This window comes from Mobula hypostoma, chromosome 10, assembly GCF_963921235.1.
Source record: "Mobula hypostoma chromosome 10, sMobHyp1.1, whole genome shotgun sequence".
NCBI classification, from domain to species: domain Eukaryota; kingdom Metazoa; phylum Chordata; class Chondrichthyes; order Myliobatiformes; family Myliobatidae; genus Mobula; species Mobula hypostoma.
The window spans coordinates 37,220,517-37,364,695 of record NC_086106.1 but is presented as its reverse complement, the minus strand read 5'-3'; the positions used below and the strand labels follow the sequence as shown (position 1 = coordinate 37,364,695).

Below are 144,179 nucleotides of genomic sequence, written 5' to 3'. Positions count from 1 at the left end.
CCAGCACGTGCAGAGACAGTCGAGTTTACAAAAAGCAGCCCAGCACGTGCAGAGACAGTCGAGTTTACAAAAAGCAGCCCAGCACGTGCAGAGACAGTCGAGTTTTACAAAAAGTTTACAGCCCAGCACGTGCAGAGACAGTCGAGTTTACAAAAAGCACAGCCCAGCACGTGCAGAGACAGTGCAGAGACAGTCGAGTTTACAAAAAGCAGCCCAACGTGCACAGTTTGCAGAGACAGTCGAGTTTACAAAAAGCACAGCCCAGCACGTGCAGAGACAGTCGAGTTTACAAAAAGCACAGCCCAGCACGTGCAGAGACAGTCGAGTTTACAAAAAGCAGCCCAGCACATGCAGAGACAGTCGAGTTTACAAAAAGTTTACAAAAACAGCCCAGCACATGCAGAGACAGTCGAGTTTACAAAAAGCAGCCCAGCACGTGCAGAGACCGAGTTTACAGCACGTGCAGAGACAGTCGAGTTTACAAAAAGCACAGCCCAGCACGTGCAGAGACAGTCGAGTTTACAAAAAGCAGCCCAGCACGTGCAGAGACAGTCGAGTTTACAAAAAGCAGCCCAGCACGTGCAGAGACAGTCGAGTTTACAAAAAGCAGCCCAGCACGTGCAGAGACAGTCGAGTTTACAAAAAGCAGCCCAGCACGTGCAGAGACAGTCGAGTTTACAAAAAGCAGCCCAGCACGTGCAGAGACAGTCGAGTTTACAAAAAGCACAGCCCAGCACGTGCAGAGACAGTCGAGTTTACAAAAAGCACAGCCCAGCACGTGCAGAGACAGTCGAGTTTACAAAAAGCACAGCCCAGCACGTGCAGAGACAGTCGAGTTTACAAAAAAAGCAGCCCAGCACAGTCGAGTTTACAAAAAGCACGCCAGCATGCAGAGACAGTCGAGTTTACAAAAAGCACAGCCCAGCACGTGCAGAGACAGTCGAGTTTACAAAAAGTCAGCCCAGCCGTGCAGAGACAGTCGAGTTTACAAAAAGCACAGCCCAGTGCAGAGACAGTCGAGTTTACAAAAAGCAGCCCAGCACGTGCAGAGACAGTCGAGTTTACAAAAAGCAAAAGCACAGCCCAGCACATGCAGAGACAGTCGAGTTTACAAAAAGCAGCCCAGCACGTGCAGAGACAGTCGAGTTTACAAAAAGCAGCAGTTTACAAAAAGCAGAGCAGACAGTCGAGTTTACAAAAAGCAACCCAGCACGTGCAGAGACAGTCGAGTTTAAAAAGCACAGCCCAGCACGTGCAGAGACAGTCGAGTTTACAAAAAGCAGCCAAGCACGTGCAGAGACAGTCGAGTTTACAAAAAGCACAGCCCAGCACGTGCAGAGACAGTCGAGTTTACAAAAAGCACAGCCCAGCACGTGCAGAGACAGTCGAGTTTACAAAAAGCAGCCCAGCACGTGCAGAGACAGTCGAGTTTACAAAAAGCAGCCCAGCACAGTGGTTTACAAAAAGCAGCCCAGCACATGCAAGACAGTTTACAAAAAGCACAGCCCAGCACGTGCAGAGACAGTCGAGTTTACAAAAAGCAGCCCAGCACATGCAGAGACAGTCGAGTTTACAAAAAGCACAGCCCAGCACGTGCAGAGACAGTCGAGTTTACAAAAAGCAAGCCCAGCACGTGCAGAGACAGTCGAGTTTACAAAGCAAGCACTGCAGAGACAGTCAGCAGCCCAGTGCAGAGACAGTCGAGTTTACAAAAAGCAGCCCAGCACGTGCAGAGACAGTCGAGTTTACAAAAAGCACAGCCCAGCACGTGCAGAGACAGTCGAGTTTACAAAAAGCAGCCCAGCACGTGCAGAGACAGTCGAGTTTACAAAAAGCAGCCCAGCACGTGCAGAGACAGTCGAGTTTACAAAAAGCACAGCCCAGCACGTGCAGAGACAGTCGAGTTTACAAAAAGCAGCCCAGCACGTGCAGAGACAGTCGAGTTTACAAAAAGCAGCCCAGCACGTGCAGAGACAGTCGAGTTTACAAAAAGCAGCCCAGCACGTGCAGAGACAGTCGAGTTTACAAAAAGCAGCAGCCCAGCACGTGCAGAGACAGTCGAGTTTACAAAAAGCAGCCCAGACATGCAGAGACAGTCGAGTTTACAAAAAGCACAGCCCAGACAGTCAGTTTACAAAAAGCAGCCCAGCACGTGCAGAGACAGTCGAGTTTACAAAAAGCAGCCCAGCACATGCAGAGACAGTCGAGTTTACAAAAAGCACAGCCCAGCACGTGCAGAGACAGTCGAGTTTACAAAAAGCACAGCCCAGCACGTGCAGAGACAGTCGAGTTTACAAAAAGCACAGCCCAGCACGTGCAGAGACAGTCGAGTTTACAAAAAGCACAGCCCAGCACGTGCAGAGACAGTCGAGTTTACAAAAAGCACAGCCCAGCACGTGCAGAGACAGTCGAGTTTACAAAAAGCAGCCCAGCACGTGCAGAGACAGTCGAGTTTACAAAAAGCAGCCCAGCACGTGCAGAGACAGTCGAGTTTACAAAAAGCAGCCCAGCACGTGCAGAGACAGTCGAGTTTACAAAAAGCAAGCCCAGCACGTGCAGAGACAGTCGAGTTTACAAAAAGCACAGCCCAGCACGTGCAGAGACAGTCGAGTTTACAAAAAGCAGCCAAGCACGTGCAGAGACAGTCGAGTTTACAAAAAGCACAGCCCAGCACGTGCAGAGACAGTCGAGTTTACAAAAAGCACAGCCCAGCACGTGCAGAGGCAGTCGAGTTTACAAAAAGCAGCCCAGCACATGCAGAGACAGTCGAGTTTACAAAAAGCAGCCCAGCACGTGCAGAGACAGTCGAGTTTACAAAAAGCACAGCCCAGCACGTGCAGAGACAGTCGAGTTTACAAAAAGCAGCCCAGCACGTACAGAGACAGTCGAGTTTCAAAAGCAGCCCAGCACGTGCAGAGACAGTCGAGTTTACAAAAAGACAGTCGAGTTTACAAAAAGCAGCCCAGCACGTGCAGAGACAGTCGAGTTTACAAAAAGCACAGCCCAGCACGTGCAGAGACAGTCGAGTTTACAAAAAGCAGCCCAGCACGTGCAGAGACAGTCGAGTTTACAAAAAGCACAGCCCAGCACGTGCAGAGGCAGTCGAGTTTACAAAAAGCACAGCCCAGCACGTGCAGAGACAGTCCAGTTTACAAAAAGCAGCCCAGCACATCCAGAGACAGTCGAGTTTACAAAAAGCAGCCCAGCACATGCAGAGACAGTCGACTTTACAAAAAGCACAGCCCAGCACGTGCAGAGACAGTCGAGTTTACAAAAAGCAGCCCAACACATGCAGAGACAGTCGAGTTTACAAAAAGCAGCCCAGCAGTGCAGAGACAGTCGAGTTTACAAAAAGCGAGTTTACAAAAAGCACAGCCCAGCACGTGCAGAGACAGTCGAGTATTACAAAAAGCACAGCCCAGCACGTGCAGAGACAGTCGAGTTTACAAAAAGCAGCCCAGCACGTGCAGAGACAGTCGAGTTTACAAAAAGCAGCCCAGCACAAGCAGAGACAGTCGAGTTTGCAAAAAGCACAGCCCAGCACATGCAGAGACAGTCGAGTTTACAAAAAGCAGCCCAGCACATGCAGAGACAGTCGAGTTTACAAAAAGCAGCCCAGCACATGCAGAGACAGTCGAGTTTACAAAAAGCACAGCCCAGCACGTGCAGAGACAGTCGAGTTTACAAAAAGCACAGCCCAGCACGTGCAGAGACAGTCGAGTTTACAAAAAGCACAGCCCAGCACGTGCAGAGACAGTCGAGTTTACAAAAAGCAGCCCAGCACGTGCAGAGACAGTCGAGTTTACAAAAAGCAGCCCAGCACGTGCAGAGACAGTCGAGTTTACAAAAAGCAGCCCAGCACGTGCAGAGACAGTCGAGTTTACAAAAAGCAACCCAGCACGTGCAGAGACAGTCGAGTTTACAAAAAGCACAGCCCAGCACGTGCAGAGACAGTCGAGTTTACAAAAAGCAGCCAAGCACGTGCAGAGACAGTCGAGTTTACAAAAAGCACAGCCCAGCACGTGCAGAGACAGTCGAGTTTACAAAAAGCACAGCCCAGCACGTGCAGAGACAGTCCAGTTTACAAAAAGCAGCCCAGCACATCCAGAGACAGTCGAGTTTACAAAAAGCAGCCCAGCACATGCAGAGACAGTCGACTTTACAAAAAGCACAGCCCAGCACGTGCAGAGACAGTCGAGTTTACAAAAAGCAGCCCAACACATGCAGAGACAGTCGAGTTTACAAAAAGCACAGCCCAGCACGTGCAGAGACAGTCGAGTTTACAAAAAGCACAGCCCAGCACGTGCAGAGACAGTCCAGTTTACAAAAAGCAGCCCAGCACATCCAGAGACAGTCGAGTTTACAAAAAGCAGCCCAGCACATGCAGAGACAGTCGAGTTTGCAAAAAGCACAGCCCAGCACATGCAGAGACAGTCGAGTTTACAAAAAGCCCAGCCCAGCACGTGCAGAGACAGTCGAGTTTACAAAAAGCAGCCCAGCACGTGCAGAGACAGTCGAGTTTACAAAAAGCACAGCCCAGCACATGCAGAGACAGTCGAGTTTACAAAAAGCAGCCCAGCACGTGCAGAGACAGTCGAGTTTACAAAAAGCAGCCCAGCACGTGCAGAGACAGTCGAGTTTACAAAAAGCAGCCCAGCACGTGCAGAGACAGTCGAGTTTACAAAAAGCAACCCAGCACGTGCAGAGACAGTCGAGTTTACAAAAAGCACAGCCCAGCACGTGCAGAGACAGTCGAGTTTACAAAAAGCAGCCAAGCACGTGCAGAGACAGTCGAGTTTACAAAAAGCACAGCCCAGCACGTGCAGAGACAGTCGAGTTTACAAAAAGCACAGCCCAGCACGTGCAGAGACAGTCCAGTTTACAAAAAGCAGCCCAGCACATCCAGAGACAGTCGAGTTTACAAAAAGCAGCCCAGCACATGCAGAGACAGTCGACTTTACAAAAAGCACAGCCCAGCACGTGCAGAGACAGTCGAGTTTACAAAAAGCAGCCCAACACATGCAGAGACAGTCGAGTTTACAAAAAGCACAGCCCAGCACGTGCAGAGACAGTCGAGTTTACAAAAAGCACAGCCCAGCACGTGCAGAGACAGTCGAGTTTACAAAAAGCAGCCCAGCACGTGCAGAGACAGTCGAGTTTACAAAAAGCAGCCCAGCACATGCAGAGACAGTCGAGTTTGCAAAAAGCACAGCCCAGCACATGCAGAGACAGTCGAGTTTACAAAAAGCAGCCCAGCACGTGCAGAGACAGTCGAGTTTACAAAAAGCAGCCCAGCACATGCAGAGACAGTCGAGTTTACAAAAAGCACAGCCCAGCACGTGCAGAGACAGTCGAGTTTACAAAAAGCAGCCCAGCACATGCAGAGACAGTCGAGTTTACAAAAAGCACAGCCCAGCACGTGCAGAGACAGTCGAGTTTACAAAAAGCACAGCCCAGCACGTGCAGAGACAGTCGAGTTTACAAAAAGCAGCCCAGCACGTGCAGAGACAGTCGAGTTTACAAAAAGCAGCCCAGCACATGCAGAGACAGTCGAGTTTACAAAAAGCACAGCCCAGCACGTGCAGAGACAGTCGAGTTTACAAAAAGCAGCCCAGCACGTGCAGAGACAGTCGAGTTTACAAAAAGCACAGCCCAGCACATGCAGAGACAGTCGAGTTTACAAAAAGCACAGCCCAGCACGTGCAGAGACAGTCGAGTTTACAAAAAGCACAGCCCAGCACGTGCAGAGACAGTCGAGTTTACAAAAAGCAGCCCAGCACGTGCAGAGACAGTCGAGTTTACAAAAAGCACAGCCCAGCACATGCAGAGACAGTCGAGTTTACAAAAAGCACAGCCCAGCACATGCAGAGACAGTCGAGTTTACAAAAAGCAGCCCAGCACGTGCAGAGACAGTCGAGTTTACAAAAAGCACAGCCCAGCACATGCAGAGACAGTCGAGTTTACAAAAAGCACAGCCCAGCATGTGCAGAGACAGTCGAGTTTACAAAAAGCACAGCCCAGCACGTGCAGAGACAGTCGAGTTTACAAAAAGCACAGCCCAGCACGTGCAGAGACAGTCGAGTTTACAAAAAGCAGCCCAGCACGTGCAGAGACAGTCGAGTTTACAAAAAGCAGCCCAGCACGTGCAGAGACAGTCGAGTTTACAAAAAGCAGCCCAGCACGTGCGAGACAGTCGAGTTTACAAAAAGCAACCCAGCACGTGCAGAGACAGTCGAGTTTACAAAAAGCACAGCCCAGCACGTGCAGAGACAGTCGAGTTTACAAAAAGCAGCCAAGCACGTGCAGAGACAGTCGAGTTTACAAAAAGCACAGCCCAGCACGTGCAGAGACAGTCGAGTTTACAAAAAGCACAGCCCAGCACGTGCAGAGACAGTCCAGTTTACAAAAAGCAGCCCAGCACATCCAGAGACAGTCGAGTTTACAAAAAGCAGCCCAGCACATGCAGAGACAGTCGACTTTACAAAAAGCACAGCCCAGCACGTGCAGAGACAGTCGAGTTTACAAAAAGCAGCCCAACACATGCAAAGACAGTCGAGTTTACAAAAAGCACAGCCCAGCACGTGCAGAGACAGTCGAGTATTACAAAAAGCACAGCCCAGCACGTGCAGAGACAGTCGAGTTTACAAAAAGCAGCCCAGCACGTGCAGAGACAGTCGAGTTTACAAAAAGCAGCCCAGCACATGCAGAGACAGTCGAGTTTGCAAAAAGCACAGCCCAGCACATGCAGAGACAGTCGAGTTTACAAAAAGCAGCCCAGCACATGCAGAGACAGTCGAGTTTACAAAAAGCAGCCCAGCACATGCAGAGACAGTCGAGTTTACAAAAAGCACAGCCCAGCACGTGCAGAGACAGTCGAGTTTACAAAAAGCAGCCCAGCACGTGCAGAGACAGTCGAGTTTACAAAAAGCACAGCCCAGCACAGTGCAGAGACAGTCGAGTTTACAAAAAGCAGCCCAGCACGTGCAGAGACAGTCGAGTTTACAAAAAGCAGCCCAGCACGTGCAGAGACAGTCGAGTTTACAAAAAGCACAGCCCAGCACGTGCAGAGACAGTCGAGTTTACAAAAAGCAGCCCAGCACGTGCAGAGACAGTCGAGTTTACAAAAAGCAGCCAAGCACGTGCAGAGACAGTCGAGTTTACAAAAAGCAACCCAGCACGTGCAGAGACAGTCGAGTTTACAAAAAGCACAGCCCAGCACGTGCAGAGACAGTCGAGTTTACAAAAAGCAGCCAAGCACGTGCAGAGACAGTCGAGTTTACAAAAAGCACAGCCCAGCACGTGCAGAGACAGTCGAGTTTACAAAAAGCACAGCCCAGCACGTGCAGAGACAGTCCAGTTTACAAAAAGCAGCCCAGCACATCCAGAGACAGTCGAGTTTACAAAAAGCAGCCCAGCACATGCAGAGACAGTCGACTTTACAAAAAGCACAGCCCAGCACGTGCAGAGACAGTCGAGTTTACAAAAAGCAGCCCAACACATGCAGAGACAGTCGAGTTTACAAAAAGCACAGCCCAGCACGTGCAGAGACAGTCGAGTTTACAAAAAGCACAGCCCAGCACGTGCAGAGACAGTCGAGTTTACAAAAAGCAGCCCAGCACGTGCAGAGACAGTCGAGTTTACAAAAAGCAGCCCAGCACATGCAGAGACAGTCGAGTTTACAAAAAGCACAGCCCAGCACATGCAGAGACAGTCGAGTTTACAAAAAGCAGCCCAGCACGTGCAGAGACAGTCGAGTTTACAAAAAGCACAGCCCAGCACATGCAGAGACAGTCGAGTTTACAAAAAGCAGCCCAGCACGTGCAGAGACAGTCGAGTTTACAAAAAGCAGCCCATCACGTGCAGAGACAGTCGAGTTTACAAAAAGCAGCCCAGCACGTGCAGAGACAGTCGAGTTTACAAAAAGCACAGCCCAGCACGTGCAGAGACAGTCGAGTTTACAAAAAGCACAGCCCAGCACGTGCAGAGACAGTCGAGTTTACAAAAAGCAGCCAAGCACGTGCAGAGACAGTCGAGTTTACAAAAAACAGCCCAGCACATGCAGAGACAGTCGAGTTTACAAAAAGCACAGCCCAGCACGTGCAGAGACAGTCGAGTTTACAAAAAGCACAGCCCAGCACATGCAGAGACAGTCGAGTTTACAAAAAGCAGCCCAGCACGTGCAGAGACAGTCGAGTTTACAAAAAGCAGCCCAGCACATGCAGAGACAGTCGAGTTTACAAAAAGCACAGCCCAGCACGTGCAGAGACAGTCGAGTTTACAAAAAGCAGCCCAGCACATGCAGAGACAGTCGAGTTTACAAAAAGCACAGCCCAGCACGTGCAGAGACAGTCGAGTTTACAAAAAGCACAGCCCAGCACATGCAGAGACAGTCGAGTTTACAAAAAGCAGCCCAGCACATGCAGAGACAGTCGAGTTTACAAAAAGCAGCCCAGCACATGCAGAGACAGTCGAGTTTACAAAAAGCAGCCCAGCACGTGCAGAGACAGTCGAGTTTACAAAAAGCAGCCCAGCACGTGCAGAGACAGTCGAGTTTACAAAAAGCAGCCCAGCACGTGCAGAGACAGTCGAGTTTACAAAAAGCACAGCCCAGCACATGCAGAGACAGTCGAGTTTACAAAAAGCACAGCCCAGCATGTGCAGAGACAGTCGAGTTTACAAAAAGCAGCCCAGCACGTGCAGAGACAGTCGAGTTTACAAAAAGCAGCCCAGCACGTGCAGAGACAGTCGAGTTTACAAAAAGCAGCCCAGCACGTGCAGAGACAGTCGAGTTTACAAAAAGCAGCCCAACACATGCAGAGACAGTCGAGTTTACAAAAAGCACAGCCCAGCACGTGCAGAGACAGTCCAGTTTACAAAAAGCAGCCCAGCACATCCAGAGACAGTCGAGTTTACAAAAAGCAGCCCAGCACATGCAGAGACAGTCGACTTTACAAAAAGCACAGCCCAGCACGTGCAGAGACAGTCGAGTTTACAAAAAGCACAGCCCAGCACGTGCAGAGACAGTCGAGTTTACAAAAAGCAGCCCAGCACGTGCAGAGACAGTCGAGTTTACAAAAAGCAGCCCAGCACGTGCAGAGACAGTCGAGTTTACAAAAAGCAGCCCAGCACGTGCAGAGACAGTGGAGTTTACAAAAAGCAGCCCAGCACGTGCAGAGACAGTCGAGTTTACAAAAAGCAGCCCAGCACGTGCAGAGACAGTCGAGTTTACAAAAAGCACAGCCCAGCACATGCAGAGACAGTCGAGTTTACAAAAAGCAGCCCAGCACGTGCAGAGACAGTCGAGTTTACAAAAAGCACAGCCCAGCACGTGCAGAGACAGTCGAGTTTACAAAAAGCAGCCCAGCACGTGCAGAGACAGTCGAGTTTACAAAAAGCACAGCCCAGCACATGCAGAGACAGTCGAGTTTACAAAAAGCACAGCCCAGCACATGCAGAGACAGTCGAGTTTACAAAAAGCAGCCCAGCACGTGCAGAGACAGTCGAGTTTACAAAAAGCAGCCCAGCACATGCAGAGACAGTCGAGTTTACAAAAAGCACAGCCCAGCACGTGCAGAGACAGTCGAGTTTACAAAAAGCACAGCCCAGCACGTGCAGAGACAGTCGAGTTTACAAAAAGCAGCCCAGCACGTGCAGAGACAGTCGAGTTTACAAAAAGCACAGCCCAGCACATGCAGAGACAGTCGAGTTTACAAAAAGCACAGCCCAGCACATGCAGAGACAGTCGAGTTTACAAAAAGCAGCCCAGCACGTGCAGAGACAGTCGAGTTTACAAAAAGCAGCCCAGCACATGCAGAGACAGTCGAGTTTACAAAAAGCACAGCCCAGCACGTGCAGAGACAGTCGAGTTTACAAAAAGCACAGCCCAGCACGAGCAGAGACAGTCGAGTTTACAAAAAGCACAGCCCCGCACGTGCAGAGACAGTCGAGTTTACAAAAAGCAGCCCAGCACGTGCAGAGACAGTCGAGTTTACAAAAAGCAGCCCAGCACGTGCAGAGACAGTCGAGTTTACAAAAAGCAGCCCAGCACGTGCGAGACAGTCGAGTTTACAAAAAGCAACCCAGCACGTGCAGAGACAGTCGAGTTTACAAAAAGCACAGCCCAGCACGTGCAGAGACAGTCGAGTTTACAAAAAGCAGCCAAGCACGTGCAGAGACAGTCGAGTTTACAAAAAGCACAGCCCAGCACGTGCAGAGACAGTCGAGTTTACAAAAAGCACAGCCCAGCACGTGCAGAGACAGTCCAGTTTACAAAAAGCAGCCCAGCACATCCAGAGACAGTCGAGTTTACAAAAAGCAGCCCAGCACATGCAGAGACAGTCGAGTTTACAAAAAGCACAGCCCAGCACGTGCAGAGACAGTCGAGTTTACAAAAAGCAGCCCAACACATGCAAAGACAGTCGAGTTTACAAAAAGCACAGCCCAGCACGTGCAGAGACAGTCGAGTATTACAAAAAGCACAGCCCAGCACGTGCAGAGACAGTCGAGTTTACAAAAAGCAGCCCAGCACGTGCAGACACAGTCGAGTTTACAAAAAGCAGCCCAGCACATGCAGAGACAGTCGAGTTTGCAAAAAGCACAGCCCAGCACATGCAGAGACAGTCGAGTTTACAAAAAGCAGCCCAGCACATGCAGAGACAGTCGAGTTTACAAAAAGCAGCCCAGCACGTGCAGAGACAGTCGAGTTTACAAAAAGCACAGCCCAGCACATGCAGAGACAGTCGAGTTTACAAAAAGCACAGCCCAGCACGTGCAGAGACAGTCGAGTTTACAAAAAGCACAGCCCAGCACGTGCAGAGACAGTCGAGTTTACAAAAAGCAGCCCAGCACGTGCAGAGACAGTCGAGTTTACAAAAAGCAGCCCAGCACGTGCAGAGACAGTCGAGTTTACAAAAAGCAGCCCAGCACGTGCGAGACAGTCGAGTTTACAAAAAGCAACCCAGCACGTGCAGAGACAGTCGAGTTTACAAAAAGCACAGCCCAGCACGTGCAGAGACAGTCGAGTTTACAAAAAGCAGCCAAGCACGTGCAGAGACAGTCGAGTTTACAAAAAGCACAGCCCAGCACGTGCAGAGACAGTCCAGTTTACAAAAAGCAGCCCAGCACATCCAGAGACAGTCGAGTTTACAAAAAGCAGCCCAGCACATGCAGAGACAGTCGACTTTACAAAAAGCACAGCCCAGCACGTGCAGAGACAGTCGAGTTTACAAAAAGCAGCCCAACACATGCAGAGACAGTCGAGTTTACAAAAAGCACAGCCCAGCACGTGCAGAGACAGTCGAGTTTACAAAAAGCACAGCCCAGCACGTGCACAGACAGTCGAGTTTACAAAAAGCAGCCCAGCACGTGCAGAGACAGTCGAGTTTACAAAAAGCAGCCCAGCACATGCAGAGACAGTCGAGTTTGCAAAAAGCACAGCCCAGCACATGCAGAGACAGTCGAGTTTACAAAAAGCAGCCCAGCACGTGCAGAGACAGTCGAGTTTACAAAAAGCACAGCCCAGCACATGCAGAGACAGTCGAGTTTACAAAAAGCAGCCCAGCACGTGCAGAGACAGTCGAGTTTACAAAAAGCAGCCCAGCACGTGCAGAGACAGTCGAGTTTACAAAAAGCACAGCCCAGCACATGCAGAGACAGTCGAGTTTACAAAAAGCACAGCCCAGCACATGCAGAGACAGTCGAGTTTACAAAAAGCAGCCCAGCACGTGCAGAGACAGTCGAGTTTACAAAAAGCAGCCCAGCACATGCAGAGACAGTCGAGTTTACAAAAAGCACAGCCCAGCACGTGCAGAGACAGTCGAGTTTACAAAAAGCACAGCCCAGCACGTGCAGAGACAGTCGAGTTTACAAAAAGCAGCCCAGCACGTGCAGACACAGTCGAGTTTACAAAAAACAGCCCAGCACATGCAGAGACAGTCGAGTTTACAAAAAGCACAGCCCAGCACGTGCAGAGACAGTCGAGTTTACAAAAAGCAACCCAGCACATGCAGAGACAGTCGAGTTTACAAAAAGCAGCCCAGCACGTGCAGAGACAGTCGAGTTTACAAAAAGCACAGCCCAGCACATGCAGAGACAGTCGAGTTTACAAAAAGCAGCCCAGCACATGCAGAGACAGTCGAGTTTACAAAAAGCAGCCCAGCACATGCAGAGACAGTCGAGTTTACAAAAAGCACAGCCCAGCACGTGCAGAGACAGTCGAGTTTACAAAAAGCAGCCCAGCACGTGCAGAGACAGTCGAGTTTACAAAAAGCAGCCCAGCACGTGCAGAGACAGTCGAGTTTACAAAAAGCACAGCCCAGCACATGCAGAGACAGTCGAGTTTACAAAAAGCACAGCCCAGCACATGCAGAGACAGTCGAGTTTACAAAAAGCAGCCCAGCACATGCAGAGACAGTCGAGTTTACAAAAAGCAGCCCAGCACGTGCAGAGACAGTCGAGTTTACAAAAAACAGCCCAGCACATGCAGAGACAGTCGAGTTTACAAAAAGCACAGCCCAGCACGTGCAGAGACAGTCGAGTTTACAAAAAGCACAGCCCAGCACGTGCAGAGACAGTCCAGTTTACAAAAAGCAGCCCAGCACATCCAGAGACAGTCGAGTTTACAAAAAGCAGCCCAGCACATGCAGAGACAGTCGACTTTACAAAAAGCACAGCCCAGCACGTGCAGAGACAGTCGAGTTTACAAAAAGCACAGCCCAGCACGTGCAGAGACAGTCGAGTTTACAAAAAGCAGCCCAGCACGTGCAGAGACAGTCGAGTTTACAAAAAGCAGCCCAGCACGTGCAGAGACAGTCGAGTTTACAAAAAGCAGCCCAGCACGTGCAGAGACAGTCGAGTTTACAAAAAGCAGCCCAGCACGTGCAGAGACAGTCGAGTTTACAAAAAGCACAGCCCAGCACATGCAGAGACAGTCGAGTTTACAAAAAGCACAGCCCAGCACATGCAGAGACAGTCGAGTTTACAAAAAGCAGCCAAGCACGTGCAGAGACAGTCGAGTTTACAAAAAGCAGCCCAGCACATGCAGAGACAGTCGAGTTTACAAAAAGCACAGCCCAGCACGTGCAGAGACAGTCGAGTTTACAAAAAGCACAGCCCAGCACGTGCAGAGACAGTCGAGTTTACAAAAAGCAGCCCAGCACGTGCAGAGACAGTCGAGTTTACAAAAAGCAGCCCAGCACATGCAGAGACAGTCGAGTTTACAAAAAGCACAGCCCAGCACATGCAGAGACAGTCGAGTTTACAAAAAGCAGCCCATCACATGCAGAGACAGTCGAGTTTACAAAAAGCACAGCCCAGCACGTGCAGAGACAGTCGAGTTTACAAAAAGCACAGCCCAGCACATGCAGAGACAGTCGAGTTTACAAAAAGCAGCCCAGCACATGCAGAGACAGTCGAGTTTACAAAAAGCACAGCCCAGCACATGCAGAGACAGTCGAGTTTACAAAAAGCACAGCCCAGCACGTGCAGAGACAGTCGAGTTTACAAAAAGCAGCCCAGCACGTGCAGAGACAGTGGAGTTTACAAAAAGCAGCCCATCACGTACAGAGACAGTCGAGTTTACCAAAAGCAGCCCAGCACGTGCAGAGACAGTCGAGTTTACAAAAAGCACAGCCCAGCACATGCAGAGACAGTCGAGTTTACAAAAAGCAGCCCAGCACGTGCAGAGACAGTCGAGTTTACAAAAAGCAGCCCAGCACGTGCAGAGACAGTCGAGTTTACAAAAAGCAGCCCAGCACGTGCAGAGACAGTCGAGTTTACAAAAAGCACAGCCCAGCACATGCAGAGACAGTCGAGTTTACAAAAAGCACAGCCCAGCACATGCAGAGACAGTCAAGTTTACAAAAAGCAGCCAAGCACGTGCAGAGACAGTCGAGTTTACAAAAAACAGCCCAGCACATGCAGAGACAGTCGAGTTTACAAAAAGCACAGCCCAGCACGTGCAGAGACAGTCGAGTTTACAAAAAGCACAGCCCAGCACGTGCAGAGACAGTCGAGTTTACAAAAAGCAGCCCAGCACGTGCAGAGACAGTCGAGTTTACAAAAAGCAGCCCAGCACATGCAGAGACAGTCGAGTTTACAAAAAGCACAGCCCAGCACATGCAGAGACAGTCGAGTTTACAAAAAGCAACCCATCACATGCAGAGACAGTCGAGTTTACAAAAAGCAGCCCAGCACGTGCAGAGACAGTCGAGTTTACAAAAAGCACAGCCCAGCACATGCAGAGACAGTCGAGTTTACAAAAAGCAGCCCAGCACATGCAGAGACAGTCGAGTTTACAAAAAGCAGCCCAGCACATGCAGAGACAGTCGAGTTTACAAAAAGCAGCCCAGCACGTGCAGAGACAGTCGAGTTTACAAAAAGCAGCCCAGCACGTGCAGAGACAGTCGAGTTTACAAAAAGCAGCCCAGCACGTGCAGAGACAGTCGAGTTTACAAAAAGCACAGCCCAGCACATGCAGAGACAGTCGAGTTTACAAAAAGCACAGCCCAGCACATGCAGAGACAGTCGAGTTTACAAAAAGCAGCCCAGCACATGCAGAGACAGTCGAGTTTACAAAAAGCAGCCCAGCACGTGCAGAGACAGTCGAGTTTACAAAAAGCAGCCCAGCACATGCAGAGACAGTCGAGTTTACAAAAAGCACAGCCCAGCACGTGCAGAGACAGTCGAGTTTACAAAAAGCACAGCCCAGCACGTGCAGAGACAGTCCAGTTTACAAAAAGCAGCCCAGCACATCCAGAGACAGTCGAGTTTACAAAAAGCAGCCCAGCACATGCAGAGACAGTCGACTTTACAAAAAGCACAGCCCAGCACGTGCAGAGACAGTCGAGTTTACAAAAAGCACAGCCCAGCACGTGCAGAGACAGTCGAGTTTACAAAAAGCAGCCCAGCACGTGCAGAGACAGTCGAGTTTACAAAAAGCAGCCCAGCACGTGCAGAGACAGTCGAGTTTACAAAAAGCAGCCCAGCACGTACAGAGACAGTCGAGTTTCCAAAAAGCAGCCCAGCACGTGCAGAGACAGTGGAGTTTACAAAAAGCAGCCCATCACGTACAGAGACAGTCGAGTTTACAAAAAGCAGCCCAGCACGTGCAGAGACAGTCGAGTTTACAAAAAGCACAGCCCAGCACGTGCAGAGACAGTCGAGTTTACAAAAAGCAGCCCAGCACATGCAGAGACAGTCGAGTTTACAAAAAGCACAGCCCAGCACGTGCAGAGACAGTCGAGTTTACAAAAAGCACAGCCCAGCACGTGCAGAGACAGTCCAGTTTACAAAAAGCAGCCCAGCACATCCAGAGACAGTCGAGTTTACAAAAAGCAGCCCAGCACATGCAGAGACAGTCGACTTTACAAAAAGCACAGCCCAGCACGTGCAGAGACAGTCGAGTTTACAAAAAGCACAGCCTAGCACGTGCAGAGACAGTCGAGTTTACAAAAAGCAGCCCAGCACGTGCAGAGACAGTCGAGTTTACAAAAAGCAGCCCAGCACGTGCAGAGACAGTCGAGTTTACAAAAAGCAGCCCAGCACGTGCAGAGACAGTCGAGTTTCCAAAAAGCAGCCCAGCACGTGCAGAGACAGTGGAGTTTACAAAAAGCAGCCCATCACGTACAGAGACAGTCGAGTTTACAAAAAGCAGCCCAGCACGTGCAGAGACAGTCGAGTTTACAAAAAGCACAGCCCAGCACGTGCAGAGACAGTCGAGTTTACAAAAAGCAGCCCAGCACATGCAGAGACAGTCGAGTTTACAAAAAGCACAGCCCAGCACGTGCAGAGACAGTCGAGTTTACAAAAAGCACAGCCCAGCACGTGCAGAGACAGTCGAGTTTACAAAAAGCACAGCCCAGCACGTGCAGAGACAGTCGAGTTTACAAAAAGCAGCCCAGCACGTGCAGAGACAGTCGAGTTTACAAAAAGCAGCCCAGCACGTGCAGAGACAGTCGAGTTTACAAAAAGCAGCCCAACACGTGCGAGACAGTCGAGTTTACAAAAAGCAACCCAGCACGTGCAGAGACAGTCGAGTTTACAAAAAGCACAGCCCAGCACGTGCAGAGACAGTCGAGTTTACAAAAAGCAGCCAAGCACGTGCAGAGACAGTCGAGTTTACAAAAAGCACAGCCCAGCACGTGCAGAGACAGTCGAGTTTACAAAAAGCACAGCCCAGCACGTGCAGAGACAGTCCAGTTTACAAAAAGCAGCCCAGCACATCCAGAGACAGTCGAGTTTACAAAAAGCAGCCCAGCACATGCAGAGACAGTCGACTTTACAAAAAGCACAGCCCAGCACGTGCAGAGACAGTCGAGTTTACAAAAAGCAGCCCAACACATGCAAAGACAGTCGAGTTTACAAAAAGCACAGCCCAGCACGTGCAGAGACAGTCGAGTATTACAAAAAGCACAGCCCAGCACGTGCAGAGACAGTCGAGTTTACAAAAAGCAGCCCAGCACGTGCAGACACAGTCGAGTTTACAAAAAGCAGCCCAGCACATGCAGAGACAGTCGAGTTTGCAAAAAGCACAGCCCAGCACATGCAGAGACAGTCGAGTTTACAAAAAGCAGCCCAGCACATGCAGAGACAGTCGAGTTTACAAAAAGCAGCCCAGCACATGCAGAGACAGTCGAGTTTACAAAAAGCACAGCCCAGCACGTGCAGAGACAGTCGAGTTTACAAAAAGCACAGCCCAGCACGTGCAGAGACAGTCGAGTTTACAAAAAGCACAGCCCAGCACGTGCAGAGACAGTCGAGTTTACAAAAAGCAGCCCAGCACGTGCAGAGACAGTCGAGTTTACAAAAAGCAGCCCAGCACGTGCAGAGACAGTCGAGTTTACAAAAAGCAGCCCAGCACGTGCGAGACAGTCGAGTTTACAAAAAGCAACCCAGCACGTGCAGAGACAGTCGAGTTTACAAAAAGCACAGCCCAGCACGTGCAGAGACAGTCGAGTTTACAAAAAGCAGCCAAGCACGTGCAGAGACAGTCGAGTTTACAAAAAGCACAGCCCAGCACGTGCAGAGACAGTCGAGTTTACAAAAAGCACAGCCCAGCACGTGCAGAGACAGTCCAGTTTACAAAAAGCAGCCCAGCACATCCAGAGACAGTCGAGTTTACAAAAAGCAGCCCAGCACATGCAGAGACAGTCGACTTTACAAAAAGCACAGCCCAGCACGTGCAGAGACAGTCGAGTTTACAAAAAGCAGCCCAACACATGCAGAGACAGTCGAGTTTACAAAAAGCACAGCCCAGCCCGTGCAGAGACAGTCGAGTTTACAAAAAGCACAGCCCAGCACGTGCAGAGACAGTCCAGTTTACAAAAAGCAGCCCAGCACATCCAGAGACAGTCGAGTTTACAAAAAGCAGCCCAGCACATGCAGAGACAGTGGAGTTTGCAAAAAGCACAGCCCAGCACATGCAGAGACAGTCGAGTTTACAAAAAGCTGCCCAGCACATGCAGGGACAGTCGAGTTTACAAAAAGCACAGCCCAGCACATGCAGAGACAGTCGAGTTTACAAAAAGCAGCCCAGCACGTGCAGAGACAGTCGAGTTTACAAAAAGCAGCCCAGCACGTGCAGAGACAGTCGAGTTTACAAAAAGCAGCCCAGCACGTGCGAGACAGTCGAGTTTACAAAAAGCAACCCAGCACGTGCAGAGACAGTCGAGTTTAGAAATAGCACAGCCCAGCACGTGCAGAGACAGTCGAGTTTACAAAAAGCAGCCAAGCACGTGCAGAGACAGTCGAGTTTACAAAAAGCACAGCCCAGCACGTGCAGAGACAGTCGAGTTTACAAAAAGCACAGCCCAGCACGTGCAGAGACAGTCCAGTTTACAAAAAGCAGCCCAGCACATCCAGAGACAGTCGAGTTTACAAAAAGCAGCCCAGCACATGCAGAGACAGTCGACTTTACAAAAAGCACAGCCCAGCACGTGCAGAGACAGTCGAGTTTACAAAAAGCAGCCCAACACATGCAGAGACAGTCGAGTTTACAAAAAGCACAGCCCAGCACGTGCAGAGACAGTCGAGTTTACAAAAAGCACAGCCCAGCACGTGCAGAGACAGTCGAGTTTACAAAAAGCAGCCGAGCACGTGCAGAGACAGTCGAGTTTACAAAAAGCAGCCCAGCACATGCAGAGACAGTCGAGTTTGCAAAAAGCACAGCCCAGCACATGCAGAGACAGTCGAGTTTACAAAAAGCAGCCCAGCACATGCAGAGACAGTCGACTTTACAAAAAGCACAGCCCAGCACGTGCAGAGACAGTCGAGTTTACAAAAAGCAGCCCAACACATGCAGAGACAGTCGAGTTTACAAAAAGCACAGCCCAGCACGTGCAGAGACAGTCGAGTTTACAAAAAGCACAGCCCAGCACGTGCAGAGACAGTCGAGTTTACAAAAAGCAGCCCAGCACGTGCAGAGACAGTCGAGTTTACAAAAAGCAGCCCAGCACATGCAGAGACAGTCGAGTTTGCAAAAAGCACAGCCCAGCACATGCAGAGACAGTCGAGTTTACAAAAAGCAGCCCAGCACATGCAGAGACAGTCGAGTTTACAAAAAGCAGCCCAGCACGTGCAGAGACAGTCGAGTTTACAAAAAGCACAGCCCAGCACATGCAGAGACAGTCGAGTTTACAAAAAGCAGCCCAGCACGTGCAGAGACAGTCGAGTTTACAAAAAGCAGCCCAGCACGTGCAGAGACAGTCGAGTTTACAAAAAGCAGCCCAGCACGTGCAGAGACAGTCGAGTTTACAAAAAGCACAGCCCAGCACATGCAGAGACAGTCGAGTTTACAAAAAGCACAGCCCAGCACATGCAGAGACAGTCGAGTTTACAAAAAGCAGCCAAGCACGTGCAGAGACAGTCGAGTTTACAACAAACAGCCCAGCACATGCAGAGACAGTCGAGTTTACAAAAAGCACAGCCCAGCACGTGCAGAGACAGTCGAGTTTACAAAAAGCACAGCCCAGCACGTGCAGAGACAGTCGAGTTTACAAAAAGCAGCCCAGCACGTGCAGAGACAGTCGAGTTTACAAAAAGCAGCCCAGCACATGCAGAGACAGTCGAGTTTACAAAAAGCACAGCCCAGCACATGCAGAGACAGTCGAGTTTACAAAAAGCAGCCCATCACATGCAGAGACAGTCGAGTTTACAAAAAGCAGCCCAGCACGTGCAGAGACAGTCGAGTTTACAAAAAGCACAGCCCAGCACATGCAGAGACAGTCGAGTTTACAAAAAGCAGCCCAGCACATGCAGAGACAGTCGAGTTTACAAAAAGCAGCCCAGCACATGCAGAGACAGTCGAGTTTACAAAAAGCAGCCCAGCACGTGCAGAGACAGTCGAGTTTACAAAAAGCAGCCCAGCACGTTCAGAGACAGTCGAGTTTACAAAAAGCAGCCCAGCACGTGCAGAGACAGTCGAGTTTACAAAAAGCACAGCCCAGCACATGCAGAGACAGTCGAGTTTACAAAAAGCACAGCCCAGCACATGCAGAGACAGTCGAGTTTACAAAAAGCAGCCCAGCACATGCAGAGACAGTCGAGTTTACAAAAAGCAGCCCAGCACGTGCAGAGACAGTCGAGTTTACAAAAAACAGCCCAGCACATGCAGAGACAGTCGAGTTTACAAAAAGCACAGCCCAGCACGTGCAGAGACAGTCGAGTTTACAAAAAGCACAGCCCAGCACGTGCAGAGACAGTCGAGTTTACAAAAAGCAGCCCAGCACATGTTCTTTGGAAGGGAAGACAGGATTGAATTTTTTTTGAGTCAGAAAATGGAAGGATGCATAGGTTCATAAAGAGTGTGAGTACCAGGTGATAATAATCATTAACAATAAAGCAGAGATGGCTGGCTAATCAGAAAAATTGACACACAAGATAACTGGAGTATGTATACTGAGCTAATTCAACACTGTTTTGAAGCAAATGAAGTAGCCAATGAAAAATGAATACCAATTTTGCTGAGTTCATTGGGTTTAAAGGCATACAGTTTGCTTCAAAGTTTGACTGCTCCAACCAAACCAGCAGAAATAAGCTTTCCTGATATTGTCAAAGTAATGCAGGCTCATTCCACCGAGATGCAGCACTGAGCGTCATAGGAAGTCATTCCTGTCTGTGGCCATCAAACTTTACAACTCCTCCCTTGGAGGGTCAGACACCCTGAGCCAATAGGCTGGTCCTGGACTTATTTCATAATTTACTGGCATAATTTACATATTACTATTTAACTATGTATGGTTCTATTACTATTTATTATTTATGGAGCAACTGTAACGAAAACCAATTTCCCCCGGGATTAATAAAGTATGACTATGACTATGACTATGACTTTAGAACTAAAGCCAGTGTTGATTCCAGAATTCTTTAGGTTTCATTAGTAGAATCAAAAGGAAGAGAAGTGCATTTCTACATACGTGGCTGACTTGAAGAGATTGTCTGAGCATTATCAGTTTAGTAATGGGCTTAATGATGCACTGAGTTTTGTTTGTGGAATCTTATAAGAAAGCATTCGAAAATGGCTCCTACCAAAAGAACAACTCACATTTGAAAGAGCAGTTGAAATGGCTGTTTCAATGGAAACCACAGACAAAGACGCAATTGAATTGCAGTCAGGAATGAAAGTGAGTGTGAACAAAATGGCAGCATCTAAACAGAAACCAGCCAGTCTGAACAAATTGTGTTACTGGTGTGGCAGGGGCTCACATACAATACACCAAACAAATGCAGATCTAAAGGTGAAACTTACAGAAAATGCCACAAAGTAGGACACATAAAAGAGCATGGTGGACAGATTAAAATAAATGGACTGCTCAGGGAAGAGAAAAAGCTAAAATGTCAAGTTGCAGCTTTAAAAAGGGCACTAATCTGCATGCTGTTGAAAAGAAATCTGATAATGATGAGGATGGCACTGGGTTGTGTAGCCTTGAGATTCATATTGTGAAAACTAACAATAGACAAGCAATATGGCTTACACCAGAAATGGATGGGAAGTTATTTAAAATGGAACTGGATACTGGTTCAGCCGTTTCAGTCATTCCACAAAATGAGTTTAAGTGGCATTTCAAAGATACTTAAACCAAAGCCTGCAGATTTCCAGCTAAGAACGTATACTGGAGAAAAGATAACTCGTGGGAATGACATTTGTAACAGTGAAATATAGCAACCAACAAGTCACATTGAGCTAGAATGTGGTAAAATGAGAGGACCAGCGTTGTAGGATCATGATTGGCTGAGACAACTACAATCTGATTGGAGATCCATCCACCTGCTGAAGGGCCTCGGTCCGAAACATTGACTGTACTCTTTTCCATAGATGCTGCCTGGCCCCCTGAGTTCCTCCAGCAATTTGTGTGTGTTGCTTGAGAAACGTGTCTTGTTTGAGAAACGAGTCTTGTTCCAAGCTGGGGGAGAGCTCAAGGAGCTTTAGGAAAGTGGCAAGTCTTTGACTTTTGTGAGTACAAAGAACCAGAATCTACTCTGTGTGCATTAAAGTTATTGCACGAACTTCAAATGGGAGACAAAAATCTGCTTGTAAAAGTAGATGCAAAGACCAAAGCCCAGCTGGAAGAATGGAAGGCCAAAAAGAAAGGAGTCAATGGAGATATAAAAACAGAGGATTCATCAGATAATGTGGAATTCAAGGAGGAGAGATTAGATTGTGAAGGGAGCAATAGAGGGATTAATAAGAGAATACTCCAGTGAATTAAATGCACCTTCACACGTTCAAGATGCACAAAGCAGAAGAAGAAAAACGAAGGAGAAACAAGGTATCCAGAGCTGTGAGAACCACTTTCAGAATCACCACCATGGCAGGCCCAGCCCTGTTACTGAGATTGTCGCACAGCCTTGTTTCACCTGCCAAGCAGAGTGATCCCCCTTGTCAGGAAAGATGCTATCCCACGAGAGCAGGAAATCCTCCACACCAATTAAATCTTTAGGCCTGAATGGGACAATTTAAAATCTACTGGGCTGTGGATGTCTGTATATAATAGTTGTATTATATAATATACTGTGTATAGAATTGAGATGTGTTCTGTATTGAATTGGTTTAAGCAGGACGTATTTAATATGTAAGTGATGTTTGAGTAATCTTGCATATACAGTATATTGATTGATTGAGTGTCCTTGTTCATTTAAATAATTCATTAAGATTTGTTTGTAAAATAAGTGAATCCCATAAGTCACCACAAATGATATATATGTGCCTCGCTTAAAGTTAACCCAAAGTTAGACTAACATCTCAGACTCCTGAGCCTTCCTTTGAACTAGTTTAATGATTTGAAGGGACAAAGCACAGCATTAATCTTATTCAGTGCTTCAGTTGACACAGAGGAATGGAGCCGACCATGGGTTTGTCATGGCTATCAGCCCTCGATGTAGCATCCACCCCTAGCGATGGCCACTCCAGCCATACCTGCACTCTTGTGAGTCTAGTTTGCTGAATTCCCCAGCAAACTGCAAAAGCACCAAATCATTTAGTCGGTTCAAAAGTACCACCCTTAAAAGAGGAATGACAGGCTGCAGACTACGGCAATCACAGTTCAGAAGAAGTAAATCTGCTGGAGTATCTAGTAGTTTTGGGAGCTATCTGCAACACATCATCATTGGTCACCGGCAAAATCTTGCCACCCGACCATATTAAAAATGTTAAAGTTAAGTTGGTGATTATAGCGATTGAACCTTCAGGAATCATTTATGGTTATCTTTGTGTTGAAGAAGTTTCAAACATTGTGTCAGGAGAGTGAGATTCTCTAAGACTCTCTCTCTCTTTTGGATTTTTGCTGTGTGAGTAAAGACTTTTTTATTTCCCAGATACAGCTTCCATGTTGCTCAGTTTTAGCCAGTTACAATGGGGACCCAAGCACAAATCCCAGCAGAACCCCACTACTCAAATCCCACCAACAAAACCCATTTATTCCTTCTCTTTGTTTTCTGTTAACAGCTCCCAATCCATGCCTGATATTATTCCCAATTCAAAGTTCAAAGTACATTCAGTATCCGAGTATGGATACAGTATACAACTCTGGAATTCGTCTTTCCCACAGACAGTCACAAAACAAAGACAAACGGGGAAACCAACCCATCCAAAGCAAAACATCAAACCCAACCCCACAATGTGCCCCCCGTGCCAAAAAAATCTGCGCAAACAGCAGCAAAAACACAGATTATAAAAGACAAAATCAAAAGACTTTCGTGCAGCACAGTTCAGCTCAGCAGTCCCCGATTCAAAAATCTCCCAGAATTAGTAACAAAAAAGTGCAACCAGAAGTGGAACATGTCATGAACCTCAGTTAGAGTCCAAATCTGCAATCCACGTCGAACGAACCTCTCTCCAGCACCAACCACCGACAGCATCGAGGGAGAAAGAGCTCACTCGAAAGCGAGGACCTTCCCTTGGGGTCGGCAAGCGAAAGCATCTCCCGCGGGCACCCTCCTCTGGAGCAACGAGCAAGAGGCTAGTAGACGGTGCTGAACACTCACTCACCCTCCGCACCCACCACGATGATTTCGATCTTCCTCGGCACTTCAGTGGGCGAGAGATGGAGTCGATCATGGTCTCAGAGACTGCAAAGCTCCAGATACCCCAGTCAGCCTGAAATCACACCGGCAGAATGTAGATCACAGGCTCTAGCAGTAGGAGAACCAGATCTGAAATAAAAAGAAGATGAACAAGAGGTGGTCAGCTGCCTATGGGAAAGATGTAAATAAAGCAGGAGAAGGGCCAAAAGGCCTGTTTCTGTGCTGTAGTTTCTGTGGCTGAAAGGGTACAGAGAAAATTTACAAGGATGTTGCCAGATCTGGAGGACCTGAGTTATATGGAAAGTTTGAATAGGTCAGGACTTCATTCCGTGGAATCTATGAAGACTGAAGGGGTATTTGCAAGAGTGTTCAGAATTATGAGGGGTAGAGATAGGGTAAATGCAAGCAGGCTCTTTTCCACTGAGGTTGGGAGGTCATGGGTTAAGTCGAAAAGTGAAAAGTTCAATGGGAACATGAAGGGAAATGTCTTCATTCAGAGGGTGGTGAGAGTGTGGAACCAGCTGCCAGCACAAGTGATCCATGCCAGCTCGATTTCAACGTTTAAGAGAAGTTTGGATAGGTACATAGGTGGTAGGGGAATAGAGGGCTACGGTCCCAGTGCAGGTCAATGGGAGTAGGTGGTTTAAATGGCTCAGCACAGAGTAGATGGGCTGAAGGGCCTGACTATGACTCTATCAAAGGAATTGCTTCGTGACCCGTCTTGAGGACATCGCCTTCTGTAGTGTTGTTTGCTGGTGCCATCTTCTTCAAAGCGTTGGACCTTGTTTGCCCGTCTCTTGCCTGGGACTTTACAAGAATTCAAATACAGCACACCCTCAGGTCATGTTAACCAGGTTTAATATCACTGGCATATGTCATGAGATTTGTTATTTTGCAACAGCATTACATTGCAATACACAATAAAAATATAAATTACAATAATAAATAAATACTTAGATTTTTTTTCGCTCCTTAAGGTTGTTATAACCGGGGGTGGTAATGGGGACAGGCTCCCACTATCTATTCCAATGGCATGCGCCTCAGATAGCCTCTGACAACCGAGTCCGGCTCCCAGCCTTCACGTGTGGCTTAGTTACTAAGCCTGACAGAACCGTTTCTACTGACAGCAGAAAGGGAAAGCGTCTTAAAACCGGTCGCTTCAGGCAGATGGGGCTTGTCAGCTCATCTAGGAGAAGGAAAACTCTGAAGTCAAATCTCCCCTACCTTGGGGAATGCTTCGGAAGTAAACCTTTGAGGGAAAATCTGGAGCTGAAACCCTTAAGGCCGTCCTACATTGATTTCAACACTGACTGGCAACTCATGCGACACTGCTGGTGCCAAACTGTATTGGTCTCTGCTGCTCTTTTGGGTTCATCAGCTGTGTGGAGAGGGGGAGCCTGTTGCATCGGCAATAACGTGCTCTCCATGTCATACTGGCCCGGCTAGTGTATCATGTAGACAGCTAGGGTGCAACCTCCACAGTCGACACTGACCTACAGAGGGTCTAACGACATACACACTCATACTCACACTCACAGACAGACACACACACTCACACTCACACTCACATAGACAGACACTCACACTCACATAGACAGACACACACACTCACACTCACACAGACACACACAGACACTCACACACTCACACACGCAGACACAGACACTCACACAGACACACTCACACACACACTTACACTCACACTCACACAGACACACTCACACACACACTTACACTCACACTCACACAGACACAGACACTCACACAGACACATGCACACACACAGTCACAGGCACTCACACACACACAGACACACACACTCACACACAGACACAGACACTCACACAGATACACACTCACACACACACTCACACAGACACACATATACTCACACACAGGCACAGACACACAAAGACACACACAGACACACACACTCACACACACACACACAGACACAGACACTCACACACACACACACAAAGACACACACACACAGACACTCACACAGACAGACACACACACAAAGACACACTCAGACAGACACATACTCACACTTACAAAGACATACACACACACACTCACACACACGCACATACACACAGACACAGACACACACACAGAAACACACACACACACTCACACACCCACACACACACACAATCGGGGCAGATGCTCATTTGCGACAACTCTTAATGATCAAAAACAAATTGAGAAAAGTAACCGGGTTTCTCTTCATTTATATGGGAGACTATGCTTCTCAACTGGGGCAGGAAGCTGTTGCCAGTTTCTAACTAGTGTCAATCACATGTACATCGTGTGGCTGTTAAAAATGACACTGTGGTTAGAGCAAATGGTGTTTAAATGGTGTCAATGGCATGTGTTTATGTTCAAAAAGCAGGAATTTTTGTCACTGATAACTGGTAAGAAATAAGCAGCTGGACAATTCAGAACTATTTTGCTCACTGCAGTTGCAAACATTCAGGCTTGGAGATGCCAGAAACAGCTGACTGAAAACGAAACAACTTGACACCTTCAACAAGTCAGGAACTATGAAGAATTTGAGGGCATCGACTAACATGCTGAATGTCACCTTGGGTCTCCACTGGACCTGTGACTCCACCTGCAGTCCTGACCAAGGGTCTCGGCCCGAAATGTCGACTGTTGACTCCTTTCCACAGATGCTGCCTGGCCTGCTGTGTTCCTCCAGCATCTTGTGTGTGTTGTTTGTGGCTCCAAGCAGTTGTTTTGCATGCGATAGCCTCGACAGGCAGGCTAAGCGAGGTGAGAGTAGCTGGCGGGTCTCGTGCCCCGGTGGGATAGGGACATGCCTGCCCTAGCCTGTGAAGTAAGCTCCAGCACACTGGGGGGGATGAGATCTACAGTAGGACTCAGTGGCCAGGGAGGCGGTTCCACAACACTTCGTGGAGAGTGAAGGGCATGACAAGGCATGGAAGACGTCATGGTATTTCACTGCGGCATTGGAAGACCCATTCCCACTAGACCCAGGCGTCCAAGGTCCAGGGAGTGGAACTGCCCCAAGGCAACAGCTTTTCCACTTTAAAAACTCTCCCACACAGGCTTCCTGTCAAATTATATATATATACTTTAAATTAAATAAGTCATGCAAAAAGAGAACAAAAAAGTAAAAGAGAACAAAAAAGTGCGGTAGACTGTTCAGGAATCTGATGGTGGAGGGGAAGAAGCTACTGAGTGTGGGTCCCCAAGCTCCTGTACCTTCTTCTTAATGGTAGCAATGAGAAGAGGGCACGTCCTGGGTGGTGGGGGTCCGTAATGACGGAGCTGCCTCTCGAAGTTGCCCTGGGCGCTGAGGAGACCAGTGCCAGTGACGGAGCTGACTGAGTTCACGACGTTCTGCAGCATTTTCCCAATCCTGTGTAGTGCCCTCCCCACATACCAGATGGTGATACAGCCCATTGCAATGCTCTCCATGGTACCTGCCTCTGTGGAAATGTACCCCACTTCATCTGCTCATGCATCTAGCAGCAGATGGAATAGTGTAGGATGTACAGGACAGCCAGGCTGTATTTGGCACAGCTCTGCTGGTGGGTGCATACCTCCTCTTACATTGAGCAATGGGAATATAGCCTTGCACTGCATGGCGGGGAGGTGGTGGGGGGGGGAGGGCAGAGGATTTTACACTAGATGAGGGACGAAGGTATAACCCACACTCTTTTGGAATTTGTAATCTATTTTGAAAAGCATTTCACTGCTTTGGATGGCAGAGATATATTCTGCATTGGATTTGACATTGGGGTATATCTGCAAGATCAAAAGTTGGATTTATTGTCATATCCACAGCAGACATCGCACCTGCAAAAACTCATTTCAGGGAGGTAGCACCCCCACCCCGCCCCCCCCCGCAACCCCATATCACCCCTCTCCCAATGGTCAACCTCCAAGGGTGTATGTAATACTTTGTTTAGTGATTTTGTCTAATCTGTAAACCAAGTTGGGTATATGCAGAAAATGTGACATTAAAATATGTACTTATATTATATTATCGTGTTTATTCTATTACAACTTTAAGCAAGTCTACAGGGAGTTTGGCCTCATCACGTAGGACATCAATAGAGTAGCTCCTTAGCAGCTAGCCGGCTAGTTTAAATAACGTTACCTATGCTAATGAACGAATGACACCTGTTAAACTCACCTCAACATGTCTTTTACATTTTAACCCACCATGGGCAATAGAAAAGTCACTGTTGCAAACAGTGCAGCGAGCAACCCTGTCATTATTTTTGAGGTCGATTGTAAAGCCCACCCACAGAGAGAACTGATAGGTCTACTTAGCAGGGGTCCAAGATCATTTTTGCATCGCAGACTGGTTTAATATTGACAATATTCTTGCAGACCGGCTGACTGGGGCCGGGGGTGTTAATCACAACCGGAATATAGGTGATAAGTCAATCGCGTCATAACATTTTAAGTAATGTTTGGATATTAAACACACAGCACATATTTTCCCCGTGTGAACATTGCAACACACCAATATCGCTGAATCAGTGGGAGCCCTGGGCTTGTTTTCCTGCAACAACACGGTCCTATCGAGGGGTGATGGGAGACAGTGATACTCGAATGGGGTTCCTTATGTCCAGTCTATTCTGCAATTTAGTTTTCATTGCATTCATTGCAGAAAACTCCGCTTCACAGGGATATGTTGGAAATGGAAGCAACGTTTTCAGTGCTTCCGTAGCTACCTCAGGATATTCAGCCTTGTCTTTGATCCAGAATGCCGGCAGAGAAGTTATGTCAAACATACTTTTCAGCCCACCGTCATTTGCAAGCTCGAGGAGTTGATCTCCTTCCCGTGCTGACATGGATGATTCACTGGGAACATTCACAAATGGGTCACGGACCCATTCCTTTGCACGACTTGGGTCATTGATGACCTCGCGTGCGTTAAAATTCAACAGTGTGTGACAGGGAATGAGGAAAGGTGCAGCTGACTCATATTGTTTCATATTGCCAAATCATATTGTTTCCTCGTGGCCCGGTGGTTGGGGACCACTCTCAACACGAAGAGAGACCAATCAGAATGCTGGCTCTCCCTCTCAAAAAAATCTATTTCCGGGATATTGTATATAATTTCCAGGTGTCAGGGAGCTGCCATCAATATGTGGGAGACTCCCGGAACTTCCGGGAGAGGTGGGATGTCTGCCACAGGTGCAACGGAGACAGCATTCAAAAAGAAAAAAATACACGAATCAAATCTTTGTAGTGCATTGTAGTTCATTATTGTGCAAAGGGGTCATAATGCCGGGATAGAGATTAGGGTTCAAGAACTCAATGGTTGAAGCTGTTCTTGAACCTGGTGGTGTGGGGTTTCAGCCTTCTGCAGCTCCTGATATTTGAATCTTGTATATCCAGGCACGATTGGGAAGATCATGTGTAGGAACATAAGAAACAGGAGCAGGAGTTGGCCATCTGGCCCATGGAGCCTACTCCTCCATTCAATAAGATCATGGCTGATCTGGCCATGGACTCATCTCCACCCACCCGCCTTCTCCCCATAACCCTTAATCCCCTACTATGCAAAAACCTTGCCTTAAATATATTTACTAAGGTAGCCTTCTCCATTTTTCTGAGGTAGTTTCTGTAAATAGTATATCTTGCATTCCATGGTGCTATGTGCAGATATCTCGCATTGAAATGGACTGTGAGGGTGCATTTTGCATTGCACGGGGCTGTGATCATATATTTTATATTGCGTGGTGCAGTGATGATATATTTTATAATGCACGGGGCTGTGATCATATATTTTATATTGCACGGTGCAGTGAAGATATATTTCATACTGCGTGGTGCAGTGATGATATATTTTATAATGCACGGTGCAGTGATGATATATTTTATATTGAACGGTGCAGTGATGATATATTTTATATTGCATGGTGCAGTGATGATAATATTATATATTGAACGGTGCAGTGATGATATATTTTATATTCCGTGGTGCAGTGAAGATATATTTTATACTGCGTGGTGCAGTGATGATATATTTCATAATGCACGGTGCAGTGATGATATATTTTATATTGCACGGTGCAGTGAAGATATATTTTATACTGCGTGGTGCAGTGATGATATATTTTATATTGAACGGTGCAGTGATGATATATTTTATAATGCACGGTGCAGTGATGATATATTTTATATTGAACGGTGCAGTGAAGATATATTTTATACTGCGTGGTGCAGTGATGATATATCTTATATTGCACGGTGCAGTGATGATATATTTTATATTGAACGGTGCAGTGATGATATATTTTATATTGCATGGTGCAGTGATGATATATTATATATTGAACGGTGCAGTGATGATATATTTTATATTCCGTGGTGCAGTGAAGATATATTTTATACTGCGTGGTGCAGTGATGATATATTTTATAATGCACGGTGCAGTGATGATATATTTTATATTGCACGGTGCAGTGAAGATATATTTTATACTGCGTGGTGCAGTGATGATATATTTTATAATGCACGGTGCAGTGATGATATATTTTATATTGCACGGTGCAGTGAAGATATATTTTATATTCCGTGGTGCAGTGATGATATATTTTATACTGCGTGGTGCAGTGATGATATATTTTATAATGCACGGTGCAGTGATGATATATTTTATATTGCACGGTGCAGTGAAGATATATTTTATATTGCACGGTGCAGTGATGATATATTTTATATTGAACGGTGCAGTGATGATATATTTTATAATGCACGGTGCAGTGATGATATATTTTATATTGAACAGTGCAGTGATGATATATTTTATATTGAACGGTGCAGTGATGATATATTTTATATTGAACAGTGCAGTGATGATATATTTTATATTGAACAGTGCAGTGATGATATATTTTATATTGAACGGTGCAGTGATGATATATTTTATACTGCGTGGTGCAGTGATGATATATTTTATAATGCACGGTGCAGTGATGATATATTTTATATTGAACGGTGCAGTGAAGATATATTTTATACTGCGTGGTGCAGTGATGATATATTTTATAATGCACGGTGCAGTGATGATATATTTTATATTGAACGGTGCAGTGAAGATATATTTTATACTGCGTGGTGCAGTGATGATATATTTTATAATGCACGGTGCAGTGATGATATATTTTATATTGAACGGTGCAGTGATGATATGTTTTATAATGCACGGTGCAGTGATGATATATTTTATATTGCACGGTGCAGTGATGATATATTTTATATTGAACGGTGCAGTGATGATATATTTTATATTGCAGTGATGATATATTATATATTGAACGGTGCAGTGATGATATATTTTATATTCCGTGGTGCAGTGAAGATATATTTTATACTGCGTGGTGCAGTGATGATATATTTTATATTGCACGGTGCAGTGAAGATATATTTTATACTGCGTGGTGCAGTGATGATATATTTTATACTGCGTGGTGCAGTGAAGATATATTTCATATTGCGTGGTGCAGTGATGATATATCTGGCATTGCATGGGGCCATGGCCACATCTCGCAGACCCGGACACAGAGTGATTCGCATGGGGCACCCCACCGAGATGCTCCCAGTGACGTCACGACAGGGACTCCGCTGACTGAAATAGCCTCGCGACGGCCGGCTGGGGGCGCGAGGGGCGCTTTTTGCGACCGGTTGCCAGGGGCAGCGGACAGAGCGCGGTTTACGGCAGCGTGCAGAAAATGGCGGAAGGCGCGGACGGGGCGAGGGGGGAGGCGCAGGAACACGCTGAGGAGGTGAAGGCCAGGGCCAACCAGTATTTCAAAGGTAGGGGATTTGGCTGGAGCCCGCGGTTTGCCTGCGCTGGGCTCGGCGTACCGCCTCTGGATGAGACGGAGCCGGCGGACGGGCCCTTCGGCCCAGCCGTGGGCCCTCGTGCGGCTTCAAGGGGAGCCGGGGAGACCGGGTGTGCTAAATAGTCAGCCTGCAGTAGTAGTGAAGGAGCGTGGCTGCAAGATACTGAGCCGCTTCTAACAGCGATGGAGACTGTCTGACAGATAGCGGGGTGTTAGATACGGTGATTGTGGGGTATTAGTAACGGTCTGCCCGATAGCGGGGTATTGATAACGGTGATTGTGATTGTCTGACAGATAGAGGGGGGTAGTAACGGTGAGTCAGACTCTGCCCGATAGTGGGGTATTAGCAATGGTGAGTGACGGTATCTGCCGACTGTGGGGTATTAGTAACGGAATGAGACTGTCTGCCTGACAGTGGGGTATTAGTAACAGTAAATGAGGCTGTCTGCCCGGTAATGGGGTATTAGTAACTGTGAGTTACGCTCTCTGCCTGATACTGGGGTATTTGTACTGGTCATTCAAACTGTCTGCCTGACTGGGGTATTAGTGACAGAGAGTGACGGTATCTGCCCAGTTGTGGGGTATTGGGAATAGTGAGTGAGACTGTCTGCCAGATAGTGAGGTATTAGTAAAGGTGAGTGATGATATCAGCCCGGTAGTGGGGTATTCGTGATGGTGATTGTGACTGCCTGCTCAATTGTGGGGTATTAGTAATGGTGGGTGAGACTGTCTGCCCAGTAGTGGGATATTAGTAACGGTGTGAGGGTGTCTGCCCAGTAGTGGGATATTAGTAACAGTGTGAGGGTGTCAGCCCAGTAGTGGGATATTAGTAACGGTGTGAGGGTGTCTGCCCAGTAGTGGGATATTAGTAACGGTGTGAGGGTGTCTGCCCAGTAGTGGGATATTAGTAATAGTGTGAGAGTGTTTGCCTAGTAGTGTGATATTAGTAACGGTGAGTGAGAGTGTCTGCCCAGTAGTGGGATATTAGTAATGGTGTGAGGGTGTCTGCCCCGTAGTGTGATATTAGTAACGATCTGAGGGTGTCTGCCCAGTAGTGGGATATTAGTAACGGTGAGTGAGGGTGTCTGCCCAGTAGTGGGATATTAGTAACGGTGTGAGGGTGTCCGCCCAGTAGTGGGATATTAGTAACAGTTTGAGTGTGTCTGCCCAGTAGTGAGATATTAGTAACGGTGAATGAGGGTGTCTGCCCAGTAGTGGGATATTAGTAACAGTTTGAGTGTGTCTGCCCAGTAGTGGGATATTAGTAACGGTGAGTGAGGGTGTCTGCCCAGTAGTGGGATATTCGTAACGGTGTGAGGGTGTCCGCCCAGTAGTGGGATATTAGTAACAGTGTGAGGGTGTCTGCCCAGTAGTGGGATATTAGTAACGGTGAGTGAGAGTGTCTGCCCAGTAGTGGGATATTAGTAACGGTGAGTGAGAGTGTCTGCCCAGTAGTGGGATATTAGTAACAGTGTGAGGGTGTCTGCCCAGTAGTGGGATATTAGTAACGGTGAGTGAGAGTGTCTGCCCAGTAGTGGGATATTAGTAACGGTGTGAGAGTGTCTGCCCAGTAATGGGATATTAGTAACAGTGAGTGAGGGTGTCTGCCCCGTAGTGGGATATTAGTAACAGTGTGAGAGTGTCTGCCTGGTAGTGGGATATTAGTAACGGTGTGAGGGTGTTTGCCCGGTAGTGGGATATTAGTAACGATGAGTGAGAGTGTCTGCCCAGTAGTGAGATATTAGTAATGGTGTGAGAGTGTCTGCCCAGTAGTGGGATATGAGTAACGGTGAGTGAGGGTATCTGCCCAGTAGTGGGATATTAGTAATGCTGAGTGAGGGTGTCTGCCCAGTAATGGGATATTAGTAACAGTGTGAGGGTGTTTGCCCAGTAGTGGAATATTAGTAATGGTGAGTGAGGGTGTCTGCCCAGTAGTGGAATATTAGTAACAGTGTGAAGGTGTCTGCCCAGTAGTGGGATATCAGTAATGGTGAGTGAGAGTGTTTCCCCATTAGTGAGATATTAGTAACAGTGTGAGAGTGTCTGCCCAGTAGTGGGATTTTAGTAACGGTGCGAGGGTGTCTGCCCAGTACTGGGATATTAGTAACGGTGAGTGAGGGTATCTGCCCAGTCGTGGGATATTAGTAACAGTGAGTGAGGTTATCTGCCCAGTAGTGGGATATTAGTAACAGTGAGTGAGGGTGTCTGCCCAGTAATGGGATATTAGTAACGGTGAGTGAGGGTGTCTGCCCAGTAGTGGGATATCAGTAATGGTGAGTGAGGGTGTTTCCCCATTAGTGAGATATTAGTAACAGTGTGAGAGTGTCTGCCCAGTCGTGTGATATTAGTAACAGTGTGAGGGTGTTTGCCCAGTAGTGGGTTATTAGTAATGGTGAGTGAGGGTATCTGCCCAGTAGTGGGATATTAGTAACAGTGTGAGGGTGTTTGCCTAGTAGTGTGATATTAGTAACAGTGAGTGAGAGTGTGTGCCCAGTAGTGGGATATTAGTAACAGTGTGAGGGTGTCTGCCCAGTAGTAGGATATTAGTAACGGTGTGAGGGTGTCAGCCCATTAGTGGGATATTAGTAACGGTGTGAGGGTGTCTGCCCAGTAGTGGGATATTAGTAACAGTGTGAGGGTGTTTGCCTAGTAGTGTGATATTAGTAACGGTGAGTGAGAGTGTCTGCCCAGTAGTGGGATATTAGTAATGGTGTGAGGGTGTCTGCCCCGTAGTGTGATATTAGTAACGATCTGAGGGTGTCTGCCCAGTAGTGGGATATTAGTAATGGTGAGTGAGAGTGTCTGCCCAGTAGTGGAATATTAGTAACAGTTTGAGTGTGTCTGCCCAGTAGTGGGATATTAGTAACGGTGAGTGAGGGTGTCTGCCCAGTAGTGGGATATTAGTAACGGTGAGTGAGGGTATCTGCCCAGTAGTGGGATATTAGTAACAGTGAGTGAGGTTATCTGCCCAGTAGTGGGATATTAGTAACAGTGAGTGAGGGTGTCTGCCCAGTAGTGTGATATTAGTAACGATGTGAGAGTGTCTGCCCTGTAGTGGGATATTAGTAACGGTGTTAGTGTCTGCCCAGTAGTGGGATATGAGTAACGGTGAGTGAGGGTATCTGCCCAGTAGTGGGATATGAGTAACGGTGAGTGAGGGTGTCTGCCCAGTAGTGGGATATTAGTAACAGTGTGAGAGTTTCTGCCCAGTAGTGGGATATTAGTAACAGTGTGAGAGTGACTGCCCAGTAGTGGGATATTAGTAACAGTGTAAGCGTGTCTGCCCAGTAGTGGGATATTAGTAACAGTGTGAAGGTGTCTGCCCAGTAGTGGGATATCAGTAATGGTGAGTGAGAGTGTTTCCCCATTAGTGAGATATTAGTAACAGTGTGAGAGTGTCTGCCCAGTAGTGGGATTTTAGTAACGGTGCGAGGGTGTCGGCCCAGTACTGGGATATTAGTAACGGTGAGTGAGGGTATCTGCCCAGTAGTGGGATATTAGTAACGGTGAGTGAGGGTATCTGCCCAGTAGTGGGATATTAGTAACGGTGTGAGGGTGTCTGCCCAGTAGTGGGATATTAGTAGCGGTGAGTGAGGGTGTCTGCCCAGTAGTGGAATATTAGTAACAGTGTGAAGGTGTCTGCCCAGTAGTGGGATATCAGTAATGGTGAGTGAGAGTGTTTCCCCATTAGTGAGATATTAGTAACAGTGTGAGAGTGTCTGCCCAGTAGTGGGATTTTAGTAACGGTGCGAGGGTGTCTGCCCAGTACTGGGATATTAGTAACGGTGAGTGAGGGTGTCTGCCCAGTAATGGGATATTAGTAACGGTGAGTGAGGGTGTCTGCCCAGTAGTGGGATATCAGTAATGGTGAGTGAGGGTGTTTCCCCATTAGTGAGATATTAGTAACAGTGTGAGAGTGTCTGCCCAGTCGTGTGATATTAGTAATGGTGTGAGGGTGTTTGCCCAGTAGTGGGTTATTAGTAATGGTGAGTGAGGGTATCTGCCCAGTAGTGGGATATTAGTAACAGTGTGAGGGTGTTTGCCTAGTAGTGTGATATTAGTAACGGTGAGTGAGAGTGTGTGCCCAGTAGTGGGATATTAGTAACAGTGTGAGGGTGTCTGCCCAGTAGTTGGATATTAGTAACGGTGTGAGGGTGTCAGCCCATTAGTGGGATATTAGTAACGGTGTGAGGGTGTCTGCCCAGTAGTGTGATATTAGTAACGATGTGAGAGTGTCTGCCCTGTAGTGGGATATTAGTAACGGTGTTAGTGTCTGCCCAGTAGTGGGATATGAGTAACGGTGAGTGAGGGTATCTGCCCAGTAGTGGGATATGAGTAACGGTGAGTGAGGGTGTCTGCCCAGTAGTGGGATATTAGTAACAGTGTGAGAGTGACTGCCCAGTAGTGGGATATTAGTAACAGTGTAAGCGTGTCTGCCCAGTAGTGGGATATTAGTAACGCTGAGTGAGGGTGTCTGCCCAGTAATGGGATATTAGTAACAGTGTGAGGGTGTTTGCCCAGTAGTGGAATATTAGTAACGGTGAGTGAGGGTGTCTGCCCAGTAGTGGAATATTAGTAACAGTGTGAAGGTGTCTGCCCAGTAGTGGGATATCAGTAATGGTGAGTGAGAGTGTTTCCCCATTAGTGAGATATTAGTAACAGTGTGAGAGTGTCTGCCCAGTAGTGGGATTTTAGTAGCGGTGCGAGGGTGTCTGCCCAGTAGTGGGATATTAGTAACGGTGAGTGAGGGTATCTGCCCAGTAGTGGGATATTAGTAACAGTGAGTGAGGTTATCTGCCCAGTAGTGGGATATTAGTAACAGTGAGTGAGGGTGTCTGCCCAGTAATGGGATATTAGTAACAGTGAGTGAGGGTGTCTGCCCAGTAGTGGGATATCAGTAATGGTGAGTGAGGGTGTTTCCCCATTAGTGAGATATTAGTAACAGTGTGAGAGTGTCTGCCCAGTCGTGTGATATTAGTAACGGTGTGAGTGTGTCTGCCCAGTAGTGGGATATTAGTAGCGGTGAGTGAGTGTGTCTGCCCAGTAGTGGGATATTAGTAACAGTGAGTGAGGGTGTTTGCCCGGTAGTGGGATATTAGTAACAGTCAGTGAGGGTGTCTGCCTAGTAGTGGGATATTAGTAACGGTGTGAGGGTGTCTGCCCAGTAGTGGGATATTAGTAACAGTGTGAGTGTATCTGCCCAGTAGTGGGATATTAGTAACGGTGAGTGAGGGTGTCTGCCCAGTAGTGGGATATTAGTAACAGTGTGAGGGTGTTTGCCTAGTAGTGTGATATTAGTAACGGTGAGTGAGAGTGTCTGCCCAGTCGTGGGATATTAGTAATGGTGCGAGGGTGTCTGCCCCGTAGTGTGATATTAGTAACGATCTGAGGGTGTTTGCCCAGTAGTGAGATATTAGTAACAGTGAGTGAGGGTGTCTGCCCAGTAGTGGGATATTAGTAACAGTGTGAGGGTGTCTGCCCAGTAGTGGGATATTAGTAATGGTGTGAGGGTGTCTGCCCAGTAGTGGGATATTAGTAATGGTGTGAGGGTGTTTGCCCAGTAGTGTGATATTACTAACAATGTGAGGGTGTCTGCCCAGTAGTGGGTTATTAGTAACGGTGTGAGGGTGTTTGCCCAGTAGTGGGATATTAGTAATGGTGTGAGGGTGTCTGCCCAGTAGTGGGATATTAGTAATGGTGTGAGGGTGTTTGCCCAGTAGTGGGTTATTAGTAACGGTGAGTGAGGGTATCTGCCCAGTAGTGGGATATTAGTAATGGTGTGAGGGTGTCTGCCCAGTAGTGGGATATTAGTAATGGTGTGAGAGTTTCTGCCCAGTAGTGGGATATTAGTAACAGTGTGAGAGTGACTGCCCAGTAGTGGGATATTAGTAACAGTGTAAGCGTGTCTGCCCAGTAGTGGGATATTAGTAACGCTGAGTGAGGGTGTCTGCCCAGTAATGGGATATTAGTAACAGTGTGAGGGTGTTTGCCCAGTAGTGGAATATTAGTAACGGTGAGTGAGGGTGTCTGCCCAGTAGTGGAATATTAGTAACAGTGTGAAGGTGTCTGCCCAGTAGTGGGATATCAGTAATGGTGAGTGAGAGTGTTTCCCCATTAGTGAGATATTAGTAACAGTGTGAGAGTGTCTGCCCAGTAGTGGGATTTTAGTAACGGTGCGAGGGTGTCTGCCCAGTAGTGGGATATTAGTAACGGTGAGTGAGGGTATCTGCCCAGTAGTGGGATATTAGTAACAGTGAGTGAGGTTATCTGCCCAGTAGTGGGATATTAGTAACAGTGAGTGAGGGTGTCTGCCCAGTAGTGGGATATCAGTAATGGTGAGTGAGGGTGTTTCCCCATTAGTGAGATATTAGTAACAGTGTGAGAGTGTCTGCCCAGTCCTGTGATATTAGTAACGGTGTGAGGGTGTCTGCCCAGTAGTGGGATATTAGTAGCGGTGAGTGAGTGTGTCTGCCCAGTAGTGGGATATTAGTAACAGTGAGTGAGGGTGTTTGCCCGGTAGTGGGATATTAGTAACAGTGAGTGAGGGTGTCTGCCTAGTAGTGGGATATTAGTAACGGTGTGAGGGTGTCTGCCCAGTAGTGGGATATTAGTAACAGTGTGAGTGTATCTGCCCAGTAGTGGGATATTAGTAACGGTGAGTGAAGGTGTCTGCCCAGTAGTGGGATATTAGTAACAGTGTGAGGGTGTTTGCCTAGTAGTGTGATATTAGTAACGGTGAGTGAGAGTGTCTGCCCAGTCGTGGGATATTAGTAATGGTGTGAGGGTGTCTGCCCCGTAGTGTGATATTAGTAACGATCTGAGGGTGTTTGCCCAGTAGTGGGATATTAGTAACAGTGAGTGAGGGTGTCTGCCCAGTAGTGGGATATTAGTAACAGTGTGAGGGTGTCTGCCCAGTAGTGGGATATTAGTAATGGTGTGAGGGTGTCTGCCCAGTAGTGGGATATTAGTAATGGTGTGAGGGTGTCTGCCCAGTAGTGTGATATTACTAACAATGTGAGGGTGTCTGCCCAGTAGTGGGATATTAGTAACGGTGTGAGGGTGTCTGCCTAGTAGAGGGATATTAGTAACGGTGTGAAGGTGTTTGCCCAGTAGTGGGATATTAGTAACAGTGTGAGTGTGTCTGCCCAGTAGTGGGTTATTAGTAACGGTGTGAGGGTGTTTGCCCAGTAGTGGGATATTAGTAACGGTGTGAGTGTGTCTGCCCAGTAGTGGAATATTAGTAACAGTGTGAGGGTGTCTGCCCAGTAGTGGGATATTAGTAATGGTGTGAGGGTGTTTGCCCAGTAGTGTGATATTACTAACAATGTGAGGGTGTCTGCCCAGTAGTGGGATATTAGTAACGGTGTGAGGGTGTCTGCCTAGTAGTGGGATATTAGTAACGGTGTGAAGGTGTTTGCCCAGTAGTGGGATATTAGTAACAGTGTGAGTATGTCTGCCCAGTAGTGGGTTATTAGTAACGGTGTGAGGGTGTTTGCCCAGTAGTGGGATATTAGTAACGGTATGAGGGTGTTTGCCCAGTAGTGGAATATTAGTAACAGTGTGAGGGTGTCTGCCCTGTAGTAGGATATTAGTAACAGTGTGAGGGTGTCTGCCCAGTAGTGGGATATTAGTAACGGTGTGAGGGTGTTTGCCCGGTAGTGGGATATTAGTAACAGTGTGAGAGTGTCTGCCCAGTTGTGGGATATTAGTAACGGTGAGTGAGGATGTCTGCCTACTAGTGGGATATTAGTAACAGTGTGAGGGTGTCTGCCCAGTTGTGGGATATTAGTAACAGTGTGAGGTTGTTTGCCCGATAGTGGGATGTTAGTAACAGTGAGTGAGGGTGTTTGACCCATAGTGGGCATCTGGCCACCCTGAGCTTTCAAATAATGGGAATAGGCTGAATGGAGTATTTCTGTTTCTTCATCGTGAGGGAGTTAGATTTTGTTCGTAATGTTTGAGATTGCGACTTGTGGCTCCATTGCCATGTTTGCTTTTGATGTCAGTGACGCTCGGCCTGTCGATTGTATGCTAGTTTACACTTGCTTCCCACAAATTTTCTTCATCTTTCTCACATACCCACCAACCACTCTACCACACACCAGGTCTAATGTAAAGGGGTGTATAAATCTAGCTGTGTGGATGTCTTTGGAGTGTTTGAGGAAACCAGAGCAGCTGATGGAAATCCTCACGGCCAGGGAGTGCCTGCAGACTCCATGCATACAGCACTGCAGATGGCGATTGTATCCAACTCTCTGCTCCACCAGTCGCGTACTTGCGCTGCCTGAGATGACTCTTCAGCAGATGTTGACTTGTCAGATCGTTAAAGGTTTCAGAGAGAAGGCATCATCATCAGGTGCCCTGCCCAGTCTGAGCTTTCACTGCCATGGCCCACCCACTCCTGTTTCGGGTCAAGTGGATCAATTCATTGGTATTCATTTCCAGTTCTCTGGCTGCTGTCTCCATAATTTGTCTTTGCCTTGCTTTTGCTTTCTTCCCTTCAATCTTTCCCATAAATACTGTGCATTCTGACTCTTTTCTAATCACATGTCCAATGAAGTTACGTTGCCTTTTCACGATCTCATACATTATTTCTCTTTTTGTGCTTGCTCTGTTCATGACATCCTCATTAGAGGCACTCAGGCTCGGGTTGAATACATGGCGAAGTACTCCACATAGCTGGAGCTTTGCTTGCATTGAGACGTTTCAGCCGTCTTCTCACCTGTTCAGCTGTGAAGCCCACCGTGGTGGTTTCGTAGAGAGGCTATTGATGGGCTCATAGAGTGCATCACTGATTACATCAACTTCTGTGTGGACTGCAATGTTCCGACAAGAACTGTCCTTTGTTATTCAAATAACAAGCCATGGACGTTAAGAACATCCTGAACGCTAAAAAGAGGGCGTTCAGAGACAGAAATAGGGAGGAACTGAGGGCAATACAGAGGGACCTGAAAGCCAGGATCAGGGAGGCTAAAGACAGGTATAGGAGGAAGCTAGAGTGGAAACTCCAGCAGAACAACATGAGAGAGGTCTGGAGGGGGATGAGGACCATCACTGGGTTCTGGCAAATTAGCAGCAGAGTAGCTGAAGGCAGTGCGGACAGGGCCAACGAGCTTAACCTTTTCTTTAACAGATTTGACACTGCGGCCCTGCCCATCCCCCACATGAGCCATCTGTTGTTGGCCCCCAACCAACACATATTTCACTCTCCCCTCCTACCCCTCCTCACAGTCCCCCACCCTGCTCTCATGACTATACCCCTTCCCCACTCGAAACCACCACGGTAGGCTTCACAGCTGAACAGGTGAGAAGACAGCTGAAACGTCTCAACCCAAGCAAGGCTGCAGGACCGGATGGTGTCAGTAACAGGGTGCTCAAAGCCTGTGCCCCTCAGCTATGTGGAGTACTCTGCCATGTCTCCAACCTGAGCCTGAGGCTCCGGAGGGTTCCTGTGCTGTGGAAGACATCCTGCCTCGTCCCTGTGCTGAAGACGCCGCGCCCCAGCAGCCTCAATGACTACAGACCGGTGGCATTGACGTCCCACATCATGAAGACCCTGGAGAGACTTGTTCTGGAGCTGCTCCAGCCTATGGTCAGGCCACACTTCCAGTTTCCCCTCCAGTTCGCCTACCAGCCCTGACTAAGAGTTGAGGATGCCATCGTCTACCTGCTGAACCGTGTCTACGCCCACCTGGACAAGCCAGCGAGAACTGTGAGGGTCATGTTTTTTGACTTCTGTGCGTTCAACACCATCCGCCCTGCTCTGCTGGGGGAGAAGCTGACAGCGATGCAGGTGGATGCTTCCCTGGTGTCATGGATTCTTGATTACCTGACTGGCAGACCACAGTACGTGTGCTTGCAACACTGTGTGTCCGACAGAGTGATCAGCAGCACTGGGGCTTCTCAGGGGACTGTCTTGTCTCCCTTTCTCTTCACCATTTACACCTCGGACTTCAACTACTGCACAGAGTCTTGTCATCTTCAGAAGTTTTCTGATGACTCTGCCATAGTTGGATGCATCAGCAAGGGAGATGAGGCTGAGTACAGGGCTACGGTAGGAAACTTTGTCACATAGTGTGAGCAGAATTATCTGCAGCTTAATGTGAAAAAGACTAAGGAGCTGGTGGTAGACCTGAGGAGAGCTGAGGTACCGGTGACCCCTGTTTCCATCCAGGGGGTCAATGTGGACATGGTGGGGGATTACAAATACCTGAGGATACGAATTGACAATAAACTGGACTGGTCTCAGAACACTGAGGCTGTCTGCAAGAAGGGTCAGAGCCATCTCTATTTCCTGAGGAGACTAAGTCCTTTAACATCTGCCGGACAATGCTGAGGATGTTCTACGAGTCTGTGGTGGCCAGTGCTATCATGTTTGCTGTTGTGTGCTGGGACAGCAGGCTGAGGGTAGCAGACACCAACAGAATCAACAAACTCATTCGTAAGGCCAGTGATGTTGTGGGAATGGAACTGGACTCTCTGACGGTGGTGTCTGAAAAGAGGATGCTGTCTAAGTTGCATGCCATCTTGGTCAATGTCTCCCATCCACTACATAATGTACTGGGTGGGCACAGGAGTACATTCAGCCAGAGACTCATTCCACTGAGATGCAACACAGAGCGTCATAGGAAGTCATTCCTGCCTGTGGCCATCAAACTTTACAACTCCTCCCTTGGAGGGTCAGACACCCTGAGCCAATAGGCTGGCCCTGGACTTATTTCCTGGCATAATTTACATATTACTATTTAACTATGTATGGTTTTATTACTATTTATTATTTATGTTGCAGCTGTAATGAAAACCAATTTCCCCCGGGATCAGTAATGACTATGAGATATCCGTCTTGTCCATGATATTCTTTGCATCCTCCTCAAAAACCACATCTCTGCTACTTCAATTCGTTTCCTCGTGTTGCTAGATATTGTCCAACATTCTAATCCATGTAACATAACTGGATAAACGTAACATTTCAGTACTCTGAGGCGGGTTGTCATGCCTAGTTTAGTGTTGGTCAATATACTCTTCATTCTCACAAAGGTGTCTTTTGCCATCCCTATTCTTCTTTTGATGTCCATGTCACACCTACCATCTGATGTGACCCAACTTCCTAAGCAGCAAAAGTTCTGTACTTGTTTTATGTCTTCCCCATTTATTCTCAGCCTGCAGATAGGATTCTCCTTCTTTTTGGATATCACCATACATTGTCTTTTTGCAATTGATTGATAGACCCATTTTTGCACTTTCTTCAACAATTATATCAATTAAGTTTTGTAGTTCTTCCTCCGTACTTGCAATTAACACAGTGTTATCTACATATTTGAAATTATTGATGTTTTCACTGCCAACTTTGATTCCCGAGATGTCTCTTATTTTTTGTAATATTGTTTCACTGTACACATTAAATAAATCAGGGGAGAAAACACACCCTTGTCTAACGCCTCTCTTAATTTTCATAAACTGACTCACTTCTCCATCTATTCTTACAGTGGCAGTTTGTTCCCAGTACAGACTTCTGATTAGGCGGAGGTCTTTCGAATCTAGATCTAGAGTTTCCTGTAATATTTCGAATAACTTATTGTCCTTCACTTTATCAAAAAAATCAGTATTTATCACTCTTCCTAAGACACCTGGAGCAATAGAATGTGAATTACATCAGACCATGAGTTAGTGAATTGACTCATTAAAGATACTTCTAGCTCTTTTCATCAAAATTCTTAAAAGTAAGATACAAGCTGAAATAGGTAAAGAACAGTGTGGTTTTGTGAAAGACAAAGATACAAGAAATGCGATATTGATGTTAAGGATACTATCAGAACGAGCTATTCAAGTGCAAAGAGAGAGAAAGCAGGAGAATGATTTTCCCTCAACCCCAATCACCCATGAAGGAATGGCTGAGATGACTTATGGGCCAAATTCTGCTGCTATGTCTTACAGTCTAAGTAGTTTTTATGAAGAGCGATTTGAATCTGGGATTTGCCATGGCAAGATGGTAGTGAGTCACCTTTTTGAGCTGCTGCACTCCCACAGTACTTTGGAGAAGGCTGCAGAAATACAGTACTTTGGAAAAGTCTTGGGCACATGTTTTTAGCTTGGGCACCTCAGACGTTTTCAAAGTAGTGTATGTGTCAACGTAGAGCAGAGTGAGTTTGTAAATCTGGTGGGAGCAAAGGATGTTGGAAATGGTGAGGGTGGAGCACCAAGGGAGGGGTGTGGGATAGGCAACAGAGAAAGAGTGCCAAGGGTGGTGGGGGGAGGGTGTTGGCACAGGTGTAGACACACCCAACCCTGAGACACCAGACAAGGTCACTTGATTCCAAACAATTGGTTTATTGATCTTTACAGAATGTCTCTGGTGGTTCCTGCTTCCTCCCTGCGCCCGTCCCCTTTTATCAACCAAGATTTCCTTCCCATTCTCTGCCCACAATGGACACCCACATCAGAATCAGGTTTATCATCATTCATGTGTCACAAAGTTTGTATTTTTTTGTGGTAGCAGTATGGTGCAAAAGTCAGAGGGCATCCTCGCTATGTTCCTGTTTCTGAGACTTTTGCACAGAACTGTAGATTTGGCAGGTTTCCATTTTTTCCCAAGTCAGGATGGTTTGTTATTTGGAGAGGAACCTGCAGGTGGTGATGTTCCTCCACTCTTCCTGCCCTTGTCTATTTTGGTGATAGAAATCAGCGGTTTGGGAAGTGTAGATTGTACCTTCACTACAGGATATACTGTGGTGGTGGAGTGAAGGCATGTTTAGAGTGGAGAATGGGTTGTTTGTAGCGAGCTGCTTTCTCCTGACTTGTAGAGTTTATTCTTCGTTGCAACTGCAGCCTCTGTCTGCTCATAAAACCTAGCTCTATTTGTTACATGTACTTTGAAACGTGTCATTGGCGTCACATCAGTGAGTGTTGTGCTAGGGGCTACCAGAGCTAGTGAAGCATCCCCACAACTCACTAACCCGAACTGTATGTCTTTGGAATGTGGGAAGAAACCAGAGCACCCTGAGGAAACCCACCTGGTCATGGGAAGAATGAACAAACTCCTTACAGGCAGTGGTGGGAATTGAACCCCAATCGGTGATCACTGGCGCCAAATTGAGATGTGCTGACTGTTACTTTACTGTGCTGCCCATACAGTGGAGAGTTTGGCAATGTTACTGTCCAGTGACCATCCTCACTAAGAGACTTTACCTGGCATTTATCTGAAGTGAATCAGCTCAATACTTGCTGGACTGTACTTCCTGAGAAGTTGTGAACGGGCAGTCATCAGTGAGCATTCATTGTGGATGGCAACAAGGAATGAATAAAAAGACTGTGAACCATAAAAGCAGAATTTGACCCATCAAACCAGCTCCGCATTACATCATGCCTGATTTATTATCCCTCTCAACCCCATTCTCCTGCCTTCTCCCCATAACCTTTGGCACCTTTACTAATCAAGAACCCAATAACTAAAATGAAATAGTTGCTGATGGTTGGGTGTAGACCATCCCCAGGAACTCTTCCCTTCAGTCCTTGCCCACGAACAGCCACGACTGCTTCCCGTTGACTGCAGTGTTGTTCCATAATCTCACTGAATGCCACCTGGGTGCTGGGTGCTGGGTGCAGGGTGCAGATCTCCCCTAAAGTGAAATGGTGAATCTAGTGGCTTTTCATGGCTGTCATAATAGCTTTGTTGCCACCATTATTGCAATCAGATCTTATAGCCACTGTGGTAATCGTGGCAATGGTGACAGAGTGATAATGGTCTCACAGCACCAGAGAACTCAGTTCAGTCTTGAATTCGAGTGCTTTCGGTGTGGAGTTTGCATGTTCTCCCTGTGACTGTGTCGGATTTCCCCTGGTGTTCCAGTTTCCTCCCATGACCCAAACAGGAGTCGGTGTGCAGTTGAATGGTAAAGTCTGTGGGTAATTGATGAGAATGGACCTGTAGGTTAATCCAGGACAGAAACAGGAGTCGGTGTGCGTGGAATGGTAAAATCTGTGGGTAATTGGTGAGAATGGACTCGCTGGTTAATCCAGCACCAAAGCAGGAGTTAGTGTGCAGTTGTATGATAAAGTCTGTGGGTAATTGGTGAGAATGGACCCGTAGGTTAATCCAGGACAGAAACAGGCCTTATGGCCCATCTCATCCATTCCAACCAATGCACACTAAACTAGTTCCATCACTGAGTGTACTTACCCAAATGCGTTAGTAGTTGTGAGATTTTTAAAACATTTGTATGGTTGAATGTCAGCTCGGTAACAATGGGACATACAGCTTTTTTTGTGTGCTAAGTGACTGTCATAAACAGAGACACACCTTTAAACTACTAATGTGGCAATTTAAAATGGGTCATTTCTGAAACCTGATAACTTTCATGTTCTTGCCACTCCCTCAGCAATAGAATTCTCTCCTGATGAGTGTGATGGGGAATTTGGAAATCCATTTTTCTGAGAGATCTAGGATTGGGACCTCTGCTTCTGTTATCAAAGAAGCCCTGTTACATCAGAGCCAAGAAACAGCCTCTTCACCCTTCTCTCTGATTGATTCTAATTCCAGTTTTACTATTATCCCTACAATTCTCTTCATTTGATAAAGTCAACCATTTAGCAGGAAAGGAAAAACTGGCATAACAAGATTACTCAGTGGTTCTTAATGACAGAGTTATTTTATTGAAGATTGAGCCACAGGCTTTAATCTTCCATCTGTGATTGCTGGGCTGTAGGGAAGTGAGGGAATGGCCTTTATTGCTGGGCTGTTGGGGGGGTGGGGCGTCAGTAACAAATGGCCTTCCATCAGTGATTGCTGGGCTGTAGGTGAGTGAGGGAATGGCCTTCCATCAGTCACTGCTGGGTTGTAGGGAGGTTAATAACAAGGTAAAAGTGACAAAGTTTTTGACAAGAGGGATCCCAAAATAAGGTTATTTTGAGTGCAGCCATTACAAAGAATTGACAACACTGACACAGGCTATTAAAGGTGCCATTGTAGAAGTTAGTGCAATGCTATTGCAGCTCAGGGGTCAGAGTTTAGAGTTTGATTTCGATGCCACGTGTAAGGAGTTCGTACATTCTTCCTTTAAGAGTGTGGGTTTCCTCTGGGTGCCCTGGTTTCCTTCCACATTCCAAAGGCGTATAGATTCGTATGTTAATTGATCATTGTAAATTGTCATGTAATTAAGACTTGGATTAAACGGGTGGGTTGCAGCATTGAACAGTACAAGTGCATTGAGGCATGCTGTGAAATTATGTTACTGTGGATTTCCAGTATCCACAGAGATCCTTCTGTTTGTGGCCAACAAATTGAGCACACAGACACCACTTGGGAGTGGGTTTGAGTTTGGGTACTTGTGGCAGAGGAGACCGAGCTCGAGCGGGTGTATGGACAACTGGGAATGTTCGAAGTGTAAGTTAAGAGTAAGAGCCTTCATGAAAAGATGAGAAGTAATTGAATACTGGGCACAGGATATCACACTGAAGATTGGGATTACACCATTCACTATTTTGTTGAACCTTTCAAGTTGTGTAAGATGTGTTGACTGTGAAATGGAGAAAAAATATATGGCAAAAAGAGAAAAAAGTAATGAGCTAGTGTTCCTGGGTTCAATATCCACTGAGAAATCTGATGGCAGAGGGGAAGATGCTGTTCCTAAAACGTTTAGTGTGGGCCTTCAAGGCTCCTGTGCCACCTCCTTAATGATGGCAGTCAGTTCCTTTACAGTTGCAGTAAATGTATCAGAAACATATTGTATATTTTAAAAAGTAGTACAAAAAGAGCACTAAGTAGTAAGGTGGTGTTAATGGACAATTCATAAATCTAATGGCGGAGGAGAAGAGGCTGTTCCTAAAATGTGGAGTATGTGTCTTCAGGAAGCTCTCCAAGTACGCAGGACTGGTCAGCAACTGTCAGCAGGCTGGATGGAGAGCGAGGTGTCTCCCAGTGGAGGTTGGTTGTAGGGGATTCGTAGCCTGTTCTTTAGTTAGAGCCTTCAGCATTTTGGGCATTGAGGGAGAGGAAGAGGAGAGCCATCCGCAGTACCACCGATGCGGCAGAGAGGGCCTCAAGATGGCTGTGGCTCAAAAGAGGGGAGCCATGGAGTCATAAGTAGCTGGCCATCTGGACACAAGCTGGGGTCTGATCAGCCCCGGCTGGGTCACCTGGAGGAGGTTGTATGATGTTGAAAGACCCGAAACACCCGATGATTCCAGGAACATCACTGAAGATGTGTCCAGAAGCATCAATAGATGTATGGACACAGCAGACTCCCTTATCACCTCCCTGCTGGCAGTAATGAGAAGATGGCATGACTTGGGTGGCGAGGTAGTTAACGATGGATGCTGTCTTCTTGTGACATCTCTTTTTGAAGACATCTTCTCTGGTGGGGAGGCTGGTCCCATGATGGAGCTGGCTGAGTGTACAATCCTCTGCAGATTTTTCCAGTCCCATGTATTAGATCATCACCATGTCATGGTGGAGAGGCTTGTGAGTTGCTGAGACCCCATGAGTGGTGCTGTCAGGAGTTTAGCCATCTGGCACTTGGCTAGTAGGGTCACCCATGGCAGAGGTCAAAGGGGAGGTTCCAGACAGACTTCAACAGTGGAGCTGGTAGACACATCACAGTGGCAGTGAAGGTGAAGGAAGACTGTGGCAGTGAAGAGTCCCCAGTCATCATGCACTCCATGCCACTGGTCCCTGGCACTGATCTGTCAAGAGCAATGAGAGGGCTGCCTGTGCATCAGCTTCCCCACGTTAAGCAAAGCCACACCCAGGTGATCTCCATCTCTGTGTGTCCTGTCACCACCTGAAGACCCACCAATAGGAGACATACTTGACTTGTGTGATCATACTACCGCCAGATGGTGATGCAACCAGTCAGAATGCTGTCACAGTTCATCTGTAGAAATTTAATTAAAGTACCATGTTATGCACTTACTAAAACATATTGTTCACAAATTTGGAAGAAGTGTCAGCTTGAATTGAGAAGTGTTACCAATTGAAAACCAGAAGCCTTAAATTGGAATAAATGGTCTTCTCCAGGCTGGAAGGATTGAAGTCATGGAGTATCCCAGGGATCAGATCAGTTCTGTTCTTGTGACCTTGAGAGGTGACGAAATGCAAGGTGTTCAAGTTGATGACACAAAACTGGCTTAAAGGGCAAATTATAGTGAGCATAGAGTGACTTTATAGCAGATCTAGATGAAATGGGTGAAAGTGGAGTTTGATGTGGGATGTGTCATGCAGTTTGGTAAGAGGAATCAAAAGGCAGATTGCTATCTATATGGAAAAGAATTACAAGTGATTAAAGTGTAAAGGAATCTTGTATGAATCATAAAATAATGGCAGTTGCAGATGACACGAAGCTGGGCGGCAGTGTTAGCTGTGAGGAGGATACTAAGAGGATGCAGGGTGACTTGGATAGGTTGGGTGAGTGGGCAAATTCATGGCAGATGCAATTTAATGTAGATAAATGTGAAGTTATCCACTTTGGTGGCAAAAATAGGAAAACAGATTATTATCTGAATGGTGGCCAATTAGGAAAAGGGGAGGTGCAACGAGACCTGGGTGTCATTATACACCAGTCATTGAAAGTGGGCATGCAGGTACAGCAGGCGGTGAAAATGGCGAATGGTATGCTGGCATTTATAGCAAGAGGATTCGAGTACAGGAGCAGGGAGGTACTACTGCAGTTGTACAAGGCCTTTGTGAGACCACAGCTGGAGTATTGTGTGCAGTTTTGGTCCCCTAATCTGAGGAAAGACATCCTTGCCATAGAGGGAGTACAAAGAAGGTTCACCAGATTGATTCCTGGGATGGCAGGACTTTCATATGAAGAAAGACTAGATGAACTAGGCTTGTACTCGTTGGAATTTGGAAGATTGAGGGGGGATCTGATTGAAACGTATAAAATCCTAAAGGGATTGGACAGGCTAGATGCAGGAAGATTGTTCCCGAAGTTGGGGAAGTCCAGAATGAGGGGTCACAGTTTGAGGATAGAGGGGAAGCCTTTTAGGACCGAGATTAGGAAAAACTTCTTCACACAGAGAGTGGTGAATCTGTGGAATTCTCTGCCACAGGAAACAGTTGAGGCCAGTTCATTGGCTATATTTAAGAGGGAGTTGGGTATGGCCCTTGTGGCTAGGGGGATCAGAGGGTATGGAGGGAAGGCTGGTGCAGGGTTCTGAGTTGGATGATCAGCCATGATCATAATAAACGGCGGTGCAGGCTCGAAGGGCCGAATGGCCTACTCCTGCACCTATTTTCTATGTTTTTTATGTTTTCTATGCAACAATGAGTTAGAAGTGAAGATGATATATTCGCCTTTGTTGAAAAGAAGCTGGAGATTAGAAGTGGGTTTATACAGGTGACGCCACACCTGGAGTATTGTGCACAGTTTCGGTGCCCTTTCTTAAAGGATAGAGTTGCATTGGAGGTAATCCAAAAGAGATTCACTTGGCTAATTTCTAAAATGTGCAGATTTGCGTGTCTAGAGTGGCTAAACAAGTTGGATCATGTTTTTGGAGTTTGGAAGAATGAGGAGTAATCATACAAAACCCTAAGAGTACATGACTGGATACATGCCAGTCTCTTCATGATACTTCTAGTGGGGAGAATATCAAATGAGGGGAGATGATTACATGATAAGGGATCAATTATTTAAAATCGAGGGATAAGGAAATTTCTTCTTGGATAGTGATGAATCTCTGGAATTCTCTACCCCAATGAGTTTGCAGGCAGAATTATTTAGAGTGGAGGAAAATAAATATTTGGAAGTTTTTATATAGTCATGAACTTTGGTAGAAGGTATAAAAGCATAGATTATTTTCTAAACAGGTAGAAACTTCAGAAAACAGAGATCTAAATGGACTTGGAAAACCTTGTGCAGAGTTCCCTAAAATTTGAATTATTTGGAGGCTGAATCAGTGGTAAAGAAGGCAAATGCAAAGTTAACCTTTATCTTAAGAGGATTAGAATACAAAGCAAGTATGTAATGATAAGGCTTTCAGGCTTTGGTCAGACTGCCCTTTTTCTAAGAAAGGATGTGCTGGAATTGGAGGGGGCCAGAAGATTGATCCTGGGATCTGTAAAGAGTATGAATTTCAGTTTGTATACTATATACATCCTCTGACATTAAACGGCACCATTGACGTATGGGGAGTGTTTGGCTTTGGAGTTTAGAAGAATCGGGGATCGCATTGAAACATATCAGATATTGAAAGGCCTAGTAGTGGATGTGGAGAAAGTGTTTCCTATAGTGGGGGAGTCTAGTACCAGGGGCACAGTCTCAGAATATAAAAATGTCCCTTTAGAACAGAGATGAGGAGGAATTTATTGCCAGAGGTGATTGTGGAGCTTAAGTCATTGGTATTTAAAGCTGAGGTTGATAGAATCTTGATTAGTAAGGGTGGTGAGAAGGTAGGGAGAATGGAGTTGAGAGGGGACAGTAAATCAGCCATGACGGAATGGTGGAGTGGATTCAATGGACCGAATAGCCTAATTGCACTCCTGTTTCTTGTGGAAAGATCCAGGCATTGAGGGCTATGGGGTCTGGTGTAGACAAATAGTTGAGGTTATATATAATCATTCTGAGGGCCAGGCAGTCACCTCCTGCTATTTTCTTGTATTCGTATGTATTGTGTGTTGTAGCTGAGTATTCCAGTTATTGTTTATTGCCAGTTTCTAATGATCTATCTTTCTTTTTTTCTCTAGATAAAGATTACGACAATGCCATTAAGTATTACACCCAGGCCATCGAGTTGAACTCTGAGAATGCCATTTATTATGGGAATCGTAGTTTGGCATACTTACGGACTGAATGTTATGGCTATGCCTTGTCAGATGCCACCAAAGCGGTGGAGCTGGATAAGAAATACATTAAAGGGTATTATAGGCGAGCAACAGCCAACATGGCACTGGGCAAATTTAAGGCTGCACTGAAAGATTATGAAACGGTGAGTGGAAGTTTATTTAGTTATGTCTGTCTGCTTAGCGATACAATACAGAACAGGTCCTTCCAACCCAGGAAACCGTGTTACCTAGCAACCCACCTATTTAACCCTAGCCTAATCACAGGAAAATTTTAAATGGCAAATTAACTACTAATCAGCACGTCTTTGGTCTGTGAGAGGGAACCAAAGTGCACTGAAGAAACCCACGCTGTCCCGGGGGAACACACAAACTCCTTCAACCCAGATAAGTGTGAGGTGGTTCATTTTGGTAGGTCAAATACGGCAGAATATAGTATTAATGGTAAGACTCTTGGCAGTGTGGAGGATCAAAGGGATCTAGGGGTCAGAGTCCATAGGACACGCAAAGCTGCTGCGCAGGTTGACTTTGTGGTTAAGAAGGCATATGGTGCATTGGCCTTCATCAATCATGGGATTGAGTTTAAGAGCCGAGAGGTGATGTTGCTGCTATATAGGACCCTGGTCAGACCCCACTTGGAGTGCCATGCTCAATTCTGGTCACCTCACTACAGGAAGGATGTGGAAACCATGGAAAGGGTGCAGAGGAGATTAACAAGGATGTTGCCAGGATTGGGGAGCATACTTTATGAGAATAGGTTGAATGAGCTCGGCCTTTTCTCCTTGGAGTGGCGGAGTATGAGAGGTGACCTGATAGAGGTGTACAAAATGATGAGAGGCATTGATTGTGAGGATAGACAGGCTTTTTCCCAGGGCTGAAATGGCTACCACGAGAGGGCAGTTTAGGTGCTTGGAAGTAGGTACAGAGGAGATGTGAGGGGTAAGTTTTTTTTTACAGAGTAGTGAGTGCGTGGTGGTGGAGAAGGATATGATAGGGGCTTTTAAGAGACTCCTGGATAGGTACAAGGAGCTTAAAAAAAAAAAAAAAAAAAAGAAGGGCTCTGGGTAACCCTAGGTAATTTCTAAAGTAAGTACTTGTTCGGCACAGCATTGTGGGCCGAAGGGCCTGTATTGCGCTGTAGGTTTTCTGTGTTTCCTTGCGTGCAGTGCCGGAATTGAACTCCAAACTTCCAACACCCTGAGCTGTAATTGTATCACCCTAACTGCTATGCTACCATGGTGCCCTGCAATGCCCTGAAAATTATCTTTTGAAACATAGGGATCATTTGCATGCAGATTCCTGCATTTTATTGAACACAACAAAACAACCAGACAGACAAAACAACAGCAAACTGCATTTGTGCAGTATGCTTAACATAGGAAAAATATCCCAAGTTTCTTCAGAGCTAGGCAAGAAGAGTAGGGCAGATGATCAAAGCTTAGCCCACAGGATTGGGCTTCAGTAATCAAATTAAATCAAGTTTCCGTATCATTCAACCATACTTGGATACGGCTGAACGAGACAGCATTCCTCTGGGGCCAAAGGTGTAAAGCATACACAGCAAATTCAAAATATTGAGGGGGAGAATTTATGGTGCAGTTCCCATCAATCCAGCCTGTTATTCCACTGATCAGACTCTGGAGGCCAGCACCAGTGAGAGAGGCCAGCTGCTAGCCGAGCATGGATGCCATGTGACACTGCCTCCGGCATCTCCTTATCTGGACTGCAGCAGCAGGCAAGCCTGCGGCTTGAGACCTAGTCCTGATACATCTTACATTATCAGTGTCCAACAGGGTCTTGCGATCGCAAGAGAAACATCCAAGACGGTCACGGTTACACTCTACACTGCTTTTATGCACCAACTCCGATGTTGTCGAGTAGCAGGCAACAACGTGTTCTGCACCCAGGTCAGCTTCTCCGATCCCAGTCCAGTCTGCCAGCCAGCTGCAAAGAACAACAAGCAGTTCACTGATGCGATAGATCTGTTTTACCCGAAGTTCGTGGAGTCCAGTATGGTCTTGCAATCATTTTAAACAAAAAACATTTAACAAAGAAAGGAACACTTTTGGTTGGCCCCCCAAGAGGCCGCTGCGTCCAAAATGCGCTGCCATCTTACTGGAAGTAGTGCTGTAAAGGTTGGAGACAATTTGCAAAGGGGAAGGGAATTCCAGAGCTGAAGGCATGCCATTAGTTGTGAAACACACAAGGTGGTGAGGAATTCAGTGGGGCAGGCTGCATCTATGGAGTGAGGTGGAACAGTCAACATGTGGGCCCAGCCTTTCATCAGGGATGGGAATAAAGAGGGCAGAAACCAGAATGAAAGGTTTCTTTTATTTAGAGATACAGAGTGGAACAGAGGAACAGGCCCTCCTGGGGCAACAATTTGCAAACCCACCTATTTAACACTAGCCTAATCACAGGACAATTTGCCATCTCTACTCTGCAGTGTATGTTTTTGGACTGTGGAAAGGAACTCGTGTTCATGGGGAGAATGTACCAACTCTTTACTGTGCCAGAATTGAACACAAACTGTGGATCTCCTCATGCTGTAATAGCGTTGTGTTAACTGCTATGCTACCACGTTGTGGAGGGAAATAGCATGGGCCATGAGTGATTGGTGAAGTGGAGGGAAGCTGGGAGGTGATGGTGGAAAAGACAAAGGGCTGGAAAAGAAGGAATTTGATGGGAGACAACAGCACATCACTGAATTAAGGGAAGGAGGTTGGGAACAGAGGGAGAAAGGTGTAGGTGATGGGCAGGTTGCGAAGGTGAGGGAGAGGAATGAGAGGGTGAAGGGATGACAGGAATAAAGGAGGAGGAAGAAAGGGGTAGTTACTGGAAGTTAGAGAAATCAATGTTCATACTGTCAGGCAGACTTCCAAATGGGGTGAGGTGTTCCTTTGCCCTGCACCTGGCCTCAGTCTGGCAGTGGAGGAGCCCATGGGCAGAAGTGTCAGTGTGGGAATGGGAAGATCCTGCTCTTACAGCAGACGAGCACAAGTGATTTCTAGCAGTCAGTGTCAGGTCTCTCTGATGTAGGCCAGGCTGCACCAGGAGCACCAGATGCAATAAATGACGCTGATGGATGGACATCTAAAGTGCTCCATCACCCAGAAGGACTGAAAAGGGTACTGAAGGGTGGTGAGTGAGAAGGGGTAGGGCCAGCTACAACACTGCTCTTTTACAGGGGAATCGGTGGAGAGGTTGAGCGGACAAGGGAGTTGTGAAGAGAGCAATGACTGTGGAAAGGGGAAGGGGGAGGAAGACATTGAGTAATTGAGAGCGTAGAGCAGTACATGTCCCTTGACCCACTGTTGTGCCGATCTTTTAACCACCTCCATGATCAATCTATCCTACATAACTCTCCATCTTACTGTTATCCATATGCCTTTTTTGCTCAGCATAACAAAACTTTCAATTTCCAGGTACATTTACATTTCTTCCCCTCACAGATATCAGCTATCAGAACACTTCCATTAAAGTGTAGACATCACCACCACATCCTATACAAAAGCCCTTATTAGTATAGCAGACAGGTTTACATCTACATATTGTATACAGAGATAGAGGAGGTTATATGGAATGAGGCTTTGGAGTATGTTAACTCCTGTTCCATCAATGCCAGGCATTGTTTAATGCAATTTAAAATCCTACATAGACTACATTACTCAAAGGTAAGGGTTCATAAACTATTCCCAGAGGTGTCCCCAATGTGTGAGAAATGCAAGTCCTCGGAGGCAAATTTGTTATCAAGGACAGACTCAAGGAATTTGAAAAAATCTGGCAACCCATTACCGTTGTATTTAGAAGAGACCGACAGCTGAACTTGGGGGGCAGGGGGCGGGCGGTAGGACCTAAACAGCACATATGGGAGAGGTGAGGGGAGGGTAGGGCTGGAAGGGGAAAGGAGACGGGGAGGTAGGGTTTCCTTTGCTTTTTGCTTGTTTACTATACATACATTCATTTGATTTTCATTATGTTGTAAGAAAGAAAAAAAAGCATTGTACTTTAGGACATTGTCGGTTGTGGTTATGCTGATGTTGCTTCACAATAAAAATATTTGAAACAACTACATCTACATATTGTAGAAAAGGTTGCCATGTTTTATGAAAACTATTTGTTTTTGAGTGTACCATACATGTTTAAAAAGTCCAAAGGAATGTATTCCATGATTAATTTATGCCAGCCGGAAAGTCCAGGGGCCTTATCACATATCCAACAAAGTAAAATATTCTTCCTTGCACACAAAGTCAGGATATTGAAAAGTTTCTTCTGATGTGCATTAATAATACGAGTGCTGGGTAAGCCTAAGAGAAAAGACACTGGGTCCAGTTCAAGCTCCATCTTCAGAATCTTTTCCATTTCACCCAAAATACCACTCCAGTATGCCTGAAGTTTGGAACAAGTCCAAAAACAATGGGTGAGAGTTCCGGTATTTCCTTTATATTTAGAGCACATTGGAGAAACCCCTGTCTTAAATTTCGAGAGATGATCTGGAGTCAGATGAGCTCTATGCAGAATTTTGAGTTGCAATGCTTTAGTTCTATTACAAACTGAAATTTTCTTTGCATTATCACAGATGTCTTCCCATGTTTCAGCTGTAATTTCTACTCCCAGCTCTCCCTCCCAATTGCTCAGCCTCTCCACAAGAACATTCCCTCAGGATGCTGTAAAAAGTACTGATGGAGACTTCATCTTTAGAACAGGACCCTCTTTTCTATGTCAGAACTATAGAAATCAGTTAATGATGCAAACATGAGGAAATCTGCAGATGCTGGAAGTTCAAGCAACACATAAAAAATGCTGGTGAACGCAGCAGGCCAGGCAGCATGTATAGGTAGAGGTACAGTTGATGTTTCGGGCCGAGACCCTTTGTCAGGATGTTTGTTTTTTTCTATATATAATCTCTTATCTGAAAGAAACGAAAAAGGTCCTTGCTGGGTATGTTGAATTTCTGTACTATTTGACTAAAAGACATCATCGTTCCTTCATCAAACAAGTCTCCTAGATGGAAAATACCCTTAGAAACCCAAAGTTTAAATCCAGGATCCAGTATGCCAGGCTAAAAATCTGGACTGTTGGTTATTGGAGTGAAGGGTAATATTTTTGGTAGCGCAGCAAAAATATCACCCATACGTCTGTCTAATGTATCAGCCTCTACCACCATCTGTGGAACGGCCTTCCTTGTATCCACCACCTCCCAGTACTTTCGACTAATCACCTTAAAACTATGCTCTTTTAATAGCCATTTTCACTGGGAAAAGTCTCTTGTACATCTCTTTCAAGTCACCTCTCGTCCTCCTTTGCTTCAAAGAGAAAAGCCCTAGCTCGCTTATCCTCTCTTCATAGGACATGCTCGCTAATCCAGGTAACATCCTGGTAAATCTCCTCACTTTTGATTTGGATTATTGCGTAGGCTGAACTGACGATGCACACCTTTGGGTGTTGTGAGACCACATCTGGAATATTGTGTACAGTTTTGGTCTCCAAATTTGAGTAAGGACATTCTAGCTATTGAGGGAGTGCAGCGTAGGTTCACGAGGTTAATTCCTAGAATGGCGGGACTGTCATATGTTGAAAGATTGGAGCGACTGGGTTGTATACTCTGGAATTTAGAAGGATGAGAGGGGATCTGATTAAAACATATAAGATTATTAGGGGATTGGACAAGCTAGAGGCAGGAAACATGAGGCCACAGTTTAAGAATAAGGGGTAGACAATTTAGAACAGAGTTAAAGAAGAGCTTTTTCACATGCTCTCATGAAGAAGATCTCCCTCATGTTCCCCTTAAGCATTTTACCTTTCACCTTTAATCTATAACTTCTAGTTTTAGTCCCACCCAACCTCACTGGAAAAATGCAGTCACCATCTCTATGACCCTCATAATTTTGTACACCTCTATCAAATATCACTCAGTCTCCTATGCTCCAAGGTATATAGCCCTAACCTATTCTTTCTTTCCCTACAACTTGTGTCCTTGAGTCTTGGCTACAGCCTTGTAAATTCTCTCTATCTTTCTTGTAGGTAAGTGCAGGAACTGTACACAATACTCTACATTTGGTATAGAACAGTTTTTTGCCCGGTTAACTTTACTATGTTTCTTTACCAGAAATCAACCAATCTTATATTTAAGATTATGTGTACGTAATCTCAGAAACAGCTTCATCCAGATGTGTTGTGACGCTCATCTTCGCAGTGTTGGCTGCTGTGGGATGGGGAAACCAGTCATTTTAGAGTCTAGTAGAGTTGCTATGTAAGCTCATTTTCACTGCAAATTGCTTGTTTCAATAACACTATCAGTGATGTGCAAAAGTATTTTATACTGTTCCTAAAAACGGACATTATTCATGGTATGGAAATTTTGTAGAGTGTGATCTCTCAAAATTGGTGACAATGCAGCAACAATAATCTCCAGCTAAGAATCTTCACCAAGCAACACAAGGATCTGTTAGAACAGCTTTGGTTGTTGGTTCTGCAGAGTAATTACATAATGTGCAGTTACTCTGCAAAATAATTGAGTTTCCACCACTCTCTGTAAAAAGTAGGAATCTGGATTCTGTCATTTTAAAGATTAGCAACACCCATCATAGTTGCTGGTGAGCGCAGCAGGCCAGGCAGCATCTCTAGGAAGAGGTACAGTCGACGTTTCGGGCCGAGACCCTTTGTCAGGACTAACTGAAGGAAGAGCTAGTAAGAGATTTGAAAGTGGTAGGGGGAGATCCAAAATGATAGGAGAAGACAGGAGGGGGAGGGATGGAGCCAAGATCTGGACAGGTGATTGGCAAAAGGGATATGAGAGGATCACGGGACAGGAGGCCCAGGGAGAAGGAAAAGGGGGAAGGGGGGAAAACCCAGAGGATGGGCAAGGGGTATAGTCAGAGGGAGAAAAAGGAGAGAGAGAGAAAGAATGTGTGTATATAAATAAATAACAGATGGGGTACAAGTGGGAGGTGGGGCATTAGCAGAAGTTAGAGAAGTCAGTGTTCATGCCATCAGGTTGGAGGCTACCCAGACGGAATATAAGGTGTTGTTCCTCCAACCTGAGTGTGGCTTCATCTTTACAGTAGAGGAGGCGGTGGATAGACATGTCAGAATGAGAATGGGAATGGGATGTGGAATTAAAATGTGTGGCCACTGGGAGATCCTGCTTTCTCTGGCGGACAGAGCGTAGGTGTTCAGCAAAGCGATCACCCAGTCTGTGTCGGGTCGCGCCAATATATAGAAGGCCACATCGGGAGCACCGGACGCAGTATGTCACCCCAGCCGACTCACAGGTGAAGTGTCGCCTCATCTGGAAGGACTGTCTGGGGCCCTGAATGGTGGTAAGGGAGGAAGTGTAAGGGCATGTGTAGCACTTGTTCCGCTTACAAGGATAAGTGCCAGGAGGGAGATCAGTGGGGAGGGATGGGGGGGGACAAATGGACAAGGGAGTTGCGTAGGGAGCGATCCCTGCGGAAAGCGGGGAGGGGGAGTTACGGAGAATAATATGTTGGACATATTATTGGACCCCCCCCCCCCACCACTTTCAAATCTCTTGCTAGCTCTTCAGTTAGTCCTGATGAAGAGTCTCGGCCGGAAACGTCAACTGTACCTCTTCCTAGAGATGCTGCCTGGCCTGCTGCGCTCACCAGCAACTTTGATGTATGTTGCTTGAATTTCCAGCATCTGCAGAATTCCTCGTGTTTACAATTTTAAAAATTAGCTTTATTTGTCAAACACACATTGAAACATGCAGTGAAGGACGTAATTTTCATCAGCGACTAACACAGTCTGAGGAAGTGCTGGAGTAGCATGCAAGTGTCGCCATGCTGTTAATGCCAACACAGCGTGCCCACAACTTACTGATCCTAACCCAGACATCTTTGGAATGTGGGAGGAAACTGCAGCACCCGGGGGAATTCCACGCAGTCATGGGAAAAACATACGAACTCCTAACAGATGACGGGAATTGAATTCTGTTCACTGTGAAGTATTGCACTAACCTCTAGGCTATCATGGTATTCTAAATTCTACTGTTTCCTTAAAATCATTTTACTTTCTGCAATCAATTGTGTGTTTTCAGAGGTTTGTTTCAGCTTCAAAACTTTTTTTTTCCAAGATGAGTTTTTTTTTTCCTCTTGTGTATGCAATTAGCCATAAACACTCCCTACCAGGAGTTCTGCCATTAATATTTAAACATGGCTGCTTGTGAGGTCAGATTATAAATTTGTGAAATTCAGAGAGAGGGAGTTAATAATTTGACAAAGACTTGCTTTGATGGGGAGGGGTGATTGTTCATCAGAACAGAGCAAAACATTTAAAAATATATATTAAAAATTACTATTAAAATGTATGTATAAAAAATTAAATGAATAAGTAGTGCAGAAAGAAAGTTGGTTTGCTTCAGTCAAAGATAATTGGCGGGTCGGCTTTTTTGAACTACGCTCCTAAACTGGAATTTAATACCTAAAGCAATAAGAAATGCAGACTCTGACACTTTTAAACACCAGCTCAAAACCTTGATTTAGCTTGCTTTTAAGTAACACTTTAGTTTTTTGTTTTTAATTATAGTTTATTTTATTTTCATGTTTGCATGTTATCCCATTGTAAATCACTTTGAACTACATTGTATGAAGAATGCTCTATAAATAAGTTATTTTTGTTTCTCAGCTCAGGCTGGTAAAACCTGAGGTACAGGCATAGCTAAGTGCACTTATTTTTCAATTGCTAGGAACTTTCAGACTATTCTTGTGGCCTTCTGGAGATTTGGATAAATATTGCTGTTGGTGTAATTGGTTTAATACTATTGTATAGTGACTTTGGGATGATACTAGTTGTAGATTTTACCATTGGGACAATGTATACCCTGTTCATGTTCCATAGTCTCAATTTCCTCTCTTAATTCAACATATTTCTGGTGTTTTTCACAGTTTGATTTCAGTATGTGCTATATCTATTAAATAAGTTGTTCTTGTTTGTTTATCCTGTAATATTATATCCAGATGGTTATTATGGATTATCCTATCTGTAATAATGGATTGGTTGTAATATAATTTGCAGGACTATGACTCTAAAACTGGATCAGGCTTATATTTATTGTAAGGTATGGTTTATTTTGTGAGTTTGTATTTTAAAGCAAGGTTTTGGTGAAAGATGTTTGCTACTTGATTGTGCCTGTGTTAGTAATCAGATTGAGTTAAACTGCTGTAGGACCCTGAAATGTGCTGTATTTTTTTCTGGTTTCTCTTGGTATTTTCTGCATTTACTATCCTGAATTTCTTGGTCTTTGAATGTAATTTTGTTTTTTTTAACCTCTTGGTCCTGTATTGCTGCAAGGAGCCCCTCTGTTTCTGGGAAGAGGTATCCAGCTCTGAGCCAGGCATTCGATGCTTCCTTGTCCACATCTACTCTGCTCAGACCATGGGGATATCTCCCATGGAGGGTCATGCTCTTTCATTGGTTAACTTTTTCTTCTTCTTTTCTCTATGTTCTATCATTTAGGTTTTGTGGTGTGTACTTATCAGAATTGCATATAGTTACGTCCCATGCTGATTCCTGTTTTTGTTGATGAAAGTATATCCTCCCTTAAGTTTTATCTGATTTGTGTAAATTATTTTTTTTCTCTGTTATTCCTTTTCCTTCTGTCCTAGGTAATGTAAATCTAAGTGAGTTTGAGTGTACCTAGTGTTTTCTAAAATTTGTCATTTCAGTTCTTGTTTTTCTTTGCAAATTTTCCAGATTGGTTTTGGACCAAGATATTATTCCTAAGGAGTACATTAATATGGGTACATCAGAAGTGTTTATTGCCTTTGTTATATTTTTACTATTGTGCTCTGTTGGATATTCTTAAGCCTTGAAGTAAATTCTGTCAAAAGTTTTCCCTTTATCGCAGTATGATCTATTTTCTTTGCTTGTTGATATCCCAGATATTTAAATATTTCATATGTATCCATCAGTTATATTGTGTTCTGCCAAACTCACTTATATTCTACTAGCTCTGTTGTACCTTTCCTTGTGTTTAATGTTCTGGACTTATCTAGTCCAAAGTTCATGTTTGTTTTTTAGAAAATAGTTCTACTATTTGAATTAATTGCTTTAGCTTTACCGATGGAGTGTACAATATCAAATCATCCATACTTAGGTGTGCCAAAGTATAATTTGTTTATCTCTGATTTGATACCCTATTTTCATCTTGCACAGTAAATCAGAGCGGGTTTAAAGCTAGACAAAACCATAATGGGTTCAGAGTCACCCTGGGAAATGCTTTGTTTTATTTTGATAACAATGATTCTTTTTTGGTTGGTGTGTACCTAATTTGATTAGGGAGCTTAAGGTAAAGGAATCCTTACGAGGCAGTTATCATATGATGGAATTCACCCTGCACTTTGAAAGGGAGAAGATGAAGTCTGATGTATCCATATTACAGTGAAGTAAAAGGAATTACTGAGCCATGAAAGAGGAGCTGGCCGAAGCTGACTGGAAGGGGTCACTATCAGGGACGATGACAGAACAGCAGCGGCTGGTGTTTCTGGGAGCAACTTGGAAGGCACAGAATAGATATATACCAAATATGAAGACTTATTTTAAAGGGAAGATGAAGCAACCGTGACTGGGAAGGGAAGCCAGAAAAGCATTAAAGCAAAAGAGGGGGCATATAATGTAGCAAAAATTAGTGGGAAGTTAGAATAGTTGGGTAGCTTTTAAAAAGCAGCAGAAGGCAGCTAAAAAGTATAAAGTATAAAAAGCCATAAGGAGCGAAAAGATGAAATATGAAGGAAAGTAAGCCAAATAAATAAAATGATAGTAAAAGTTTTTTTAAAGATATTTAAAGAATAAAAGATGCAAGAATGGATATTGGTCTACTGGAAAATGATGCTGGAAGTTTAGTACTGGGGGACAAAAATTGCGGATGAACTTGAGTATTTTAGTATTTTGTGTCAGTCTTCACTATGGAAGACACTAACAGAAACTTGAGAGTGTGAAATGGCAAATGTGACTGTAGTTGCTATTACCAATGAGAAGCTAAAATTTCTGAAGGTAGATAAGTCACCTGGATGAGATTGCCTACACACGAAGGTTCTGAAGAAGGTAGCTGAAGAGATTGTGGAGGCATTAGTAATGATCATTAAAGAATTGCTGGATTATGGAATGGTTCTGGAGGACTGAAAAATTGCAAATATCACTCCACTCTTCAAGAAGGGAGAGAGGCAGAAGAGAGGAAATTATAAGCCAGTTAGTCTGACTTCAGTGATTGGGAAAAGATGTTGGAGTTCATTATTAAGGATGAGGTTTCAGAGTAGTTGGAGGCATATGATAAAATAAGCCAAAGTCAGAATGGTTTCCTTAAGGGAAAAGCTTGCCTGACAAATCTGTTTGTTGGAATTCTTTGTGGAAATAACAGGCAGGATAGACAAAGGAGTCAGTGGATATTGTTTATTTGTTTTTTTTTCAGAAGACCTTTGACAAGGTGCTGCATATAAGGCTGCTTAAGATAAGAACCCATGGTATAACAGGAAAGATACTCCACGGATAGAGCGTTGGCTGATTGGCAGGAGGCAGAGTGGGAATAAAGGGAGTCTTATTGTGTGCCGGTAACTAGTGGTGTTCCACAGTCAAGTCAAGTCAAATTTATTTGTATAGCACATTTTAAAAACAACCCACATTGACCAAAGTGCTGTACAGATCAGAGTAGATAGCTAAAATCACAAATACAAGAAACACGGGCATAACCAACAAGGCAAACAGCTTACAGGCACAGAAGAAACAACACAAGGGTCTGGGCACAAGCCAAAAATCAGCCACATCAGGAGGATTCAACCGCTAGTGAATAAAGGTAAGTTTTGAGCCTGGATTTAAAAGAGTCGATGGAGGGGGCAGATCTGATAGGGAGGGGAATGCTGTTCCACAGTCTAAGGGCTACAATAGCAAAGGCGCGGTCACCCCTGAGCTTAAATTTAGATCGCGGGACAGCCAGGAGCCCCAAGTCAGCTGACCTGAGGGACTTGGAAGTAGAATAAGGGGTTAGAAGGTCTGTGATATGGGGCGGGGGGGCAGCCCATTTAGGGCTTTATAAACAAACAGCAGAATCTTAAAATCAATTCTGAACCGTACTGGCAGCCAGCGGAGGGAGGCCAGGATAGGAGTATATGATCCCTCTTCTGGGCACCTGTCAGGAGCCTGGTTGTGGCGTTCTGGACCAGTTGCAGGTGGGACAGGGATGACTGACTAATCCCAGTATACAGGGAGTTGCAATCGTCCAAGCGGAAGGATATAAGGGCGTGGATGACTTTCTCAAGATCTTTGAAAGAGAGAAATGGCTTGATTTGGGCAATAGTACAAAGCTGGAAAAACTGGCTTTTACTACTGCATTAACTTGCTTGTCAAACTTAAAGGTGGAATCAAATATCACAACAAGGATTTAACATGGGGTTTGACAAGGGTGGACAAGTTACCAAAACTGTTGATAATCACCTTGATGGAGTCAGGGGGGCCAAATAGGACAACTTCAGACTTGCCTTCATTCAGCTGCAGGAAGTTTTGTGCCATCCAACACTTTATGTCCTCAGGGCAGTTCATGAGGCTGGTTAGTTTTGACTGGTCATTTGGTTTCAATGGGGATGAAGATGTGTCTCGTGAGCATAACAGTGGAAAGAAATGTTGTATTTTTGAATGATTGGGGTTGATGTTGGGACCTTTTTACATTGTATGTCAATGATTTGGGTAACAGAATTGATGGCTGTGGCAATGGCCAAGTTTGTGGACGATATTAAAATAAGTGGAAGGGCAGGTAGTAGTGAGGAAGCAGAGGAGCTTCAAAAGGACTTTGATTAGGAGAAGTGGCAGATGGAATACAGTATTGGGAAGTGTATTGTCATACACTTTGGTAGAAGGAGTAAAAGCATAGACAATTTTCTAACTGAAGAAAAATTCAAGTATCTAAGGTGCAAAGGACTTGGAGTGCTTGTACAGGATCCCTGAAAGGTTAACTTGCAGGTTGAGTTGATTATAAGGAAGGCAAATGCAATGTTAGCATTCATTTTGAGAGGACTAGAATATTAAGAGCAAGGATTTAATGCTGAAGCTTTATAAGGCATTGGCCAGAGCACACTTGGAGTATTGTGAACAATTTTAAGCCCATTATCTTTGAACAAATGTGCTGACATTGCTGAGAGTCCAAAGGAGGTGCACGAGAATGATTCCGGGAATAAGAGTTAACATATGTAGAACATTTGATGGTTCGAGGCCTTGTTACGTACCCCGTAACTGGGTTGCCAACCCAGCTGAAATAGACCACGTGTTGGAGTCTGGATTACTGGAAGCTAATCAAGTTTTATTAAAGAAATAAGTAACACAGTACTCTAATCGTAAGGATATAAATGCAACAGGTTAGCAATGATAAAAGACACATGTACACAGAACTAGGGCAATAGGAATCAACCAAGCTCTATCGCAGCCTAGGGGTAAAATGATCAGTCTCAAGTGACGCAGAGTTCAGTTCAGTTTAGTACAGTTCGCAGTAATCGCTGTTGTGCCGTTGGGGAGAGAGAGAGAATGCTAATTTGATTCAGCGGACCTTTGATGTTCACAGCTGGTTTCGGGCGGACCCTTTTATGTCTTCTGTGGTCACCGACTGTGATCCCTCCGTTCTGGATACGACCGTTCTTCCGCAGAGAACCCGGCACACAGGCAAGGGCGGACACACACACCAGGTTCCCACCGATCGTACCCTTTTCACCCTGTGCGTCTATGGTCGGTTCCCGTGACCAGACCTCCAAACACCTACCAACTTGTGGGGGCACACCGCTCTTCCAGGATCTTGTTATCTCGTGGTGTGTGTCGTGCCTTAGCGAACCTGTTCTATTTATCCCCCTGCTGGGGTATCGCCTTTTGAATGTTTCTCCATTGTCTCACTTATCTCTCTCTCTCATTAGCATGAATCTTCTGATAACCTGGTTTTTCGTCACAGCCTGTACTCGCAGGGATTTAAAAGAGTGAGTGGGATCTCATTGAAACCTACTGAATATGAAAGGCTGAGATGGAGTGGTTGTGGATACGATGTTTCCTATAGTGAGCGAGTCTAGGACTGGAGGGCACAGCCTCAGAATAGAAGGGCATCCATTTAGAACAGAGATGAGGAATTTCTGTAGCCAGCGGCTGGTGAGTCTAAGGAATTGATTGTCACAGACAGCCGTGGAAGTCATCATTGAGTATATCAAAGTATAGGTTGATAGGTTCCTGAGTAGTCAGGTCGTCCCAAGGTTACAGAGCTAATGGAATTGAGAAGGATAATACATTAGCCATGATGGAATTACGAAGCAGGCTGAATGGACCAAATGGCCCAGTTCTGCTGCTGTGTCTGATGGGATCCTGTTAGTTTAGTGTAGGAATGCTATTCAACTGGGGGCACTATCACAGCCAAGCTCACCCCCTCACCCTTACACCCTTTTTCAGAGTTCCAGCAGCCCAGGGTAATTATTTCCAGGCTAGTTGTGCACCATGACGGACAACTGAATCATTGCAGGGACCTGATTAGTTAACAAGAAAAATGCTTGGCACTTGAATTACTGAACACAAACATAGGGTAGAGGGAGGGAGAGAAGTGATTTGTAGGATAGGCTGTGGTTGGTATTTAAAAGTGCTGTGACATAAAGTCACAGTGTCCAAAGAAGATGTCTTCTCATCTGTACACACAGACCTCTCTGCTTCGAAGCACAGGAGGCCTAGCAGTAAGACAGTCCTGTTATCGCACTGTGAGTCAATTGAATGAGAAAAGGAATATGCAAGTACAGACAATTTAATTTTGACTGATGGTTGTCTGAGGTTCTTGTAGCTTGTTTTGTGTTTGGTGTGATGCCTTTCAACAACAAATTCTACAAACGCTGGCTGAAGTTTTAACATTTTTCGCCGCTTATTGTCAGGTGCTTAGACAGAAATGTCAGGGTATTTATAGCAGGCTTGCAATAGTGATGAGGTTCCCGTGGAAGCTTAATAGAATCATTTCCACACACAGTCAGTTGTTAAAAATACAATTTGGGTTTACGTATGTTTTATTTTGGTGGCTGTTGTCGACTCAGTCGGCTCCATCACGGACTCTAGCCTCCTCACCATGGAGGACGTCTTCAAAAGGTAGCGTCCATCACGAAGAGCCCCCACCATCCCTCATTACTACCATCAGAGAGGAGGTGCAGGAGCCTGAAGAGACATTCAGCATTTTTTGTCAGCTCCACCAACGGATTTCTGAACAATCAACCCATTAATTTGTGCTGTTTTTTTCCCCCACTACTTTATATTTCTATATATTTCTTATTGCAATTTATATTGTATGTTTTGCACTGTGTTGCTACCACAAAACACGCAAATTTCACAGCATGTGTCAATGATGTTCAATCTGATAGTGTTCAGCCTGGTACTTTCCCTAACCACTTCAACTTTATAGGGTCATAGAGAGACACAGTGGAGCAATAGGCCCTTTGTCACACCAAATCTGTGCCAACCATCAAACCTACTTTAATTCCATGTTGTTATTGATGGGTCTTGAGGGTCCTTAATGATGGATGCTTTTTGAAGATCCAGAGGAGGTTTAGGAGAATGATTTTGGGGATGAAAGGTCAATGTATGAGGAGCATTAGATGTCTTTGGGCCTGAACTCACTGGAGTTTAGAAGCATGGGGGGGCGATCTTGTTGAAACCATCATATATTGAAAGGCTTCGTTCAAGTGGTTGTGGAGAGTATATTTCCTATAGTGTCCGGGACCAGGGGGTACAGCCTCAGAAAAGAACATAGTATACCCACAACTCATTAACCCTTATCTCTACATCTGGAATGTGTGAGGAAAGCAAGCACTAAGAGAAAATCCTTGTGGTCACATTAAGAACATACCAACTTCTTGCAGGTGGGGGGGAGGGGAGTGAACGTCGACTCAAACCTTGAGAGGCCCGCGTCGGGCATTTTCATGCCTTACAAGGTGCAGATTGGAAGTCTGTGTGGGGCGCCACTCCTCACACAGACACTAGAGCAATGTGTGGTTAAGTGCCTTGCTGAAGGACACAAACACGCTGCCACAACTGAGGTTTGAACTAGTGATCTTCAGGTCACTAGACGAACGCCTTAACCACTTGGCCACGTGCCCAACACAAATGTCAGGTAGAAGCAGAATAATATAATTGTTATAGGGGATAATTGAGGGAACAGACTCTCTTCTCTGCAGCAGAGATGGTCTCAAGGCCTATATGGTGTCAGTGTTGAAGACTTTTCTGGGTTGGAAAGGAGCTTTGAGTGGGAGGGGGTGGGGTCCTGTTATCATGGTCCATGTTGACACTAACACAAAAGACTTTGTCGAGTGATTATGGGCAGGATTGAAAAGCAGAGCCACAAAAGTGATAATCTCCAAAGTAGTACTCGAACCATGATTTACAACTGTTAAATAAGATTAGATAAAGTGAGGTTTAAAGTTTGCTATGGGAGGAAGGAGTTTCAGTTCATGGGGCTCTGATACCAGCACTGGGGGAAAGAGAGAGCTGTTCTCTTCAGGTGGACTTCATCATGTTGAGGCTTGTGTCCTGGCCAATTGCACACGTTTGGGTATAGGTGGTGCTTTATTTTTATTGAGATACAGCCCAGAATTAGCCCTTCGGCCTTCAACTTGCACTGCCCAGCAATCCCCCGATTCAACCCTAGCTAAATGACATGACAATTTACAATGACCAATTAACCTACCAACCGGTACGTCTTTGGACTGGGAGGAAGGAGCACCTCGAGGAAACCCGCACGGTCACATGGAGTGATGGGAATCGAACCCGGGTCGCCTGTATTGTAAAGTTTTGTGCTAACTACTACGCTACCATACTGCTCTTTAGACAAATTAGAGGTGTGGCTCAAATGATGGGAAATGAGACTGGTGTCACAAATGGGGTACAGGTGAATGGGCAAAGGTAGTGTAATGTTATTACAGCATCAGGGTTTAATTCTACCACTGTCTGTAGGGAGTTTATGCATTCTCCCAGTGACTGTATGGGTTTCCTTTAGGTATTCTGGTTTTCTTCAACATTACGAAGATGTACAGTTAGCAGGTTAATTGGTCACGGTGGGGGTTATTGGGCTGTTTGGGCCAGAAGGGCTTGGTGCTGTGCTGTATCTCTAAATAAAAAAGAGAACATGGGACCTTGAAGTCCAGTGCAGGGACTGCCTGTGACACTGCGGCTGAGTTTCTGATCTTGTTTCAGTCAGTATGAATCTCCAAATTAATTCAATTTCAATCAAATTAAATTCCATTGTGACAGGATGGAGTAGGATGCACAGGAAAAGGAATCTCAGGGTGTGTGGTAACATGCATGTACTTTGATAATTTTATTTTGAACTTTGGAGAAGAAAATATAAGCAAAATTATACAAGTTAACATTGTAAAAGTTAAAGCTCCTTGCCTCAATATTTGAAGCTAGATATTTTGGCATAAATAGAAATAAATGTGTTTGATTTAATAGGTATTGTACATCTGTAATGCAGAATTATCTAGCACTTGAAACTCAATATTCCAGGTTAGACCATAAGACAGGGACAGGCCATTCAGCCCATCAAGCATGCTCTGCCATTCTATCTTGGCTGACTTATTTTTCCTCTCACCCCCATTCTCCTGCCTTCACCCTGTAACCTTTGACGTCCTGAGCTTCAAATTCAACCTTAGCTTCAAATTCCACAGATTCCCATCCTCTGGCTAAAGAAATTGCTCCTCATCTCTGTTCTAAATGGACATCCCTCTATTCTGAGGCTGTGCACTCTGGTTCTAGACTTTCCCACCACTGGAAACATCTTCTCTGCATCCACAATATCTAGACCTTTCAATATTCAAGCAACACACACAAAGCTGGAGGAACTCAGCAGGCTAGGCAGCATCTATGGAATTGAGTACAGTCTGATGAGGGTCTCAGCCTGAAACCTCACCTGTACTCTTTTCCATAGGTGCTGCTTGACCTGCTGAGTTTCTCCAGTATTTTGTGTGGTTGCTCGGATTTCCAGCATCTGCAGATTTTCTCTTGTTTGTGATTGATGTCCAAACTCTCTGCTGCCCTATTCCTACCATCCTGGTAGTACGTACTTCCTCAACAGCTGCTCGCACCTCTTCCTGGACCAGTTTGCTTCTGTCCCTGCCCTGAGCCCTGTCGAAGCAGGTTGAAGGGAAGCTGCCCAGTCCTCCTGACCAGGTCCCTATGCCTCAGGCGTGACTCAGCCATCTCCACTGCACCCTTGACCTTCCATTTCGTGCTTGTCTGCACCTCAGTGCCTTCTGACAGGACTTTGGGGTCACAGGAGTCTCTGTACAGCAGCAACTCTCTTGTATGGGAAACAAGGAACTCCTCGTTCAGAGTGCTGCAGGAAAACTGTAATTTATTTCTCTTCCCCTATAGGGCAGTGCTGCTCAGGCTATGTGGGAGACGCAGCCATCTTTGAAGGTAGCCATTGGTCTTTCTTTTAATAGCCTCAACTGTTGACACGGCTACCCATATACCAGCATGGGCCAGAGGATTCTGGAGAGGATACCATGCTGATAGATCCAGGCCTTAAACTTGCCAGGTAGGCTTGACTTGTCCACATTGGTCAACCAGGCTTCTTACTCCTTGGTGGTCTTCAGGATGGCAGCCGCATCTCGGCTGCAGTCAAAGACCTTCCCCAGGGTCTTGACTGGTTTCTCAGAAATGGATGGGATAGCAATACCGTCCAAGAAGTGGAATTTGTCTATGAGTCTGCCTTTTTTTTAAACACCAGAGACCTGGATTTCTCTGGCTTAAAGCTTATCCTTGCCCATGTGATGAGCCTCTCTAGCCCCTGGCAGATCCATCCGGGGACTGATGTAGTTGTCACTGTGAGGTCATCCATGAATGCACGCTAATCTTAGAGGCCTCTGCTGTCCACTTTGGCTGCCTTAATGGCATGTTCGTGGTCAGAGAGAAGAGGATCACTGAGATTGTAGCTCTGGATGTAATATCCTCCTTCAGCCAGTGCCAGATGTTGTGGTCGTTCCTGAGGAGAATCTCAAACTGAAGTTCCCATAGTAGTCCAGGATGGGATCTTTTATCAGAACATGATGTCAGTTCAGCATGATCTGCCCCAACCTATGTGGTAAGCAGTTTCGGACCCCTTGTTTAAAAAAGGAAATGCTGACATTGGAGAAGGTTCAGAGGAGATTCATGAGGATGATTGCAGGAATGAAATGGTTATCGTATGAGGAGCAATGGATGGCTCTGGGTCTTTGCTTGCTGGAATTTAGAAGAATGAGTGGCTATCTCAATGAAACCCATCGAATGATGAATAGAGTAGATGTCAAGAGGATGTTCCTCAAAATAGAGGGATGTTCATTTAGGATGGAGATGAGGAAGAATTTCTTTAGATGGGGGTGGTGAATCTGTGGAATTTATTGCCACAGGTGGTTATGGAGGCCAGGTTATTGAGTGTATTTAAGGTGGAGGTTGATAGGTTCCTGATAGTCAAGTTGTGCAAGGTTATGAGGAGATGGCAGGAGAATGGGGTTGAGAGGGAAATGGATCAGCCATGATGGAATGGTGGAGCAGACTCAATGGGCCAAATGGCTTAATTCTGTTCCAATGTCTTATGGATGGTGTGGGCTTGTGGGCTGTCAGGACCTGTTACCCTGCTGTATCTTTAAGTAAAATGAATTTTAAAAATGTGTGATGGTGTGGGATTGATAAGGATTTGGTATATTTGAATCTAGGGAGTAATCATCACAGCCTGGTACAATTCCAAAACCGGTGTCCTGAACTTAAATGAGGGCAATTGCCAAAGTACAAAGGAAGCATTATTTAGGTTGGATTGGAAAAATAGACCAATGGAAATGTAACTAAGCATAGATTGTCACCAAGGCTTGATGGCCTGCATCCAAGAGTCTGAGGAAGTAGCTGCAGAAATAAGAAATAAGCTGAAGTTTTTCAGAATGTCGTTCTTGGGTTGGAAACACAAGAATGTGGTGCTCTCTCCTCACAAAGGGAAGCATACAAAAATCAAGAAACTATTGGCCAGTTAGCTTAACCTCCATTGTTGAAGTCCATAATAGCACTATATTCTGCACCATATTACTGATTTTCCTTTGTACTATATCAATGTATGGTACTGTGCAAAAGTCTTAGGCACACGTACAGCTAGGGAGTCTAAGTCTTCCGCACAGTACTGTATTTGTGTTTTTAAAATGGCATGCTAAACAATTTTTTTCTGTACCTTGATACACATGACAATAATTAACCAAACATGTAGTATTTATTACATATGAACAAGTTGAGTCAGCTCCTGGCCTTCACGTGTGGCTTAGCTAATAAGCCCAGTGGAACTGTTTCTACTGACAGGAAAAGGGGCGAAGGCGGGCTACTGGCACCGAAAGACCAGTCGCTTTGGGCAGATGGGGTTCATCAGCTGTGGTTGGCATTTCATGTAGGAGAAGGAAAACTCTGATCTCAAACCTCCTGCCTTGCAGCTATACGCACTCATTGAGGGTAAACTCCGAGGGAAAAATCCAGAGCTGCAGTCTCTCTGGCAGCCCTACATTGTGTTCAACACTGACAGGCAACTCTTGTGATGCTCCTGTGTCAGTCTCTATCATTCCATTGGGTTCATCAGATACGTGGAGAGTGGGATTTTGGTATGTGGACAACAGCTTGCTCTCCATATTGTACTGCCCTGGCCTGTGTATCTAGACAGCTAGGACGCAACCCTGACTGACAGAGGCCTCCAGATCAATAATTTGAGGTGGGGGGGTCAGAGTGTAAGGTGTTCCAAGGTTCCTCATTGATGTGAGAATTGTTGAAAGGGCATGCAACATTGAAGATATTTGAATTTGCAAGAGGATTGCGTAAACCTGACATTTAATGTAGAAATGTCTGATGTCCTGCAGTTTGGTAAGAGAAACTAAAAAGCAGGCAGTTGTTTAAATGAAGAGAAACTGCAAAATAGTGGATTACAAAGAGATCTAAGTGTTACACAAAAATATGAAGTAGTAATTGTGGCTGCAGCAAGTAATGTAGAAGGCAGTTGGCATATTGGTCTTCATAGTTAGGAGGTTGGAGCTTACATATAGAGCTATGTTGGTGAAGCTGTAATTTGGAGTACTGTGTATGGTTTTGGTCGTCCTATTTAAGAAAGGATATACTAGCATTGGCAACATCCCAGGAATTGGTCCTGAAAAGATTCACTAGTCATTCTGTAAATTAGATATGCAAGAAGATGTATATCAACTTAATCTTGTATATCTATAAGAAGATGTGTGTATGTATATATATATATATATATATATATATGAATGATTGAAGGGAAGGAGCTGTTTTTGAAACTCGTGGGGCTTCAGGCTTTGGTACCTCCTACTTCCTACCTCCTAACCTCCCAACAGGAGCCATGAGAAGGTGTATATATGAATGATTGAAGGGAAGGAGCTGTTTCTGAAACTTGTGGGGCTTCAGGCTTTGGTACCTCCTATCTCCTAACCAATAGGAGCCGTGAGAAGATGCATTGCTCAGTGAATGCAGCAAAGGAGTCTGACTTAATGTAAGTGAGAATCAGGCTGTCTACCAGAGGTTCAGAGGGGAAATTTAAAAGAAATGAATAGAGAGAATCAGGCTGTCTACCAGAGGTTCAGAGGGGAAATTTATAAGAAATGAAGAGAGAGAATCAGGCTGTCTACCAGATGTTCAGAGGGGAAGTTAAAAATAAATGAATAGAGAGAATCAGGCTGTCTACCAGAGGTTCAGAGGGGAAGTTTAAAAGAAATGAATAGAGAGAGAGCAAGGTTGGTAGGAAAAAGAAATCTAGAAATTCTCCAAGAGCAGAAGTGTAGTTGGAAAAGTCTAAAAAGGAAGTTACCTAATTACTAAGTACTTTACATGGGTAGAATTCTGGTGGGGTCTCAGTGAAAGATGTACGGGCCATCCCCGGGTAATGAGTTGGTTCCATTTTTACTGACAACTAGATGTCAATTTTGTCCATAAGTTGGAAAATATATAACAATATAAGTTCAAAACAAGTTCAAAAGTAATTTATTGTGACAGTGCATATACTACTGAGATTCATTTTCTCGCAGACATTCACAGTGCCTACAAACACAATAGAATCAATGGCAACTACACAGATGGACAAACAACCAATGTGCATATGAGAGGCATTGGAGTTGATGCACTCCACTAGAGCACTGGGGGTGGTGTGGTGTCCATACTAAAGTCAGGTTTGCTCCCTGCCACCTTCCCCCATGTCTGCTTGGCAGAAGACAAGCCATATTGTGTTTTGACTGCAGACTCCTGCAACATTTATGGACTCAGGATCTTGGACAATATATTTTTTGTGTTACTATTTTATTGTTGCCTTGTATGTGCTTGTTATCTTGTATGTACCTTGTGCTAGGTGTGTCTGTTGGTACGGTGTTTTGTACCTTGGCCTCAGTAATGCTGGATGATTGACAAGCTTCTTGGGAAAGAAAGAAAAAAAACAAATTGTGCATTTACAAAAAAAAGTCATAAGTAATATTGAGAATCACTGAAAATGGAGATAGAATTGTCATTTTTAGGAGGTATGTGGCTCTATTGAATTTAATATCATTCTGGAAGCTCTTTAGTGTGTTGTGCTGTTGTAGGTCAGATGTTCTTCATCTAGGATGATCTGTAATTGAATTCATGGATGGACTATTAATAGATTAGGAGCAGTGCTTGAAAGGTGACCTGTAATTTGTGGACAAATCACCTAGTCCACATGGGATAGACTCTGCGGGAAGTAAGGAAGGGAACTGCAGAATCTTCAGTGATGAACTTCCAAATATTCAGGTGGTGTTGCCAGAAGACTAGAAAGTTGTATAGATTACACCATGGCATTCCTTGTATGATCTGTATGTGTGGCACATGGAGCAAATATTTCACTGTACCTCAATGAATGTGGCAATGATAAACAACCTTATTGAAGGGTCTGAGCTTGAAACTTCGACTCGTTATTCCTTAAATGCTGCCTGACCTGCTAAGTTCCTCTAGCATTTTGTGTGTTTAAGGTTTCCAGCAAATCCAGGATCATGTGTCCAGTCTTAGAAGGTGTATCCTTGCTTGTCAATTCTGCATCGCTACCTCTACCAGAATTAGTTTCTTTCTGACTATCCAACCAGTTCCCCCCTACTATTTTTAAAGCATCAGTCAAATAGATACACACTTTAACCGCGCATTTGTTAGTGAACTCTGGTTACTATACTCCGGTGTATGCAAGGTAAGCAGACTTCAGCCTCTAGATGGCAGCCGTGTGCTACTTTTGATTCTGGGCAATTGTGGACTAAAACCATAAGCACCACTGACCCAAGTAAAACAATAGATACAACTTTGCAAAGTAAACCTCCAGTCTGTAAAGGCTCATTTTCTGCGTCTCTCTTCATAATGTGTCTTTGTGCTGTTGCAGGTGGTCAAAGTAAAACCAAATGACAAGGATGCAAAAATGAAATACCAAGAATGTAATAAAATAGTTAAACAGAAAGCGTTTGAACGTGCAATAGCAAACGATGAGCTGAAGAGATCAGTGGTGGACTCTCTGGATATAGAGAGCATGAGTAAGTATCCAAAATGGTTGACCTCAAATATCAAGACTTCCATGTTTAGGACTCTTTTACACTCAGTTCTCGGAACCAGTTATTGCAACATTTGGTCCTTTTCCCTGTCCTCCCCGTGACAGTATTTATGAGTGTTTATAACTCCTTCTAAACATTGCAGTCATATCAACTGCAGGGCTGCTTCTGGAAAAACAAGTTACAAACTGTTTCACTATTTTTAATCCTGCTGTCTCTTGCTTTATTTGTTTCCTGAAGGTGTTGATTCTTGCTAGGTTAGGGTGTGTATATACAAGGGAGGTGTCTCAGCCCAGAACTTCGACTGTTAGCTTCCCTCCACAGATACTGCCTGACCTGCTGAGTTCTCCGGCATTTTGTGTTGCCCCAGCATACAGTCAGCTTTTGTGGCTACAGGAGATGAGAAGGGTGGGAAACATTGAGAGACCATTCCCATTGTCTCACATAACCCAAGTTACTTCCTACACCAGATCCAGGTAAAAGAAGTGACACGGGGCAAGAATTAAACCCGAGAACTCCTGATTAAAATCGGGAATGAACAGAGATTTCTTTCCTATTGCAGACACTAGCATACTCTGAATAGAAACCTTTCCTTGATGTGTACTTTCGTTTTCTAATAGTTATACAGTTCAAATGAATATTTATTTTAGGGGGAACTGGTACAAGGGACAGATGGTGAAGTGGAATTATTGCTCGGTACTCAGTGGCCAGTGTATTAGCTAAACCCGTACGCTTGGCCTTTAATGTAAATGTCAGTCAATTTCTGGTGACCAAACATCTGAGGAAAGCTGCAGTGACCAAGTCTCTGGCATTGAGTCTGGCTCTGTGGCTTAGAAGACAAGTGGGGAGAAGAAGAGTGCAGTAGTGATAGGGTATTCCATAATTAGAGGAGCAGAAAGCAGATTCCGTGAATGTGAAAGAGGCCCCTGGATTGCAAGTTGCCTCCCAGGTGCCAGGGTAAGATGTCTGGGATCATGTCCACAGCATTCTGAAGGGAGAGGGTGGACAGCTGGAAGTCATGATGTGTATTGGTACCAACAACAGGTAGGAAAAGGGAGCAGGTCCCAAAGAGAGAATATAGGAATATAGGCAGAAAGCTAAGAAGCAGGACTACCAGGGTGATGATCTTAGGATTGTTGCCTGTGATACATTGCAATGAGGGGAAGGATGATTTGGCAGGTGAATGTGTGGCTAATGCAAGGGACAGGGTTTCAGATTTCTGGATCTTTAGGATCTCTTCTAGGGAAGGTATGACCTGTACAAAAAGGACATGTCACACCTGTCAGCACCTCAGCGCCAGGTGCTCCGCTTTCCTCCCAGATTCCAAAGATGTATGCGTTTATAGTTTAATTGTTAAAAAGTTAAAGTCTGTTCCGAGCCTTGTAGGCTCATCAGGCCGGTACTTTTGCTGGTTTCCGTGGCGTGAAGCGACTAAGAGTACGAGACTCCCCCCTCCCCCCCCCCAGCGCCAGATGGGACACCAGTCTATCGTGAGGTTAACCCCCAGCATTTTGGCAGTACCCATTTTCAGCTGGGTGGACTGGAGCATTGTGTGGTTAAGTGCCTTGTTCAAGGACACAGCACGCTGCCTCGGCTGGGGCTGGGACTCACAACCTTCAGCACTTGGCCACGTGCCACACGTAGCAAATCAGGCAGCATTTGTGGAGGAATGTCCAATCCAGTTTAAAAGGCTCCCTGAAACGTCGACTGTCCATTTCCCTCCATATGTGCTGCCCTCGCAGCTGAGCTTCTCTAGCATTTTGTTTGATGAATCCCTTCATGAGGGAGAAGAGCTCAGCCTCATCAGTCTTCTCCAATTATTACATCACCTTTATTCTGGCACCTTCCCAATTAGACTGAGCAAGATCACCTCACCCCTTTTCATTCTAGAGAGCTAGTTAGACTGGGAGGGCCTATGCTCTATCATGCTGTATCTCGAAAGAAAATAAAAAGTGCCCCCAGCCTTTTCTTCTTGGTAATCTATTTCAAGGTTTAAACAAAATGAATGAGATGTCTCCCACTACCCTAGTACTGATAGTTTCTCTTTTTCCATGCACTCCCCTCTCCTTCCTCTACCAACACCAACCCACCCCACCCTAAATCCAACATTTGTGTTAACTTGATATGTGTTGCAATCTCTCATTCTCCTAGGTTCTCTTTTTTCTGTTTAGCAATCGAAGGTGATTACACTGGTCCGAAACTTGAAGACGGCAAGGTCACATTACAGTTCATGAAGGACTTAATGCAGTGGTTTAAAGACCAGAAGAAATTGCACAGGAAGTGTGCTTATCAGGTGAGGAACTATTGTCATCCACTCCAATAGGAAACAATACCAAAGACTTGTGCGAGTTTGTTCTGGCATAAATATCTGCAGAAATGCCAAGTTATCCTAAGGTAAACTTGTCATTTTTTTCCCTCGCTGATTTTTTTTTCCCCTTCCTTGACATAAACTCTTAGATGTTTCTGGTTTCTATCTATCCCCGTGTAAATCTCATCTGCAATTTTATCTGTCCTCTCGCTGCCTTGCACGGCTCTGCAATAACCCCACAGAGCATCGACTCCCTAAGGCTACCTCACCATTCTTCCTTGAAGGTTAACAACATCACTGCATCACAAAACTCAGCAGGTTATGGATGGGAAGAAGCAGTTGATGTTGCGGACCAATGAAGTGTCATGGCTCAAAACGTTCACAGTTCATTCGTTTCCATAGATGCTGCCTGATCTGCTGAATCCTGTATTGCTCTGGATTTCCAGCATCTGCAGAATCTTTTGAGTTTATGCATGACTGCATGCTTGCTCCCCAGAATGAAAGTGGGTGAGATGATCTTGCTTGGTCTAACTGGGAAGGTGCCAGAATAAGGAAGGTGTAATAATTGGAGAAGATTGATGACTTCTCTCTTGTGAAGGGGTTTATGGAATCATTAAGGGTTTCATAGGTTGCATATAGAGAAGACATTTCCTAGTCTGCAAATGACTGACAAGGGAGCGTGAATGTATGAGAAGATAAATAAACCCAGTTAGGAATTCTCAAGGAACTCCGTCCAGAGTGAGCTTCCAGAACTTGCTTCCATGAGGAGTAGTTGTGGAGAATAGTGTTCACATATTTGAAGGGAGACTAGATAATTACGAGCGGTGATGAAATGGAAAATTATCCATGTAGGAAAATTAGATAGAACAGGTTGGGAAGACTAATCTGATTGAAACCTATTGAATATTGAAAGGCCTAGATAGAGTGGACCTGGAGGGATGTTTCCTAGAGTGGAGGAGTCTAGGACTAGAGGGTACAGCCTCAGAATAAAAGGACATCCCTTTAGAACAGGGATGAGGAGACATCTCTTAAGCCAGAGAGTGGTGAGTCTGTGGAATTCATTGCCTCTGATGGCTGTGGAGGGCAAGTCATTGGGAATAACTAATACAGAATTTGATAGGCTCTTAATTAGTAAGGTTGTCAAATATTTTGGGGTGAGGGCAGGAGAATGGAGTTGAGAGGGATAATAAATCAGCCATAATGGAATTGATGGGTCAAATAGTCTAATTCTTATGTCTTGTGGTGTAATAAAATGCATAAATACTGCTGAATGTGGTTATCTCTGTCGCCTTGGGTGATGGAGAATATGTTAACCCTGATGTTTGTGAACTCTTCCAGCAAGTCCTTTGCAGAGACTGCTGGGGTGTATTGTAGCAAGGAGCTATCAGCACGGCCAATGCCTAGTTGCCACAAATAACATATTAACTGGAATGATAGTATCATAGAAACATCGTTTCTCTTGCACTGCTATAAAGCACATGAAGTTGTCAAATAGTTTAACCATGTTTTCATGGTTAAACCATTTTTTGTTAGTTTGTTTAAAGCGTGTGTTATTGATGCAAAAATATAACAGCGAGCTATCTACTAGGATTATTATTGTTCATGTTCAGATTCATTTATTACATGTACGTCAAAACACAGTGAAGTGCATCGTTTGTTTTGATAACCAACACACCCCAAGGATGTGCTGGGGCAACGCAGGTGTTGCCACACATCTCAGCAGCGACATATCATGCCCTCATGTTCAGCAGAACAACAAACCCCCTCCTTCTCTCTCCTCACCCCCCCCCCCCATTACATACACATGGTAACAGTGAAATGCATCATTTGTTGTCACAGCCAACACAACAGAGCTGGATTGAGGGCAGCCCGCAAATATTGTCACACATTTCAACGCTAGCATACAGTGGTGCTAGAAAGGTTGTGAACCCTGTAGAATTTTCTCTGTTTTTGCATAAATATGACCTAAAATGTGATCGGATCTTCACACATCCTAAAACTAGATAGAGATTCCAGTTAAGTAGATACAAAAACATTATACTTGTTCATTTATTTATTGAGAAAAATAATCCAATATTACATGTGTTTGAAAAATGTATGTGATCCTTTGTTTTTAGTAACTGGTGTGATCTCCCTTGTACAGCAGTAACTTCATCCAAACATTTCTGATAACTGCTAATCAGTTCTGCACATTGGCTTGGAGGAATTTTAGGCCATTCCTCCTTACAAAACTGTTTCAACTCTGGGATGTTAGTGGGCTTCTTTGCATGAACTTCAGGTACTTCCATGATATTTCTATAGGATTAAGGTCAAGACTTTGACTCGGCCAATCCAAAACATGAAATTTCTTCTGCTTTAGCCATTCTTTGGTAGACTGACTTGTGTACTTAGGGTCATTGTCTTGCTGCATGACCCACCTTCTCTGAGCTTCAGTTCACAGACGGATACCCTGACATTTTCCTGTAGAATTTGCTGGTACAATTCAGAATTCATAATTCCATCAAGGATGACAAATCGCCCTGGTCCTGAGGCAGCAAAGCAGGCCCAGACCATGACACTGCCACCACCATATTTCACAGATGGGATGAGGTTCTTCTGCTGGAATGTAATGTTTGTTTTTTGACAAACTTGTGTTCTATTTTGTCCAAAAAAAGTTCTATTTTGGATTTATCTGTTCACAGAGCATTCTTCCAATAGCCTTCAATGGCAAACTTTAAACAGGCAGCAATATTCTTCTTGGAGAGCAGTGGCTTTCTCCTTGCAATCCTGCCAAGCATGCCATTGTTGTTCAGTGTTTGCCTGATGGTAGACTCATGAACACTGACATTAGCCATTGCAAAAGAGGTCTGTAGCTCCTTAGATTTATTGGAAAAAGTATGTGAACCTCTAGGATTATCAGTTAATTTAAAGGGGAAATTAGGTGTTTCAATCAATGGGATGACAATCAGCTAAATTCTTAGATTTCCCTGGGGTTCTTTGTGACCTGGAATATTACACGCCTTGCTCTTGGAGTGATTTTTGTTAGTCAACCACAAATTTCCTCCATTTGTATGCCATCTACCTGACTGTGGATTGGTGGAGCCCATTAGAAATGGGTTTGTATCCTTTTCCAGCATGGTGAGCATCAACAACTTTTTATTGGGGGGGAGGGGTCCTCAGAAATCTCCTTTGATCGAGGCATGGCACACTTCCAAAAATCTATGTGGTGAGGATCCGACTTTGATGGTGAAGACCTAGGTTTATATTCTTTAAATAGGGTAGAGCCTCCCACACTCACACCTGATTGAAACACCTAATTTCCCCTTCAAATGAACTGATAATCCTAGAGGTTCACATACTTTTTCCAACAAATACTTTCATATTGGATCATTTTTCTCAATAAATAAATGAACAAGTATAATGTTTTTGTGTTACTTATTTAATAGGGTTCTCTTCATCTAGTTTTAGAACTTGCATAAAGAACTGATCACAGTTTAGGTCATATTTATGCAGAAATGGAGAAAATTCTATAGGGTTCATAAACTTTCTAGCACCACTGTAGCATACCCACAATACTCAGCAGATCAACACAAAGCAAAAAAAGGCCCTCCCTCCTCCCTCCTACCACCCACCTCCCCCCATGCATGCACAAACAGTTCTCGAATCCCAAGACAGGCTGTCTTCAGCCTCTGAGCCTCTAGTAGATTCAGGTTTGTGCACCTTGGGCCTTCGACTTCCCTAGCAGACTTGCAAACCCAAGGTTCCAGTAACTTGGCCCTCCCCTTTCTTCATACTCATTGTTACCAACTCCTTGTTCAACTTGGTGTTTAAAATACTAACCATCATTCAGTGGCAGAAGAGTTTATCCATTTCCAATTTCCTTTTAAAGGTTAGGAGATAAAGTCTCAACAATTCGGGAGCAACTTCTTCCCCTGTGCCATCAGATTTCTGAATGGACATTGAACCCATGAGCACTACCTCACTACTTATTTAATTTATTGATATCGATTTACTGTAATTCAGTTTATTATGTATTGTAATGTACTGCCGCATAGCAATGAATCTCGTGATGTAAGCCAGTTTTATAAAACATTTTTTCATTCATTGCGTTAGTGTAAGGTTAGTTTAATGAGAATATGTAAATTGCCAGGAATGGCAGGATAGCAGTTCCATTTGGCTGTTTTTTGTTGTACCTGAAGGAAACAAACAGTAGAAGTGCATTTGGTTTGCCTTGTATTTGTTCCTGTGTCAGACCTTATTAGCATCTCAGCAACCCTTAATAAGCACCCCTTCCGTATACTGGCACCAAGTCTGAGCCTGCTGCTTGCAGTATTTCATGCCTTTACAAGATAAACATAAGAGAATCTGCAGATGTTGGAAATCCCGAGCAACATGTACAAAAACTGGAGGAACTCAGCAGGTCAGGAATAAACAGTTGATATAACAGGCCGAGACCCTTTATCAGGACTGGAAGGAAAGGGGGAGGAAGCCAGAATAAGAATGTGGAGAAGTGAGCTGAAGTACAATTTGCAGGTGATAGGTGAGACCAGGTGAGGGGGAAGGCGGATGGGTGGGGGAGGGGCGATGAAATGAGAAGCTGGGAGGTGATGGGTGAAAAAGGTGAGAGGATCTGAAAGGAGAGAAGAGTTGACCATGGGAGAAAGGGAAGAAGGAGGAGCAGCAGGGTGAAGTGAAGGGCAGGTGAACAGAAGAGGAGTAAATGGGAAGCCAGAATGGGGAATGGAGAGAGAGAGAGAGAGAGATTTCCAGAAGTTAAAAAAACTTGTGTTCATGCCTTCAGTTTGGAGGCTACCCAGACGAAATAAGGTGTTGCTCATTTATCCTGAGAATGGCCTGATTATGGCAGTAGAGTAGGTTCTGGACTGACATGTCGGAAAGGGAAGTCCACCCAAGAGAGTTCTGTTAAGTGAATTCTGTCCCTTTGTTCCTTCCGCCCCTCATATTTGATGTGTATTACCACCAGAATCTGGAGATTAAGCATTGCTGTATAAAATCTCTTCAGAACATGGACTAGGCCGAGAAAGGATCTAGTGCTTTCCCGGCATATATAATGAATAAACTGTCTTCCCGGGCTTCAAGCCTGGTACAGGTATCGATTATAACTGACCATCTTTGTCAGGGAAGAAGATAGCAGAGTTTGTCATCAAAGCGTTGGTTATAATTGACGCGTGTACCTGGCTGGAAGCCCAAGAAGAGTTTATAGAACAGGCCCTTTGTCCCACGATATTGTACCAGTCTATATTTGCCTATTCCATGACCAATCTAACCCTTTCCTCTTACACCCCCCCACAAGCTTCCAAGTTTACAAGCTCTTGCCTTCAAGAAATTGAATTTGTACTGATGGAAGGAAATATAATTTACGGTCTGATGCCATTTCCCACTTTTAGCGCTAACTCAACTCCTTTGGATTGTATGGTGGCCCAGCTAGTACAGACATTCTCTCACCAAACCAGAGAATCTAATGTTGGACATTATCTGTTTAGCGTTCACATAATATCCCTGTGATTACGTATGTGGGTTCCCCCAGGTCCTCTGATTTCCTTCCACATCCCAAAGATATGTGGTTTGGCAGATCAATTAGCCTCTCCAAATTGTGCACAAGGTGTAGTTGAGTGGTAGAACCTGGTAGGAGTTGGTGGATACATGGGAAGAATAAATTAGGATTAATGGGTAATGGCCAGCATCTGTTTAGTGGGCTGAAGAGCCTGTTTCCCTGTTTCTTTCCATGTCTCCATCAAGGTTCATAGTACCACTTTCCACACAGTTGGGTTAACATTTTGGATTTTCTTTCAGATACTGGTCCAGGTGAAGGAGGTGCTGTCGAAACTGCCCAGTCTGGTTGAGATCACGGTGGGCGAGGTATGTACTGTGATAGCACTGTCATTCAGAGTTAGCAGTGTTTCTGCCAAAGTCATTGTGGGTCTAATTGGACAGTCTTTTCACAGCACAGACAAGAAGAGCTAAATGATGATTTCCTGATCTTTTGGTTTTGAATATTTTGCTTCCCACTCTAATTATTTTAATCTCTAATTATTTTAATAAGAAAAACCTTTTGTACATAAAACCTTGAGCAGACTGTCTTTCCTTTGTCTGTTCCATGTTGTAGGTTTGGTTTTGACAATTGGAGCAGAACTTTATGCACTTAGAAATGCTAGGGTATGTTGATAATATTTCTGCCATAGAGGTGATCAGATTAATTTCCTAGACTTGAGGGCTGCCCCCAGCACGTCCTTTATGCAAACAATACATTTCACTATATGTTTCTATAGTACACGTGCCAAATAAAGCTAACCTTATCCTTTGTTATTGTACTTTCCTCAGCCATTTCCTCTGGCAGTGTATTCCACAGACACAGCACCCTTTGTGATTTTAAAAATAAAATACTGGAGCCCCTCATTCAGTCATCTTTCATTCTTGGAAACACCAGTGAATGTGGGCCCCCTGTACTCAGCCTTCCTTCATTGCTTGGTGCTCAGGTTACAAAACAGCAGGATTAGACCATTCGACCTGTTGAACCTGCTGTTCTTCTACCTCAGCGACATTTTCCTGCATTGCTCCCATATTCCTTTAATATCCAGAATTCTATTTATTTTTGATTTAGAGGTACCGCACAGTAACAGGCCCTTCCGCCCAATGAGCTCAAGCTGCCCTATGTGACCAACTAACCTAGTAGCCCATAAATCTTTGGAATATGGGAGGAAACCCTTGCAGTTATGGGAAGAACGTACAGACAGTTGTGGAATTGAACCCGAGCTGTAGTAACATTGTGCTAACTGCTACACTACGTATTAGGGTGAAGCAGGTTTGAAACAGGTCCTTCAGCCTAACTCATCCATTTGGCCCACACCCCTCTAAACCTCTCCTAATCATGTACTCACCAAAACACCTCTTAAATATTAATATTGTGCCTGTCCCAGCCACTTCCTTTGGGAGGCTCAGCATCCTTATTTGTTACACTCATTGCTGCTTTACTGAGAATATAGTATTTGACGTACAGTAGTTACTGCTATCTGTATTTAATCAATTTCATGTTGTTACTTAGCTGTCCATTTGTCTTTCAGAAAGAGTTCATCACCATTTGCGGGGACATTCATGGGCAGTACTACGACCTGTTGAATATATTTGAACTCAATGGTTTGCCGTCGGACTCTAATCCTTATGTATCCTACTTTTGAAACCACGCTTTGAAGTGTAGCCCATGCAAAAAATATCAGCTAAGTTGCAAGATCTCACAGATGGGCATTAAGTGGTTCATCAATTAGACTATATTTTGGACGTAAAATTGGTTGGAACGGTGGGAGACTTCCCTACTCCTCTTCACCAATGTCATAGGATCATGGAAACCCATCCAAAAGGACAGATGTTGTTCGATCTAATCACATAGGAGCACCTAGTAACAGCAGCAATAACCACCTTTTTAACCACCTGAAACCTCCCAAGGCACTTTATGGAAGTATCATGAAACAAAAATTCAACACTGTCTTGTGCTGGATGGGAAAGCTTTCCACTGTCTTGCACCAGTGGAAAGCTTTCCCATCCAGACAGATTCCTTTACATATGTATGTCAGGGTAGCAAAAGAAAATCAGAATGTAGAATTGTAGAATCAGAGCCATATTATCCATGCTAGCTTGATCTCCTGTCTAATCCCATCTACCAGTGCCTGCTGTCCAAAGCCTCATCTGGCAGTTCGTTCCACACTCACACCACCTTTTTGGATGAAGAAGATCCCCCTCGGATTCCTCTTAAATATTTCACCTTTTACCCATAACCTGTCAGCTCTAGTTCTTGTATCACTCAGCCAGATGGGGGAAAAAGCCTGCAAGCACTCATCCCATCTTATCCCTCATAATTTTGTATACCTCTAAGATCTATCCTTCATCCAGGGAATAATGTTCAACTTTAGTATCATTCAATTGTACACATGCATATAGCTAAGCAGAGCAAAGTTCCTCTTGGACCAAGATGCAAAGCACAGTATGTATGTCACATACAGCACAAAATAATAATGCAATATTAACAGATTTAAGGTAACTCCTAACCTGTTCAATCTTTCCCTATAACTCAAATAACAGAATATCAGAGCAAGCAGAGGCTGCCACTTTAAGCTTATCCAAGTGATAGCAACACCAGCACATGTCTGTCTCAAGTGTGATTTGAGCCCAAAAGTTGTCAGGGATTGTGAATGCACCCACCAGGTGCAGATTTATGAAAGGATTTTTGTGTTCCCCATTGTTGTTGCTGTGTGTATGCTTCGAACTTTCAGTACCAATGCCCAGGAAATCGCTCCCTATCGTACCATGGCTTGCTCTTCCATCAACGTTGTCTGCTGTTATACTGGGAAACATTTCAAGGATACTGATCTGGATTAGCAAGTAGATGGATTAACATCAGCACAATCACATGAGTTTATGCGCACAGCCCGAACAACATGAATCTCCACATGCACAAAATGCTGGAGGACCTCAGCGAGTCAGACAGCATCTATGGAAGGGAATAAACATTTGACCGTGACTAATCTCAGTGACTGACGCTCCCCGCAGTCTAGAAGCAAAGGTCTCTGTGCAGCCCTTCAGATTGTATTGGTGAGGGTAGGATAGGGCAGAGATTGATGGTGGGTGGGAGAGGTGGGGATAAATTGTGATAGCACAGACTAAGCGTTTATCAAACTAAGCAGTGGTATTCACAACCGCTTGCAGTGCTACATGGGAGGCCAGATGTGGTAATGATAGTTTTTGTTCCCCTTTGCTATTCCACTGCAAAATCCTTAACTCACAGCTGCAGTTATTTAATGGTGATTTTGTAGACAGAGGCTCTTTCTCGGTGGAGGTTATATTAGTCCTCTTTGGATTCAAGTTGCTCTATCCAAACCACTTCCATGTTCTCCGAGGTAAGATTTGATTTCTTGTCCTGTGCTTTATTTGAAAGAATAATTTGGCCTTGATTTGCACAAGAGATTCTGCAGATGCTGGGAATCCAGAAAAGCTAGCCAACGGCTGGAGGAGCTCAGCAGGTCAGGCAGTTCAAGTCCTAATGAACAGTCTCGGTCTGAAATGTCAACTCTTTATACCTTTCCATATGTACTGCCTGACTTACTGAGCTCCCCCAGCATTTTGTGGGGATCTATTTACTGCCTTTCATGACCTCAAAAATGTTCTGCCACTGATGGTTATGGTTACAATTTAGGAATGCAGCAATTAGCATTCACAAAGCTAGTTTCCATGTGCCATGATAAAATGAGGAGCCAAATGGCCTTTCTCTTTTTGAGTATAAACTTTAATGACTGCCCCCGCTGTTCCCGGGGTAGAGGTCCATACCAATCCAATCAGTTTTTCAGAATCGGTTGCATTATCACTGACGTAGGTCATGAAATTTATTGTTTCGTGGTGGTGGTGCAGTACATAAAATCTGTTGGGTTATAATAAAAAATTTGTGTTTTTTTAAAAATTAAATATGCAGTGCAAAACTACTGGGGTAGTGTGGAAGTTGCAGTAAGGGAAAGATTGCCTGGGGCAGTTCTAGTCAAGTGAGACTGCTGGAGACATTCCTGCTGAGGCAGTGTGTCCTCAATGAAATGAGACTTCCAAAGCAACACACACACAATGCTGAAGCAACTTAGCAGGTCGGGTCAGGCAGGAAAAGATTGAACAGTTGACAATTTGGGCTGAGAGCCTTCTCAGGACTAAACAAAGCATCCCTTCGTATAATAGAGTGTGTTGGAGACAGATGGAACCATACCCAACAAGTAGGGCTTTATTGAAATAGAATCAGATGCTTTTTAGGCATATATGATGAATAACCTCTTTTCAGGCTTCCAGCCAGGTATAGGTATTGATTTCAATGACAAATTACCATCTTCATCAGGAATGATGCCTGGGCATGTCTAGTCCGGTAGTATTTTATACCCCCCGTAGTCCATCCCTCCTAATTAGTTAGTTCTCATCCAATTGGGTTTCTGCTCTCCCACCTTGTTTACAAGGCTTTATTGATTTTGACTAACTACAAAAGTGTCATTGGCTTTCTGCTTGAAGTTTCAATGACTTTAACAGTTCTATTATCAATGGCGATTGACCTTGAGAGTAAGGGGTTCAAACACTACAATTTACAGTAAACAATATCCATAACTAATATGCCAATTCTGTACAAAAATAGCAGTTTTCTGTTCAGATTGGAGAACAGCAAGGGTGATGGGCCCATGTTGTTCTCCTTGTGCACATGTAAAATAGAAGGAATACTTGAGTTGTAAGAATACATGCGTTCTGGGTCCAGCTATTACGGGCGACAGCAGTTATTTCGACCATGTTCATGGGTTGGTTCATGGTTTCTTGTCCTTTCGGAAATCTATTGACATCCCAGCTAGCTCCAACCAGTGGAATGATCTGGTTTAAGCACTGCAGAGAACGGGTTAATTCCATAGGGATCTGTAGTACATTGTCTGTTGCAGGAGATATGGGGATAGTTCTGTTCCCCTGTTGGCATCTGGGGAATTTGAATTCAGTGAGTAAGCCCGGAATGGAATATCATGGTGGCTATGAATTTGCCATGTTTCTGTCTTGAAGCAAGGAAATCTGCTGCCTTAAGCAATCAAGCCAAGTGTCTCCAGATCTGCAGCACAGTGGATGATGTTCCTGGGGTGTCCGAAATGGCCCTTCACTTTCAGAACAGTTATGTCAAATCAATGCAACCATGAATGAAAATAGGTGGGACCAATCAGCCAATGGTACGTTTTTTATTTTTAAAAAAAAGAGCATAACAATAGATAACACCGGAGGAAATCGGTTCACGAGTGAGCTGCATTACATGAAAGCGACCTCTGCTGTCCTGCAGAGCTGCAGAGGCGAAAGGAGACATTGAACAACCAAATCACTTACTTGTGCCCACACTGCACTAGAACACATGGATCGCAGATCGACCACTAAGCCACCTGAGGGCCCACCAGTAAACAGCCCTTCAGGAGAGCATCATACTTATGTGAGCGCATTATTACTGGAGATCAAAAAGAAACAGCACAGTAGTGCATAATGCTGTTACAGTGCGACGGAGCTGAGTTCAGTTCCCATTCCTGTATGTAAGGAGTTTCTATGTTTTCCCCACCACCTGTAGGTTTCCTGTCACATTCCAAAGATGTATAGGTTAACAGGTTAAATGGGTGGAACTGGAACTGGGCTTGTGGACTGGAATGGCCTGTTTCTGTGCTGTATCTCTAAATTTTTAAAAGAATCATCAGAATATCTGCAATAGGTGTGTTTGATGTGGAATGGAACAGATCACCCGCTGTCTCGAGTTTATCCGTTATCTCTGCCCTGGGCCATGGTTTGTTGATAGTACAGTCTCCACTCGTTAAGGAACGAGCAGCAGTGATAAGAACAACAATGACATGTGCCCACTATCAGACCTGTTTAATTGAATATCACTTAGGGTACGTCCACACTACGCCGGATAATTTTGAAAACAAAGCTTTTTCTCTTCGTTTTGCCCTCCCGTCCACACTGAGCCGGTGTTTTCAGCCCCCGAAAACGGAGATTTTCGAAAACACTCTCCAGAGTGAATAAATCTGAAAACGCTTAATATCCTGCGTAGTGTGTACGGGGTAAACGGAGAGATTTTAAAACGCTGTCATGACAACACCACAACAACAATGCTTTTTTCTGCTTCTGCTTGGTACTGCACAAGCTGTTATAATGTGCAAGTCGGTGTGAACGGCGTGAGAGTTAAATTGTAGAGTGAGGTTTTTTGACTATTTAAAAACGCTGTCATGACGTGCCGGAACAGATGTTCGTTGTTTTCTTGAACGCCACCACCCACCTAACAATTTCAGAACAGACGGGCGAGACTGAAACCAGTTGACCCATAGCTTACTGAATAAATAAGTATACTCACTTCGCCCTGTTTTCTGTCCTTGCTTGTACTATTTATGCAAGTACTTCTCTGACAATAGATGTGTAACAGCCTAATGTAACATTGTATGGAAATACAAGATAACGGTGATGCAGACGTTTTATACGTTTAACAAGGTGCTTTATTAATGTAACAGAGTTAGTCAGATTTTCAGTGTTCGTCGTCAGCTGGGTTATACTGTCCGTGAACTCCCTGTCAGTTGCCTCCATACGCTCCAGTATTTGTTTTTTTGAAGTCTTAAGTCTTCCTGTGCGAAAGCCAAGAGCAATTCCTTTAAAGTTTTTCTACTCTGTAACTGGACAAACGTGCACGAAGTATATCATTTCCTCTTCGCTTGTTTTCTGTGTGTCCTGCGCATGCCCAGTAGGAGGAGATTTGCCCAAATATCCATCTAATGTGGACGGAGATATTTTGAAAAACGCTTAGTGTGGACGCCTGTCGTTTTTACTTGAAACCGGCGTTTTCAAAATTATCCGGCGTAGTGTGGACGTAGTCTAAGTCATAGAGCACAGAAACAAGCCTTTTGGCCCATCTAGTATTATGCTTCCTACTCCCGTCACCCTTAACCTGGAATGTAGCCCTTCATACCCCTCCCATCCATGTGTATATCTGAATTTCTCATAAGTGTTGACATCGAACCTGTATCCACCACTTTCACATTCTCACCACCCTCTGAGTGAGGAAGTTTTCCTTTATGTTCCCCTTAAACACTTCACCTTTCACCCTTGACCCATGACCTCTTGTCCCACCCAACCTCAGAGGGTAATTGCAAGCACACTTTATCCCATCTATACCCCTCATAATATTGTATACCTCCATAAAATCTGTCATCCTTCTGTGCTCCAAGGAACACTTGTAAGCTGTGGAAAATTTGTAATGTTAAAATGAAAGTTGTATTTCTAAAATTAGGAGTGAACATGCACATCAACTCTCAAACATCACCATATTGAAATATTTTAATGAAATGGACCCACCATATTTGCCCTGTTTTAACACCACTTGTATTCAGTAGCTGGATTTGCCAGGCTGAGAGATGTCAAAGGGGCTCTTGCAGATCCAAGCATTTTTACTTGGAAATTGAACCCATTGTGGATTCATTTCTTGCATGGCCAGGGAAAGGGCAACAGCAATAGTTGAGTGAAAACAGAAAACTACAAAAGATAGACAGGTGCAGCTAAAATTGAGAATTGGAGAATTTGGAGATTAAGATGAGTTTTATTTATCAAATGTATCTAGAAACGGTAAGATGCATTGCTTGCATTGAGGATGTGCTGGGGGCAGCCTGCAAGTGTCACCATACTTCATACATAGTATGTGCACAAATTGCTAACCCTCAGCTGTACATCTTTCAGAATTTGGGAGGAAACTGAAGGTAAACCAGGCGATCACAGGGACAAAGTACAAACTCCTTACAGACAGCGACTGGCATTGATCCCTGATTGGTAATTACTGATGTTGTAAAGTGATGGACTAACTGATACACTGTTTTGCAGTAGGATGACGTAGGTCTGTTATTGAACAAATATGAGAATTTATACTTTTCACCTCAAACAAAATCAAGTAAGGAGATTTTTTAATGACTGGGTGACTAAAACTTTGATCAAAGAACTATACTTTTAGACAACTTTGAAGGAGGAGGGAGAGGAGTTATCAGGTGAGAGTTTCAGATCTTGTTTCCTTGGCACTGGTAGTGATTGAAATTCCAAGGATGAACAGAGGAGCAAAATTGAAGATCTGCAGATTGTGTGAAGCTCAATTAAACTTGTAGGACATGAAAGGATTTGTTGGCGTGAATGAGAAGTAAACAACATGAACCAATATATCTCAGCAAGTGTTGGCATGATGAGTTAACCAGATCAGTTGGCACAAGTTAGAAGAATTAATAAGCTTCATTTCCATTATTTTTGTTTCTGTGTTCCAGCCCCCAAGCTGTTTTTTTTTGAGAGAAAGTGAGTGTGGGAAATAAGCAAAGGGAAGATGAGATAACAACTAGTAGCAGAGAGGAGCCTGTCAACCAACATGTGGCATATTCGCTGCTTTCCATATTGCCTTGGGTGGAATGTTAAGCTAAGTAATCTTTGTTCATGTCTTAACTCATCCCTGTGAATAATAACATATCTGTATAAAGAATGGGTGGCTCTCCATGGCCTTACAACACCCTAAATTTTCTTGCTACAACTGTGCACTTGTGTTTCATGTCAGGGATTAAAGCCAACAGTCAGTTTGCAACCCACTGATGGTGATAAGTAACCCTGAGTGCAAGTGTCTTACTAGGTCAGGTCCTGTAGCAAGGGTCCTGTGTTTATCACAGCCCACTCCTGCCACACTCCTGTCTCCCACCAAAAAAACATGACTACAGTCAGGCTAAAAATATTTCTCTTGTCTGCAATCTAACCACAAGATAAATACCAAATAGCTCGGAACACCCGGAGAATTGATGGAACGTCCAGTGACAGTGGATAAATTCTGGTACTATCCCTCTGGACTTTCCTAGTTGAGCAGAGGTTGCCAGTGCTTGTTTTGTATATTTAACCTGTGCTAATGAGGTTTGTACTTTTGTTGCCACAGGTAACCATGAAACAGACAACATGAACCAAATGTATGGCTTTGAAGGTGAGGTGAAGGCCAAGTATACGTCGCAGATGTTTGAGCTCTTCAGTGAGGTGTTCCAGTGGCTCCCTCTGGCACAGTGCATCAACAGTAAAGTTTTGGTGAGTACACAGTGGTCTGCTGCCCAACTTTGTTACTGTCTGACAGCAATTCGAACAAAATGCAGCCTGACCTGCTGAGTTCCTCTAGCATTTTGTGTGTGTTGCTCTAGGTTCCAACCTGTGCAGAATCTCTTGTGTTATTGTCTCAGTGACTTTCTACAGAAACAAAGTGCTGTTGCTGAAAATCTAAATTAATAGCTTGTAATTGCTCAGCAGGGCATTCAGTCTATGAAGAGGAAAAACTTATTAACGAGGTCTTTAACCTGACATATTAAATATGCTTCTTTCACCACAAAAGCTGCCTGATGCGCTGAGCATTTTTTGACACAATTTTCTTGTACTGGTTGCGTGTTCCCAGCTGGATTCACCAGCGCTATTTCTCAGTGACAGATCATAGAAATCCAGCGTTTAGAATCTAAACCACCCCCCACCCCCCCATTTCTACAGTCTTTTCACATTCGAGTTCAGGGTAAAGTTATTTTCCATGTCACAATATACTACATTGTGATTCAATTTCTTGCAGGGATTCACAGGAAAATAAAGAAATACAATAGAATCAATGAAAAACTCTACGTAACAAAAACTTACAAATAACCAATGTGCAAAAGAAGACAAATCGTGCAACTAATAAATAAAATGAAAATGTAAATTTAAGTTTAAAAAAACTGAGAACAGCAGTTGTCGGGTCCTTGACAGTGAGTCCACAGTTTGGGAAAGCAGTTCGGTGTTGAGGTGAGTAATTATCCATGTTGGTTCAGCAGCCTGATGGTTGAAGGGTAATTGCCCTTCCTGAACCTGGTGGTGTGGGACCTGCTGCCCGATGGTAGTGGTGTAAGTGCTATTGACTTCTACTGTGATACAACAGAAAATCTGTGTACAACAGGCTCCCTCTGGCATTCGCCCACTCTCATACTTTCCTCCAATCACTAACCATTTCTGCTTGGGTGGGGGTGGAGAGATGATACTGTCTGTCCACTTGTTCTGTGCAACCTCCCTCTGCAACTGGAGCCTCAACTTCCTAACTAGAAGATCAAAATCTTTGCTGATTAGAAATAACATCTCCACCTCGCTGAAAATCAACATTAGCACACCTCAGGGATGTGTGCTTAGCCCACTGCTCTCTATACCCAATAAAGTATGCCTAGTGTTACGTACCCCGTAACTGGGTTGCCAAACCAGCAGAAATGGACCACTTAGTTGGAGTCTGGATTACTGGAACTAAGAAAGTTTTATTAAAGAAATAAGTAACACAGTACTCTAATAGTAAGGATATAAATGCAACAGGTTAGCAATGAATAAACACACGTACACAGAACTAGGATAATAGGATCAATCAAGCTCTATCGCAGTCTAGGGGTAAAATGATCAGTCACAAGTGACACAGAGTTCAGTTTAGTTCAGTTCGCAGTAATCGCCGTTGTGCCGTTGGGGGGAGAGAGAGAGAACGAATGAATATGCAAATGGGATTCCAAACAGACCTTCGATATCCCTCGCAGTTAGCTTTCGGGCGAGCCCTTTGTAATGTCTTCTGAGGTCACCGACTGTGACCCCTCCGTTCCAGATACGATCGTTCTTCTGCGGTGAACCCGGCACCCAGGCAAGGGCGGACACACACACACTGGGTTCCCGCCCGACCGTATCTTTCCACCCTGTGCGTCTATGGCTGGTCCCGCGACCAGACCTCCAAAACTCCCACCGACTTGTGCAGGCACACCGCTTCCAGGGTGTCATGTGTTGCCTTAGCGAACCTGTTCCTTTTATCCCCCTGCTGGGGTATCGCCTGTCCATCAAACTTCAAACAGTTCAAAGCAACCGGTCTCTGACGATACTCGGAACTGTGTCTCCTTTCGGTAATCTCTCTCGTCTCTCTCTTATTAGCATTTTGAATGTTCCCCCATTGTCCTCTTATCGGCATCAATCTTCTGATAACTGGTTCTTTTGTCACACCCCTATCCTTCAAAGGATTTTTACCGGGGTAACAATTATAGGCATGAATACGTTATTAAATACACACAAATATACATGTTCATCAGGCTATTTGGCTAATACAGAGAATTTTAAGTTGTCAACACCTTGACAGACAGTCAGCAATCACACTTTCCGTTCCTTTTATATGTGTAATTTTTATATCAAATTCCTGTAGCACCAGACTCCAACTTAGCAATCTTTTGTTTTTATCTTCATAGTGGCCAAAAACACTAATGGGTTGTGGTCAGTGTAAATTATCAGTGGTTTCCGTGCTGGGCAAATATAAACCTCAAAATGTTGTAATGCTAGTATTGTTACGTACCCCGTAACTGGGTTGCCAAACCAGCAGAAATGGATCACTCAGTTGGAGTCTGGATTACTAGAACTAAGAAAGTTTTATTAAAGAAACAAGCAACACAGTAATCGAAAGGATAATAAATGCAACAGTTCAGCAATGTTAACCACACATGTGCACAGAATTAAGATAACAGCATCAATCAAGCTCTATCGTTGTCTAGGGGTAAATGACCAAATTTCAAAGTGATTTAAAGTTCAGTTCGCAGTAATCGTTGCCATGGCGATGGACAAGGTGGGGGAAGAGAGAGATAGAACAGGAACAACTGATCATTCAGAACACTGCTTCACTCACAGACCGGCGGGATGGCTCACAAGCAACTTTTTGGGCGGGTCCTTGGTGATGTCACCTGAGGTCACCGACTGTGACCCCTCCTCCAGATGCGGTCGATCCTCTGCAGTGAACCCGGCACCCAGGCAAGGGCGGACACACACCGGGTTCCCGCTGATCGTACCTTTCCACCCTGGTCGTTGTCTGGTACTTCTCACCCACTCGTGAGAGGCGCACCGCTTCCAGGGTCTCGTTACCTCGGGTGGCGTGTGTGTCTGTCTTAGCGAACCTGTCCCTTTTTATCCCCCTGCTGGGGTATCGCCTGTCCATCACTTCAAACAGTTCAGGGTTCAAAGGGGGAGCCGCTCCAGACAGCTCTCTCTCTCCCACGTCCCTTCATTACACATCTCCAGACGCTGCTCCATTGTTCCTTATCTCTCCTTCCCCTGAGGGCAGGTGGCAGACCAACTGCTGATGCCACTGATGCTAGCCCAGGCCAGCAAACATCTTAATTTTATGTGTATTCTCGTAACACTTCCCCCCTTTAAGGATTTTTACCGGGAGGTAAAAATTACAAACATGACTACATTATTTGATACATAGACAATATACATCTTTATCAGCTATTTGGCTAACACAGCGAGTTTGAAGCTGTCAACACCTTGACAGACAGTCATCACATTTTCTGTTCCTTTTACACGTGTTATTAATAATCCCTTAGACCAGGCTCCAACTCAGCAAACTTCATAGTGGCCAAAAACACTGATGAATTGCGACCAATGTAATCTCTCATTTGGTTTTGTCCCAGACCACAACAACAAGGGTCGTCCCATTCCGACTCAATTTTCTCTCGCAAGGGCTTAATAGGAGGGGGACGGGTATTGACCGCAGAGTTATTGCAAAACTTCCTGCAGTACCCCACCATCTTCAAGAGCCTTCTGAGGGCCCTCTTGTCTGTCGGGGTTGGGAGGTCAGCGATAGCCTGCACTGTAGCTTGCATCACTGCCAGCTGCCCCTGTGTCACCACAATTCCCAGGTAAGTGACCCTCGTGTGGCCGAATTCATTTTTTTCAAGGTTCACTATCAAACTGGCTTCAGACAGCCGTATTAAATTGCCAATACACACCTCTGTGTTCATCAGCCCTTTAGTCACTGAATTACTCAAAAAAAAAATATGGGTGTTGTTTACTTGGCTGCCCTATTGTAACCACAATCACCCAACGTCCCAGTTCTTTGCATTTCCTCGGGACAATCAAACACATGGGTGCGAGTCGTTTAATTACTCCTTCTAAAGATTCGCTTTGTTCGGGGATTAAGGGAGAGACCTTATCAGTAGACCTGGCCAAAACAATAGCCTTCTCCCATCTGACCGATCCCATCCTAATCTTTTCAAAATGGTTTTTTCTCTTATCAGGGGGCCCCTAGCTTCATTGATTTCCACGCTAAGACCGACTAGGTTTGTTAGCATATCAAAAGCCGGTGACCGTCTCAGTTCGCGTCGGTCATGATCAATAACATTTTTCCCCTTGGGCAGCAGGTAAATCTCTTTCATGATTCCACCAACTGTTTCCTCCAGCACCGCAAGATGTCCACCGGGGGGTACCTCGTGGGCCATGTTAAAAACCTCATCCCCATAACTCTTTTGCACCACCCCCCATTCCTCATCTGCGGGTACTGTACTTGATTTCCCTTTCTTCCTTAGCACTTCCTCCTCCGCACAATAGCTTGTCAAGGCTGTGTCAGAGAGAGCGGTCTCTGCCAAAACCATCAGCCCCTCGTTTCGCTCCTGCGTCTGCACAAATTCTTTCCCGGCTACTGCTACGTCCGTCCCAGCTCCCTCACTACCTCTTATCTCACTACACCCTGTCTCATACAAGGTTGGCAGAAACGTTTCAGCCAAATTCACCATCGCGGGCTCGCGATGAACCCGCGAGTCCATGGGCGGGGCCTCAATGCTGGCAGGCTGACCCGTCAATCTCACGACTGGGAACACAATTCCTCCGGCGATGTCATTACCGAGCAAGACTTCCACGTCTTTCATCGGTAATTCGGACCTCACCCCGATCGTGACTAGTCCAGAGACCAGGTCGCTCTGTAAGTGTATCTGGTGCAAAGGGACTGACTCTGTCCCTTCCCCAACACCTTTGACCTCTACCTCCCCAGTCTGGGTCTCTGAGCTAAACTCTAATACACTCTTCAGTATTAGTGACTGACACGCTCCCGTGTCTCTCCAGATCCGCACTGGAACTGGTTTTAACCTCTCCTTCACTGACACCAGTCCGGCCGAGATAAACCTCTCGCGCCCTTCCTGGACTTTTTCAGACCTGTCCTTCCCTAGCGGTTCGCTTAACAGCTCGATACAGCCATTCCAAATTTCCGCTTTTCCTTTCCCCATCTCCGTCCTTGGGGCAAAGCACCTGGACGCAAAGTGTCCGACTTTCCCACAATTATAACAGACGACCCCAGGAGACTTCCTACCAGACTGCTCCCAGTCTACCTTATCCTTTTCACTAGTCCCCAGCTTACTTTCTGACTTTTCCGGCGGACTCTCCCCTCCGTCCTGACTACCCTTCTGGTAGCCTTTACTCGGGGCAAACTTCATTTTATGCGTCAACGCATACTCATCCGCTAACTTAGCAGTTGCGGCTAACGTGGCTGCCTCTTTCTTATCAAGGTAGGGTCTCATACCCTCAGGGACACAACCTTTAAACTGCTCAATCAGAATCAGCTGCAGCAGTCTGTCATAATCCCCCTCTACCCCTTTCGAGGCGCACCAACGCTCACAATATGTTTGCATCTCACGAGCAAATTCCAAATACGTGCGGTCCCACTGCTTCCTCGCATTCCGGAACCTCTGCCGGTATGCCTCCGGGACCAACTCATAAATCCTGAGGATGGCCTCTTTCACCACCTCATACCTCTGGGCATCTTCCGCGGACAAAGCGGAGGAGTAAGCTTCTTGGGCCTTCCCTTTCAGTACACTCTGAAGTAAAACAACCCACTTATCCCTCGGCCAGTCCTGACTTATAGCCACTTTTTCGAAGTGGAGGAAGTACCGATCCACGTCAGTATCATCAAATGGGGGAACCAGCCTAACCTCCTGGGTCGCCCGGAACCCTCCACCTTGGTTCGGCACGAGCCCCTGCTCGGCCCTTATCCTTAACTTTTCCAGCTCAAATTCCCTTTCCCTCTGTTTCTCCTCTCTCTCCAACTGTCTGTCCCTCTCTCTCTCTTCTCTCTCCAACTGTCTCTCTCTCTCTTTCCTTTCCATCTCTTTCTCTTTCTCCCGCCTTTCTAACTCTCTCTCCTGCCTTTCTAACTGCTTCTCTTCGTGTTCTAACTGCCGTACCCGGAACTCGTGCTCGAGTCTCAGTTTTTCAAGCTGTACCTGTACCGCGTCTCCAGCAGGTTTTTCAATAGACACCACCCCCAGCTCACCTTGGGGAAACACACCTTTAGATACATAGTGCTCTACAATAGCTCTGTGTATCTCCTCTCTCCTCATGTCGACTTCACCTTAGCAAGATTCAACCGTTTTGCCACAGCTATCAATTCCGATTTCCTGGCATCCTCTAATGCCTCCAAGGTCGGCGCCTTTATAAATTCCTCAACCTCCATTTCTGCTGTTTGTCTTTTCTTTCTTTCGGGAATTTTAACCCAATCAATTTACTCCGTCCCAAATTTAGCGTTCAAAATCGCGGACGAGAACCCCACTTATGTTACGTACCCCGTAACTGGGTTGCCAAACCAGCAGAAATGGATCACTCAGTTGGAGTCTGGATTACTAGAACTAAGAAAGTTTTATTAAAGAAACAAGCAACACAGTAATCAAAAGGATAATAAATGCAACAGTTCAGCAATGTTAACCACACATGTGCACAGAATTAAGATAACAGCATCAATCAAGCTCTATCGTTGTCTAGGGGTAAATGACCAAATTTCAAAGTGATTCAAAGTTCAGTTCGCAGTAATCGTTGCCATGGCGATGGACAAGGTGGGGGAAGAGAGAGATAGAACAGGAACAACTGATCATTCAGAACACTGCTTCACTCACAGACCGGCGGGATGGCTCACAAGCAACTTTTTGGGCGGGTCCTTGGTGATGTCACCTGAGGTCACTGACTGTGACCCCTCCTCCAGATGCGGTCGATCCTCTGCAGTGAACCCGGCACCCAGGCAAGGGCGGACACACACCGGGTTCCCGCTGATCGTACCTTTCCACCCTGGTCGTTGTCTGGTACTTCTCACCCACTCGTGAGAGGCGCACCGCTTCCAGGGTCTCGTTACCTCGGGTGGCGTGTGTGTCTGTCTTAGCGAACCTGTCCCTTTTTATCCCCCTGCTGGGGTATCGCCTGTCCATCACTTCAAACAGTTCAGGGTTCAAAGGGGGAGCCGCTCCAGACAGCTCTCTCTCTCCCACGTCCCTTCATTACACATCTCCAGACGCTGCTCCATTGTTCCTTATCTCTCCTTCCCCTGAGGGCAGGTGGCAGACCAACTGCTGATGCCACTGATGCTAGCCCAGGCCAGCAAACATCTTAATTTTATGTGTATTCTCATAACAGTATGATGACCAGTAACTCTTTTTCCACAGTGGAATAATTTCTCTGATGGATATTAAATTTCTTAGAAAAGTAAGTGACTGGGTGCTCAACCCCCTCTTTGTCTGTCTGCAACAGCACCGCCCCGGCAGCTTTGTCGCTAGCATCTGTTGCTAGGGAGAAGGTTTTGAAAAATCAGGCGCATTTAGCACAGGATGGTGACACAGAATCGCCTTCAGACTCTCGAAGGCTTGTTGACAAAGGTCGTTCCACACAAACTTCGCATTCTTTGGCAAAAGCTTAGTGAGAGGGGGGGTAATATCTGCAAAGTTTTTGCAAAACTTCCTATATTACCCCACCATCCCCAAGAACCTTCTCAGGGCTCTCTTGTCTTTCGGGGTGGGGACCTCCGAGATAGCCTGCATCGGAGCCAGCTGCCCCTGTCTTACCACAAATCCCAGATAAGTGACCTTCGCGTGGCCGAATTCACTTTTTGCAAGATTCACTGTCAGGTTGGCTTCGGACAGCCATTTAAACAGCTCCTCTACCGCCATAATGTGCTCCTCCCACGTGTCACTCCAGACCACTACATCGCCAATATACACTTCTGTGTTCTTTAGCCCGTTTGTCACTGAATTAATCATCTTATAGGGGTGTTGCTCACTAGGCTGACCTGATGTGACAACAACTCTGTGTCCCAGCTCTTTGCATCGCCTCGGGACATCTGGACCTACGCGTGCGTGCCGTTTAATTAGCTCTCTTAGCGGGTTGCTTTGTTCAGGGATTAAGGGAGAGAACTCATCTGCAAAGTTGGTCAACACAATAGAGTTCTCCCATCTGGTCAGCACCATACTTACCTTTTCAAAATGGGTTTTCCCCTTATTAGGTGGCACCCTAGCCTCATTAGTTTTCATGATATCACCAGCTAGATCTGTTTTCTGATCGTATTGAGCTTTTAACATGTTAATATCCTCCAACTGTGTTAACTCACGTCTGCAATAGTCCTTCCTCCTGTGCTGCCAGTAAAACTCTTTCATGATTCCGCCGACTGTTTTTCTCCCCCCAAAATGTCCACCGAGGGGTATCTTGTGGGCCAGGTTAAAAATCTCATCCCCATAAATTTTTGGCACCATCCCCCATTCCTCATCTGCAGGCACGGTACTTGGTCTCCCTTTCTTCCTTAGCACTCCCTCCTCCACACAATAGCCTACTGGCTCCCTTTTTAATTCTGCTTCAGAGAGAGCTGTCTCCGCCAAAACCATTAGCTCCTCGTCTCGCTCCTGTGTCTGTACAAAGTCCTTCCTTGCTAATGCTAAGTCTGCCTCAGCTCCCTCACTTCCTCCTGTTTCACTACGCTCCTTCTTTTCACTTTTTACCTCCCCCTGGTACAAGGCTGGTAGAAACGTCTCAGCTAAATTTACTTCGGCAGCCTTTCTGGACACACGCCAAGTCACTGTGCAAACGGGGTAAACCTGTGAGTCCATGGGCGGGGCCTCAATGCTGGCAGGCTGACTTGTCAATCTCACTGCTGGGTACACCTCCCCACCGGCGAGGTCATTACCGAGTAAGACTTCCACGCCTTTCATCGGTAGTTCGGGCCTCACCCCGATCGTGACTGGTCCAGAGACCAAGTCGCTTTTTAGGTGTATCTGGTGCAGAGGTACTGCCTCAGTCCCTCTCCCAATGCCTTATATGACCCTGACTTTCCCAGTCTCGGTCTCTGAACTAAAGTCTAACACACTCTTTAATATCAATGACTGACATGCTCCCGTGTCTCTCCAGATCCGTACCTGGAACTGGGTTTAACCCCTCCTTCACCGACACCAATTCGGCCGAGATAAACTTCTCGCGCCCTTCCTGAACTTTGCTAGCTCTCTTCTCTCCTAGCGGTTTGCTTACCAGCTCAATACAGCCAGTCGGAACCGCCGCCTTTCGCTTTCCTGTCTCCTCCTTTGGGGCAAAGCACCTGGATGCAAAGTGTCCGACTTTCCTACAATTATAACAGACGACCCCAGGAGACTTCCTACCAAACTGCTCCCGGTCTACCTTATCCTTCTCACTAGTCCCCGGCTTACTTACTGACTTTCCTGGTGGACTCTCCCCGCCGTCCTGACTACCCTTCTGGTAGCCTTTACTCGGGGCAAACTTCGTTTTATGTGTCTACGCGTATTCATCCGCTAACTTAGCAGTTGCGGCTAAAGTGTCTGCCTCTTTCTCATCTAGGTAGGGTCTCATACCGTCAGAGACACAACCTTTAAACTGCTGAATCAGGATCAGCTGTAGCAGTCTGTCATAATCCCCATTTGCCCCCTTCGAGGCGCACCAACGCTCACAATATGTCTGCATCTCACGGGCAAACTCTAAATACGTGCGGTCCCACTGCTTCCTTGCATTCCGGAACCTCTGCTGGTATGCCTCCAGGACCAACTCATAAATCCTGAGGATGGCCTCTTTCACCACCTCGTACCTCTGGGCATCTTCTGCGGACAAAGCCGAGTAAGCTTGTTGGGCTTTTCCTTTAAGTACACTCTGAGGCGAAACAGCCCACTCATCCCTCGGTCAGTCCTGACTTACTGCAACTTTTTCGAAATGGAGAAAGTACCGATCCATATCGGTATCGTCAAATTGGGAAACCTGCCTAACCTCCTGGGTCGCCCTGAACCCTCTACCTTGGTTGGGCATGGGCCCCTGCTCTGCCCTTATCTTTAACCTCTCCAGCTCAAATTCCCTTTCCCTCTGTTTCTCTTCTCGCTCCAACTGTTTGTCCCTCTCTTCTCGCTCCAAATACCTCTCTCTCTCTTGCCGTTCTAACTCTCTTTTTTTTTAATCAATTTTATTTTTATTTGGATAAGGAATTCACAAATATCATGTACTTTTTTCACACATATAACCTTTTCCATTTTTTTATATGTATAAAACTATAATTATTTATACATTCTTAAGTACACATTGAGATGATATAGAAGCAAATTAGACACTTAAATAGATAATTATGTACTGTGGTAATTCTAATCTATTAGGCTAAGTAATGGTATTAGTTGTTAAGAAAAATGGTAATAGTTTCCATATAACTCTTCTGGACCATTTCCACTGGTCCAAAATGTTGTATATAGGCCTATGTAATAACCATTGTAGGTGTTTATATCCTAATTTGTTCATGCTTGCTCCTGCCCGCAGACATAATTATCCAATCCCTATGTATTTATTTACTTAATTTTTTCATTTTTTATCCCTTTCCCAAATCTTTCCCTTTACTTGTGTTAATTCTCTGTTTTCCAAAAGAAAACAAAAAAAAAAGACATTTAGACTGGGGTGCTTACGTTAACAATATTACTGTGTTGATGAGAAGAGCAGTATAAATCATTAGGAGAGTCATCTAAAGTCTGCTCGCATTGGGGTTATATATTCAATCCATTTATTCCAGATTTGATAAAATTTTTCTTTTTGAATTCTCAGAGAGTAAGTCAACTTTTCCATTTTAAATATTTCCAAGATAATTTCGTGCCAATCTTCTAATGTAGGTGATACTGGATTTAGCCACTTTCTAGTGATTGATTTCTTACTTGCCGCTAAGAGGGTCTGCAGCAACTTTATATCTTCCTTCTGTTCAAGAAACAATACATGCCCCAAATAGAGCGTCTCAAAGTTCAGAGGTATCTGGGACCTAAGTACCTTAACTAATGTTCTATGAATACCTTCCCAGTATAGACTTAATTTAGGGCAATCCCAGAAAATATGAAAATGATTTGCCTCCTTGGAGCCGCACCTTCTCCAACACGTCACGTTTGTATCTTTATATTTTTCCTGATATGGGGTCTTGAAGTATCTTATAATGTTTTTCCAACAATGTTCTCTCCAAGTCAAAGAATTAGTCGAGGACCATTGAAAGCTGCAGATTTTCCCCCAAGCCTCCTCTGAAAGTACCAACCCCGCTTCTTTCTCCCACTTCTCTTTAATATACAGTGTATTTACATTTTTAGCATGGGAGAGTGCATTATATAATCGAGAAACTGATTTGCTGGGTATTGAACTGCAAGCCGAATTCAGAATCTTGAAAAATTCTAATTCTACTGTTGATAGGTCTGTATATCTACAACTCTGGTTAACATAGTTTCGTACTTGAAGGTACCTAAAAAAAAAAGTCATTGTGTTCTAGGCCATGTTTGTCCTGCAGGATTTGGAAACTTTGTAATACTCTTTTATCTATAAATGAGAGGTAGGTTGTAAGACCTTTCTTTATCCATAGCTCAAATCTTTTATCTCCTCTGTTGGGAAGGAATTCGGTATCATATGCACACCATCTAAAGAGTTTTCACATGTTATTAATTCCACATGAATTAACCACCTTCTGCCATACATTTAATGTAAGATTTATCCAACTGTTTTTAAATTTTTCCAACTGGGCCATCAATCCTTTGACAGCTATTGAGGCCTGCAGAGGAAAACTGTCAACTAATCCAAATTCTATTTCCTTCCATCTAGCCTTATATTCCCTATTACACCAATATAACAGAGGGGTTATCTGTGAGGCATAAAAATAATTTCTCAGGCAAGGAAGAACCATACCTCCTCCTTCCTTCCCTAACTGTAAGGTGTTATGTCGAATTCTAGGTTTCTTTCCTTGCCAAATGAAGCGGGAAATCCATTTGTCCCATTCCCTGAATTGATTATCATCCACCTCCACCGGTAGAGTACAGAAAAGATACAATAACCGAGGAAGAATATTCATTTTTATAGTATTTATCCTTGAATTTAAACTTAAAAAGGGGATAAGATTCCATCTATGCATATCTGCTTTTATCTCTGAGATTAATTGCCCATAATTTACCTGTGACAGTGTTGAAAGATCCTTCGGCAGGGTTATTCCTAAATATTTTAATGATTTAGCTTCCCACTTAAGATCGTATGTATCCTGCAATTTTTTGGATGGTGTATAATTTTGGGACATAACCTGCGTTTTCTTCACATTTATTTTATAACTTGATATTTTCCCAAAGTCATTCAACAGTGTAAACAAATGATTTTTCTGGTTCACTCAGATAGACCAAAACATCATCTGCGAATAACGCTACTTTCTGTTCAATCCCTGCCACCTTGATACCTTTTACGATTTCGCTCTGTCTTATTAGTTGGGCAAGCGGTTCAATATATAGCGCAAAAAGGAGAGGAGAAATTGGGCATCCCTGTCTAGTGCCTCTCTCTAAGATGAAGAACTCTCTCTCTTCTCATTGTCATTCTAACTGTTTCTCTTCGCGTTCTAGCTGCCGTACCCGGAACTCGTGCTCGAGTCTCAATTTTTCAAGCTGCACCTGTACTGCGTCTCCACCAGGTTTTCCAATAGATATCACCTCCAGCTCCCCTTGGGGAAATACACCTTTAGACACATAATGCTCTACGATAGCTCTGTGTATCTCCTCTCTCCTCATTGTCGACTTCCCTTAACAAGATTCAACCGTTTGGCCACAGCTGCCAATTTCGCTTTCCAGGCATCCTCTAATGCCTCCAAGGTCAGCGCCTTTAGAAATTCCTCAATCTCCATTTCTGCTGTTTGCCTTTTCTTTCTTTTGGGAATTTTAACCCAATCAATTTACCCTGTCCCAAATTTAGCGTTCAAAATCACGGACGAGAACCCCACTTATGTTACGTACCCCGTAACTGGGTTGCCAAACCAGCAGAAATGGACCACTTAGTTGGAGTCTGGATTACTAGAACTAAGAAAGTTTTATTAAAGAAATAAGTAACACAGTACTCTAATAGTAAGGATATAAATGCAACAGGTTAGCAATGAATAAAAACACATGTACACAGAACTAGGATAATAGGATCAATCAAGCTCTATCGCAGTCTAGGGGTAAAATGATGAGTCAAAAGTGACACAGAATTCAGTTTAGTTCAGTTCGCAGTAATCGCCGTTGTGCCGTTGGGGGGAGAGAGAGAGAACGAATGAATATGCAAATGAGATTCCAAACAGACCTTCGATATTCCTCGCAGTTAGCTTTCGGGCGAGCCCTTTGTAATGTCTTCTGAGGTCACCGACTATGACCCCTCCGTTCCAGATACGATCGTTCTTCTGCGGTGAACCCGGCACCCAGGCAAGGGCGGACACACACACACCGGGTTCCCGCCCGACTGTATCTTTCCACCCTGTGCGTCTATGGCTGGTCCCGCGAACAGACCTCCAAAACTCCCACCGACTTGTGCAGGCACACCGCTTCCAGGGTGTCGTGTGTTGCCTTAGCGAACCTGTTCCTTTTATCCCCCTGCTGGGGTATCGCCTGTCCATCAAACTTCAAACAGTTCAAAGCAACCGGTCTCTGACGATACTCGGACTGTGTCTCCTTTCGGTAATCTCTCTCGTCTCTCTCTTATTAGCATTTTGAATGTTCCCCCATTGTCCTCTTATCGGCATCAATCTTCTGATAACTGATTCTTTTGTCACACTAGGCACAGCTCAAATGCCATCTATAAATTTGCTGATGATGCAACCACTGTTGGCAGAATTTCAGATGGTGACGGGAGGGCGTACAGGAGTGAGATATATCAGCTGGTTGAGTAGTGTCGCAGCAACAACCTTGCACTCAGCATCAGTAAGACCAAAGAACCTACTGTGGACTTCAGAAAGGGCAAGATGAGGGAACACAGGCCTGTACTCAGAGAGGGATCCAAAGTAGAAAGACTGTGCAATTTCAAGTTCCTGCGTGTCAGTATCTCTGAGGACCTAACCTGGGCCCAACATATCGATACAGCTATACAGAAGGCAAAACAGCGGCTATATTTCTGTTTGAGGAGATTTGGTATGTCCCCAAAAACACTGGAAGATTTCTACAGACGTACCATGGAGAGCATTCTAACTGGCTCCGTCACTGTTTGGGGGGGGCGGGGTGGGGATGCTACTGCACAGGATTGAAGTAAGCTGCAGAGAATTGTAAAATTTGTGAGCTCTGTAATGGGCACAAACCTTTGCAATACCCAGCGTGGTGCCTCAAAAAAGGTGGCATCCATCATGAAGGGCTCCCATCACTGAGGACATGCCCTCTTCTCATTGCTACCATCAGGAAGGAGGTACAGAAGCCTAATGGCGCACACTCAACAATTCGAGAACGGCTTCTTCCTCTCTGTCATCTGATTACTAAATGGACATTGAACCCGGGGATACTACATCACTACTTTCTTTTTTTGCAATAATATAATATAACTATTTCATAGCTTCTCTCTCGCTTGTGTATTGCATTATCTCTCTGGCTATCCATCCCATAGGATGATGGTGGTTCCTTTCAGTCAGTTAGTGGGGTTGACTCCACTCCTCAGAAAGGAACAGCGTGTGCATGAATGGATTTTAGGTAAATAGGGGATTGCACAGGTCCAGACCCACCCTCTCGACATCCCCTCCCGGATCCAGCGGCATAGTGGGGTCCAAGATGGCTGGGAGAAGTTCTGTTGCAGTGAATGGCCAGAGCAAGCTTCGATGCAAGGGATGCCCTTTCCGCGCTTCATGCCACGTGTTTGCTAGATGGCCGTTGACCCTACGAGAGGGTTCATCAGCCCTTTGACAGGTCGTGCTGCAGGGTGTCTAGCCACCCTCCTCACCAGGCAAGGCTGGTGGGGGAACTGGTTTAGTTGCCGACCACCCAACCATGCGACAGGTAGTACTGGGTTACATGGTACCAGTAGCACTCAGACGAGTGACCTGACCTGAATTGCATTATACCGCTGCTGCAAAGTTAACAAATTTCACCACGTACACCGGTGATGTTAAACCTGATTCTGATTCTATGCCTCTTATCTTGTACACCTCTATCATTACCTCTCATCATTCTTTACTTCAAAAGGAAAAGCCCAGGCTTGCTCAATCTATCCTCATAAGACATTTCTTTTGATCAGCTCTTTTTTTTTGCGTACCCACCAACTGCCTCCATCCCCAAATTCTCCTGCTTTTCTCCATACTAGGGACAGTTTTCAGTAGCTGCTTACGCTGTCATTGCATCTTGGGACATGGGAGAAATCCCGTGTTCCCAAGGGAATCTCCAGCTCCTGCGCTCCCTCTGAATGAGGAGAGCATGTCCGGATGATGACTGTTGGATACTGCCTGCTTGGGGCACAGCCCCTTGAGGATGAATGGGATCCTTGCTGAAGAAAGTGTACAGGGCTGTATCGTCTTCCAAAACTAACATCACTGGTGCAAGTCCATTCAGTTTTGCTCTGGGAATGTCAGCTTAGACTTTGCACTGTTGTGGAGTTTCTGGTCATTCTTCTTGATGCCCATCATTTTGGGATATATTACTTTTGCAGTCTGGGGCCTTGCTGACCCGTAGTCCAAGTGAATTTTCATGGGTGAAGCTGAACTATGAACTTTAACAGGCTTTCCAACAACCGCAGGGAACTGGGGTGGAAGGTCATGTGTGTTTTAAGGTGGGAGGGGAGTGGAATCAGGGATACTGGAGTTGAGACAAATTGTGTGTATAGATGTGGTGTTAAAGTTGTAGCAAGCTGAGGGTTAAGATAACATGTAGGGCAGGAATAGTTTACAGTCAGTGTGCAGACTAGCCCAGGTGAGAAAGGTCTTTCAAGAGCATAGCTTCCTTTTGCACAGCCAGGGACTGGTGTCATTTGCCATGCCAAGACCAGACCATAAGATGTGGGAGCAAAATTAGGCCATTTGGTCCATTGAGTCTGCTCCACCATTTCATCATGACTGATCCATTTTCCCTCCCTCTCAGTCCCACCCTCTTGGTTTCTCCCCATATCCCTTCATACCCTGACTAATCATGAATCTATCAACTTCTGTCTTAGATACAGTGGCATGCAAAAGTTTGGGCCCTTTTCCTTTTTATTTTGAGACTGTAAAAGATGGAAATAAAAAGTAATCTTAAAATATTAAAGAAATGTGTCATCTTTAACTTTATGCCTTTTGGAAATCAGTTCATCTTTTACTCAGCTAATCACAGTAACAGAAATTTTGACCGGGGTGCCCAAACTTTTGCATCCCACTGTGTACCCAATGACTTGGCCTCCACAGCTGCCTGATTCACCACTTATTCCACAGATTCACCACTCTCTGGCCAAAGAAATTCCTCCTAATTTTCGTTCTAAAAGAACGCTCCTCCATTCCAAGGCTGTGTCTTCATATCTTAGACTCCCTCCCCGCACCCCCCCCAACCATAGGAAACATCCTCTCCACATCCACACTATCAAGGCCTTTTAATGTTCGTTGGGTTTCAATGTGGTCACCCCTCATTCTGAATTCCAGTGAGTCGAGGTCCAGAGCTATCAAACACTCCTCATAAGACAAGCCTTTCAATCCCAGAATCATTTTCCTGAGCCTCCTTTGAATCCTCTCCAATGTCAGCATGTCCTTTCACAGATAAGGGGGCACAAAACTGCACACACTACTCCGTGAGGTTTCACCAGTCTTTTATAAAACCTCAACATTACAGCCTTGCTTTTATATTCTAGTCCTCTCAAAATGAACCTGACCATTGCATTTGTGTTCCTCAACACTGACTCAACCTGCACGAGGACTCCCAAGGCTCCACCTCAGGTTTTTAAATTTTCTGTCCGTTTACAAAATAGTGTACCCTTTTACTACTTCTATCATAGTGCATGACCATACGCTTCCAGACACTGTATTCTATCTGCTCTTTGTCTATTCTCCTAATAGGTCGGTCCTTCTGTAGCCTCTCTGCTTCCTCAAAGCTGTCTGCCTCTTCATCTATCTTTGTATCATCTGCAAACTTGGCCACAAAACCATCAATTCCATCATCTAAGCCTTTGACATATAATGTAAAAAGAATTGGTCCCAACACTCCACTGTGGAACACCACTATTCACCGCCAGTCAACCAGAAAAGGCTCCCTTTATTTCCACTCTGCCTTCTGCCAATCAGCCAATGGGTTTGTCCACGCTAGTATCTTTCCTGTATTCCATGGACGCTTAACTTGTTAAGCAGCCTCACGTGGCATCTTGTCACACGCCTTCTGAAAAACCAAGTACACAACATCAACCGGTTCTTCTTTGTCTATTCTACTTGTTGTTTCTTTAAAAAATTCGAACAGGTTTATTAGGCAAGATTTTCCCTTAAGGAAACTGTGCTGACTACGGACTATTTTATCATGTGCCTCCAAGTACCCCGAAACCACATCTTTATCAATAGATTCCAATGTCTTCCCAACCACTGAGGTCAGACTAACTGGCCTATAATTTCCTTTCTTCTGCCTTTCTCCCTTCTTGAAGAGTGGAGTGATATCTGCAATTTTCCATTCCTCCAGAACCATGCCAGTATCAATGGATTCTTGAAAGATCATTACTAATACCTCCACAATCTTTTCAGCCATCTCTTTCAGAACCCTGAGGTGTAGACCATCTGATCCAGGTGACTTATCCACCTTCAGACCTTTCAATTTCTCAAGTACCACCTCTCAAGCTTCACACATCTGCCCTCTGACAGTCTTGAACCTCTGGCATGCTGCTCGTGTCTTCAGTGAAGACTAATGCAAATTTCTTATTCAGTTCATCTGCCATTTTCTTGTCCCCATTATTACCTCTCCAGCATAATTTTCCAGCGGTCTGAATATCTACTCTCACCTCTTTTATGATATATACTCTCTCCGAGGAAATATTTGGTATCCTCTTTAATGTTATTGCCTGGCCTACCTTCGTATTCTATCTTTTTTCTTTTTTTTTGGATTATTTTTAGTTCCAAGAAATTCCAGAAAAGATAAAGATGCAAACGAAGGATTCTAGGGTGACATTTATTATTGGATAGATATTTTACTAATTCTGAAGTATGACACTGGACAAGAGTTTGCTTCCTTAATACTTTTGGGTACACCTTGTGGATTTTGGTCTGCTGATTATAAAAATCACCATGAAATTTCCCTATCAAGCACTATTTTTTAAAAATCACCTATATTTGTTATTTCAGTTTGTCAATAAGATTAGGTCGGAACAGTAGTTGGCACAACGCTTTACAGTCCCAGCGAACTGGGTTCAATTCCCGCTGCTACCTGTAAGGAGTTTGTATGTTCTCCCGTGACCCCATGGGTGCTTTGGTTTTCTGCCACAGTCCAAGGACGGGCATACCAATTGATAGGTTAATTGGTCATTGTAAACTTTCCTGTGATTAGGCTAGGGTTAAATGGGATGCTGGGTGGCGCGGCTTGAAGGGTTGACAGGGATGTATCCCAATAATTTAAAACAAAAATGTTGCCCACAGTGTAAGCTGAAGGATTCAATCTTGTCCAGGCATGCTTAGTCAGGTGGATGCTGCATGGTAGGATAGGTTTCAGAAGGCTATAAATCATCATGCAGTCCCCATTCCATGAACTGCATTTACAGGTATATTGGTTCATGGTCACTGATGCGTGTGCTCTACGCACAAGTAGAATGTGTGTACTCAGAATAAAGTAATTGTATTTTCAGGAGTATCCGTGACAGCAAACTGTCTGGCCAATGTTGTAACAGCCACAATACTTTGTTACACACATCAAAGTTGCTGGTGAACGCAGCAGGCCAAGCAGCATCTATAGGAAGAGGCGCAGTCGACGTTTCAGGCCGAGACCCTTCGTCAGGACTTTGTTATTTTGTGTCGAGTATACACTTCAATCTCAAAGACAGGGCATGGCTTCTTTTACTAAGAAAGCCTCTGAGCTCGACTTTGGGTGTAAAATTGATGACCAAGACAAAGCATGGGTTCCTCACATTTGTTGCGCAATATGCACTATCGATCTTAGAGCTCAGCTCAGAGCTACGCCCAAGTCAGTGCCGTTCGCTGTCCCAATGATACGCTGAGGGCAGGGGGATCACTTGACATCCTGCCACTTCTGTCTGACCAGTGCGTCTGGTTTCTCTGCGAAAAAACAAATCAATTGAATACCCAGTGTCTCTTAGACATGAGACCTGTGCCACATGACGATAGTCTTCCAGTACTGAAGCCATCAGAGACATGGAGTCTAGAGGAGGCAGACAAAGATGAGTTAAGTGACCTGGTTAGGGACTTGATTTTGTCAAGGCAAAAGCAGAATTTCTGGGTTCAAGACTTCTGCTGTACCAGGCACAAAGTTTCATGAAGGATTTCGATATTTGAGGTAGCTGTTCCCCGAATAACTGATAACAAGATTAAGGAAGCCATTTTTTTTGTTCGTCTACAAATCAAAACTATCATTAATTGCAGACATTTTGAGGAACTGGAGAAAATTGCATGAAAGGCATTCAAGAATGTTACATGTTCTTGGCAACTACAGAGCACCAAACTACGTGCAGCTGATTGACAACCTGCTTCAAGCATACAAAACTATGAAGTGGAACATGTTACTAAAGATTCATTTTCTGCATTCCCATTTTGACCTTTCTTCCCTACACATCTTGGCGCTGTCAATGACAAGCATGGTGAAAGGTTTCACCAGGACATTATGGTTGTGGAGAAATGGTATCAGGGCAGCTGGATACCATCAATGTGTTCTTATATTTTTTAATCCACCTTGAACTCTTCACTCTCACTTCCTCATTCTATGATCTATCCAGCGGGTTTGGTATTGTTTGCAAATATGTTTTTGATTTTAAAAGTTGTGGTGCCAACTCAAGTCCTTCTGATCATTACTCACCTTTCCCACTGTAAGTAGCTGCCCTCTACTACCAAAGTTCAAAGTAAATTTGTTATCAAAGTACATATACTACCTTGAGATCCAAATTCTTGCAGGCATGTACAAAAAAATAAATAGAATAGCATTGATGAGAAACGAGAAGGGGACAGACAATGTGACAGAGAGACAGACTTTATTGATCCACAAGGAAATTACGATGTCACGATAGCATTACAAGTGCACAGATATACAAATATTAGAAGAGAATTAAGAAAGAATAAAAAATTAAGTTACCTCAAACAGTCAAACGGGGTGGGGGGCGGGGGGTCATCATGAAAGTGCTCCTCTGTTCAACCAAGATGGCATGCAGAGGGTGCGAAACATTGCCCAGAATTGCCAGGATTTTTTTGTAGGGTTCTTTTTTTTTCTACCACAGCCTCTAGTGTGTCCAGTTTGACTCCTGTAACAGATCCAGCCTTTCTAATCAGTTTATTAAGCCAGTTGGCATCACCCATGTTGATGACATTGCCCCAGCATGCCATCCCATAGAAGATTATACTGGTGACAACAGTCTGGTAGAACATGTGAAGAGAGACCTGCATACTCCAAAGGACCTCAGTCTCCTGAGGAAGTAGAGGTGACTCTAGCCCTTCTTGTACACAGTATCTGTTGGTGCTCCGCTCAAGTCTGTCATCCAGGTGCACCCCCAGGTACTTGTAGGTCCTCACCATTAATAGTAACAGGGAGCAATGCAGGCCTAGTCTTTCTGAAGTCCTTCACCATTTCCTTTGTCTTAGTGATGTTGAGCTGCAAATGATTCAGCTTGCACCATTTGACAAAGTCCACCACCAGGGCCCTGTATTCATCCTCCTGTCCTCCCTTTATACACCCAACTGTTGCTGATAATTACTGTTCCTGAAGTTGGTGATGTGGTACTTGAAGCTCCTGCCCGATGGCAGTAATGAGAAGAGAGCATGACCTGGTGCCTGTAGCCTAGCTAGCACAGGGTACTACTCACCCTTGTGTCTACTTGTTTATGCGTCTGGTCTGGTCATTTCTAAATTCTGATTTTCTTAAAATTCTTCTTTTGATCCTCTTCTTCAAATTCCTCCATGACTTCATTTACTCCCATCTCTGCCTGCTTTAGATCTCCAAACCTTTGAATTTCTAACCACTTGCACATCACAGTTGTGAAGCACCCTTTCCCACCCTTCAACTGTCTGAACCCCAAAACTCCCTCCAGTTCTGTCTGTTTACTTGGAGATTATTCCCTCAGCCTTCTCTCCTTAGACTTATCAGACAAACTTTGGCACTGATTGACATAGGGAGAGTTTAGTCCAGGAGACTGCACATTTGACTAAGTGCTACTGGTTTCTGCTACCTTAAATGTATTATGTACATAGTGTGAAATGAAACAGACTGATTCCACGTCAGGTTGGCGAGTTTAGTTTGAGCAGCAGTCATTCCAAGTGTCATCACTCGCAGGACCCACCCATACCCAAGGCATTCTCCTCTGTTGCTGCAATCGATGACCAAAATGTTGGCATACACCACAGGAGAAAATTTGTATTTCAGCAGCTGGCACAATCCTTGGCTTGGATATTAAATTTGCTAGGTTCTATGACTGATCGCCCACTGGGACTCAACTACATTCTCCTTTTTAACAAAGTCAGGCGTTAGCCATCTTGGCGGACCCTCCGTGTAACTGTTGTCAACAATGAACTGAACCCTGAAAACTTACACTCATTTCTCAATCACACCTTAAGGGGAAAAGGCTGGTCCCTGTCACAAAACTGTCCTGAAGTTTGAACAAAAATGTAATTTTTCTGCAGAAATTGATCAATTGGATATTCAAATTGACCAGTTTGCAACCTTGTGGATGCTCAAATTTATTTGCATAATCAATCACCGATTACATATAATACAGGAATTAATAATACACAGAACAGCAATTTTTTAAAGTGCTTGCCTCCTCAGGAATTTTTTATGGTTATGATAGACTGCTTGAGGCTGAACACAAGAACACATTAAACCTGTGGAATAAGAAATTAATGAAAACACTCCATTGGTTAATAGAATAGGGAGGCCATTTAGTAAGTGAGTGATTAACTTCTGAACACATGAGAGGAATAGAGTTTAGTATCATTAAAAGGTATGCCATAGACTAGTGAGGTCATTCTTATCATTGTAAAACAAAAGGCAAACCAAACCAAGCATTGTAATTTATTTCTAGAAGGTTAACACTGAAAAGTAAGGATTTGTCCTAACCTGTATATGACATCTGGTTAGACCACACTTGGAAAACCATATGACATGTAGGTCCTCCCAGGCTTTTGACTTAACTACAACCTGTACAGACCAACAAGGGTTTGGGAGACCAGTGGGCAGGATTTGTCAGCTGCTGTGTGGCAAGAGACATCTGCCACATGAGAATCTCTTTGCCATATTTCCAACTTGCACACTTTAAAGATTAGTCAAGTCAAGTCAAGTCAAGTCAACTCACTTTTTATTGTCATTTCAACCATAACTGCTGGTACAGAACATAGTAAAAATGAGACAACGTTTTCCAGGATCATGGTGCTACATGAAACAATACAAAAACTACACTAGACTACAGACCTATCCAGGACTACATGAAGTGCACAAAACAGTGCAGGCACTACAATAAATAATAAACAAGACAGGCACAGTAGAGGGTATAGTAGGTTGGTGTCAGTCCAGGCTCTGGGTATTGAGGTGTCTAATGGCTTGGGGGAAGAAACTGTTGCATAGTCTGGTCGTGGGAGCCCGAATGCTTCGGTGCCTTTTTCCAGATGGCAGGAGGGAGAAGAGTTTGTATGAGGGGTGTGTGGGGTCCTTCATAATGCTGTTTGCTTTGCGGATGCAGCGTGTGGTGTAAATATCTGTGATGGTGGGAAGAGAGACCCCGATGATCTTCTCAGCTGACCTCACTATCCGCTACAGGGTCTTGCAATCCAAGATGGTGCAATTTCCGAACGAGGCAGTGATGCAGCTGCTCAGGATGCTGTCCATACAACCTCTGTAGAATGTGGTGAGGATGGGGGGTGGGAGATGGACTTTTCTCAGCTTTCGCCGAATGCAGAGACGCTGCTGGGCTTTCTTTGCTATGGAGTTGGTGTTGAGGTTTATTTATCAGTAGCACATCGAAACATATGGGGAAGTGTGTCATTTGCACCAATACAAATCACTGAGAATCGTGCTGGAGGCAGCCTACAAGTGTCTCAGGCTACCATTGCACGTCCACAACTTACTAACCCTAACCCTAACTTGTGGGAAGAAACCAGAGTAAACAGGAAACTCTCAGTCATGGGCAGAATGTACAAACTTCTTACAGACAGTGGGAGGAATTGAATGTGGATCTTGCAACCAGCATTGTAAAGAGTGGAGTGGTTAGCACAATGATAATGTTGCCCCTTCAGTATGGGGACAGTTCTTGGGTGAAACCTTGCCGTAATCGGGGGAGGGCCTCTAAAGAAAACAGTCAGTGGAGAGAGTGCGGTGAAACCTCACAAGAACGGTTCAAAAAAAAAGTGATAAACAGACTACGTCTCTCATTTCTTGAGGGGTGATCTTATAGGAGTTTTTCAAATTATGGAAGGTTTTAGAAGAATAGATACAGAAAGAATTCTTTTGCGGAGAAGAACAGTGACAGAAGCTGTCACCAAGAAATCTAACGAGACTTCAGTAGAAATGGCTTTTACTCGAGAATCTACCACAAGGAATGGTTGCAGCTGCATTTAAGGGAACCGTATGAGGAAGAAAGGAAAAGAAGGCTGCACTGATGAGGAAAGACAGGACCTTGGAATGGAGCGTAAATGCCAGAACAGCTTGAATGGGCCGAATGATCTGAGTCTGCTGTGTATCCTAAATGAGCTCTGGTTAATGCAAGGAGGGTATTGGAAGTAAGACCACCTTTTACAACCTTGCAGTAATATCAAGTTCAGTGGCTCTGAAGAAGGGTCTTGGCCCTAAATGTCGACTGTTTATTCCTCACTGTGAATGCTGCCTAACCTGCTGAGTTGCTCCAGCATTTTCTGTGTGTTGCTCTGGATTTTCAGCATCTGCAGAATCTCTTGTGTTCATCTTTTTATTTGTTGTTGAGTACTTAGTTTGCAATGTTTTCCTATTGTGATGCTGTGTCAGGAAGGATCAAAGCCTAGTTTAAATAATAGTGTTATCTGAATGATAGCAAGTTCCTGATGGATTCAACATCACCTTCCATATAGATAATGCATGGAGGACTCTTCAGTGAAGATGGTATCACCCTCGAAGATATCAAGAAGATTGATCGAAATCGGCAACCTCCAGATTCAGGTATGGCATTCTAACTGGTGCTCTCACTGTGACTGTGATACCTAAAGATGTCTGTAGCATATGCCTTGGCCAAAAGAACAGGGCATTGATTAAAAGATTATCTTAATTTATCACACATACATTGAAGAGTACACTAAAATACATTGTTTGCATCAAATCGAATCAACGAGGATTGTGCTAAGCAGCCTGCAAGTGTCAAAATAACATGCCCACAACTTGCTAACCCTAGCCCAGATGTGTCTGGAATATGGGATGAAACAGGAGCACCCAGAGAAAACACACACAGTCACAGGGAGAATGTGCAAACTCCTTACAGACAATGGCAGAAATTGAACCCCTATCTTACAGCTGTAAAGCGATACGGCAAATGTGAGGTGAAGTTAATAGGAGGCCCCAATTCCTCGTGAAGTGAATCAGTGAAATAAATATAACTGCTTATGGCATGAAATTAAAGAAAGTGAGGTGTCCCAAGGTGACCTCCATTTCTCTAGTTAAATGTCAGAAAATATTTTCTGAGACCACCATGTAAATAGATACAAGGAGGGATGACTGAGAGGTTAGCTTTAATGATAATTTTAAAGGACGGAAATGCAGTGAGGTTTCAGGAGGAAATTCATCAGCTGAGAATGTCCTTCAAGAACCTCGTCAGTAGGAGGCACTACCATTGGGAAGCATCATATAGAGTTTAGATCTGATCAAGGTAAGTGCACTTCCTGAGGGAGCTGAGAGAGAGCTGGAGAGTTGAAGCTATGGGAGGGGTTGGAAATAAAGGTAAAATATTACTGTTACTGGAGGCTTGATAAAGATCAGCAAACACAGATGTACAACTTGACAGGGAACAAGAATGTTAAAACTTTAGCTTTACTATTCTGAAGAAACTTTAAACCCTATACCAACTGGGCAGAATTTGTAGCTTGAATATCTGTACACCTGCAAATTAAGTAATAGTATGTAATCCATTCCAGTCACTCAGTGAATCTGGCTTTCCATCAGCCACTAAAGAGATGTCTAGATTTCACTGTAAGAGGTATTCTTATTTCTTATTGTGAACCACCAGGTTCAGAAATAGTAATTACCTCTCAACCATCAGGCTCTTGAACCAAAGTGGATACTTCACTCAACTTCACTAACCCCATGATTGACATGTTCCTGCAACCTATGGACTCACTTTTAATGACTCTTAATCTTGCATTCTTGATATTTATTGCTTATTATTTATTAATTTCCTTTTAGTATTTGCACCATTTGTTGTCTTTTGCATACTGGTTATACACCCTGTTGGTGTGATCTTTCATTGATTCTATTATGGTGATTGGATTTATTGGGTATGCTCACAAGCAAAACTAATTTCAGGGTTGTATACAGTGAAATGTATGTACTTTGATAATTTATTTCTAACTTTGACTTTTGAATTCTTTAAACATGCAAAGAAACATCAACTGATCAGTCTTATTGTTTCTCCCTGCCATATTTAGTACAGTTTTCTCTACCTGTCCAGCCACACCTTCCCTTTCTCAACTCAGATTTCTGTTTCCTCTTTTTTTAAACCAGTTCTCATGGTTTAATTTGTTTTGTAACAGGTCCAATGTGTGACTTGCTCTGGTCAGATCCACAGCCTCAGGTAAGGGACCAAAGCCTGAACATGTTGCGCTCAAATCTGAGTAACATCAGTGAGGAGAAATTAGAAATGTCTCCTGTCTCCTATGTAACTGGGACCCTAAATAATTCATGATTGATGTCCGTACAATATCATGATGTGCTTTACTGTTTAGTGGCTCGCATGATGCTGTCACACTCCATGGTTAGATCCAAAATCTAAGCAGTAGTTGAAGGAGACTTGCCACTACTTTCTCAAGGAAAGGGACAATCAAATACAACTCAATCTGCAAGCCCCACATCACTTCAGTAAATGTATTTTCAAAAAAATACTTCTGAAATGTGTGCAGGTAATGAAATTTAATTTTAAAATTTGTACTTTTAAAATAGTGACTTGTTGCCTGGGTACAGGCCTGCAGTTTAATCAATGGGGATTTCGAACCAAGCCCAGTCCTGATCCAGGCTCCTTGAGTGACCCCTTTAGAACTGGGTATATTAAGAGCTTTTCCCTCCCCAACCCATTCCTTCCATGAAATGATCCACTGCAGTACCTTCATTTGTATCCAAACAGGGGTCAAATAATGTCACCTGGTCAATGGGACTGAGTTTTGTATTGAGGAATACACCCTTCCAATTGGATGTCTGAGAAACTCCTCCAATGTACTTTTAACACTGCTGCTTACTGCCCATTACGCCGCTGGCACTAAGGACCACAATGAAGATCCTCCGTCTCTGGCAGCGTTCAGGGCTTCCTTCATCATGCCAGTTGCTTCCTCTTGGTTTTCACTAGTGTCAGTGCGAGGTTGAGACTCAGGAATACTGTCACCCTCAGATGTAGAAGGATTCTTCATTGCTGTTTCTGTAACAGTTTTGTTTGACCAGTTGGGGTTGTTGGTCCTGAGGTGAACTCCTGAACCCAGAGGACCACTCTTAGTCTGTCCCCTACCCTTTAACCTGTTTGCCATGAATGACCCTACCAAGAGCTGAAGCATAAAGCCCTGACTCCAGCCAACATAGCTCTCCGGGTCATAAGGCACGCAAGCCTCCAAACCCGCAACAAGATGATTACCATGAAATACTATTGGTTCACACACCTCATTGTCACATGTCTAGACTTATGGTCTCCAATCTTGCCTACTCACCAGTGTTAAATTATGAGCTCAGATAGAGATTAGGTTTATTTGTCACAATTACATCAAAATGTGAAGTGAAATAATGTTTGCATCCGAGGCAGCCTGAAAGTGTTGCTACGCTTCTGGTGCCTACATAGAATATCCACTGCTTGCTAACTCTAACCCTGTAAGTCTTTGGAATGTGGGTGGAAACTGGAGCTTCCAAAGGAAACCCATGTCGCCATGGGGAGAATGTACAAACTCCTTACAGTCACAGGAAGTTAACCCTGATTGATGCTGTAAAGTTCAATGTTAATCACTACACTACTGTGCTGCCACAGATCCCGGGAAGTGTGGCCTGTCATATCAAGCAGTATTCTAATTAGTGTGTCTCCATCTGTTATATGAAAAAGTTGTTCCATGTTCAGACTGAAAATAAGTGACTCCTGTGTTTTGTGGATGCTGTCCAATGCCCAGAATGAGTACGTGTATGTTCTTCTTGTCTTTTACCAGAATGGGCGATCAGTCAGCAAGCGTGGTGTCAGCTGCCAGTTTGGGCCAGATGTCACCAAGCGATTCCTGGAGGAGAACAAGCTGGATTACATAATCAGGAGCCACGAGGTGAAGCCAGAGGGTTACGAGGTTACGCATAATGGCAAATGTATCACTGTGTTCTCTGCGCCAAACTATTGGTGAGTGTTCCTGTCTCTTGCATTGATCACCTCCAGGGAGTTTGTAGGAGATGGCCTTCAGTATTGTTAAAAAACAACAAGAATATAGAACAGTCCAAGCCCTTCGGCCCACAATGGTGTGCTGACCTGTAACTTGATCTAAGATCAATCGGACCCTTCCCTCCCATGTAACCCTCCATTTCTTTCATCCATGTGCCTATGTCTAATGTATCTGCCTTTACCACTACTCCTGGCAGTTCAACCCACACACCGACTCTGACATCTGCTCTCACCTCAAAATTGTGTCTCCTTGTATAAGCCATTTCCACCCTATATCTGGATGATGTCCACTCGATCTGTGCCTCTATCAAATCACCTTCAGTCCAAAGAGAAAAGTCCATGTTGCTCAACCTATCCTCATAAAATATGCTGTCTAATCCAGGCAGCATCCTGGTAAATTTCCTCTGCAAATGCTGCCAATGTCAGCATGAAATGTTAATCAATATCGCCTGGTCTGTGGAACAGTTCTTACATTTTCTGTTTTCATTCAGTGTGATATCCTGTTACCAGTTCTAGCCTTGTGAAATGCAGAACTAATCCAACAGTCCAGTATAATCTCCTATTTTGCCGTACAAATTTCACGAAAAGGAAGGTTTCCTAGTCTGGAATGATTCCATTTTTTTTTGGTACTGTAAACAAGATGGGACTGTTTTTACTTGTGGGTCAATAAACTGAAGGCATAGATAAGGAAGAAAGTAGAGGGACAAACGTTCCAGATTGCAGATCAAAAATTAGTTTTACTGTGTGAACTGTAATCAAGTTATACAAGCATATTCAGTCGCAACTTTCAAAAGGAAATAGACTTAATTGGAGAATGAATGAGAGCTCAGTGGTTAGTGTAATGTTATTACAGCACCAGTGACCCAAGTTCAGTTCCACCCCTGTTTGTAAAGAGTTTGTATGTTCTCCCTGTGACCATGTGGTTTCCTTTGGGTGCTCTGGTTTTCTCCCAAAGATGCAAGTAATTATTAAGTTAATTAGTCATATGCATGTAATTGGGTGGCAGGATCTCACTGGGCTGGGAGGGTGGAGAAAAGGGTCTGCTAACCATGCTGTAAATAAATAAATAAACAACATCAAGATGTGTTTTGGGGAACGCGCAGAGTGAAGTATCTGATTGATAACAAACTTAAACTTGAAATATCCAAGGTACATGTATATCGACCTTGCCTCCTGCTCAAGATAGACTGAGCACAGTGACACATCTCCCTTCCCCAGACCTGGCCTGGTGACGATAGCAGTTTCGTTGCACTCGTTAGGCCATCGGTGCACAGCACGCTAGCTGTCTGAACCTGTGTTTGGTATATCGTTTAACAAATGCTCTTTCTGTTCCAGTGATCAAATGGGAAACCAAGGGGCATACATTCACCTCAGGGGCTCGGATCTAAAACCATTCTTTCATCAATTTAAAACTGTGGTGAGTTAAGTCATCCAAAATGGGGGTGTTGGAGGCGGGGTGGAGGGGAAGGGGTGTGAACATGGAGATAAGGAAAGGAATGGTGATGAGGGAGTGTTCAAGGCGGGAGGAAAAGTGAAAGGTATCGTGGAAAGGAGCTGTAAGGCATTGAGACTCAGTGACACCAAGCTTGGGTTTTGATTTAACCACGGGATGGAAGGCATTTGGCACACTTCATTTACTATGGAAGTTGGGAGATTATGTTGTACAGTGCAGGAAATTGGTGTTTGTGTTTGGTTTTGTTCACCCACTTGTACAAACTATTTGATTACACTGGAAAAAGTGCAAAGATGCACAAAGATGCTGCCAAGACTTGAGGCTCTGGGTTATAGGGGGGTGGTTAGACAATCTGAATCTTTACTACTTGCAGCATAGGAGAAGAATCGTGGGGCAAAGATAAATTGTCTTGTTTCCGAGGTTGGGCGATCAAAAACTAGAGGACATAAATTTAAGGTTAAAGGTGAAAAGTTTAATGAAAACCTGATTTTACACAGTGGGTGATGGAACCAGCTACCAGAGGAAATAACACACACAAAATCCTGGAGGAACTCAGCAGGTCGGGCAGCATCTATGGAAAATCTAGGGGTGAACAGCCAGAAGTCTTGGTACACGTTGGTACCAATGACATGGGTAGAAAAAAAGGAGGTGGTTCTGAGAAAGAATTCAGGGAGTTGGGTAGGAAGCTGAAAACCGGACAGCAAAAGTAGTAATCTCAGGGTTGCTGCCTGTGCCACGTGCTAACGAGCGCAAGTATAGTATGATCAGGCATATTAATGCGTGTGTGAGATTCTGGTGCAGGGCTTTAGATTCCTGGATCATTGGGGCCTCTACTGGGGGAGGTATGACCTGTACAAAAAGGACGGGTTACACCTGAACCCGAAGGGGTTCAATATCCTAGCAGGCAGGTTTAATAGAGCTGTTAGTGGGGATTTAAACTAATTTGGCAGGGGGTTGGGAACCGAAGTGATAGGGCTGAGGAAGAAGAAAACAGAAATAAATCAAAGATAGCGTGCAACAGAGATGATAGGACAAGCAGGAGATGAGGCATAGTTACAGGGCAATAGAGGTGTGGTGCAGTTAAAACAGAAAGCAACAAATACTGGACTGAAAGTGTTGTATTTGAATAAATCCTTGGGCAAGGTACCCTAAAGGTTAACCTCCAGGTTGAGTCGGTGGTGAAGAAGGCAAATGCAATGTTGGCTTTCATTTCTAGAGGTATGGAATATAAGAGCAGAGATGTGATGTTGAAGCTCTATAAGGCGCTCGTGATACCACACTTGGAGTATCGTGTGCAGTTTTGGGCGTTCTCTCCCTTTGTGCTCCTTATAGGATATACTGACATTGGAGAGGGTTCAGAGAAGATTCACGAGAATGATTCCAGGAATGAAAGGGTTACCATATGAGGAATGTCTGGCAGCTCTGGGGCTGTATTCCCTAGAGTTCAGGAGAATGAGGGGAGGATCTCATAGAAACATTCCGAATGTTAAAAGGCCTGAACAGATCAGTTATGGCAAAGTTATTTCCCATGGTAGGGGAGTCTAGGACAAGAGGGCACGACTTCAGGATTGAAGGATGTCCTTTTAGAACTGAGATGTGGAGAAATTACTTTAGTCAGAGAGTGGTAAATCTGTGGAATTTGTTGCCACAAGTGGCTGTGGAGGCCAAGTCATTGGGTGCATTTAAGGCAGAGATAAATAGGTTCTTGATTAGCCAGGGCTTCGAAGGGGATGGGGAGAAGCCAGGGGAGTAGGGATGACTGGAGAATTGGATCAGCCCATGATTGAATGGTGGAGCAGACGCAATGGGCTGAGTGGCCTACTTCTGCTCCTATATTTTATGGTCTAAGATAGTAACAGTCGACATTTCGGGCTGAGACCCTTCTTCAGTCCTGATGAAGGGTCTAGGCTCATAATGTTGAATGTTTGCTCTTTTCCATTAATGCTCCCTTGCCTGCTGGGTTCCTCCAGCATTTTGCGTGTGCTGCTTAGATTTCCAGTATCTGCAGTGCTTCTGGTCTTTGTGCTACCTAGGAAGTAGTTGAGGCAAGTACTGTACGTTAGAAGTATGTTGTCAGGTATGTAGATGACAAGAATTTAGAGGGATATGGATCAAGTGGGATTAGCTTGAATGTACACGTCTTGGTAAGCATAGTCACATGAGCAGAAGGGTCTTTTTCCAATTCTATGACCAGAGTTGGGAAGTTCCTTGGTTTCAACCGCTGCAAAAGGCTGAGTTGAGTCAAGGACGATGCAGTGTGTCCTGATTACAGTAAAGAGTGGCAGTGATTTTTACTGGGTAACGCCCATGTTTTCTCTTGCAGCCTCACCCGAATGTTAAACCGATGGCATATGCAAATTCGCTACTGCAGCTGGGAATGATGTAGCATCGGAGCATCTGGTTTGGACAGTAATCCCTCCCACAGGTGGGGAGGGATGGCATCAGGGTTTAATTTAATCTTCCTCACTAGATCTGCCATCTCTGAACCAAGTCTTCTACCTTTCTAGCACCACAGCCCTTGATGATGTGACCTGCCCCATGCTGTGCTAAGTTATGGAGTGTAAGTCAGCTCTCAGACACATGGCTCATGCACGGCCTGTGTTTAGACATGCATCCTTGCCCTTCAGCGTTTGGTTTCAAATCAAATCCTGAATCACTGCACCAGTCAGACTCTGCTGAATAAAACTATTTAATATCCTAATTGTTGCCAACCACCTTTCATCCACCTCCCTTCTGCCGTACACCTTTCATCTGCCTCTCTTCTGCTCAACCAGCCCAGTGGTTGATCTTGGCCTCTGCTTCACTGCCAGAGGAGGAGAGAGGTGTGGCAGGGTCGTCATCTGATTGCCAGCTTTATTTGAACAGTCATGAGGTACTGAATCCCTCCACTATGTTTTCCATTCTATTTCTCAGTTCTGATCTTCACCTTCCCCCAAACCCAACTATCACAAACGTTTCATCAGCAAAATCCAAAAGTATATATATAATTAAAATTGTGATGCTTGGTAGTTTTATACGCAGGAATATCTAGTTGGCAGTGGTATATGGTTTGCTACTTCAGATTGTAACTCTTGTCTTCAGCCATTTATCTCTGCGCCACTAGACTCCTGCCTGCAAATCCCAGTCAGAACCTTTCAAGCATTGGCTGTTGATGTCTCAACTGCCTTCTGATTCCATGCTCGCTTGTTTCATCTGGTTAAGGTTTTTGTCTGGCTGGTGTATTGCAAGCAGGGTTATGCCTGTCACTTCTGAATGATGAATGGATGAATACTAAAGCTCTCAACCCAGAATTGGCAACCTGTTTTCTCTAAATTCATGGGAAGTACGTCTTTTGTGCTTGGAGATAAAGCCTGAAATCCACCAATGTGGGAGTATTAGATTACATTAAATCTAATCTAGGTGTTTCATTACCTTTTGATCTTGAGCAAGCAATGAAAGATGGGTCTCAGCATTGTGTTCCCTGGGCTGACAGAACCATCATTGAGAGGGAAGGTTCTGGAAGTAACTTTGACCACTGACTCACCCTTGTAGATTAAGAGCTGTGGTAGCTTCCATGGTGGCAGACCTTTTTAAATAAATAAATCGATCAATCAATCTTGCGCTTCTATAGCAACTTTCACATCCTTGGAGTTATAAAATGCTTCCTAGACAGAAAAGTAAACTGTAACATGGAGTCACAACTTCCAGGAAACACACTTGCCTATTTGTGCAGAGCCAGCTCCCACAGAAAGTAACATAATGGTGGCCAGTTAAACTCTGAGTGGTTAGCTTGGGCAGTGTGCTTTTGCAGGAAGGTACCAGGGCAGTGGGAAAATATGTTTGTTAGTTACTGAACTGAAAGGACAGATGGGGTGGCTAAGAGTGTTCTTTGGTCATTCATGCTGATGCATCCTTTCTCTGTCTACAGTGGTGGGTCCCTTGTCATTGATGCACGCTGTCCATAGAGATGTGTCCACATTCTTAATTTGCTTTAGTCTGGTTTTGTGTGTCATGTCATTGCTTTGTTTCCATCTCCAACGAAAGAATTTTACTTTACGTACTGCCCACAAGCTCATTAGAGTCTCTCACACATGCCTGAATTAGGAGATTAAATCGATGGGTTCAAATCAAAAGCAATGACCAGGGTAGGAAGACAGATACAAATCAGATACTTTTCCTGGCATCTACAACTCCATAACATCTGGTCTGTACAGTCCAGCTTTGCCAGTGGGGAGGGAGCCTCTTAACCCCAATCCAACCAGCAGGAAACTCCTTTACTCTTGGGTCCCTCCATTACTTTCTTCCCTGGCTTGAGGAGCTGAGTCAAGCATTTCCATTGTAATGACGAGACTCACCTGAAAGAGTAGGTGAGTGTGGTAAGCATGGCTAACCAGAGGGTGAGGGAAGGAGAAATTTACAGAGCAGAGACCAGGGCACTGTATATCATATCCATTCTTCTTCACTCGGCAGTGGTAAAAGGAGCTGCATTTTTCAACACAATCTGCTTCGTGTGGCCTAAAATGTTCCACCTGCTCCATGACTTTAGAATGTACCAACACTGGCCCCAAGTTAGTACTCTCACCACTCCCACTGATTGTTCTGTTTGAAGTTGTACTAGTCGTTCTTATCATGATTAATTCCCCGAGACTGAGAATAACTCAGGTTTGGGTATAGAATTGATAGGTTATAATCGGGAGAAAGGTCTGTTCAGATCTCAGTTTTACTCTGTAAGCCTTTCCTTTCCAACGTCATGGTGACACTTTTGGCTTGTGTACCACTCTGCCTCCAGGTCCAAATCCATCCATCCATTCCCAACAGACAGCCTGCAAACTTCAGCCTGACATTCCCTGTCTGGCACTGTTTTACGAGATGTTAAACAAAGGTCTAGTCTGCACTCTGTAGGCAATTCCCTGGGCTATAATTTGAGGAGGAACAGGGGAGCTGCCCCCAGTGTCCGGAGCCAACATTTGTCCATCAGCTAATGCCACAAAAAAGCTATAATAAAACCAGAAAAAATGCTGGAATCACTCAACAGGGTTGGGCAGCATCTGCGGAGAAAGAAACAGGGTTAATATGTTAGCTCAAATGATCTGATGAATTGTTCCTTTCTGTGTGGATGTTGAGTGTATCCAATATTTTTTCATTTTATTTCAGATTTTCCAACATCAGTCCTTTTGTTATATTTTCAGACTAAAAACAAATAGCTTGGTTTTTACAACCACTGTTCCCTCTAAGCTGCGTGAGTGCGTAGCCAGGCAGTAACTGAAATGCTCCCGTACATGGCCTTTGTTGCCATGCAGCTCGAACCTTTTATACCGCTTAATGTTTTATTAAAGTGCCACGCCGTTTTTCCTGCTCAGAGCAATGGTTGGTCTGCACAGCTGTGAAAAGAATCAGGGGAACATTGGTTACAGTGCTGCTTTTCATAGCTTGCTGCACACAAAGTGGCTAATATGTTTTCCAGTCTCTACACATCAAAGGCTGTGAAAGAAATGTTTCTGCTCCCTTCACTACCCCAAACCGGTTCTCCAACACTGTGAAGATTTCTAGTGTCCATCTACCAACTGGTAGAAAGGATCCTGTGATTAAAATGTAAAGAATGTTTTCAGAGGAGGCTACAGATATGTACTTTGGCTTCTCTATGTTCTGCCTTAGTGTGACCCTGATTAATTTTCTCTTTTGTGATCTGTGGTTAAGCTAGTTTTGGGGGCCACACATATCTCTGAACAAACAGGCTATCCTTACAAAACGCTGGAGGAGCTGAGACCCTTCATCAGGACTGGAAAGGAATGGGAAAGGCACCAGAATAAAAAGCTGGGGGGGTGGGGACAAGCTAGAAGTTGATAGGTGAAGCCAGGTGGGAAAGGTAAAGGGCTGGAGAAGAGGAAACAGATAGGAGAGCAGAGTGGTTCGTGAGAGAAGGGGGAGAAGGACGGACAGCAGAGGGATGTAGTAGGCAGGCGAGGAGAATAGGTAAGAGGCCAGAGTGGGGAATAGAAGAAGAGGGAAGGTTGGGGGGGGGGGGGAGAAATTCAGAAATCATTGTTCATGCCATCACGTTGGAGGATAGCTAGATTGAATGAGGAATTACTCCCCATCCTGAGAGAGGCCTCATCATGGCAAACAAGACCGACATGTTGGAATGAGAATGGGGGATTGGCCTCTTTGGGCAGATAAAGCAGAGGTGCTTGACAAAGCAGTCCCCCAATTTACATTGATTTCTCCTTCCAGTGACCCTTTTTCTTTTTTCCTTTTCCTCTCCTCTTCCCTCTTCCTCTATTCCCCACTCTGGCCTCTTACCTCTTCTCACCTGCCTATCACTTACCCCTGGTGTTTCTCCTTCCCTTTCTCCCATGGTCCACTCTCCTCTCCTATCAGATTCCTTATCCAGCATTTTACCTTTCCCACCTGCCTGGCTTCACCTATCAATTCTACACTGTACTCCTTCCTCTCCCCCTAACCTTTTTTATTCTACATACATCAAAGTTGCTGGTGAACGCAACAGGCCAGGCAGCATCTATAGGAAGAGGTGCAGTCGACGTTTCAGGCCGAGACCCTTCGTCCTGAAACGTCGACTGCACCTCTTCCTATAGATGCTGCCTGGCCTGCTGCGTTCACCAGCAACTTTGATGTATGTTGCTTGAATTTCCAGCATCTGCAGAATTCCTGTTGTTTCCTTTTTTATTCTGGTGTCTTTCCCTTCCTTTCCAGTCCTGAAGAAGGGTCTCTGCCCAAAACGTCAACTGTTTATTCCTTTCCATATATTGCTGCTTGACCTGCCAAGGTCCTCCAGCATTTTGTGTGTGTTGCTCTGGATTCCCAGCATCTGCAGAATCTCTTGTGTTAGGGCCAGCAATCATTAACTACAATCCCTTTAAAATCCTGCTCCCTAGTTGCAGAGTTAAACCGCCAGCCAGCTGAACATACTGGTTCCCCTAAAGAACTGAGTGTTCTTCCTGGTGTCCTATCCGTGCTGCTTCAGGATCTTGATTCTTGTATTATTCAACAGCTCCTCATTACTTGGGCACACCTTGAAGCTTCCCAGTGCTGAGAAAGTCATTATTAAAATGAAAATTTCTTAGTGTGCATCTGTCAAGGTTCCTGGAATTTGACAGTTGTTGAGATGCTTGTGTTGCCTGTTTGCTTGGTGATAGACAGTGATGTTCCTCTAGGAAAGAAATGAAGAGTACTGTGACCAGCACAAGAGTTGTTTTGTGATTGCCCCTTCATATGTAGACTGTTGCTGTTTGTTCAGTGTCATCGACTGGGAGGCTCAATTCCCACTGGTAACACTGGAGCATGTGGCAAGCTTCACTATCATCTAACTGAGTAGAGGTAGGATTTGTATTCAAAAATGTTAAATCTTGGAAGAAGTGGCAATATGGGATCTTATCTCACTGGAGAACAGTACACTGTCCTGGGTTTTTCTATGGGGAAAAGTCCTAATCTTGTATGGAATGGGATGTACGTCTGTTGAGGGCAAGAGGCAAAGACCTTGAGTGAAAATACCTTCAATTAACATCCAATATTCCCTACTTTCTGTTGCCTCCTAACGCACTTATCAAATAAAAACTCTCTAGTTTTTCCTGCCTGCTGTCAATGTTCCTTCTAGACACAGCTGATCTCCCAGGGATAGTGTCCATGTCTTGTGGACTTCTGTACAAGAGTAAGCTTGTGTGACAATCAAACGGAGCCTCTGGAAAGCCCTGCAAGGTTGGAGGGGGATGGAAAAAGTGACAGGTTTCTTCCCAGACATCTTTTCATTTTCTGTGAAGATTCATCTGTGTGTCACAAGCCCACAGCCATGTTCACCCGTGGGTTCCTCCACAATGGCATGGTGGCATTGAGTTCTTCCTTTGCTGTGGAATCCATTTTGATTAACAGGTAAAAGTACCTTGGGCTTTGGAGATCAAAGGTTTCAACCAGCGAGGATTTTGAAATAGAAGGGAGAGTTGGGCAAAGGGTGGGGGAAGACTTGACGACCTGGTGCTCAGTTTAGGCACAAGAGTTTTATAATTGTATGTGTTTGCCATCATAATGTCACTGTCAAATAAAATTTTATTCAAATGTTAGAATTCTGAATTATATTTAATGACAATGTGCATTGTGGTGTTTCAAGACTTGCAACTACCTAAAGATTGTATTTGCCAACAGGCAACAGTATGTTAAATAAAAAGATTGCAAGGAGTATGTGGTTGGTGAAACCTTTGGTGGGAGGGATGTGGAAGGGAAATGTAGTGGACTGCTGCTGGATCACATTAACTGCTGATGAAGGGTCTTGGTTTGAAGTATCAACTGTTAGTTTGAATCTCTCCATAGATGCTGCCTGACCTGCTGAGTTCCTCCAGCATTTTGAACATTTCTGTGGATTTCCAGCATCTGCAGAATGTTTCATGTTACAGTTATTCACTGCTTCTAGTAGAATGCTTGTTGCCTCATTTCACCAAAAGGTTCTGCTGAAAGGGTGTTGAAGAGAGTGTAGAGATTGTGACATGAAGCGGGAGAGAAGTTGTGCCCCACACCAGGAGTCATCAGTTAGTTGCACTTGACTGTACAAAACATGAACAGCAGGGTGTCACAAGCAGCCCTCCACACTCAACTTCAAGGTCCTATGTTTGGAACAAACCCTTCCTCCCCTGGTGGTGTACCGACTGCTCCAAGGTCAATATTACATAGGCCTCTGGTTTTCTTTAATCCATATCCCTTATAAGAGTGTCTTGTGTATCTGCCTCTACCACCACCCCTGGCAATGTGTTCCATGCAGCCACTACTGTGTTAAATAAATAAAGTAAAAACTCTGGCATCTCCCTTATTCTTTCTTCCAATCATTTTAAAATTATGCCCTCTTGTATTTGCCACTTCCTCCCTGAGAAAAAGTCACTGATTGTTCATTATGCCACTTACCATCTTGTACTCCTCCTCTATCATCTCTGCTCCAAAGAGAAAAGCCCTAACTCACTCAACCGATCCTCATAAGATGTGCCCTGTAATCCCAGTAGCATGCTGGTAAATCTCTGTACCCTCTCTAAAGCTTGCTCGTCTTTAATGTTATGAGGCGACCAGAAGTGAAAGTAATAACCTAAGCGTGGGCTAACTAGGGTTTTATAGAGCTGTGATATGTCTTGTTAACCACCCTATCGTAGCATTTAGTGTAATGCTTTACAGCCCAAGAGATCAGAAGATCAAGGATCAATTCCTACTGCTGTCTCTGAGGTTTGTGTGTTCACCCGGTGACTGGGTTTCCTCCGGATGCTCTGGGTTCCTCCCATAGTCCAAAGGCGCATAGGTTTGTGTTAGTAAGTTGTGGGCGTGCTTTTTTTGGTGATACTTCCGAGCTGTCCCCGTCCTCCAGCTATGTCAGTTGTTGACGTGGATGGTGCATTTCATTGTATGTTTCAATGTACTTTGAGAATTAAAGCTAATCTTTTTCAACTTTAAAATTAGAACTGTGTCCTTTACAGCCCATCGTGTTCCTGCCAGATCACAGTTACCCAGCTTAAGCCCATCTCCCAGCACTGAGTCCCGGTCCCTGCTTCTACTGCTCTTTTGGACAATAGGTTCCAGATTCCTTCCTTATTCTGGGTGAAAGCTTTTCTGTCTCAAATTGCTTCTACCAATATTTAAATCATATGCTTTGATTAATTTATTTTTTTCTATATTGATCATGGATTGCTTTGTACTGCTGCTGCTAATTTAACAAATCTCTCAATGTATCCTGGTGATATTAAACCTGATTCTGAATCTGTTTTCTAAATGGGGAACAAATTCAGAAATCAAAGTTGCAAAGGACTTGAGGCATCATGTTTGAAGCTAGTACCCATGATGGACCTGGCTGAGTTTACAACCCCTCTCTGATCCTCTGCATTGGTGCACTGATATTAGATGGTGATGCAATCAGTTAGAATGTTGTCCACAGTACATCTTTAGAAATTTGCTAGAGTCTTTGACCTGCCTAATCTCCTCAAGCTCATAATGAAGTACAACCATGACATGCTCTCTTTGTAATACCTTCGCTCCAGAATAACGCTGTCTCACTTGGCTGTAACCACGTAAAGTTGAATGATGGTTAAACTTGAATTGCATCAATATAGCGGGCTCAGGATAAATTGCCCCCTGACGACGGACCCCCAAACTCCAGGCTTGAACTCTGGCCCCACTAACCCTCATGCTTCTTGCTTGTGAGACATCTGATGCCAAGAATGTTGACACCCATGATATTAAAACTGCTAACAAGAGGAAATCTGCAGATGCTGGAAATCCAGTCAACACAAGTTGCTGGAGGAACTCAGGCCAGGCAGCATCAATGGGGGGGGGGGGCCGGTGGAGCACAGTTGACATTTCAGGCCGAAACCCTTCAGCAGGCCTGGAGGAAAAAAAGATGGGGGGTACATTTATAAGGTGGGGGGGGGGAGGGAGAAACACAAGGTGATAGCTGAAACTGAGGGGGAGGGGTGGTAAGAGTTGGGGTTGATTGCTGAAAAAGGTACAGGGCTGGAGAAGGGGGAGTCTGATAGAAGAGGACAGAAGACCATGGAAGAGAAAAAGGGGGAGGCAATGGGCAGGCAAGGAGATAAAGTGAGAGAGAGAAAGGGAGATGGGAAGTGATGAAGTGGGGGGGGGGTGGTGGTACATTACCAGAAGTTTGAGAAATTGATGTTCATGCCATCAGGTTGGAGGCTACCCAAAAATATAAGGTGCTGTTCCTCCAACATGAGTGTGGCCTCATCACGACATGGATGGACATATGGGAATGGGAAGTGGAATTAAAATGGGTGGCCACTGGGAAATCCCACTTTTTCTAGTTGATGGGCTTAGTTGCTCAGTGAAATGGTCTTCCAATCTACATTAGGTCTCACTGATATACAGGAGGCCACACTGGGAGCACCAGACACAGTATAGACCCCAACAGACTCGGATGAAGTGTCCCCCCACCTGGAAGGACTGTTTGGGGCCTGAATATTAGTGAGGAGGAAGTGTAGGGGTAGGTGTAGCACTTGTTCTTGCAAGGATAAGTTCCAGGAGGGAGATCAGTAGGGAGGGACAAATGGACAGGGGTGCCACAGAGGAGGTGCTTCCTGCGGAAAGCAGGAAGTTGGGGGTGGTGGGGGAAAGATGTTTGGTGGTAGGATCCCGCTGGAAGTTGCAGAGAATTGTGTGCTGGACGCAGAGGCTGGTGGGGTGGTAGGTGAGGACAAGAGGACCCTTATCCCTGGTAGGGTGCTGGGATGATGGGGTAAGAGCAAATGTGAGTGAAATGGAAGAGATGTGGTTGAGGTTAGCGATGGTGGAGAAAGGGAAGTCCCTTTCTTTGAAAAAGGAGGACATGCCCTTCGTTCTAGAATGAAAAGCCCCATCCTGAGAGCAGATGTGGCAGAGACAGAGGAATTGAGAGAAAGGGGATGGCGTTTTTACAAGTACTGGGGTGGGAAGAAGTCTAGTCCAGTTAGCTACAAGAGTCCATGGGTTTGTAATAGACCTTACAAACCCATGTGGCCAGAGAGATCACCCTTTCCACTGCTGTTCCCTCAATGAGAACTGGAGTATGTTCTCCTGACTTCCCCTTCCTGAAGTGCACAATCAGTTCCTTGGTCTTACTGAGTCAGGTTCTTGTTTAATCACTCCTCTTTACCTTCTATTAACCCTACGGCAAGCTGGTGGCTTTCTATTCATGTCACTGGTGACGTTAGCATTTGTACCTCAGTCCTAATTAACATTGTGTGAAAGGTGTTGAGCCACATCCTGGATAGTTATGGTGTGGTGAAGACACGCCCCCCCCCATGTTGGACAGGGTTGTGGTGTGAAGATCCCCCCCCCCCATGTCGGACAGGGTTGTGTTGTGGTGAAGATGACCCCCCCCCATGTCGGACAGGGTTGTGGTGTGAAGATCCCCCCCCCCCCATGTCGGACAGGGTTGTGGTGTGGTGAAGATGACCCCCCCCCCATGTCGGACAGGGTTGTGGTATGGTGAAGATGACCCCCCCCCCATGTCGGACAGGGTTGTGGTGTGAAGATTCCCCCCCCCCCATGTTGGACAGGGTTGTGGTATGGTGAAGATCACCCCCCCAAATGTCGGGCAGGTTTGTGGTATGGTGAAGATGACCCCCCCCCATGTCAGACAGGGTTGTGGTGTGGTGAAGACCACCCCCCCCCATGTCAGACAGGGTTCTTTCGTTAATAATCTTTTTATTGATTTAAAAGGAACATAAATACAAACGAGGAGAATTATCTCAAATATGTGTATCAATAACTGTACAAACAGAGATTAAAATAGACATTATCAAAATCATACATAGTGTTAAGCTAGTATATAATATATAATAAAAAAGAAAACAGCAATTCTCCTCTTATCAGTTCATGAAGAGGAAAGAAAAAAAACTTTAAATTTTAAATGAGAAAAAAAACCCTACTACACTATACAAAAAAAAAGGGACTGGGCACTCCATTCTGAGGATATGACTAGAAAAGAAAAAGAAAGACTTCCTGATCAAATCTAAAACTTCAAAAAAAAATTGGAAGAGTAATAATTCAAATCAAATGAAAATATTGAATAAAAGGTCACAAGATTTGCTCAAATTTAAAGTATGTATCAAATGTCCGACTTCTTATTTTCTCTAAATTTAAACAGGACATAATGGAGGAGAGCCAATAAAAGACCGTAGGTGGATGAGAATCCTTCCACTTCAGTAAAATGGCTCTCCTAGCCAATAAAGTTGAAAAGGCTATCATACGTTGAACAGAAATAGGAATATTTCCTGATTTTGATGGGGTAATCCCAAATATTGCTGTAAGTAAATTAGGTTGTAGGTCCAGATCCAGGACTTTTGATAATGTTTTAAAAACATCTCTCCAAAAATGTCCTAGCTTTATACAAGACCAAAACATTCAAGTTAAAGTGGCCACCTCACCATTAGATCTGTCACAAATAGGATGGATATTGGAAAAAATACGTGCTAGTTTATCCTTTGACATATGGCCCCGATGCACTACTTTGAACTGTATCAAGGAATGATGGGGACAAATAGATGAGTTATTAACCAAATGAAGAATTTTACTCCATTGATTATTTGAAACTGACTCTTGATCTTCCAATTCCCAGGCACATTTAATTTTATCGTTAGATATCATTTGTAGTCAGTGGGCCAGTGAAGGAGTGGAGCTTTGAGGCTTTGACTCAAGAGGCTTCGACGAGGAGAGGCGGAGGACAAGCTAGCTCGCAGTTAGTTTTTACAATGTCTCCTGAGATGGTGATGTGCCTCTCATATGAGATGTGGCAGTCTTGGGGGAACTCCCCTCTCCCGCAGAGTCACATCTGCCAGAAGTGCATACGGCTGGGCGATCTGGAAGACCGTGTAAGGAATCTGGAGCAGCAGCTGGATGACCTTCGACTCATAAGGGAGAATGAGGCAGTCATAGATGAGAGCTACAGGGAGGTAGTCACAGGTAGTCAGAAGCAGGTTGCTGGCTGACAGTCAGAGGGGGGAAAGCGAAGGTGAGCAGACAGGTAGTGCAGAGCACCCCTGTAGCCATTCCCCTGAATAATAAGTTTACCGTCCTGGATACTATCGGCGGGGACGACCGACCAGGTGTGAGCCACGGTGGCAGGGCCTCCAGCACTGAGTCTGACCCTGTGGTGCAGAAGGGTGGGATGGAGAAGAGGAGAGCTGTCGTCATTGGAGACTATAGTCAGGGGAGCAGACAGGAGATTTTGTGGACGTGAGAAGGACACCCGCATGGTTTGTTGCCTCCCGGGTGCCAGGGTCCGGGATGTCTCTGACCGGGTGCGTGACATCCTGGTACGAGAGGGAAAGCAACCAGAAATCGTGATGCATGTTGGGACCAACAACATAGGCAGGAAGAGGGATGAGGTCCTGGAGTGTGAGTTTCGGGAATTAGGCAGAAAGCTGAAGAACAGGACCTCAAGGGTGACGTTCTCAGGATTGCTGCCAGTGCTACGTGACAGAGATGGAAAGAATTGGAGGAGATGGCAGTTGAATGCGTGGCTGAGGAGTTGGTGCAGGGAGCAGGGATTTAGATTTTGAGATCATCGGGATCTCTTCTGGGGAAGGTGGGACCTGTACAGATTGGATGGGTTGCACCTGAACTCAAGTGGGAGCAATATCCTTGCAGGTAGGTTTGCTAGCATGGTTCAGGAGCGTTTAAACTAATTTGCAAGGGGGATGGGACCCGGAGCGATAGAGCAGTGAAAGAAGTGCATGGAGTAAAGCCAGGTCTAACATACAGAGAGACTTTGAGGAAAGAGAAGCAGAATAAACGGTGTAAAGACAGTGAGGTAGAAGGGCTGAAATGTGTGTACCTCAATGCAAGAAGCATCAGGAACAAAGGTGATGAACTGAGAGCATGGATACATACATGGAATTATGATGTAGTGGCCATTACAGAGACTTGGCTGGCACCAGGGCAGGAATGGATTCTCAATATTCCTGGATTTCAGTGCTTTAAAAGGGATAGTGAGGGTGGAAAAAGGGGAGGAGGGGTGGCATTACTGATCAGGGATACTGTTACAGCTGCAGAAAGAGTGGGTAATGTAGCAGGATCCTCTTTTGAGTCAATATGGGTGGAAGTCAGGAACAGGAAGGGAGCAGTTACTCTACTCGGGGTATTCTATAGGCCCCCTGGTAGCAGCAGAGATACAGAGGAGCAGATTGAGAGGCAGATTTTGGAAAGGTGCAAAAATAAACAATGTTGTTATCATGGGTGACTTTAACTTCCCTAATATTGATTGGCACCTGATTAGTTCCAAGGGTTTAGATGGGGCAGAATTTGTTATGTGTGTCCAGGACGGATTCCTGTCACAGTATGTGGACAAGCCGACTAGGGGGAATGCCATACTAGACCCAGTACTAGGTAATGAACTATAGGCCCCCTGGTAGCAGCAGAGATACAGAGGAGCAGATTGAGAGGCAAATTTTGGAAAGGTGCAAAAATAAACAATGTTGTTATCATGGGTGACTTTAACTTCCCTAATATTGATTGGCACCTGATTAGTTCCAAGGGTTTAGATGGGGCAGAATTTGTTATGTGTGTCCAGGACGGATTCCTGTCACAGTATGTGGACAAGCCGACTAGGGGGAATGCCATACTAGACCCAGTACTAGGTAATGAACTGGGTCAGGTCACAGATCTCTCAGTGGGTGAGCATCTGGGGGACAGTGACCACCGCTCCCTGGCCTTTATAATTATCATGGAAAAGGACAGAATCAAAGAGGACAGGAAAATGTTTAATTGGGGAAGGCAAATTATAAGGTTAGAACTTGCGGGTGTGAATTGGGATGATGTTTTTGCAGGGAAATGTACTATGGACATGTGGTCAATGTTTAGAGATCTCTTGCGGGATGTAAGGGATAAATTTGTCCTGGTGAGGAAGATAAAGAATGGTAGGGTGAAGGAACCATGGGTGACAAGTGAGGTGAAAATCTAGTCAGGTGGAAGAAGGAAGCATACATGAGCTTTAGGAAGCAAGGATCAGATGGGTCTATTGAGGAATATAGGGAAGCAAGAAAGGAGCTTAAGAAGGGGCTGAAGGGGGCATGAGAAGGCCTTGGCGAGTAGGGTAAAGGAAAATCCCAAGGCATTCTTCAATTATGTGAAGAAAAAAAGGATGACAGGAGTGAAGGTAGGACCGATTAGAGATAAAGGTGGGAAGATGTGCCTGGAGGCTGTGGAAGTGAGCGAGGTCCTCAATGAATACTTCTCTTCGGTATTCACCAATGAGAGGGAACTTAATGATGGTGAGGACAATATGAATGAGGTTGATGTTCTGGAGCATGTTGATATTAAGGGAGAGGAGGTGTTGGAGTTGTTAAAATACATTAGGACGGATAAGTCCCCGGGGCCTGACAGAATATTCCCCAGGCTGCTCCACGAGGTGAGAGAAGAGATTGCTGAGCCTCTGGCTAGGATCTTTATGTCCTCGTTGTCCACGGGAATGGTACTGGAGGATTGGAGGGAGGCAAATGTTGCCTCCTTGTCAAAAAAGGTAGTAGGGATATTCCGGGTAATTATAGACCAGTGAGCCTTACGTCTATGGTGGGAAAGCTGTTGGAAAAGATTTATAGAGATAGGATCTATAGGCATTTAGAGAATCGTGGTCTGATCAGGGACAGTCAGCATAGCTTTGTGAAGGGCAGATTGTGTCTAACAAGCCTGATAGAGTTCTTTGAGGAGGTGACCAGGCATATGGATGAGGGTAGTGCAGTGGATGTGATCTATATGGATTTTAGTAGGGCATTTGACAAGGTTCCACATGGTAGGCTTATTCAGAAAGTTAGAAGCCATGGGATCCAGGGAAGTTTGGCCAGGTGGATTCAGAATTGGCTTGCCTGCAGAAGGCAGAGGGTCGTGGTGGAGGGAGTACATTCAGATTGGAGGATTGTGACCAGTGGTGTCCCACAAGGATCTGTTCTGGGACCTCTACTTTCGTGATTTTTATTAATGACCTGGATGTTGGGGTAGAAGGGTGGGTTGGCAAGTTTGCAGATGACACAAAGGTTGGTGGTGTTGTAGATAGTGTAGAGGATTGTCAAAGATTGCAGAGAGACATTGATAGGATGCAGAAGTGGGCTGAGAAGTGGCAGATGGAGTTCAACCCGGAGAAGTGTGAGGTGGTACACTTTGGAAGGACAAACTCCAAGGCAGAGTACAAAGTAAATGGCAGGATACTTGGTAGTGTGGAGGAGCAGAGGGATTTCGGGGTACATGTCCACAGATCCCTGAAAGTTGCCTCACAGGTGGATAAGGTAGTTAAGAAAGCTTATGGGGTGTTAGCTTTCATAAGTCGAGGGATAGAGTTTAAGAGTCGCGATGTAATGATGCAGCTCTATAAAACTCTGGTTAGGCCACATTTGGAGTACTGTGTCCAGTTCTGGTCACCTCACTATAGGAAGGATGTGGAAGCATTGGAAAGGGTACAGAGGAGATTTACCAGGATGCTGCCTGGTTTAGAAAGTATGCATTATGATCAGAGATTAAGGGAGCTAGGGCTTTACTCTTTGGAGAGAAGGAGGATGAGAGGAGACATGATAGAGGTGTACAAGATAATAAGAGGAATAGATAGAGTGGATAGCCAGCGCCTCTTCCCCAGGGCACCACTGCTCAATACAAGAGGACATGGCTTTAAGGTAAGGGGTGGGAAGTTCAAGGGGGATATTAGAGGAAGGTTTTTTACTAAGAGAGTGGTTGGTGCGTGGAATGCACTGCCTGAGTCAGTGGTGGAGGCAGATACACTAGTGAAGTTTAAGAGACCACTGGACAGATATATGGAGAAATTTAAGGTGGGGGCTTATATGGGAGGCAGGGTTTGAGGGTTGGCACAACATTGTGGGCCGAAGGGCCTGTACTGTGCTGTACTATTCTATGTTCTATGTAAATTCAATATCTGTTTATAAATTATAGCTATCAACCCTTTTGAAGTGGTTTAAGCTGAAAAAGGACATCCGTCATATTAGGTGGATAAGCATAAGGGTAATTTGGCAGCAAACCACGTAAAAAATGCCTAATTTGTAAATATCAAAGGAAATGTACATTAGGTAAATCATATTTATCCACTAACTGAGAAAAACACATTAAACAGTCCCGTAAAAATAAATCTGAATAAGTTGTTATTCCCTTGGTTTTCCAAATTAAAAAGGTCTTATCCAAAATTGATGGTTTAAAAAAATAATTAAAATGGATATTACTTGAAAGAATAAAATTATTTAACTCAAAAAATCTTTGAAACTGAAACCAAATTCTTAAAGTATGTTTAATAATAGGATTAAAGTCTTCTCTACTAATCTTAGAAAACAAAAAGGGAAGAGGAGCTCCCAGTAAAGAGGCCAAAGAGAACCCCTTCACCGAGTTTTCCTTCAAAGCCAACCATGAAGGACATTCATGTATGTCTGAGTAATGAATCCAAAAAGTAATATATCGAATATTAATTGCCCAATAATACATTCTAAAATTTGCAAAGCCATACCACCATCCTTTATTAATTTCTGTAATAAAGGTTTACTCAATCTAGGATTTTTATTATTTCAATTATAAGATAAGATTATAGAATCTATTCTATCAAAAAACGTTTTAGGAACAAAGGTAGGAACTGCCTGAAATGTATATAAGAATTTCGGTAAAACTATTATTTTAATAGCATTAATTCGACCTATTAATGATAACGTCATAGGTGACCATTTAGAAAGCATTTGTTGGGTGTAGTCAATTAATGGAAGAAAATTATATTTATATAGGTCCTTAAAATTTTTAGTAATTTTAATACCAGGGTAAGTAATTTTTAGCAATACTAAAAGGTACTTGATGATATTGATCCGAGCAATTATTAATGGGAAATAACTCACTTTTATATAAATTTAATTTATATCCAGAAAAACTACTAAGTTCAAAAAATATAGATAGCATAGAAGGAATAGATTTCCTAGGATCTGAAATATAAACTCACAGGTCATCTGCATACAATGAACCTTGTGTACTTTGTCCCCTCTCGTAATACCCTGAACAGTATTGGAATCTCTAAGAGCAATAGCAAGGGGTTCTGAAGCCAAGATAAATAATAAAGGGCTAAGAGGACATCCCTGCCGAGTACCTCTGTATAATCTAAAGTAAGGAGATTTTTGATTGATAGTTATAACCGCAGCCATAGGAGCTTGATAGATCAATTTGATCCAGGAAATAAATCCCGTACCAAAATAAATCTCTCCAAAACCTCAAATAAGTAAAACTACTCCACCCTATCAAAAGCTTTCTCCACATCAAGAAAAACTACACATTCAGATTCTTTAGATGGAGAACAGTGAATAATGTTTAATAATCTTTGAATATTAAAATGTGAATACCTATTTTTAATAAATCCAGTTTGATCATTGGATTGGGTTATGCTGTGGTGAAGACACCCCTTCCCCCACCCCCATGTTGGATAGGGTTACAATGAATGAGTGGCAACTATATGCTGTGACCCACCCTCGGACTACAAACCTGGCATTAAAGGAAATAAGACACAGTCTTGTGAACTGTTTAGTTGCTCCTTGATTAGGTGCACTAATTATGTCAAACACAGGAGATTCTGCAGATGCTGGAAATCTTGAATGACCCACAAAAAACTCAGTAGGCTCGGCAGCATCTACGGAAGGGAGTAAACTCAATGATTCGGGCTGAGTCCCTTCATCGGGACTGGAAGGGAAGCCAGAATAAGGTGGCGGGGGAACAGTGAGGAGTAGAGGCTGGCAGGTGATCAGTGAGACCGGGGTGAGGGGAATGAAGTGAGAAGCCGGGAGGGGACAGGTGGAAGAGGTACAGGCCTGAAGGAGGACGACAGTGGACCATGGGAGAAGGGGGAACCAGAGGGGGGTGATGGGCAGACAAGAGAAGCGGTTAGATGGTGACCAGAATAGGAGTAGGAAAAGAGAAGAAGAGAGGAGAGATAAAGCTTCAGAATATTTTGAGTCTGTCAGTGTTTCAGCATTGGGTTTATTATCACTGATGTATGTAATAAAAGTTGCTGTTTTGTGGTAACACTACAGTGCAAGGCCTACAAAAGCTTACTATAAATTACAATAAAAATGAAATAACTAGTGCAAAAGAGTGCTCATGATTTCATGAACTGTTCAGAAATCTGATGCCTGAGGGGAAGATGCTGTGCTAAAATCAGTGAATATATTTTCAGGCTCCTATACCTGTTTCCCCAGTGGTCTAATTAGATTAGATTAGATTCAACTTTATTGTCATTGTGCCGAGTACAGATACAAAGCCAATGAAATGCAGTTAGCATCTGATCAGAAATGTAAAGGACAGTGTTATTTACAAAATAACTGTGAGTAAAAAAAAGTGCTACAGCACACAGATGTAAAAGTACTGAGACAGTACAATATGGGTGCAATACTGCTTAGCGCTGTGATGAGAGGTTCAGCAGTGTCACAGCCTCAGGGCAGAAGCTCTTCCTGTGCCTGCTGGTGCGGGAGCAGAGGCTCCTGTAGAGCCTACCAGATGGGAGGAGAGTAAAAAGTCCTTGGTTAGGGTGAGATGCATCCCTGATAATGCTTTTCGCCCTGCCCAGGCAGCATTTATGGTAGATGTTCTCAATGGTGGGCAATTGGATGCTGATAATCTGCTGGGCAGTCTTCACCACACGCTGGAGTGCTTTGCGGTCCGATACAGGACAATTGCCATACCACACTGAGATGCAGTTGGTGAGTATGCTCTTAGTGGTAATGTTAATGAGGAGGTGTGGGGCATGATCCACATCTACAATGGGAAACATCTCTGTTCAAACACATCTCCTGTCGTGAAGTAATGTGTAGAGTATAAAACTGTCCAGAGAGAACCCAGACACCCAGAGGACTGATCCTCTGATAAAACATATCCCAACTGTTTACAGAGCAAATGCGTCTGTGACCATGTGATGGGTGACAACATCAGTCTGGTATGCAAGCTTTCTGGAACTTTGTCACAAAGGTGCAAGGTAAATACAAAAGCTACCTTTGCCTGCGATTGATATAGGGCAGTTTTATACCCCCATGAACTGATTGGCTGATTCCCTCAACTTCAGCAAGGCCCAGGAACTGATTGTGCACACCAGGAAGGGGAGAGGGAACACACGCCAATCATTGTTGAGGGGGCAGCTGTGTGAAAGGTGAGCAGCTTCAAGTTCCTGTATGTTCTCCTCTCTGAAGAGCTATCCTGGGTCCAACACGTTGATGCAATTACAAACAAGGCTATATTTCTATTGGAGTTTTAGGATATGTCACTGAGGGCTCCAGTTTGGTATGGAGGCACCAATGTAGAGGATTAGAAAAAGCTGCAGTGTTGTAAACTCAGCCAGCTCTACCAGAGGCACTAGTGTCCCCACCATTGAGAACATCTTCAAAATGTGGTGCCTCAAAAAGGTAGCATGTATCACCATGCAGGACTTGCTTCTCATCTCATTACTACCATCAGTAGGCAGCCATTGATCCCAGGAGATCACGGGTTTGCGCCTCTGGTGGACTGTGTCCTCTCCTGGGTGGGAAGATTTGAAGAACCAACTGTCGCCCATGCAGTGGATTCCCCCTCTCCATGTCACTGGTGTAGTCCAAGGGCAGAGCAAGCGCCGATACAGGTTGGCACCAGTGTCGTTGCAGAGATTGCCAGAGTGAAGTTGCCTTAGAGACCCCGGCTCCGGATTTCTTCCTCAGGGTTTACTCCAGAAGCCTTTCCCATGGGTGGACATGGCTGCAAGGCAGCAGAGGTTCAAAATCAGTTTTCCTTCTCTAGGTGGGCTGCTGTTCAAGGCTGATGAGCCCCACCTGCCTGAAGCAACTGGTTCTGAGGTGCCAGTGGTCTGCCTTTGCCCCTGCTCTTGTCAGTAGAAATAGTTCCGCTGGGCCTAGTAGCTAAGCCACACATGGAGGCCAAGAGTTGGACTTGGTTGTCAGAAGCTGTTGGAGTCGCACGCCATTTGGAGCACCTTATAGGTAGGGGGAGCTTATCCACACTACCACCCCTAGGTATGACAACCTTAGGAACCACGAGGGAGGGGTTGTAGGAGCATGAAGGTACACACTTAACATTTCAGGAGCCGTCAGATTTCTGAGCAGTGCATGAACACACGCTCTTTTTGCACTACTTTAAAAAAACGGAATATCTATTGCGGTAATTTACAGTATTTTCTGTGTTAGGATGCTCTGACCTCCCAAGTTGAAATATCAAAATGACTTGGAGCATCGAGCACAAAACATCAACCCAACTGCCAGGAGTTAGGAAAAAGCAAAGAAACTAAAATGGTTGTGGCATGGAGGTTGTCAAACATCCCTCCCGGCATGAACCTCTTTCAGAAGAGATTACCATATACAGAAAGCTGATCTACCTGAGCATGAATATGGTACAGGTTTTACATTCTCAGTTGATGAGACTACCAGTAAAAATACATCGTGATCACAGTTGTGGTTACAGAAAGACTTAATTAAGCAACAGATTAGGTCCTGATTGTAGAATAAGATGATTATATACAGGTCGAAAAGTAATTCCAGTTTTTTAGTACAACAATGGGTGCACGCTTTCATAATTTATGAAGATTATGCGATAGACAATAGGTGCAGGAGTAGGCCATTCGGCCCTTTGAGCCAGCACCACCATTCACTGTGATCATGGCTGATCATCCACTATCAGTATCCAGTTCCTGCCTTATCCCCATAACCTTTGATTCTGCTATCTTTAAGAGCTCTGTCCATCTCTTTCTTGAAAACATCCAGAGACTTGGCCTCCACTACCTTCTGAGGCAGAGCATTCCACATATCCACCACTCTCTGGGTGAAAATATTTTTCCTCAACTCCATTCTAGATGGCCTACTCCTTATTCTTAAACTGTGGCCTCTGGTTCTGGACTCACCCATCAGCGGGAACATGCTTCCTGCCTCCAGCATGTCCAATCCCTTAATAATCTTATATGTTTCAATCAGATCCCCTCTCAGCCTTCTAAATTCCAATATATACAAGCCCAGACACTCCAATCTTTCAACATATGACAGTCCCGCCATCCCAGGAATTAACCTTGTGAACCTACGCTGCACTCCCTCAATAGCAAGGATGTCCTTCCTCAAATTTGGAGACCAAAACTGCACACAGTACTCCAGGTGTGGTCTCACCAGGGCCCTGTACAACTGCAGAAGGACCTCTTTGCTCCTATACTCAACTCCCCTTGATATGAAGGCCAGCATGCCATTAGCTTTCTTCACTGCCTGCTGTACTTGCATGTTTGCTTTCAGTGACTGTATGTACAAGAACACCTAGATCTCGTTGTGCTTCCCCTTTTCCTAACTTGACTCCATTTTGATAATAACCTGCCTTCCCGTTCTTACCACCAAAGTGGATAACCTCACATTTATCCACATTAAACTGCATCTGCCATGCATCTGCCCACTCACCCAGCCTGTCCAAGTCACCCTGCATTCTCATAACATCCTCCACACATTTCACACTGCCACCCAGCTTTGTGTCATCAGCAAATTTGCTAATGTTACTTTTTATCCCTTCATCTAAATCCAGGGAGCGGGCAGTACCGAATCAAATATCGCTGTGATGATTGTACGTTCTAGTATCAATTGCTTGGCAACAATAAAGTATAAGTATAAATCATTAATGTATATTGTAAACAGCTGTGGTCCCAGCACTGAACCCTGCGGTACCCCACTGGTCACCGCCTGCCATTCCAAAAGGGACCCGTTAAATCATGATGATTAGTTTTATTTGTCATATGTAAATATGACATTACTGTTAAATCAAATCAGCAGGGATTGTGAACACGAGAGTCTGCAGACGCCGGAAGTCCAAGCAGCACCCACAAAATGCTGGAGGAACTCAGCAGGCCAGGCAGAATCTATGGGAAAAGAGTAAACAGTTGACATTTCAGGCTGAGGGAATGTGCTGGGAATGAGCCCTCAAGTGCCAACATAAAGGTCCCTGGAACTTGGGTGTCATTACTGCCTCATTCCATAGCTCTACTTGTCGTGTCTGGCTGCGATTCCCTGTTACCACATTAGCACAATCCACGTCCCTATTTGCAACACTCAGTGGCCGCTTTATTAGGTACATCTGTACACCTGCTTGATAATGCACATATCTAATCAATCATGTGGCAGCAACTCGATGCATAAAAGCATGCAGAGGT

At 44.7% G+C, this 144,179-nt stretch overlaps 1 protein-coding gene across 1 annotated transcript; it reads left to right on the top strand.

Annotated features, from left to right (window-relative positions):
* Window positions 1-31,225: 31,225 nt before the first annotated feature.
* ppp5c (protein phosphatase 5, catalytic subunit) lies at window positions 31,226-127,032 on the top strand. Its single transcript, XM_063060343.1, has 13 exons — window positions 31,226-31,329; window positions 51,040-51,281; window positions 74,534-74,681; window positions 76,868-76,989; window positions 82,798-82,863; window positions 84,066-84,164; window positions 85,787-85,892; window positions 91,469-91,611; window positions 115,571-115,658; window positions 117,239-117,279; window positions 118,880-119,058; window positions 120,433-120,514; window positions 122,874-127,032. Exons 1-13 carry the CDS (start codon window positions 31,245-31,247, stop codon window positions 122,934-122,936), a joined length of 1,464 nt encoding a protein of 487 aa, XP_062916413.1. The 5' UTR covers window positions 31,226-31,244; the 3' UTR covers window positions 122,937-127,032.
* The last annotated feature ends 17,147 nt before the right edge of the window (window positions 127,033-144,179 follow it).

Excerpts from the sequence above, each read along its gene's own strand:
- ppp5c (XM_063060343.1), top strand. The coding sequence starts at position 31,245 with ATGGCGGAAGGCGCGGACGGGGCGAGGGGGGAGGCGCAGGAACACGCT. Across the intron at positions 82,864-84,065 it reads TTGAGATCACGGTGGGCGAG|AAAGAGTTCATCACCATTTG; the intron begins GTATGTACTGTG and ends TTTGTCTTTCAG. Across the intron at positions 85,893-91,468 it reads CCACTTCCATGTTCTCCGAG|GTAACCATGAAACAGACAAC; the intron begins GTAAGATTTGAT and ends TTGTTGCCACAG.